This window comes from Lagenorhynchus albirostris, chromosome 14, assembly GCF_949774975.1.
Source record: "Lagenorhynchus albirostris chromosome 14, mLagAlb1.1, whole genome shotgun sequence".
Classification (NCBI taxonomy): Eukaryota; Metazoa; Chordata; class Mammalia; order Artiodactyla; family Delphinidae; genus Lagenorhynchus; species Lagenorhynchus albirostris.
The window spans coordinates 28035410-28179588 of record NC_083108.1 but is presented as its reverse complement, the minus strand read 5'-3'; positions in this window follow the sequence as shown (position 1 = coordinate 28179588).

The window sequence follows — 144179 nt, the reverse complement described above, 5'->3', positions numbered from 1 at the left end:
GGTTGATTCTTGGAAGTGTGCTATTCAAATGCTGCTGAGAACAGATGTGAGTGCACTAGACAGAGTACCAGCCTCACCATCCTGTGTGCCCTGTCAGCTGCTTTATGGAGGATGGAAAACATAAGTTAATATAAAAAATTAATTATTTGAAAAGTCAAGAGAATTCCTAGTGTTGTAATCATGAGTTGAGCAAAATGGAACAGGATCATAGAAGTTAGAGAAGAGTTCATAGAGGTAAGGTATTTGAACTGGATCTTGAGGCTTGAGAGGGGTTTTCAACATGAAGAAACAGCAAAGGATATTCCAGCCTGAAGAAACAGCTTGTAAAAGTTCAGAGTCAAGAAGGATATGGAGTACTTGAGGCTAAATTGGAAGTTGAGGGTGATTGTAGCATAGAATTTAATGGGAAGAGTAGCAAAAGATGAAGTTGGATGAGTAGGATAGGGTAGATGGTAGCAGGGTGTAATAATTAATTAGAGCCTTAAAATGTAATTTAGAATACATGATTTATTAATTTATAAAAGTAGGCTGGGTATTCATTAGGTATTTATTAAAGAAATGTAAAGGGAAATAGCTTAGTGTCTATTACTGTGTATCCCTTCTGGCAGAATAACCAGGTCAATATTAAATCTTACCTAGAATGTAAAGTATTTAAAAAAATTTAAATTGTCTTCTAAGTAGAAGGCTTGAAGTAATGCTTTTTATTTTTTATTTTTTTGTGGTACGTTGGCCTCTCACTGTTGGGGCCTCTCTCATTGTGGAGCACAGGCTCCGGACGCGTAGGCTCAGCGGCCGTGGCTCACGGGCCCAGCCGCTCCACGGCATGTGGGATCTTCCCAGAGCGGGCCACGAACCCGTGTCCCCCGCATCGGCAGGCGGACTCTCAACCACTGCGCCACCAGGGAAGCCCGAAGTAATGCTTTTTATATGAAGAAGACTTGTGTATCTCAAAACTCAACACTACAAAAGAAAAAAATCCAACTAGAAAATAGGCAAAAACATGTACAGACATTTCATTGAAGAGAATACACAGATGGCAAATAAACACATGAAAATATGTTCAACATCATTAGCTATTAGAGAAATGCAAATTTCAGTCACAGTGAGATATAACTACACTCGTATCAGAATGGTTAAAATGGAAAATTATGGTGAGGAAAAATTGTGTCAAGGATACAAAGAAATTGGATCACTCACACATTGCTGGCGGGAATGTAAAATGATATAGCTACTTTAGAAAATGGTTTCTTTCAAAACTGAAAATCTACTTAATATCTGGTTGTAAACCCAGAAATTTCAGTCTTGAGTATTTATTCCAGGAAAATGAAAGTTATTTTCATGCAAGAACATTACACAAATATTCATAGCAATTTTTATTTATAATAACCCAATTTGGAAACTACCCATACATCCTTCAATGGTTGCATAGTCAAATAAACTGTAGTAATCTCTACCATGAAATACAATTCAGCAAGAACAAGGAGAAAACTTGCCACACAAAACTTGGATGAACCTCAAGGAAATTATGCTGAATGAAAAAAATCTTAAAAGGACATATAATGTGTGATTCTATTTGTGTAACATTCTTGTAATACATAATTATAGAGATGGAGAACAGATTATTAGTTCCCAGGTATTAAGGGTGTTGATGAGGGTATGGAAAAGGGGAGTGTGGCTATAGAGGAATAACATAAAAGAAATCTTTGTGGTAATGGCACAGTTAAGTATCTTGGTTGTGGTGGTGATTACACAAGGCTACACATGTGATAATATTTCCTAGACCTATACACACATTCCCACATGAATGTATGAATATATAATTGGTGAAATCTTAATAAATTATATGATTATGCCCATGTCAAATTCCTGGTTTTAATAATATACTAGAATCATGTAAGACATTAACATTGGGGGAGGATGGGAGAATGGTGCACTGGACTTCCCTATATGTTTCTTTGCAGCTTCCTCTGAATCTAGTTATTTCAAAATAAAAAGTTTTTTAAAACTTTATATGTGTATGTGTTATAATTTTGATACGTTCTATTCCTTGAGCCAAGTATAAATGTTCAACCATGCCTGTTACCTGGTAACAGCTTCTGTGTTAGGAATTCTTTACTAGGGTGTGAAAAATCTATTAAGGGTCAAGTTTAAGCTCAAAGCCACAAAATATATGATGGATGTGTCTTACCCTTGACTAAGTGATAGGCTTTATGATGGTTGGCTTCAAAACTCCCTACATGTCTTGTGTAGAATGGATCTTGGCAAGAGAGAATTGTTTATGGGAAATACACATTGATTATATTCAGTAATGTCTGGCACATAGTCAACCTCAACATATTAATTCATCTTTTCTTTAATGAAGGGAATTTAATATAGCATATTTCAAAATAAACTAACAGAAACCATTTAGTTACTAACAAACATGTTTTTCTGACCAATATCATAATAAAAGCAAGAAAATCACTTCATATTAATATATATATATATGGATTCAAGAAAATTCTAAAAAAGTTTCATTCCACATGCAAACTCTTAGAGCAATCTCCCTTTGCAGACCTGCTGGGTGGGTTTTCAGTATTGTAATGAAGATGTTATTTTTACCTACCCTTTTAAACAAATGCCTAAACTTTCATATCTAAGGGACAATACTTTTCCTTTCAGATGCAGAAATCAGACATAATGTAAGTCCCCTTAGAGGGGAGAGAAATGATGACTTCAATTTCTTTCAAGAGTTAGGTTACTAGTATAAGGCACTTTGATGACTACAGGTTTGATTGACAAGGCCAAGCAAGGGTACCTGAAAAGAGGACAGGAACATGACCTCTGAAGAGAGAGGCAGACATCGAAAAAGGAGATGGGGGAAATGGCTCACAGCAGGCTCTGAAGTTAGACTAATTGCATTTAAATTCAAATTCTGTTGCTTGCTAGCTGTGCCATGTTTCCTCAAGTATGTTCATAGAAACTACCTCATGGGGTAGCCATGAAGAGTCCAGAAGCCCAGCATTAGGTTCATAGGGGCCCACAGTCAATGGTAGCCAGTGGTGCTGGTGGCAATGACTGTTGTAAGATTGTCGAACCTCAACCCCACAGAGTACATCTCTCGTGTACGTTTTACATGTCCCACCTTGGCTCACAGTCACAGGAAGCACTCTGCAGATTGAAGACCTGGGCTTCTACAGATACCACTTTCGACAAAAAAAGATACAATTCTGTCCAATACTTAGAAAAATTTATCCAACTACTTATTCTCTGGAAAGCAATAATCTCTTCTTTTGGTTGAGTGTCTCTGGCAGGTTTTAGTTTGCTACCCACAGCAGGTGATCAATAACTGCTAGCTGACAATTATGAAGAAAGTATATTATCATAGGTGTTGTTTGAGTGCATGAAACAGAAACGTACTAAAACCAATTTAGCAAAAAAAAAAAAAAAAAAAAAAAAAAAAGGCATAAATCCCAATTGCGAGATAAGCATTGGGTTTTATGCCCAGGACCTGGAAAGTCATCAAGCAGCCATTCTTTCTCCATCTTTCAGAGATAGCTTGTCTCCACACTTCCACTTAAGTCTTTCATTCTCCTTCCTGCTTTAGATCACCTACAAGGTTCATGGATTCTGCTCCCCCATAACATTAGCTTGAATGTGGCTTTGGTGTCCTGGCAACTTGGAAGAATTACAGTTTAGTGCCTAACACTCCTTGACTGGCTCAATCTCCATATTTTACTTCCATTCTTCTGAGAGACTACCTCCTGACCTACCTCAGGCAGACATTCCTCTCTCGTTCAAGGGACAGGGTCTGTGGTTTGAGTCCTGCCTCTTTTGGGTTGTGGGCATAGCAGCTTCTCAACAAGAAAGGATGGGCAAGGAGAATATAATGAATATTTCTAGAACATGGACACAAATATTTCAGAAATAAGTATCAAAGGAATTTTCAAATTGAATATGAATGCAATTTTCAAAATAATTTCCAGGATAGGTCTTAATATTGATCCAACTTTAGATCAGGTTATGGGGCCCATCCTCATGTATGTACAGAGTAAGTGTTCCCCAACATTTTGTGAATTCAAGGCTGACAGGAAAAGGTCATGCTTCAAGAACCTGACCTTAGACAGACACATTATTCTTGGATGGTCCGATTTCTATACTTTTGCTCCAAATGGTCAATGAATGTGCATTTCCCCTATCACGGGTTGAGATCTCCCTAATATCCAGCTAAGTATCATCTAAGGCACAAAGGGAAAGGGGCAGGGGGACAGCCAGCAGCAGTCCTAATGCGCCACCGTGTTGTGGATCTTGACTCCTCATCCAATTCCCTTGGTCTTGTTGTCTCAGTCTCTGGTGCCTCAGCTGCTCTTTGCAGCACATTAAAGACTTGCTGTGTCTATTAGCCACCAATAATGCACTAATACATTCATTCTCCTATTACCTCGGACACTAATTTGGTGGAATTGGATAGTGACAGCAAATGGATGTTGTTGAAGTTAATGACCCAGAAATTTACAAGATAAGTCACATTAATAGTCAAATTGATTGTAATCATTGTATCACTGAGCAGAATCTGCATTAAGTACAGTATATTGTGCTCTGTCCTTCACAACTCCATTAATTGAGAGAAAGAGGTGATCAGAATCTTCAGCCTTTTTATCTTCCTTCCTGTTTTCACAATGATTCTGTTGTGACTTCTACTTTCTCTTACATCTTGAAGAGAAAGATATTAAGTATACAAGGAAAGAATGGGATTTTAATTTATACATCTGTGAATTCAAATAGTTATGAATTCAAACAGGTCACTCAAGTAGCTATGGTTATTTATTTCTTCCTTTATTGGGTATCATGATTTATGCTAGGTCTTTTCTTGGTCTCATTATTTATGCTAGGTACTTCAGGACAAATTGTAAGACATAGATTTTGCCCTCAAGGAGCTTACATTTGAAGTAGAATAATGCACCGATGACGAGACAGAAGACTCTATGTGAAAGTCACAGTGAGTGGAATAATCACTTCTGAGGAGGGACATGTTGAATTAGACAGAGAGGTTGTCATGTTGGAGCCGGGATTTCAGATAGAGATTAAAATATTTCTAAGATTTTGATAAAAATTAGTGATCAAGTCTTTATCTTTTAATTTATAAATAAAAATATTATTCAAAATATACTTACTCTTGAAAAATGTTCACAAATTCTTAAACCCCGTTTTCCTCCTCTATTAAATGGAGATAATATTGTTGGTCTCATATGTCTTTGATAATATGAAAATAATCAAAGAGGACATAAATATTCCATATCTCATTTAATTTTTTTAAGAAAATTAAAAGTCACTTGAAGCCAAGATGGAAGTAATGTGAAGAGTCAGTCTTAAATATATTATTTGGGTTATAAATAAACAAGATGCAAAGATGGCAGAATAGAAGGACGTACGCTCACTCCCTCTTGTGAGAGCACCGGAATCACAACTGACTGCTGAACAATCATTGACAGGAAGACACTGGAACTCAGCAAAAAATATACCCACATCGAAAGACAAAGGAGAAACCACAATGAGACAGTAGGAGGGGCACAATCACAATAAAATCAAATCCCATAACTGCTGGGTGAGTGACTCACAAAATGGAGAACACTTATACCACAGAAGTCCACCCACTGGAGTGAAAGTTCTGAGCCCCACGTCAGGCTTCCCAACCTGGGAGTCTGGCAATGGAACGAATAATTCCTAGAGAATCAGACTTTGAAGGCTAGTGAAATTTGATTGCAGGATTTCGACAGGACTGGAGGAAAAAAGACTCCACTCTTGGAGGGCACACACAAAGTAGTACGTGCATTGGGACCCAGGGGAAGGAGCAGTGACCCTGGAGGGGTCTCCAGCAGAGGCAGGGGATGGCTGTGGCTCACCGTGAGGACAAGGACACTGGCAGCAGAAGTTCTGGGAAGTACTTCTTGGTGTGAGCCTTCCCAGAGTCCGTCATTAGCTCCACCAAAGAGCCTGGGTATGCTCCAGTGTTGGGTCACCTCAGGCCAAACAATCAACAAAGAAGGAACACAGCCCCACCCATCAGCAGACAAGTGGATTAAAGTTTTACAGAGCTCTGTCAACCAGAGCAACACCCAGCTCTACCCACCACCAGTCCCTCCCATCAGGAAACTTGCACAAGCCTCTTAGATAGCCTCATCCACCAGAGGGCAGACAGCAGAAGCAAGAAGAACTACAATCCTGCAGCCTGTGAAATGAAAACCTCATTCAGAGAAAGATAGACAAGATGAAAAGGCAGAGGGCTATGTAACAGATGAAGGAACAAGATAAAACCCTAGCAAAACAACTAAGTGAAGTGGAGATAGACAACCTTCCAGAAAAAGAATTCAGAATATTGATAGTGAAGATGATCCAGGACCTTGGAAAAAGAATGAAGGCAAAGATCAAGAAGATGCAAGAAATGTTTAACAAAGACCTAGAAGAATTAAAGAACAAACAAACAGAGATGAACAATACGATAACTTAAATGAAAAATACCTTATAAGGAATCAATAGTAGAATAACTGAGGCAGAAGAACGGATAAGTGACCTGGAAGAGAGAATGGTGAAATTCACTGCCACCAAACAGAATAAAGCAAAAAGACTGAAAAGAAATGAAGACAACCTAAGAGACCTATGGGACAACATTAAATGCAACAACATTCACATTATAAGGGTCCCAGAAGGAGCAGAGACAGAGAAAGGACCCGGGAAAATATTTGAAGAGATTGTAGAGGAAAACTTTCCTAACATGGGAAAGGGAATAGCCACCCAAGTCCAGGAAGTGCAGAGAGTCCCAGGCAGGATAAACACAAGCTGAGACACATAGTAATCAAACTGACAAAAATTAAAGACAAAGAAAAATTATTGAAAGCAACAAGGGAAAAATGACAAAGAACATACAAGGGAACTCCCATAAGGTTAACAGCTGATTCTCAGTAGAAACTCTACAAGCCAGAAGGGAGTGGCATGATATATTTAAAGTGATGAAAGGGAAGAACCTACAACCAAGATTACTCTACCTAAGAAGGACCTCATTCAGATTCCATGGAGAAATCAAAAGCTTTACAGACAAGCAAAAATTAAGGGAATTCATCACCACCAAACCAGCTCTAGAACAAATGCTAAAGGAACTTCTCTAAGTGGGAAACACAAGAAAAGAAAAGGACCTACAAAAACAAACACATAACAATTAAGAAATGATAATAAGAGCATACATATAGATAATTACCATAAACGTGAATGGATTAAATGCTCCAACAAAAACACAGGCTCACTGAATGGATACAAAAACAAGACCCATATATATGCTGTCTACAAGAAACTCAATTCAGACCTGCGATACATACAGACTGAAAGTGAGGAGACAGAAAAAGATATTCCATGCAAATGGAAATCAAAAGAAAGCTGGAGTAGCAATATTCATATCAGATAAAATAGACTTTAAAATAAAGAATGTTACAAGAGACAAGGGAGGACACTACATAATGAGCAAGGGATCAATCTAAGAAGAAGATATAATAATTATAAATATATATGTACCCAACATAGGAGCACCGCAATACATAAGGCAACTGCTAACAGCTATAAAAGAGGAAATCGACAGTAATACAATAATAGTGGGGGACTTCAACACCTAACTTACACCAATGGACAGGTCTTCCAAACAGAAAATTAACAAGGAAACAGAAGCTTTAAATGACACAATAGACCAGATAGATTTAATTGATATTTATAGGACATTCCATCCAAAAATAGGAGAGTACACTTTCTTCTCAAGTGTGCATGGAATATTCTCCAGGATAGATCACAGTTTGGGTCACAAATCAAGCCTCAGTAAATTTAGAGAAAATTGAAATTATATCAAGAATATTTTCTGACAACAACGCTATGAGATTAGAAAACAATTACAGGGAAAAAAACGTAAAAAAACCCAAACATATGGATGCTAAAAAATATGTGACTAAATAACGAAGAGATCATTGAAGAAATCAACAAGGAAATAAAAAAAAAACAACCTAGAGACAAATGACAACAGAAACACAACTATCCAAAACCTATGGGATGCAGCAAAAGCAGTTCTAAGAGGTAAGATTACAGCAATACAAACCTATCTCAAGAAACAAGAAAAATCTCAAATAAACAATCTAACCTTACACCTAAAGGAACTAGAGAAAGAAGAACAAACAAAACCCGAAGTTAGTAGAAGGAAAGAAATCATAAAGATCAGAGCACAAACAAATGAAATAGGAACAAAGAAAACAATAGCAAAGGTCTATAAAATTAAAAGCTGGTTCTTTGAGAAGATAAACAAAATTGATAAACCATTAGCCAGACTCATCAAGAAAAAGAGGGAGAGGATTCAAACCAATAAAATTAGAAATGAAAAAGGAAAAGTTACAAGAGACACAGCAGAAATACAAAGCATCCTAAGAGACTACTACAAGCAACTCTATGCGAATAAAATGGACAACCTGGAAGAACTGAACAAATTCTTAGAAAGGTATAACCTTCCAATACTGAACCAGGAAGAAATAGAAAATATAAACAGACCAATCACAAGTAATGAAATTGACTCTCCAGAAGGTGGGCATAGAGGGAATCTATCTCCACATAATAAAGGCCATATAAAACAAACCCACAGCAAACATCATTCTCAATGGTGAAAAACTGAAAGCATTTCCTCTAAGATCAGGAACAAGACAAGGATGTCCACTCTTGCCACTCGTATTCAACATAGTTTTGGAAGTCCTAGCCACGGCAACAAGAGAAGGAAAGGAAATAAAAGGAATACAAATTGGAAAAGAAGAAGTAAAATTGTCACTGTTTGCAGATGACATGATACTATACATAGAGAATCCTAAAGATACCACCAGAAAACTACTAGAGCTAATCAATGATCTTGCTAAAGTAGCAAGATAGAAAATTAATGCACATAAATCTCTTGCATTCCTATACACTAATGATGAAAAATCTGAAAGAGAAAGCAAAGAAACACTCCCATTTACCATTGCAACAAAAAGAATAAAATACCTAGGAATAAACCTACCTAAGGAGACAAAAGACCTGTATGCAGAAAACCATAAGACACTGATGAAAGAAATTAAAGATGATACAAACAGATGGAGAGATATATCATGTTCTTGGATTGGAAGAATCAATATTATGAAAATGACTATACTATACAAAGCAATCTACAGATTCAATGCAATCCGTATCAAATAACCAATGGCAGTTTTTACAGAACTAGAACAAAAAATCTTAAAATTTGTATGGGGACACAAATGGCCCTGAATAGCCAAAGCAGTCTTGAGGGAAAAAAACGGAGCTGGAAGAATCAGACTCCCTGACTTCAGACTATACTACAAAGCTACAGTAATCAAGACAATATGGTACTGGCAGAAATACAGAAATATAGATCAATGGAACAGGATAGAAAACCCAGAGATAAACCCACGCACATATGGTCAACTGATCTATGACAAAGGAGGCAAGGATATACAATGGAGAAAAGACAGTCTCTTCAATAAGTGGTGCTGGGAAAACTGGACAGCTACATGTAAAAGAATGAAATTAGAACACTCCCTAACACCATACACTAAAATAAACTCAAAATGGATTAGAGACCTAAATGTAAGGCCAGACACTGTAAAACTCTTAGAGGAAAACATAGGAAGACCAGTTTTTGACATAAAGCACAACAAGATCTTTTTTGATCCACCTCCTAGAGTAATGGAAATAAAAACAAAAGTGAACAAGTGGGACCTAATGAAACTTAAAAGCTTTTGCAAAGCAAAGGAAACTACAAATAAGACAAAAAGACAACCCTCAGAATGGGAGAAAATGTTTGCAAACGAATCAACAGACAAAGGATTAATCTCCAAAATATATTAACAGCTCATGCAGCTCAGTATTAAAAAGCAAACAACCCAATCAGAAAATGGGCAGAAGACCTAAATAGACATTTCCCCAAAGAAGACATACAGATGGCCAAGAAGCACATGAAATGCTGCTCAACATCACTAGTTATTAGAGAAATGCAAACCAAAACTACAGTGAGGTATCACCTCACACCAGTTAGTATGGAAATCATCAGAAAATCTACAAACAACAGATTCTGGAGAGGGTGTGGAGAAAAGAGAACCCTCTTGCACTGTTGGTGGGAATGTAAATTGATACAGCCACTATGGAGAGCAGTATGGAGGTTCCTTAAAAAACTAAAAATCAAATTGCCATATGACCCAGCAATCCCACTACTGGTCATATACCCATAGAAAACCATAATTCAAAAAGACACATGCACCCCAATGTTCACTGCAGCACTATTTACAATAGCCAGGTCATGGCAGCAACCTCATTTGTAGAGATGTGGTTGGATCTAGAGACTGTCATACAAAGTGAAGTAAGTCAGAAAGACAAAAACAAATATTGTATATTAACGCATATGTAGAACCTAGAAAAATGGTACAGATGAACCAGTTTGCAGGGCAGAAATAGAGACACAGATGTAGAGAACATACATATGGACACCAAGGGGGGAAAGTGGCAGAGGGTGATGGTGGAGTGATGAATTGGGTGATTGGGATTGACATATATACACTAATATGTATAAAATGGATAACTAATAAGAACCTGCTGTATAAAAAATAAGTAAAATTAAATAAGAAAATTAAAAAAAAAGAAATGTAACCAAAAAAGTCCTTTATATTAACATTTTTCCCTCATAATTAACATTTATCTTCAAAATAAATTTTTAATTCTCTTGTCCTCTGGAAAAAAATTTTTTAAATAAATAAATAAATAAACAAGATGCATCCCTGAAATGATTGTCTCATCTGTGGTGTGCACGCACACTTGTGCACTTGTGTATGTGTGTATGTATGTATGTATACGTGTATGTGTTTATAGCCATGCATGCAAGTCAGCTCTGAAGGCATCGTAAAGAGGAAAGTTCTAGAACTTTTTTGAGAGTCAGTAGACTAGCATGGTAGCATGTGACACTGTGTGCTACAGCCTTTTAATTGAACAGATGAAGAAACTGCAACCAAAAGACAGGAAGAAGTAAATTACCCTAAGGCACACAGTTAGGTAAAGCACAAAATGTAGATTAGAACCCTGATGAACAAACTCCTAGAAAAATATTCTTTCCACTACTTCAAGACCCTGAGGTGTCTCCTGTGAAGGACAATATTGATTAGGCATTCTGGCTTGTTTTCTGGGATTTTAGTCTCATTTCTTCATCTTCCTCTATCCTAGAAGGAACCTTCCTCTCCTGTGGTTTCTAGGGTCTTATTCTCACTCTTCCATTTCTCTGAAACAGAGGACCGCATCTTCACCTCTGCTCATCTGAGCTTGATGCCCTTTCTTTGCCCCCTAGTTATATTGCAAGCTGCCTTGATGAGCATCCTGATCTGAGATGAGAATTCCTTGTGCCACCAGTCCTGATCTGTCCTCAAGTGACTTCCCTGCCTGGCATCTGGAGCTGTCCAATCACAAAGCATCCCCATGTCTTTATGAATTAAAACATTGATTTTTGATGTTTCCTCATTTGAACTCCTGCTTTTGTGCTGTCAGAGAGACTGGGGCCTGCCTAAAACCTTCCATGTGACTGGGATGTCTGCTTGCTCTGCCAGCCCAAGGACCCTTTAACTAATGTCAGTGAAACTGTTGAAAGCAAAGGGAGAGAGAGAAACAGTATCAATAATAATAATAATAATAAATGCGTTCCTTTTAGTCCAGAGAAGCCAGAGGGAAGGGCCTGTCAGCAACTTGCCATGTGATGTATTGTGGGAATGCAACTGCCCACCCTGAATAGCAGCACATTCCAATTATAAATATAAAACAGGGTTCACTTCCTGCTGCAAACATGGCCTGTAAAATGGGATGGCAAAATTACTGTCCACCCCATGTTATACTTTCTTATTATCTCATCATAATTAAAAGTTGTTAGGATGCTGAGCTTCCCCTAATCCCTTATTGTTCTTCTCAGAGTATTCTTGTGTTTTAGGATTCGAATTGTTGAGACTGGATTACTGTGGTATAATGGTGATGTGAGCCTAAAGCAACCAACAAAATCAGGTTCAAAAATGCTGGTGAGATACAGAGGAAGATGCTCAGGCAGGACATCACAGTTGAGTATGTGTAGAGAAAAGCTTGGCTCCTGGGGAGGATGTCAGGTAATGTGGAGGCAGCAAGACAATAGAAATGGTGTCCCTAAGAGTGACAGGAAGAACAGGCAGAGCGAATCACCAGGGCCAGCATTTAGGGACAGAGGCAGTCAAATGGGGAAAGGCAGAAGCAGATGCCCAAAAGGCTTTAGTTAGAGCTTTTGAAATGTGAAGGTAGCTTTCAGAGCTGACACAAGGAAAGCTGGGGTTCAGAGAGAACAGGACAAGTACCAAATCCATGCTAAAGTATGACAGATTAAAAATGTTAATACTCAGGCACTACAGTAAATTGTCATCTGCCCATATAGAGCCCTATTTTTTTAAATCTAGCAATGAAATCACTATCTTGAAGAGATATCTGCACTCCCATGTTCATTGAAGCATTATTCCCGATAGGCAAGGCATGGATAACCATCCTTGTATCACTGGGGCATATATGTGGATATTATTAAGCCATGAAAAAGGAGATCCTGTTATATGCAACAACGTGGATGAAACATGCAGGCATTATGCTAAGTGAAGTAATTCAGACAAAGAATACACTGTATGATCTCACTTATATATGGAATCTAAAAACATTTAACTCATAGAAACAGAGAAAATGGTGATTGTCAGGGGCTGAGGGGTGGAGGAAATGAGATGTTGACCAAAGGGTATAAACATATATGAATAAGTTCTGGAGATGTAAGACACAACATGGTGACTGTGTATTAATACAGTTAATAATACTGTATCATACACTTGAAAGCAGCTGTGAGAATAGAACTCTAATGTTCTCAACACAACACAACAAAATAGTAATAATGTGAAGGATGTGTTAACTAACCTTATTGTGGTAAACATTTTGTAATATACATGTGTATCAAATCATCACATAGTAAGTCTTAAATTTACACAGTGTTATGTGTCAATTATGTCTCAGGAAGCTGGAAAGGAAAACAATCAAATTTGAGAGAAAAAACAGAATATGTGCAAAGAATGTATATTCTCCAATTTTGGAGTGTGATACTCCATATCCATCCATAATTGTGCTATACAAATATCCTTACTAATATTTTATCACCTAATATATTATTACTGAGAAAGATGTATTGAAATGTCCCTCACCTCTAATAATCTGTCAATTTCTTCTTATAGTATTGTCAAATTTTTGCTTTATATCTTTTTAGGCTATATTATTGAACACATATGAATGTAGAATTGTACATAATCTTCTTAGTGAATTGACTCATGACTAAATTTTATTGACTTTATTTCTTTTTTTAATTAAAAAAAATAAAAGAAATCATACCATTTAATATCCCTCATGTATTTTTCTCATCTGCCAACCCCTCCCCTCTGGCAATCACCTATTTGTTCTCCATACCTATGACTCTATTTCTTATTGTTACGTTTATTCATTTGTTTTGTTTTTTAGAGTCCACATATAAATGAAATCATATGGTATTTGTCTTTTTCTGTCTCACTTACTTCACTTAGCACAATATCCCCAGGTCCATCCATGTTGTAGCAAAAGACAAGACTATATATATTTTTATAGCTAAGTAGTATTCCATTGTATGTGTGTGTGTGTGTGTATATATATATATATATATATATATATATAACATATTCTTTATCTACTTATCTATTGATGGGCTGTTATAAATAATGCTGCAGTGAATATAAGGCTGTAAATATCTTTTCAAATTAGTGTTTGCTTTTTTTTTTTCTCTCCATCAGGAGTAGAATTGCTGGATTGTAGGTAGTTCTAGTTTTAATTTTTTGAGGAACTTCCATACTGTTTTCCATAGTGGCTGTACCAATTTATATTCCAACCAAAAGTGCACAAGGATTCCCTTTTCTTCATATCCCTGCCAACACTTGTTATTTGTAGTTTTGTTGATAATAAATAATAGGTGCAAGATGATATATATGATTTGCATTTCCCTGATGATTAGTGATTTTGGGCATATTTTCATGCGTCTGTTGGCCGTCTATATGCCTTCTTTCTTTTTTTTTTTTCGCTTTAACATCTTTATTGGAGTATAATTGCTTTACAATGGTATGTTAGTTTCAGCTTCACAACAAAATGAATCAGTTATATATATACATATGTTCCCATATCTCTTCCCGCTTGCGTCTCCCTCCCTCCCACCCTCCCTATCCCACCCCTCCAGGCGGTCACAAAGCACCGAGCTGATCTCCCTGTGCTATGCGGCTGCTTCCCACTAGCTATCTACCTTACATTTGGTAGTGTATATATGTCCATGCCTCTCTCTCGCTTTGTCACAGTTTACCCTTCCCCCTCCCCATAGCCTCAGGTCCATTCTCTAGTAAGTCTGTGTCTTTATTCCTGTTTCACCCCTAGGTTTTTCATGACATTTTTTCCCTTAAATTCCATATATATGTGTTAGCATACAGTATTTGTCTCTCTCTTTCTGACTTACTTCACTCTGTATGACAGACTCTATGTCTATCCACCTCATTACAAATAGCTCAATTTCATTTCTTTTTATGGCTGAGTAATATTCCATTGTATATATGTGCCACATCTTCTTTATCCATTCATCCGATGATGGGCACTTAGGTTGTTTCCATCTCTGGGCTATTGTAAATAGAGCTGCAATGAACATTTTGGTACATGACTCTTTTTGAATTATGGTTTTCTCAGGGTATATACCCAGTAGTGGGATTGCTGGGTCATATGGTAGTTCTATTTGTAGTTTTTTAAGGAACCTCCATACTGTTCTCCACAGTGGCTGTATCAATTTACATTCCCACCAACAGTGTAAGAGGGTTCCCTTTTCTCCACACCCTCTCCAGCATTTATTGTTTGTAGATTTTTTGATGATGGCCATTCTGACTGGTGTGAGATGATATTTCATTGTAGTTTTGATTTGCATTTCTCTAATGATTAATGATGTTGAGCATTCTTTCATGTGTTTGTTGGCAGTCTGTATATCCTCTTTGGAGAAATGTCTATGTAGGTCTTCTGCCCATTTTTGGATTGGGTTGTTTGTTTTTTTGTTATTAAGCTGCAAGAGCTGCTTATAAATTTTGGAGATTAATCCTTTGTCAGTTGCTTCATTTGCAAATATTTTCTCCCATTCTGAGGGTTGTCTTTTGGTCTTGTTTATGGTTTCCTTTGCTGCGCAAAAGCTTTTAAGTTTCATTAGGTCCCATTTGTTTATTTTTGTTTTTATTTTAGTTTTTATTTCCATTTCTTTAGGAGGTGGGTCAAAAAGGACCTTGCTGTGATTTATGTCATAGAGTGTTCTGCCTATGTTTTCCTCTAAGAGTTTGATAGTTTCTGGCCTTACATTTAGGTCTTTAATCCATTTGAGCTTATTTTTATGTATGGTGTTAGGGAGTGATCTAATCTCATACTTTTACATGTAGCTGTCCAGTTTTCCCAGCAACACTTATTGAAGATTTCTGTGCATTAATTTTGTATCCTGCTACTTTACCAAATTCATTGATTAGCTCTAGTAGTTTTCTGGTAGCATCTTTAGGATTCTCTATGTATAGGATCATGTCATCTGCAAACAGTGACAGCTTTACTTCTTCTTTTCCGATTTGGATTCCTTTTATTTCCTTTTCTTCTCTGATTGCTGTGGCTAAAACTTCCAAAACTATGTTGAATAACAGTGCTGAGGGTGGGCAACCTTGTCTTGTTCCTGATCTTAGTGGAAATGCTTTCAGTTTTTCACCATTGAGGATGATGTTGGCTGTGGGTTTGTCATATATGGTCTTTATTATGTTGAGGAAAGTTCTCTCTGTGCCTACTTTCTGCAGGGTTTTTATCATAAATGGGTGTTGAATTTTGTCAAAAGCTTTTTCTGCATCTATTGAGATGATCATATGGTTTTTCTCCTTCAATTTGTTAATATGGTGTATCATGTTGATTGATTTGCATATATTGAAGAATCCTTGCATTCCTGGAATAAACCCCACTTGATCATGGTGTATGATCCATTTAATGTGCTGTTGGATTCTGTTTGCTAGTATTTTGTTGAGGATTTTTGCATCTATGTTCATCAGTGATATTGGCCTGTAGTTTTCTTTCTTTGTGACATCTTTGTCTGGTTTTGGCATCAGGGTGATGGTGGCCTCAGAATGAGTTGGGGAGTGTTCCTCCCTCTGCTATATTTTGGAAGAGTTTGAGAAGGATAGGTGATAGCTCTTTAAATGTTTGACAGAATTCGCCTGTGAAGCCATCTGGTCCTGGGCTTTTGTTTGTTGGAAGATTTTTAATCACAGTTTCTATTTCAGTGCTTTTGATTGGTCTGTTCATATTTTCTATTTCTTCCTGGTTCAGTCTTGGCAGGTTGTGCCTTTCTAAGAATTTGTCCATTTTTTCCAGGTTGTCCATTTTATTGGCATAGAGTTGCTTGTAGTAATCTCTCATGATCTCTTTTATTTCTGCAGTGTCAGTTGTTACTTCTCCTTTTTCATTTCTAATTCTATTGATTTGAGTCTTCTCCCTTTTTTTCTTGGTGAGGCTGGCTAATGGTTTATCAATTTTGTTTATCCTTTCAAAGAACCAGTTTTTAGTTTTATTGATCTTTGTTATCATTTCCTTCATTGCTTTTTCATTTATTTCTGATCTGATTTTTATGATTTCTTTCCTTCTGCTAGCTTTGGGGTTTTTTTGTTCTTCTTTCTCTAATTGCTTTAGGTGCAAGGTTAGGTTGTTTATTCGAGATGTTTCCTGTTTCTTAAGGTAGGATTGTATTGCTATAAACTTCCCTCTTAGAACTTCTTTTGCTGCATCCCATAGATTTTGAGTCGTCGTGTCTCCATTGTCATTTGTTTCTAGGTATTTTTTGATTTCCTCTTTGATTTCTTCAGTGATCACTTCGTTATTCAGTAGTGCATTGTTTCGCCTCCATGTGTTTGTATTTTTTACAGATCTTTTCCTGTAATTGATATCTAGTCTCATAGCATTGTGGTTGGAAAAGATACTTGATACAATTTCAATTTTCTTAAATTTACTGAGGCTTGATTTGTGACCCAAGATATGATCAATCCTGGAGAATGTTCCATGAGCACTTGAGAAAAATGTGTATTCTGTTGTTTTTGGATGGAATGTCCTATAAATATCAATTAAGTCCATCGTGTTTAATGTATCATTTAAAGCTTGTGTTTCCTTATTTATTTTCATTTTGGATGATCTGTCCATTGGTGAAAGTGGGATGTTAAAGTCCACTACTATGAATGTGTTACTGTCGATTTCCCCTTTTATGGCTGTTAGTATTTGCCTTATGTATTGAGGTGCTCCTATGTAGGGTGCATAAATACTTACAATTGTTATATCTTTTTCTTGGATCGATCCCTTGATCATTATGTAGTGTCCTTCTTTGTCTCTTCTAATAGTCTTTATTTTAAAGTCTATTTGGTCTGATATGAGAATTGCTACTCCAGCTTTCTTTTGATTTCCATTTGCATGAAATACCTTTTTCCATCCCTTTACTTTCAGTCTGTATGTGTCTCTAGGTCTGAAGTGGGTCTCTTGTAGACAGCAAATATATACGTCTTGTTTTTGTATCCATTCAGCCAATCTGTGTCTTTTGGTGGCAGCATTTAGTCCATTTACATTTAAGGTAATTATCGATATGTACGTTCCAATTACCATTTTCTTAATTGTTTTGGGTTCGTTATTGTAGGTCTTTTCCTTCTTTTGTGTTTCTTGTCTAGAGAAGTTCCTTTAGCAGTTGTTGTAGAGTTGGTTTGGTGGTGCTAAACTCTCTCAGCTTTTGCTTGTCTGTAAAGGTTTTAATTTCTCCATCAAATCTGAATGAGATCCTTGCTGGGTAGAGTAATCTTGGTTGCAGGTTTTTCTCCTTCAACACTTTCAATATGTCCTGCCACTCCCTTCTGGCTTGCAGAGTTTCTGCTGAAAGATCAGCTGTTAACCTTATGGGAATTCCCTTGTGTGTTATTTGTTGTTTTTCCCTTGCTGATTTTAATATGCTTTCTTTGTATTTAATTTTTGACAGTTTGATTAATATGTGTCTTGGCGTATTTCTCCTTGGATTTATCCTGTATGGGACTCTCTGTGCTTCCTGGACTTGACTAACTATTTCCTTTCCCATATTAGGGAAGTTTTCAACTATAATCTCTTCAAATATTTTCTCAGTCCCTTTCTTTTTCTCTTCTTCTTCTGGAGCCCCTATAATTTGAATGTTGGTGCATTTAATGTTGTCCCAGAAGTCTCTGAGACTGTCCTCAGTTCTTTTCATTCTTTTTTCTTTATTCTGCTCTGCAGTAGTTATTTCCACTATTTTATCTTCCAGGTCACTTATCCGTTCTTCTGCCTCAGTTATTCTGCTATTGATCCCATTTAGAGTATTTTTAATTTCATTTATTGTGTTGTTCATCATTGTTTGTTTCATCTTTAGTTCTTCTAGGTCCTTGTTAAATGTTTCTTGCATTTTGTCTATTCTATTTTCAAGATTTTGGATCATCTTTACTATCATTATTCTGAATTCTTTTTCAGGTAGACTGCCTATTTTCTCTTCATTTGTTAGGTCTGGTGTGTTTTTATCTTGCTCCTTCATCTGCTGTGTGTTTTTCTGTCTTCTCATTTTGCTTATCTTACTGTGTTTGGGGTCTCCTTTTTGCAGGCTGAAGGTTCGTAGTTCCTGTTGTTTTTAGTGTCTGTCCCCAGGGGCTAAGATTGGTTCAGTGAGTTGTGTAGGCTTCCTGGTGGAGGGGAGTAGTGCCTGTGTTCTGGTGTATGAGGCTGGATCTTGTCTTTCTGGTGGGCAGGTCCACGTCTGGTGGTGTGTTTTGGGGTGTCTGTAGACTTATTATGATTTTGGGCAGCCTCTCTGCTAATGGGTGGTGTTGTGTTCTTGTGTTGCTAGTTGTTTGGCATAGGATGTCCAGCACTGTAGCTTGCTGGTCGTTGAGTGAAGCTGGGTGCTGGTGTTGAGATGGAGATCTCTGGGAGTTTTTTGCCGTTTGATATTATGTGCAGCTGGGAGGCCTCTTGTGAACCAGTGTCCTGAAGTTGGCTCTCCCACCTTAGAGGCACAGCACTAACTCCTGGCTGCAGCACCAAGAGCCTTTCATCCACACGGCTCCTTAATTTGGGATGATTCATTGTCTATTCATGTATTCCACAGATGCAGGGTACATCAAGTTGATTGTGGAGCTTTAATCCGCTGCTTTGAGGCTGCTGGGAGAGATTTCCCTTTCTCTTCTTTGTTCTCACAGCTCCCAGGGGCTCAGCTTTGGATTTGGCCCCGCCTGTGCGCGTAGGTCGCCGGAGGGCGTCTGTTCTTTGCTCAGACAGGACGGGGTTAAAGGAGCCGCTGATTCGGTGGCTCTGGCTCACTCAGACGGGGGGGGGGGGGGTAGGGAGGGTCACGGAGTGCGGGGCGGGCCTGTGGCAGCAGAGGCTGCGTGATGTTGCTAGCCTGAGGTGAGCCGTGCGTTCTCCCGGGGGAGTTGTCCCTGGATCCCGGGACCCTGGCAGTGGCGGGCTGCACAGGCTCCCCGGAAGTGGGGTGTGGATAGTGACCTGTGTTCGCTCACAGGCTTCTTGGTGGCAGCAGCAGCGGCCTTAGCGTCTCATATCTGTCTCTGTGGTCCGCACTTTTAGCCGCGGCTCGTGCCCGTCTCTGGAGCTCCTTTAAGCAGCGTTCTTAATCCCCTCTCTTCGCGCACCAGGAAATAAAGAGGGAAGAAAAAGTCTCTTGCCTCTTCGGCAGGTCCAGACTTTTCCCCGGACTCCCTCCCAGCTATCCGTGGTGCACTAACGCCCTGCAGGCTGTGTTCACGCCGCCAACCCCAGTCCTCTCCGGGCGCTCCTACCGAAGCCGGAGCCTCAGCTCCCAGCCCTGCCTGCCCCGGGGGGCGAGCAGACAAGCCTCTCGGCTGGTGAGTGCCAGTCGGCCCCGATCCTCTGTGCTGGAATATCTCCACTTTGCCCTCCGCACCCCTGTTGCTGTGCTCTCCTCCGTGGCTCCGAAGCTCCCCCACTCCGTCACCCACAGTCTCCGCCCGCAAAGGGGCTTCCTAGTGTGTGGACACTTTTCCTCCTTCACAGCTCCCTCCCGCTGGTGCAGGACCCATCCCTATCCTTTTGTCTCTGTTTATTTTTTTCTTTTGCCCTAACCAGGTACGTGGGGGGTTCCTTGCCTTTTGGGAGGTCTGAGGTCGTCTGCCAGCGTTCATTAGGTGCTCCGTAAGAGTTGTTCCATGTGTAGATATATTTCTGGTGTATCTGTGGGGAGGAAGGTGATCTCCGCGTCTTACTCTTCCGCCGTCTTCCCGGAAGTCTCCTGCAAATGGCCTATATGCCTTCTTCAGAAAAAATTCTGTTCAGTTCCTCTGTCTATTTTTTACTTGAGTTGTTTGTGTTTTTGATGTTGAGTTGTATGTGTTCTTTGTATATTTGTCATTTTACCTCCTTAAAATATATATTATTTGTGGATATCTTCTCCTGTTTAGTAGATGGCATTTTTCATTTTCTTGATACTTTACTTCACCGGGCAAAAGCTTTAGAGTGATGTAGTCCCATTTGTTTGTTTTTGTTTCCCTTACTTGAGGAGACATACCCAAAAATTATTACTATGATGATGTCAAAGAGAGTACTGACTGTGTTTTCTTCTAGGAGTTTTATGGTTTCAGGTCTTGCATTTCAGTTTTTAATCCATTTGGAATTTATTTTTGTATATAGTATGAGAAAGTAGTCCACTTTGATCCTTTTTGCATGTAGCTGTCCAGTTTTTCCAGCACTGGTTATTGAAGAGGCTGTCTTTTTCCCATTGTGTATTCCTACCTCCTTTGTTGTAGATTAATTCCCCATAAAAATGTGGGTTCATTTCTGTGCTGTCTCTTCTGTTCCATTGATCAGTGTCTGTTTTTGTGTCAGTACTATATTATTTCGATTACTGTAATTTTTATTATAGCTTGAAATTAGGGAGTGTCCTACTTCCAGGTTTGTCCTTATCTCTCAAGATTGTTTTGGCTATTTGGTGTCTTTGGGTTTCCATAAAATTTTAGAATTATTTCTTCTAGTTCTGTGGAAAATGTCATTGGTATTTGGAAGGGGATTGCATTGAATCTGTACATTGTCTTCAGTAGTATGCTAATTTTAATAATTTCAATTATTTCAGGCTATGAGCATAGCATATCTTTCCATTTGTTTGTGCCATCTTCAATTTCTTTCATCAGTGTCTTACAGTTTTCTGAGTATAGGTCTTTTACTTCCTTAGATTTATTTTTAGGTATTTTATTCTTTGTGATGTAATTGTAGATAGGATTGTTTTCTTACTTTCTCTTCCTGATAGTTTGGTATTAGTGTATAGAAATGCAACAGATTTCTGTACATTTTTTGTGTACCTAGCAACTTTGCCAAATTCATTGATGAATTCTAATAGTTTTTTGGTGGCATCTTTAGGATTTCCTATTTGTCATCTGAAAACAGTCATAGTTTTACTATTTTTCCAATTTAGATTCCTTTTATTTCTTTTTCTTCTCTGACTGCTGCGATTAGGACTTCCAATACTATGTTGAATAAAAGTGGCAAGAGTGGGCATCCTGATCTTATTCCTAATCTTATAGGAAATGCTTTCAGCTTTTTGCCATTGAGTATGATGTTAGCTGTGGGCTTGTCATATATGACCTTTATTATGTTGAGGTGTGTTCCCTCTATGCCCACTTTCTGGAGAGTTTTTGTATGTTGAATTTTGTCAGAATGTTTTTCTGCATCTATTGAGATGATCATATGATAGTTATATTTCAATTTGTTAATGTGGTGGATCATGTTGATTGATTTATGAGTATTGAACCATCCTTGTACCCCCAGGGTAAATTTCACTTGATTGTGGTGTATAATCCTTTTAATGTATTATTGAATTCGATTGGCTAGTATTTTTTTGAGGATTTTTGTGTCCATGTTCATCAGTGATATTGTAGAGTAATTTTCTTTTTTTGTAATGTCTTACTCTGGTTTTGGTATCAGGATGTTGGTCTGATAGAATAAGTTTGGAAGGGCTCCTTCCTCTGCAATTTGTTGAAATAGTTTGAGAAGGATAGGTGTTAACTCTGCTGTAAATGTTTGGTAGAATTCACTTCTGAAGCATCTGGTCCTGGACTTTGATGGAATTTTTTTTTATTGCTAATTCAATTTCATGACTGGTAATAGGTCTGTTTAGATTTTCTGTTTCATCCTGACTCAATCTTGGGAGATGGTATATTTCTAGGAATTTACCCATTTCTTCTAGGTTGCCCATTTGATTGGCATATAGTTGTTTGTAGTAATCTCATATGATCCTGAATATTCCTGTGATATTCATTGTAACTTCTTCTTTTCCACTTCTGATTTTATTGATTCAGGCCTTCTCTCTTTTCTTCTTGATGTGTCTGGCTAAATGTTTTTCAATTTTATTTATCTTTTCAAAAAACCACCTCTTAGTCTCATTCATTCTTTCTATTTTTTGTCTCCATTTCATTAATTTCTTCTCTGATCTTTATTATTTCTTTCCTTTTACTAACTTTGGGTTTTGTTCTTTTTCTCTTCCTTTAGGTGTGAGGATAGGTTGTTTATTTGTTTTTTTTCTTATTTCCTGAGGTAGGCTTGTATCACTATAAACTTCCCTCTTAGAACTGCTTTTGCTGTGTCCCATAAATTTTGGATTGTTGCATTTTCTTTATTTTAAAGTCTATTTTGTCACATACAAGTATTGTTTCCCTGGATTTCTTTTGATTTCCATTTGCATGGAATATCTTTTTTCATCCCCTCACTTTCAGTCTGTGTGTGTCTAGATCTGAAGACAGTTGCTTGTGGGCAGCATATATCCATTCAGACACTCTGTTTTTTGATCGGAGTGTTTCATTCATTTACATTTAAAGTAATGATCGAATGGTATGTACTTCTTGTCATTGTGCTGTTTTGGAGTTGTTTTTGCAGTTCTTTTTTGTTTCTTGTTTCTTCTATTGTTGTCCTTTCCTTGAAATTTAATGATTATCTTTAGTGTTATGTTTGAATTCCTTTCTTTTTTCTGTGTGTGTTATCTGTTATAGATTTTGAATTGTGGTTAACCTGAAGTTATATTTAACTGTATAACTATACATATAAAAATAAAACTACATATCTACTTATATTTATAAAATTATTTTAAGTTGCTGATCTCTTAAGTTCAAACATGTTTTAAAAATCCTGCATTTTTATTCTACCCCCTGAAAGTTTATTGTTTTTGACAAATCATATTTTACATCTTTTTGTTTTGTGTATCCTGTAACTATTTATTGTGTATGTAGATGTTTTTACTACTTCTGTCTTTTAACCTTCTACTAGCTTTATACATGGTTGATTTACTACCTTTACTGTATATTTGTCCTTTCCATTAAGATTTTTCCTTTCATAATTTTCATATTTCTAGTTGTGGGCTTTTCTTTTTGACTTAGAGAAGTCCTTTTAACTTTTCTTGTAATGTTGGCTTTATAGTGCTGAACTCTTAGTTTTTCCTTATCTGCAAAAATTTTGATTTCTCCATCAAATCTGAATAAAAGCTTTGCCAGGTAAAGTATTCTTGATTTTAGGTTTTTCCCTTTCATTATTTTAAATATATCTTTCCACTCCCTTCTGGCCTGCAGGATTTCTACTGAAAAGTTTGCAGATATCCCTATGGACATTCCCTTGTACATAACTTGATGCTTTTCCCTCACTGCTTTTAATATTCTCTCTTTATCTTTAATTTTTGCCATTTTAATTACAATATGTCTTGGTGTGGCCCTCCTTGTGTTGATCCTGTTTGGAACTATTTGTGCTTCCTGGACCTAGATGTCTGTTTCCTCAGGGCAGTTTTCAGCTACTATGACTTCAATTACATTCTTTGCCCTTTTCTCTTTCTCTTTTCTTTCTGAGAACACTATAATGCAAATGTTATCAAGCTTGATGTTGTCCTAAAGGTCTCTTAAACTGCCCTCATTAGTATTTATTCTCTTTTCTTTTTTCTGTTCAGCTTTAGTGATTTCCACTACTCTGTCTTCCAGCTCACTCATCTATTCCTCTGTATTATCTAATATACTGTGATTCCTTTGAGTGTATTTTTCATTTCAGTTATTGTATTCTTCATCTCTGTTTGGTTCTAATTTATATTTTCTAGCTCTTTTTTAAAAACTTCTAACTTCTCACTTTTTCATCCATTCTTCTCCTGAATTCCTTGAACATCTTTAAGATCATTACCTTGAATTCTTTATTGGATGGATTGCCCATTTCCAATTTACTTAGTTCTTCTGTAATTTTATCTCATTTCTTCATTTGGATCATACTCTTCTGTTGCCTTATTGTGTCTAATTTGTTGTTTTTATTTCCATGGGTTTGGTAGGTTGATTATGTTTCCCAACCGTGGAGAAGTGGCCTTTTGTAGGAGATGTCCTATGCCTCTCAGCAGCATACTCTCCTCAGGTATCCAGAGCTATATGCTCCAGGGTTGCCCCTATGTGAGCTGTGTGGGTCTCTCTGTTGTGGCAGGCTGATTACTGTGAGTGGTCTGGTAGTCATTGTTGGCTCCTGGTCTAGTTGGTTGCCAGGCCCTGCCTGTGCAGAGGCTGCTGGTCACTGGTGGGCAGAGTTAGTTTATGAGGCAACTAGCTGTGGAGCTCTCAGGGGTCCAGGGTCTAGTGCAGAACACTGGTTGGTGGAGTCAGGTTCTGGTTTGGGTGGTGTGAGGCCAGGCATCCCAGATCTAGTGTTTGCCTGCTGATGGTGGAGCTGGTTCCTGACATGGCTGGCTGAGGGGTACATGGTATGTCAGAGGTGGTATCAGCCTGTTGATGGGCAGGGCTGGGGCCTGGGTGTTCTGGAGGCTAGTACCAGCTCACTGGTAGGTGGAGCCAAGTCTTGGAGTCTCTTGCTGCAGGTACCTGGGGTTCCCAGAGCTGGTGTGTCAGCTCATTGGTCAGTGGGGCTAAGGCCCAGGAGGTTCTGAGGCTTGTGCCTATTCACTGATGGGTGAGTCTGGTCTTTGGAATAGTGCAGACCCACTGGTGGGCAGAACCAGGTCCTGTAGCCAATAAGCTAAAGAAGGACTCCAAAATAGCACTTGCCAGCACCAGTATCTATGTGGTAGAACAAGTTCCCCAAAATAACTGCTACCAGTGTCTATGTCCCCAGGGTGAGCTGCAAGTTCCCTCCTGTCTCTCCAGAAGGCTCTCTAAGATCAGCAGGTGGGTCTAACTCAGGCTCCTTTCAAATTACTGCTCCTGCCCTGGGTCCTGGAATGTATGAGAGTAGAGTCTCTATTTCCCATAGTCCTCTGGCTCTCCCAAAAGTAAGCCAAACCTTCAAAGCCAAACTGAACTACAAAGCCAAACTTCTGGGGGCTCATCTTCCTGGTGCAGAACCCCTGGCTGGGGAACCTGATATTAGCCTCGGGCCAGTCACTCCTTGGGGACAGTTGCTGCAATTATAATTATCATCTTCTTGTTGGTCACCCACCTGGGTGTATGGGTCTTGACTGTACTGCGTCTCCACCCCTCCTACCCATCTCACTGTGGTCTCTTTTTTATATCCTTTCTACTAGTCTTGTGGTTTTTCTCATCAGTAATTGCTCTGTAAATAGTCGTAATTTTGGTGTGCCCATGGGAGGAGGTGAGCTCAGCATCTTCCTACTCCACCATCTTGTAACCAAACTCTAAATATTTCCTTAACTGCAATAAATGCAAATAGACCACACTTCCCAGTTAAAGGTAAGTATTTCTAGACTGGATAAACAAAAATCCAGCTATATGTTGCTTGTAAAATTCACACCAAATATGACTTAAGAAAGAGAAAACTCAAATAGTCCTATAACCTTTAAATAAATTGAATTGTTAATTTAAAAATCTTCCAACAAATAAATCACCAGGCTCAGACAGCTTCTTTATCAGATTGAGTAAATTCTATGAGACAGTTACAGAACAGAAATGCCAATCTTACTCTTCCAATCTTCCAAAGCATAGAAAAAGAGGGAAGACTTCCCAACTCCTAACATAACTTTTTCCAAACCTGGAGTGGAGGTTGTGAGAACTTTCAATCACATTTGCATCTTCATGACCCAGCAGCTCTACCGTTTTTCATCACTCCCTCACTTCTGTATGTTGGACCACAATGGATTGATCACTGACTCAAGAGAAGTGCTCCAGCTCCCTCCAATGGGAGAACACTCATGTTCTTGCACCTCTACACCTGCTGTGACTGACTTTATTTCAATAATGCTCTTTATTGTGTTTACTATCAATATCATTACACCAGATTTCTTTTTGTTAATAGTGCCTGACATATCTCCTTTTGTTCTGTAATATCATCTTTTGACCTTTATTAAGATATCTCTCTTGTAAGTAAGTTGAATCTGCCCTTGAATTTGGAGTAGAAGTTTCAGCAGCCATTATGACACAGATTTTCAGAGTCCAGCTCTTTCAGACACTTGATTTGAGTTCAGCCATTGCATGAAGAACTGTATCCTTTTGTCTGCTTAACCCTCATAGTAATTTAGCCCCACCAGGAGCCCCAACACCCTCAGTTGAGCCCCCAATACCCTCAGTTGAGCCCCCAACATCTGTGTTTACCTATATTGATGTGATTTCCACTGCTCTTCATTTTCTTCTATAGATTCAGGTTTTTCTGTAGTATCATGTTACTTCTGCCCAAAGAACTTTTAAGATTTCTCTTAGCATACATCTGCTGGTAATAAATTTTCTCAGTTTTTGTTTGTCTGAAAAATTTTTTATTTCCTCTTTATTTTTGAAAGTCTCCTCCCCACCCCTCATGGGGTAGAGAACTCTGTTAACTTTTTTGTTTTTTTTAAAGCACTTTAAATTTGTTCTCCGTTGTCTTCTGGCTTGAACAATTTCTGATGAGCAGTCTGTCTGGTATAATTCTTATCTTGTTTTCTCTATATCATGTGTTTTTTTTTCTTTTTTTTTTTTTCTTTCTTTGGTTCCCTTCAGGATTTTCTCTTTACCTTTGATGTTTAGCAGTTCAACATGACATATGTATGTATCTTTTTTTGGGGGGTGGTGATGTACTGTAGTTATTTATCCGGACTGGTGTTCTCTGAGCTTCTTGGAATTGTGATTTAGTTGTTTTCATTAATGCTGGAAAATTCTTGGTTACTATCTCTTTTTTAAAAATAGTGGTCTGTATTATTTATTTATTTTAATTCTTATTGAAATGTTGATTTACAATGTTGTGTTAATTTCAGGTGTAGAGCAGAATGATTCAGTTATACATATATATAAATATATATATACCTTTTTTACATTCTCTTCCCTTATAAGTTATTATAAGATGTTGAGTATAGGTCCTTGTGATATACAGTAGGTCCCTGTTATTTATCTATTTTATATATAGTAGCATGTATATTTTAATCCCAAACTCCTAATTTATTTCTCCCTCCCTTTACCCTTAGGTAACCATACTTAGAACATTCTCTAACACCATACACAAAAATAAACTCAAAATGGATTAAAGACCTAAATGTAAAACTGGAACACTGTAAAACTCCAGTTTGAGGAAAACATAGGCAGAACACTCTTTGACATAAATTGCAGCAATAGCTTTTTGGATCCATCTCCTAGAGTAATGGAAATAAAAACAAAGATAAATAAATGGAACCTAATTAAAATTAAAAGCTTTTGCACAGCAAAAGAAACCATAAACAAAACAAAAAGACAACTTACAAATAGGAGAATATATTTGCAAACAATGCAATCAACAGGAGATTAATCTCCAAAATATACAAATAGCTCATACAGCTCAATATCAAAAAAACAAACAACCCAATCAAAAAATAGGCAGAATATCTAAACAGACATTTCTCCAAAGAAGACATACACATGACCAAAAGGCACATGAAAAGATGCTCAACATCACTAATTATTAGAGGATTGCAAATGAAAACTACAATGAGGTATCACCTCACACCAGTCAGAATGGTCATCATCAAAAAGTCTACAAATAAATGCTGGAGAGGGTGTGGAGAAAAGGAAACCCTCCTACACTGTCAGTGGGAATGTAAATTGGTACAGCCACTATAGAAAACAGTATGGAGGTTCCTTACAAAACTAAAAATAGAGTTACCATATGATCCTGCAATCCCACTGCTGGGCATATATCCAGGGAAAACCATAATTTGAAAAGAAACATACACCTCAATGTTCATAGTAGCACTATTTACAATAGTCAAGGCATGGAAGCAACTTAAGTGTCCATTAACAGTTGAATGGATAAAGAAGAAGTGGTATATATACAAAATGGAATATTACTCAGCCATAAAAAAGAATGAAATACTGCCATTTGCAACAACATGGATGGACCTAGAGATTATCGTACTAAGTGAAGTAAGCCATACAAAGACAAATATCATATGATATCACTTATATGTGGAATCTAAAAAAATGATACAAATAAACTTATTCATAAAACAGAAATAGACTCGCAGACAGAGAACACAAACTTATGGTCTTTATCTCTTTTGTTTTTTTCCTCCCTTCTGCTGCTATTCTTCTTCTGAGATTTCATTTATATGTATGTTATGTTGTCTAATATTGTCCCACAGCTCTTGATGCTCTTTTATGCTTATTTTCTTCTTTTTCCCCATTCTTATTTCTTTCTGTTTCAGTTTGGGTACTTTTTGTTAAACTCTTTTCAAGTTCACTGATGTTTTTTTCTCCCCTGTGTAGACTTTTCTTATGAGTCCACCAAAGGCATTCTTCATCTCTTTTTTCTCTAGTTTTTTCATTTTTAGCATTTTCATTTGATTTTTTCTTATAATTTCTATCTTTCTATCTGTTCCATAAAATCCCCTCTATGTTCATGAATGTGTTCCACTTTCTCCACTGAAGCCAATAGATTATTAATTAAAGTTACTTTAAATTCTTTATTTGGTAGTTGAAGAACCTGGATCATGTCTGAGTCTGGTTTCATTGACTACTTTTTCTCCTGATAGTGTGTTGTCTGAGTTCTTGCTTCATAATTTTTTTGTTGGAAGCTGAGTATTTTGTGTAGAACAGTAGATATTAAGACCAATATTATTTTTTATTAGAAATAAGTATGCATTTTCCTTTACTATGCCTTTAGTGGGGGGAGAGGGAGTTTAATCACTATAGTTTGGTGTTGAGCTGGGTTTGGGTTTTATTCTTGCTATGTTTACCCTTGGCCTACCACAGGCTTCAAATTTCTCTAGCATTACCTTGTGCTTGAGAGAAGGATCGGTTTTGTCAGAGGTATTTTCTCAGTGTCTGACTCACTATTAGCATTGAGTCTTCTTGTTATGCCTGAGATTTATAGAGGTTCACTCCCTCCATCCCTATAAACTGCTGTTATTTGTTACTCAATACTTGCTAACCTGGTTAAAGGCAGGGGGAACAGGTGGACATTCTCTGTTGTCCTGGTTCAGCCTTAGTCTTAGATACTTTGTCCTGGGGTCCATGATCCTGCCTATTTCTCAATGGTATGGGATCTCTATTGTTCTGGACACAAGATATTTTCCTGTTCCCTTCTATTCCCCAAGGATAAACGTTTTACTCTTCCCCCTGTTGTGATGTCATCACTTGTACCTTATGTCTTGAAAAGTACAGGGTTTTGTTATTTTCTTAGCCTTTTGTTCTCTAAGAGAGACAGAGAAACAGAATACATGTGGGATTTCGTGCCTTTCCTGCAGTTGCTGCTGCTCCCCTCTTCCAAGGCCAGTACCACCTTGAAGGCTTTCTCTCACCTTCCCCCATCTTTTTTGTGAGTGTCCAGTGTGGCCCATGGAAAAAAAAGCCTGAGAATAAGAGATAATTTCCTTGTGTCTGTGGCTCCAGTATTTCTATATTATCACACTATGTGATACTTAGCCTTTAGCAATTGTTACGAATTTTAGCTGAGTACTCCTTACCAGCTTAAATGATGCTCAACACATGCCCCAGATGAGCAAGTGCTTATGTCCCATCTCTCCTTGGAGACTTTCCCTTCCCATAGGTCTCAGGCTAGTCAGTTGCCCTGCAACCTTATCTTTCTGATGGCATCAAGAAAAAATATATTTTCATAGATTATCCAGATTTTTCTTGTTTTAAAGGTGAGAATGAAATTTTTTGAGCTTTCTACATCCTAAGCAGAGGCCAGTTATTTGTTTCCATTGTTGTTTAATCTGCTAACCTATGTTTTATGGTTTCCTGTTCCCTGAAGATATTTTCAAGAGCTTTTAATATTTTTAGACATAGATATAGTAAACATTTTATAGTATTTCTGTGATGTTTATAAAATATGAAATCTTTGTGATGATATTTTGGTTATCTATTGTTTCTGCTGCCTTGTGAATATATTCACTTGTTTGTGAATCTGCTTATATTAACTGCAGGCTGGTTATTTCCCTTGAAAATTTATTTGTGGAGGTTCCCCAAGTCTTAGGATGAAGATATTTTCCCCCAGGAAAAATTTGTATTTATTTTGCTGAATCTCTACTTTTTAAAGTAAATTGATTGTTTTAAATCAATTCATGCATGATTTGAGGTTTCTTTGGTCATCCTGGGGATACAAAGGTGGGATGTATATCCGTACATAGGTCTACCATCTTGGGATTAGACTGGCTCTCTCTCTCCTTTCTGTCTCTTTTTCTTTTTCTCCTTTTTTCATTGTTCTCCTTAATAACAAGGCAATTATCCCTCAGTTTTAGGAAGGGAAGCTGTCAGGATGAGGAAGACTCATTCACATTGGGACATAGAGGCATAAGAATATGGAAACACTTGAATCCAAAGAATCAGTACTTCATGATAAAATCTCATACCATCACAGCAGATTATTAAAGGGGAAAGTCTATGGAAGAAAGGGGAACAAAAAGGGGACTCTTCCAAGGAACCTCCAATCTCTGTTATTACCTTTCTCTTATACAGACAAGTAACAGCTGGCACAGAAGACAAATGTGCTGTACTGTATGCTACAGGCAAGAAATAGCTGGATGCTGTATCAACAACTTTCTGGGTGGTCTAAGAATCAGAGGGTAGAAACTTGGGTAGGGCCAGCATTATCACTTTGTTTGGAGGCCAGGCTGGGAGTTTTAATTGGCTGGAATGCATTCTACAGAATAGGTCATTAAGACCTGGGCTGAGTCCAGCTTCCTGGAGCCAGTCAGTGGTTTACTTGGGTTTTCTGTATGTTGGTCATTGAAGACTCGTTTCAATAAGCCTATTCAATGTATCTTCCATAGGCTCTTAGCAAGGAACAAATTTTTTGACATAAAAATCTATGCCTCTCTCTAAAGCCAAACAGAGTTCAAAGTTTAGCAAAATCAATAAAATTTAAGAAAAGGAATATATTACATCTTGGCAAATCAGGAACAAAAATAAGTTTTCCCCATTTCCTCTCTTCTAGATAGAGAATTTCAAGACCTGAAATCATCTTTTTGTTGCTCAGATTTGAAGACTCCAGGATTGGTCTTTGAAATTCTCATCTTGGTTTTGTTTCAATTTGTTATGATCATGAAGCAGAAGAAGAGCTTTGCTCCTGTGTTCCTTTAGGTGACTGCCTACTTTTCCAACTATTCATAGACCAGCAAAACAGTCAAATGTTTCCCAGAAAATTCATCCCTGAAAGTTGTGATGTGGCCCTAGCCCCATGCTAGCCCTGTGCTACAGACTTGGATATAAAAAAAGCAGTGCAAATATTACTTTTATTTATTTAGAGGGGATCATTCAGTCTAAAAGTGTCTCAAGGTGGCTTACAAGGATATGCAAAATATAGCAAAATGGCAAAAAAAAAGAAAGAAAGAAAGAGGGAAAGAAGAAAGTAAATGGAGCCAAATATTCCAAAAATACTACTTATGAATTTACCAACAAATTTGATTCTAAAATATAATTTAGTCTCCTTTGAAAAGGAAAATCTGATGAATTATGAAAACTATATAGTGTCTTATCAGGTAAGGGATGTATTGTTCAGGAGACCCAGAACTCTCCTGATGTTAACGCCAGCTAGGACAAAGGAAACAGTGATGTTGGAAATCAATATCTTGTACATATTTGAAGTTTTCTAAATGTAATGAGTAAATTCAAGGGAGACACAGGAAATAAATTCTTTTGGTAACTCTAAATTCCTTGAAGACTAGTGTGATAAGACTTTGTATCCTTAACATTGTGACCTTGATATGGTAAATGCTCAATAAATGGTAGTCATTAAACTAAGCCAAAGTAAGAAGCAGAAATGTACATGGTTGGCACAGAGAATAGTGAGAAGGCTCTTGTTACAGAGAAGTTCAATCATCTCCTCTTCCAGGAGGCTTTTCTTGACACACATCTTCAAACTGAGTTAATCACTTCTTCTGAAGAGCTATCTCGCTTCCTTACAATCCAGTCCTACTAAAAAATTTCCCCAGGCATTGTGATTAGTCTCCTTCACTGCCAGATCTGGATCCTTTGGGTACAAGGACTCAAGGTTTTACACTGTTGCATCCTAAGTCTAAATTCTCAATTAATGTTTAATGAATTGAATTAATAGGAATATTAGATTGTCCTAAAGGAGTTTGCCCTATCTTATAGAAAGACTTTATTCTACAGAAAAAAATTAAGTCCATTGGGCAAGTGAGTTAAATAGAAAATTTTGTAGGCATATTAGTTGTAAAAATTCAGGCCTGCATTTCTCACAGAATCATAGTAAGAAAACACAAAACTAAAGCAATTATCTCAGCAGGTAATTTTCTCACAACCAAATTGCTCATGCAGAATAATTTTTTGATGAAGTTCTGTTTAAATTATACTTCTTTCTTTCATTATTACACAAAAAATTATTTCTCTAAGTCCAAAAATAAATGTCCTTCCTATGTGTATTCACATATCTTAATATATTTGGGGGAAAACTATAACGGCATTTATAAGGCAGTACTGAGAGCTGTCATGAGGTTTGTCTTTTTTGAAGGAATGTGGATAAAAAGGAATTCACATCTCTGAAAGACTGAGAAAGCTGGGCTTTTTTCCTTCTCCAATACTCATACTGGAAAGTCACTTAACCTTTCTGAGTATCCATTTCCTTGTTCATTTAAGGGAGAATAATAATATTTTTCACACCTTAGTCATGGGGTGACTGAGGGCAAGGACTCTGATTTATGACCTGACAGCACCAAGGAGTAGGAGAAAATCCATAAATATTTATGCAAAAAGAGGATAAATTATGTAATGAATATTAAAGTGTTGAGGTAAGACAACAGATCCCAGGAAACAACATCATAAAAAATAAAATCATCTCATATTTGTGCCATTCTGTTTTGGAACCCCAGCCACAAAGAGGGAAGCAGATTTTGCTTATGCTTTCGTGCTCACTGTGACATAGCTGATTCTGGGATAGGGACGGGGTACTGCTGATGAGGAAATGGCAAGACACTTTATTCCTTTAGCTCTGAGTGTCTTGGGAGTGTCTACAGAGCTTGGTTGTTTATGTAGAGGATTCTGGATTGCACCCTGCTTGCCAGAGGCTTCTGTGTCAACAGCCAGAATTGATGTGTGTCTAATTTTAACTCAAATGGAGCAGACATTTATTTTGGGAAGACAGGATCCTTTGGAGAATGGCTGCAATTGCCTGTGGTCTGGGTCAGAGCTAAATTTCTTGATCATCTTCCTTAGCTGGTGAGGAAGATTTTATTTAATTTTTACCTGGCCATGATATGCTCTACTACTCTAACTTTCTAAAGGGCCATTATAATTTATTTTTGACTCCCCAAGATGCCTTATCTGTTTCACACTTCCTGGAGTCTATCTGGTTTAGCCTTCATATATGAACGAACAAATGTTCAAGCAGTAAACTTTGATGACATTTTGGAGACCACATTCCCCTCACCTTCCAGAGTACAGCAGCTGTGATGAGGGGAAGGATCCCTGGACCAAGAGTTAGATAAACTGGGGATCCACTGACATATCCTCCACTTTTTCACACCATAGGTTGAGTCACCTCAGGCACGAGACCTGCTAAGAGTCTCTATTTATTCTTTTATAAAATGTATATTTAAATAAAGTAATATTGCTTTTCTCCTGGAGTTTATGTCATTCATCTTACAAAACTTTTAGGACATATGTATGTTATTCTTGGAATCTCTAAGGCCTCGATTCCACAATCATTTTTTATATCTCTTTATACTGCCTTAAAGATGGAATTGGGCATGGAAAAGAGGAAGTTATAAAGGAAATTTCCCAAGAATGCCTTCAAGATAGGGCTGCTTCTACTTGGAAGCTAGTGGTATCAGTAAAGACTCAAAGTAGGGCATTGGCAGGGAACTGGTGGCATCTTACTCCTAGTGGGATAAGTGCAAATTGGTGTTTTCTCAAGACCATGTGACCAAGTGATTTTCTCAAGGTTAAGCGCTATCGTGGGGGTACTTACAGGTCATCGGACAACTTCATTCTGAGAAGCATTTCATTCAAGTTAAGGAATGTCTATTGGAGGCTTCTCTATATTCCTGAGCATATATGCTGCTGGAATAACTATAAGAATGGTCTTGTCCTCAGGAGCTCACAGTTTACTGTGGGTATAGACACAAGAAATATAGACACAAGAAATCATCAGAGAATAGTGATACACAGTGTATATAAAATGTAAGTGGAATGAAAGCCAAGTAGAGTGCCAGAAAGAGCAATGGAGGGTCTTAAATGTCAGCTCAGGTTCCACTAGTTCTGTAACTTAAAAAAATCATTTTGTTTTTCTGGACCTCATTATTTCATCTTTTAAATGAGGGGTGGTATAGTGTAGTAGTTAAGTGTGGTCCAGGATCCAGACAGAATTTGAGTCTCTTTCAGAGACTAGCCTGTAGGCCTTTGGTGAATTAGAAAAAAAAGACATCGTTTCCTCCAGGAAATGCTCACTGTTGGCTTGTTGAGCTGAGAATGGGTTAAATATCAAGCTTCAAATGGCCCCTTGCTGTGCACTTTGGTACGTTGCACATGGCAGAGCTAAGTCTATCCTATCTCTGATACATACTTGCTCTCTGATATTTAGCAACTTACTTAGCATCCCTAAGCTTCAGCTTTCTTGGCTGTAAAGTGGGAATAATAATATCTACTTAGTAGCATTGTTTTGAGGATTAAGTGCAATAACAGATGCAAAGTGCTAGGTGTACACTAAGTATTCAGTGTAGGTTATCAGTAAGATCATCAAAATAATTTTGAAAATGCCAAGAGGTATTTAACAAACACTGAATTTTTGAAAGCCAAGAAGGGAGAGTGGGTTACCATGAGCTAGAGATGGCTTTGTGAAGAGAGTGCCCATAAGTGGCCCTTAAGGAACAGCTAGAGTTTAGGTGAGCACCTATACAGGAAAATATATTCTGGGTAGAGGGAATTTCATCGAGTCCAGGGTAAGTGTAACATGTGAGAGAGCAAGTGAGCAAATTCATTTTTTTGGAACAGAAACTTCATGTTGTAAGAGCCAAGACGAGGGCCTAAGTATTCTGATGCTTCAGGGGATATTTAGGTATGAAAAAGGAGTGTAATATGGGTACTGATTACTACAGAGACTCTGCAGGTGTTAGGGGTTACCGTTTTGTCTCCACATTGTAGAGAAGTGAAACATCCAAACTACCCCTTAAGTCTTCAGGCTAACATCTGTGTTCTTCCAGGAAGGAAATGTCGCCTCGAATGTAAATGTGCTCTGATTTCATGATGAGATGACTGATGTCACTCTATTCTTATCCTTTTGTAGGGAGTCTGCCTTTTCCTCTCTGGCAGCTTTTAGGAATTTCTTTTCCTTGATGTTTTAATTTTACAGCTTTGTGTCCAAGTATGTCATAGTTTGTAATTCTCCTCAGGTTTTCAGATTCTTACAACCCAAGGACTCATGTCCTTTTTTTCCCCTTCGGTTGGGGATAGTTTCAGGCATTATGTCTTTAAATATTGCCTATTCTCCATTTTTTTTTCTAATTGCTAGTTCTGGAACTCAGTTAGATGCACTTGGAATTCCTGGATCAAGTTTCCATCCCACTTAATATTAGTCTCTTATTTTCTATCTATCTCCTTGTCTTCTGTGTGAATTTGGCTTAATATTTAGCTTACTGGTTTGCCCTTCAGCTGTGTGTATTGTTTTCTTTTAGGACTTTTATCGTGTCACGTCTTTTTTTTTTTAAACATCTTTATTGGAGTATAATTGCTTTACAACTGTGTATTAGTTTCTGCTTTATAACAAAGTGAATCAACTATACATATACATATGTTCCCATATCTCCTCCTTCTTGCGTCTCCCTCCCACCCTCCCTATCCCACCCCTCTAGGTGGTCATAAAGCACAGAGCTGCTCTCCCTATGCTATGTGGCTGCTTCCCACTAGCTACCTATTTTACATTTGGTAGTGTATATATGTCCATGCCACTTTGGCTGCGTTGGGTCTTCAATGCTGTGTGTGGACTTTCTCTAGTTGCTGCGAGTGGAGGCTAAACTTTGTTGTTGTGCACAGGCTTCTCATTGCGGTGGCTTCTCTTGTTGTGGAGCATGAGCTCTAAGCATGTGGGCTTCAGTAGTTGTGGCTCACGGGCTCTAGAGCGCAGGCTCAGTAGTTGTGGCGTGTGAGCTTAGTTGCTCTGTGGCATGTAGGATCTTCCTGGACAAGGGCTTGAACCGAAGTCCCCTGCATTGGCAGGAGGATTCTTAACCACTGCACCACCAGAGAAGTCCCTGTGTTTTTTTTTTTAATCATTATATTTTTCATCTTGAAAACCCGGGTTCTTTGTCTTAGTTGCCTACTCTTGTTTCATAGCTCTTTTTTAGGGAATGTGATTTTTTCCTTTATCTCCTTGAGAATAGTTAAGTGTACTATATTAAGAGCTTTTGAGATTACTCTGTTATTGCTGTTCCCTTTCATAGCATTAGCTTTCCTCAGGTTATTGGTGGTTGCTGGCCAAATGCTTGTCTTCAAGAAAAATTTTCCACGTGACTTTCCCACACAGCTTTTTATTACCTGTGAGAGCCTCCTTGTGGGCAGAGCAGCAGGTGTGTGCCCTCGTTGGCACCATGGTGTTGGCTTCTCCTGTCAGTCTATCTTTCTCTTTTAGAGATGTTTTCCTTGTTTTTGACTATGGCTTTGTAGTCATTGATTTCTTTGGTATGTGTGTGATTGTTTGGTACAAGATGTGAAAACTTCAGAAAGTGTCCAGTCTCCTTTCTTAAAATCAGAAATTTTGGATTTTAAAATTCTTAGAAACACCTGTTTCTAAGATCTCCTGTAAGTCTAAAATTCTATAGTTCTTTAAGTTCCCTTAGGCATAAAACTACACACTGAAATGAAATTTCAGGGTTTAAAATCTTTTGCTTGTTTTTTATTTCTTAAAAAGGTCAAATCAGTATTTGCCAAGTAAAATGGAATCTGTACTAAAATATTACAAAACATTGAGTTTTTGTTTGTGTTTAGCTTTCCTTGCTGTTTATTTCCAAACAAAACTGAAGCCATGTTTAATTTTTCCATATGATCTAGAACCACACTCTCCAATATGATAGCCACTAACTACAAGTAGCTATTTAAATTTAATGCAATTAAAATGAAATAAAATTAAAAATTCAGTTTGTCAGTAGCATTAGCCACATTTCAAGTGCTCATATGTGAATAGTGATTACCATATCCAGCACAAATATGGAACATTTTCATCATCACACATATTTCTGTTAGCATACTGATTTAGATTATTGAGATTCCAGGGATATAAACAGTATTTGCCCTTATAAAATATATGTATTTATGCTTGTGTGAGCATGTGATTTCTTATATAATTCTGAGTTTCTTTAGTGAACAATATTGAACATGACTATCATATTTAGATCCTTTAGTTAAAATCTTAACAATATAAATAGTCCATCTGAGTTCTTCACTGGTAGAATTCCAACTGGAGTGGCTACTGCTCCCTGTGCTTGTACCATCCTGTCCTGATAGATCGGGAACCAAGATTGATCAGAGTAATGGAATTGACCTACATGTCCCACCTTTTGGAAGTAGAAGCAACAATTACCTCTCTCATCCATTTTCATCTCCATAAGAAAACCACTTCCATAAAGATAATGTATTAGTTTTCTAGGCCTGCCATAACAAAATGCCAGAGTGATGACCTAAACACAGAAATGTATTTTCTCACAGTTCTAGAAGCTAAAAGTCCAAGATCAAGGTGCTGGCAGGGTTGATTTTTCTCTCAGGGCTCTCTCCTTGGTTTGTAGATGGCTGCCCTGTAGATGTCTCCTCAAAGGGTCTTTTCTTTGTGTGCATGCATCCCTGGTGTCTCTTTCATGTATCTAAATTTCCACTTCTCAAAAGGACACCAGTCATTTTGGATTAGGGCCCACCCGAATGGTCTCATTTTAACTTAATCACCTGTTTAAAGGCCCCATCTCCAAATATAGTCACATGCGAACGTATTTGGGTTTAGGGCTTCGACATATGAATTTTGGGGGAACATGGTTCGGTTCATAACAGATAATATCTATAGGACTGGAAAAAAAATTATTGTCAACTCCTGTTGTACTAAAAGGCTAGGAGTTCTCCTGGTAAATTTAATTCTTTGTATATTGGAGGACAAGTAGAAAGATCCAGTGGTTTCACCATGTTAATGTCCTTGTAATTGAAGTGTGTTTTGTATCAGTACTTGCTTTTCCCCACTAATGAGGAGATTTCAGGGCCTGGGAGTAAATATTCCTTCTAAAAACATAGAGAAGATTAGAGAGTCATCTTGGGATTGTCATTCAACTTTTTAAAATCTGTGTTCTCCGTTATAAAATGGAAATAATCATAATTGTCTTATAATCCTGTTTTCAAAGTTAATGCCTGTGAAACTACCTAGCACAAATCCTATCTCACAGTCCATGCTCTACAAATATCTGTTGGAAAAAGAGGAGACTGAAGCTTGGTGGTGATCCCTGTGAAAAATTCGCCAGAAGCTTGGTGGTGATCCCTGCGCAAAATTCGTGGGTTAGCTGAGTAAGGGTGTAGGGAATCACCTAATCTGAAAAAAACTACTATTCCTGATAGTCTTCCTTTGGGAAAGTCTCTGTGTTCTGTGTCCATTTGGGAGCTCCCTGGAGGAGTTTTTGCTCCATTACATGTCTTCCTGATTAATTACATCCCTCCGAGAAATAACTAAGAAAAGAACACAAATACTTTTGAATTGGAAGGAAACATAATCCAGCCTTCTACCCAGAGGAGGTATCCTTTCTCCTGCACCTTAAGCTTCCCTTGGGTGTTCCTCAGTGTACCAAGTTTACTATCTGACAAGACACATCTTTCCCTTCTAGGGCCTAATTTTTAAGAATTCCTACCATATACTGAGAAAAATATCTTCTTGCCTATCACTTCTAACCCTGGAAGCAATTGCAACATCTCCCAGTCCAGTCTTCAAAACACTCTGAGGAGGGCTTCTCTGGTGGTGCAGTGGTTGAGAGTCTGCCTGCCGATGCAGGGGACACAGGTTCGTGCCCCGGCCCGGGAAGATCCCATATGCCGCAGAGCAGCTGGGCCCGTGTGCCATGGCAGCTGAGCCTGCACATCTGGAGCCTGTGCTCCGCAACGGGAGATGCCACAACAGTGAGATGCCTGCGTACCACAACAAAACAAAACAAAACAAAACAAACAAACAAACAAAACACTCTGAGGGAGTTCCCTGGTGGCCTAAAGGTTAGGATTCTGGGCTTTCATTGTCGTGGCCCAGGTTCAATTCCCGGTCAGGGAACTGAGATCCTACAAGCTACGTGGCATGGTCCAAAAACAAACAAACAAAAAACCCAACACTCTGAAAGCCAAATTTATAGGCTAGAAAGAGAACAAACTCACTGATTTAATGACAGCATTCACGTTCCAGGCAGCAATTTTAAAATGTTGCTCAGAGGACAATCCCTGCAGTTCAAATTTGCCTGTTGTGCATTGAGTCATTAAAGGTGTGTGGGTGATGCCAACCTCATGGAAAGTCGGCTGAATGATTAATGGCCTTGGCTTCTGATTTTAAAGGTTCCCATTAATTACAAGGGTTTGAGACTTTTTCATGAAGACTCTGTTATGGCTTCTTCTGCCACCTCCTCATTTTCTCGTAAAGTGAATGAGTGTTTTTAATTTTAGAGTGTGGAAACCATTTCTTGTCATTTCTTTTTGGAACTTTCTGGACAAAATCACCCTAAAAACACATTTTTTTAATCCTATAATATCTGAACAGCTCTAGAACAAGAAGAAAACTGGTAAAAATGCCAACAAATGTACTCCTGAAGTTTTATCTTGTGGAGTTATTACCTTTATTGTGGGGAATTTCAAGGAGAGTATTTATAGAGATCTTAACAAAACAAGGATGTCAGTGTCATTGGAATCATTAAAATGTGGAAGAAGCTTGTATTTTTCATCACTGCCTCCTTACCAGGGATGGATAAATGGTTATGTTAGATGAGAGTACGGTGGAGTAGAACTAGCCCCAAAATATGGGTCAGGGAACCTGGGTTCAAATCTTGGCTGTGAAATAAACTGGTATGTTGCACATAATTTTTGTTGGCTTCAGTTTTCTCATCAAAGTAATAAATGTGAAATATAGATAAGGTTATGTGAAAAACATAGAAAAATCTATATAAATATTAGTCAAATTTTTATTTAACACACACTCACCTCTTGTCCTACAACACTTTATGACTCCCAGACTTTTAGCCATACTGTGCAAAATTGAGGTTATGCTCTCTGATAACCTTTCAAACTGACCAACAGGGTTTGAAAGTAGCATAGTGTTGTGAAAAGGATTTGGAGTCATATGTTCCTGGGTTCAAATTCTAGCTTAACTTACCCACATAATCTTAAGTTACTTTACTCCCTTGATTTAATATCTAAAATGGTAGTAATGTAATTTACTTCATAAGATTATTGTAAGGATAGAAAATATAATGTGTATAAAGTAACTCCATAGGGTCTGCCACCTAGCAGGTACTTATTAAATATCATGAATACGTAAACACCTCTACTCCCTCCTACCTTCCCTCCCTTCTTTCCTTTCTTCATTCCATTAAAAATCACTCACTCTCTGACCAGCCAAGATGGAACATGCGATAGAGAATGGAAGAGGCGGAGGGAGGAGTAGATTTGGCTGGATCCAGAGAGTCAGCAGGGCAGGAAAACAATCTACCTTGATCTTGTCCCTCTGTTAAGGGATAAGAATCTTGTGAGGAATTATTCTCTCCTTTCATTCCAGACCCCTGATGGGTCCTCCCTACAACATAGAGGAGGAGTAGAAGAAAGATCAAGGAAAGATCCTTGGTCTTAAAACTCTCTACCATTGCTCTCTTACAGTATCTCCTTTCTCAGTCCAGGACAGCGGGCTGAAAATAAATGCATAAGCTCTCTGAGCTACTTGGAGAAGTGCCCCAAAGTTGCATTTTTGACTTATACTTCACACAGCAAATGAGAGACCTTCAGATTTTGCTTGCATGTAACCATACTGAGTCTCAAAATGAATCTACTTGGAACGTCTTCACAGTAATATTTCCCCAGCATGAGGAGGTTATAAATACTCAGGGTCACGCCTGCTAATCTAACAAGCCAAGTTGAAGTTGATCCTGGTTACAGTTGATCTCAGGACTCCCTGGAATGGACAGGGTGAAGCCCTGATTAGGCATGCACCTGGGAAGTTCAGGTCAGACCAGAAGCAGCCCAAGGTAATGTGAAGAGCTCTGCATGATAAATTCAGGACACGGATGCTAGTCCAGACTCCACCATGACTTGTCTGGGACCTCAGGCAGATCTTTTGAGCTTTTAAGGACTTGATTCCTCATCTTTAAAATGTGGATAATTATCCTTATACCTCTTTGACTCACAATGATATGATGAAGATTAATGCACATTACAGGTGATTATAGGTGTATGTCTTATATAAAACCAAAATGCTATCATTATCTTTAATAATAGTCCTCTGAAGTCTTGCCATAACTGTCCTGGGGCTCTAATCTATGAGACCACTTTATAATGAGGTCTTTTGGGAATTCCAGTAACAAAATGTCCTTGGATGCCATTCAAATTGGACCAGAATCATAGTGTTAGAGAGTATTAGAGTTGGAAGGGATCATAATACTTCTAGTCCAACCCTCTCGTTTTACAGATGAAGAAAAAGAGTCCTACATAAAGGGGGCTTCCCTGGTGGCACAGTGGTTGAGAGTCCGCCTGCCGATGCAGGGGACGCGGGTTCGTGCCCTGGTCTGGGAAGATCCCACATGCCGCGGAGCGGCTGGGCCCGTGAGCCATGGCCGCTGAGCCTGCACGTCCGGAGCCTGTGCTCCACAACAGGAGAGGCCACAACAGTGAGAGGCCCGTGTACCGCAAAAAAAAAAAAAAAAAAGAAAGAAAGAAAGAAAAAAAGAAAGGGACTTCCCTCAGATCACCTAGATATATAGTGGAAGAGCTGGTATAGGAACACACTGGCTCTATACACTGCATTTTACATTTACATAGAGAGTGCATAAACCACTTCTTCCCTTCATCTCTGCCACTGCTATAGCTTGATCCCTTCTCATTTCTCAGATGAAGTCTCATAATAGTTCTATCTAGCTTTCAATTTGACAGTGCAATCTCATTCTACTTACTGCCACTGTGAGCTTTTAAAAGTACAGATCTGATTATAAACACACATACACTCACCATTTAAATCCTTTAATGCTTCTCCATTACCATCAATATAAAATTAGAATTTCTTAAATTAAAGAATAAGATACATCAGCCTGGATCCACCTCACATTCAGGTTCCCTTTTACTAGGACTTAACCTTCCAGACCTCCCGACTTGCTTATCATTTAGCAAGTGATCCATGCTTTCTCTTCCTCTCTTTACTTTCAGAGTGATCTTCCCTCTACCTGAAGCCCTGTTTCCCCACTTCTTTATAAAGAAATTCCCTCCTAGTTACCCATTATGTAACCTCCTCTGCCACACCCAAGACCCCTGCTGTAGGTGCTTTATTCTCACTCCAGATACACCTTTATTATAACATCTCCACATGGTGGGAGCTGGAAGAATCACATCAAGGCTGGCATAACTGACCTTTAGAGTCTATGCCAAGGGAGACCTTCAGATGGCAGAAGAGTAAGACATGGAGCTCACCTTCTTCCCCACAAATACATCAGAAATACATCTACATGTGGAACAACTCCTGCAGAACACCTACTGAACGCTGGCAGAAGACCTCAGAGTTCCCAAAAGGCAAGAAACTCACCACATACCTGGGTAGAGCGAAAGAAAAAAGAAAAAACAGAGACAAAGAATAGGGACGGGACCTGCACCTCTGGGAGGGAGCTGTGAAGGAGGAAGAGTTTCCACACACTAGGAAGCCCCTTCACTGGCAGAGATGGCGGGTAGGCGGTGGGGGGAAGCTTTGGAGCCACCAAGGGGAGAGCAGCAACAGGTGTGCAGAGGGCAAAGCGGAGATATTCCCATGCAGAGGATCAGTGCCAACCAGGACTCACCAGCATAAGAGACTTGTCTGCTCACCCGCCAGGGTGGGTGGGAGCTGGGGGCTGAGGTTTGGGCTTCGGAGGTCAGATCCCAGGGAGACGACTGGGGTTGGCTGCGTGAACACAGCCTGAAAGGGGCTAGTGTGCCACAGCTAGCAGGGAGGGAGTCTTGGAAAGAGTCTGGACCTGCTGAAGAGGCAAGACACCATTGTTTCAGGGTGCACGAGGAGAGGGGATTCAGAGCACTGCCTAAATGAGCTCCAGAGACAGGCACAAGTCGCGGCTATCATTGTGGACACAAGAGACAGACATGAAACGCTAAGGCTGCAATTGCAGCCACCAAGAATCCTGTGTGCAAGCACAGGTCACTATCTACACCTCCCCTCCTGGAAGCCGTGCAGCCTGCCACTGCCAGGGTCCTGTGATCCAGGGACAACTTCCCTGGAGAACACACAGCATGCCTCAGTCTTGTGTAATGTCATGCCAGCCTCTGCCGCTGCCGTCTCACCCCACATTCCGTACACCTCCCTCCCCTTGGCCTGAGTGAGCCAGGGCCCCCTAATCAGCTGCTACTTTAACCCCGACCTGTCTGGCTGGGGAACAAATGCCCTCAGGTGACCAACATGCAGAGGCGGGGCCAATCTGAAGCTGAACCCCAGGAGCTGTGCAAACAAAGAAGAGAAAGGGAAATCTCTCCCAGCAGCCTGAGGAGCAGCGGATTAAACGTCCACAATCAACTCAATGTACCCTGCATCTCTGGAATACCTGAATAGGCAATGAATCATCCCAAATTGAGGTGGTTGACTTTCGGAGTGACTGTAGACTTGGGGTTTGCTTTCTGCATCTAACTTCTTTATGGTTTTATGTTTATCTGAGCTTAGTATTTAGAGTTTATTGTCATTGGTAGATTTCTTTATTGATTTAGTAGCTCTCTTCTTTATATATATATATATATTTTTTTCCTTTGTCTTTTTTTGTGAGTGTGTATGTGGATGCTTCTTTGTGTGATTTTGTCTGTATAGCTTTGCTTTCACCATTTGTCCTGGAGTTCTAACTGTCCGGCTTATTGTTTGTTTGTTTTTGGATATTTTTTGGTGCTTGTTATCATTGATGGATTTGTTTTTTCATTTGGTTGCTTTCTTCATTCTTTCTTTTGTTCTTTTTTATTACTTTTTAATTTTTTAATATTTTTTAATATTTCATTTTAATAACAATTTTTTTATTTATTTCTCTTTTCCTCCCTTTTCTTCTGAGCCTTGTGGCTGACAGGGTCTTGGTTCTCCAGCTGGGTGTCAGGCCTGTGCCTCTGAGGTCAGAGAGCCGAGTTCAGGACACTGGTCTGCCAGAGAACTCCCGGGTCCAAGTAATATCAAACAGCAAAAGCTCTCCAAGAGATTTCCTTCTCAACACTAAGACTGAGCTCCACTAAACGACCAATAATACACTGTTGGACACCCTATGCCACACAAGTAGCAAGACAGGAACACAATACCACCCATTAGCAGAGAGGATGCCTAAAATCATAACAAGGTCACAGACACCCCAAAACACAACACTGGACATGGTCCTGCCCACCAGAAAGACAAGATCCAGCCTCATCGACCAGAACACAGGCACCAGTCCCCTCCACCAGGAAGCCTACACAGTCCACTGAACCAAACTTAGCCACTGGGGGAAGACACCAAAAACAATGGGAACTATGAACCGGCAGGCAGCGAAAAGGAGACCCCAAACACAGTAAGTTAAGCAAAATGAGAAGGTAGAGAAACACACAGCAGATGAAGGAGCAAGGTAAAAACCCACCAGACCAAACAAATGAAGAGGAAATAGGCAGTCTACCTTAAAAAGAATTCAGAGTAATGATAGTAAAGATCATCCAAAATATTGGAAATAGAATGCAGAAAATACAAGAAATGTTTAAAAAAAACATAGAAGAAGTAAAGAGCAAAAAACTATGATGAGAAACACAATAAATGAAATTTAAAATTCTCTACAAGAAATCAATAGCAGAATAACTGAGGCAGAAGAATGGATAGGTGACCTGGAAGATAAAATAGTGGAAATAACAACCACAGAGCAGAATAAAGAAAAAAGACTGAAAAGAATGGAGGACAGTCTCAGAGACACCCGGGACATAATTAAGTGCCCCAACATTCGAACTATAGGGGTCCCAGAAGAAGAAGAGAAGAAGAAAGGAGCTGAGAAAATATTTGAAGAGATCATAGTTGAAAACTTCCCTAATAAGGAAAAGGAAATAATCATTCAAGTCTAGGAAGTGCAGAGAGCCCCATACAGGATAAATCCAAGGAGAAATATGCCAAGACACATATTAATCAAACTGTCAAATATTAAATACAAAGAAAAAGATTAAAAGCAGCAAGGGAAAAACAACAAATAACATACAAGGGAATCCCAGTAAGGTTAAGAGCTGATCTTAGGCAGAAGCTCTGCAAGCCAGAAGGGAGTGGCAGGACATATTTAAAGTGAGGAAAGGGAAAAAACTACAACCAAGATTAAATTACCCAGCAAGGATCTCATTCAGATTTGATGGAGAAATTAAAACCTTTACAACAAGCAAAAGGTAAGAAAATTCAGCACCACCAAAGCAGCTTTACAAAAAATGCTAAAGGAACTTCTCTAGGCAGAAACACAAGAGAAGGAAAAGACCTACAATAACAAACCCAAAACAATTAAGAAAATGGTAATAGGAGCACACATATCAATAATTACCTTAAATGTGAAAGGATTAAATGCTCCAACCAAAAGACAGAGATTGGATGAATGGGTATAAAAACAAGACCAGTATATATGCTGTCTACAAGAGACCCACTTCAGAGGTAGGGACACATACAGACTGAAAGTGAGGGGATGGAAAATGATATTCCATGCAAATAGAAATCAAAAGAAAACTGGAGTAGAAATTCTCATATCAGACAAAATAGACTTTAAAATAAAGACTATTACAAGAGACAAAGAAGGACACTACATAATGATCAAGGGATCAGTCCAAGAAGAAGATATAAAAATTGTAAATATTTTTGCACCCAACATAGAAGCACATCAATATATAAGGCAAAAGCTAACAGCCATAAAAGGAGAAAACAACAGTAACACAATCTTAGAAGGGAATTTTAAACCCCACTTTCACCAATGGACAGATCATCCAAAATGAAAATAAATAAGGAAACACAAGCTTTAAATGACACATTAAGTAAGATGCACTTAAATGATATTTATAGGTCATTCCATCCAAAAACAACAGAATACACTTTCTTTTCAAGTGCTCATGGAACATTCTCCAGGATAGATCATATCTTGGGTCACAAATCAAACCTTGGTAAATTTAAGAAAATTGAAATCATATCAAGTATCTATTCTGACCACAATGCTATGAGACTAGATATCAATTACAGGAAACAACCTGTAAAAAATACAAACACATGGAGACTGAATAATACACTACTTAAAAACCAAGAGATCACTGAAGAAATCAAAGATGAAATCAAAAAATACCTAGAAACAAATGACAATGAAAACATAACGACCCAAAACCTGTGGGATGCAGCAAAAGAAGTTCTAAGAGGGAAGTTTATAGCAATACAAGCCTACATGAAGAAGCAAGAAACATCTCAAATAAACAACCTAATCTTACACCTAAAGCAATTAGAGAAAGAAGAACAAAAATCCCCAAAGTTAGCAGAAGGAAAAAAATCATAAATATCATATCAGAAATAAATGAAAAAGAAATGAAGGAAACAATAGCAAAGGTCAATAAAACTAAAAGATGGTCCTTTGAGAAGATAAAAACGTTGATAAACCATTAGTCAGACTGATAAAGAAAAAAAGGGAGGGCTTCTCTTGTGGCGCAGTGGTTGAGAGTCTGCCTGCCAATGCAGGGGACATGGGTTCGTGCCCCAGTCTGGGAAGATCCCACATGCCGTGGAGAGGCTGGCGTCGTGAGCCATGGCTGATGAGCCTGTGCGTCCAGAGCCTGTGCTCTGCAACGGGAGAGGTCACAACAGTGAGAGGCCAGTGTACCGCAAAAAAAAAAAAAAAAAAAGGAGAAGACTCAAAACAATAGAATTAGAAATGAAAAAGTAGAAGTAACAACTGACATTGCAGAAATACAAAGGATCATGAGAGATTACTACAAAAAACTATATACCAATAAAATGGACAACCTGGAAGAAATGGACACATTCTTAGAAAAGCACAACCTTCTGAGACAGAACCAGGAAGAAATAGAAAATAAAAATAGACCAATCACAAGCAATGAAACTGAAACTGTGATTAAAAATCTTCCAACAAACAAAAACCCAAGACCAGATGGCTTCACAGACAAATTCTATCAAACATTTAGAGAAGAGATAACACCTATCCTTCTCAAACTCTTCCAAAATATAGCAGAGGGAGGAATACTCCAAAACTCATTCTACAAGGCCAACATCACACTGATACCAAAACCAGACAAAGATGTCACAAAAAAGAAAACAACTGCCCAATGTCACTAATGAACACAGATGCAGAATACTCAACAAAATACTAGCAAACAGAGTGCAACAGCAGATTAAAAGGATCATACACCATGATCAAGTGGGCTTTACCCAAGGAATGCAAGGATTCTTCAATATACAGAAATCAATCAATGTGATACACCATATTAACAAATTGAAGAAGAAAAACCATATGATCATCTTAATAGATGCAGGAAAGGCTTTCAATAAAATTCAACAACAATTTATGATAAAAACCCTCCAGAAAGTAGGCATAGAGGGAACTTACCTCAACATAATAAGGGCTATCTATGACAAACCCACAGCCAACATCGTTGTCAATGATGAAAAACTGAAACCATTTCCACGAAGATCAGGAAGAAGACAAGGTGTGCACTCTCATCACTATTATTCAACATAGTTTTGGAAGTTTTAGTCACAGCAATCAGAGAAGAAAAATAAATAAATGGAATCCAAATTGGAAAAGAAGTAAAGGTGTCACTGTTTGCAGATTACATGATATTATACATAGACAATCCTAAAGATGCTATCAGAAAACTAATAGAGCTAATCAATGAATTTGGTAAAGTGGCAAGATACAAAATTAATGCATAGAAATCTCTTGCACTCCTATACACTAAAGATGAAATATCTGAAAGAGAAATTAAGGAAACACTCCCATTTACCACTGCAACAAAAAGAATAAAATACCTAGGAATAAACCTGCCTAAGGAGACAAAAGAACTGCATGCAGAAAATTAAAAGACACTGATGAAAGACATTAATAATGATACAAACAGAGGAAGATATATACCATGTTCTTGGATTCAAAGAACCAACACTGTGAAAATGACTATACTACCCAAAGCAATCTACAGATTCAATGCAATCCCTATCAAGCTACCAATGGCATTTTTCACAGAACTAGAACAAATAATTCCACAATTTGTATGGAAACACAAAAGACCCTGACAGCCAAAGCAAAAATGAGAAAGAAAATTGGAGGTGGAAGAATCAGGCTCCCTGGCTGCAGACTATACTACAAAGCTACAGTAATCAAGAAAGAATGGTACTGGCACAAAAACAGAAATATAGATCAGTGGAACAGGATACAAAACCCAGAGATAAACCCAGGCACATATGGTCACCTTATTTTTGATAACAGAGGCAAGAATATACATGGAGAAAAGACAGCCCCTTCAATAGGTGGTGCTGGGACAACTGGACAACTACATGTAAAAGTATGAGATTAGAACACTCCCTAACACCATACACAAAAGTAAGCTCAAAATGGATTAAAGACCTAAATGTAAGGCCAGAAACTATCAAACTCTTAGAGGAAAACATAGGCAGAACACTCTATGACATAAATCACAGCAAGATGCTCTTGACCCACCTCCTAGAGAAATGGAAATAAAACCAAAAATAAACAAATGGGACCTAATGAAACTTCAAAGCTTTTCACAACAAGGAAACCATAAATGAGACCAAAAGACAATGCTCAGAATGGGAGAAAATATTTGCAAATGAAGCAACTGACAAAGGATTCATCTCCAAAATTTACAAGCAGCTCATGCAGCTCAGTATCAGAAAAACAAACAACCCAATCCAAAAATGGGCAGAAGACCTAAACAAACATTTCTCCATAGAAGATATACAGATTACCAACAAACACCTGAAAGGATGCTCAACATCACTAATCATTAGAGAAATGCAAATCAAAATTACAATGAGATATCACTTCACACTGGTCAGAATGGCCATCATCAAAAAATCTACAATCAATAAATGCTGGAGAGGGTGTGGAGACAGGGAAACCTACTGCAATGTTGGTAGGAATGTAAATTGGTACAGCCACTATGGAGAACAGTATGGAGGTTCCTTAAAAAACTAAAAATAGAACTACCATACCACCCAGGAATCCACTCCTCGGCATATACCCTAAGAAAACGATAATTCAAAAAACGTCATGTACCACAATGTTCATTGCAGCTCTATTTACAATAGCCAGGACATTGAAGTACCCTAAGTTGCTCAATGGCTAAAGAAGACATGGCACATACATATAATGGAATACTACTCAGCCATAAAAAAACCAAAATTGAGTTATTTGTAGTGAGGTGGATGAAGCTAGAGTCTGTCATACAGAGTGACATAAGTCAGAAAGACAAAAACAAATACTGTATGCTAACTCATATATATGGAATCTTAAAAAAAATAAAAAGGTTCTGAAGAACATAGGGACAGGACAGGAATAAAGGTGCAGGAGTAGAGAATGGACTTGAGGACATGGGGAGGGAGAAGGGTAAGCTGGGAAAAAGTGAGAGAGTGGCATGGACATATATACACTACCAAATGTGAAATAGAGAGCTAGTGGGAAGCAGCCGCATAGCACAGGGAGATCAGCTTGGTGTTTTGTGACTACCTAGAGGGGTGGGATAGGGAGAATGGGAGGGAGACACAAGAGGGTGGAGATATGGGGATATATGTATATGTATAACTGATTCACTATGTTATAGCGCAGAGGCTAACACACCATTGTAAAGAAATTATACTCCAATATAGATGTTAAATAAATAAATAAATAAATATTTATAGATTGGTGTGCCATCACCAATCGTCTATGATTCTATGTAATAATGGAAGAATGGAGTTTCAGGGAAGACTTTATGTAGGAGTAGGGATTTGAAGGATCCAGGAGCTTGGAAAAAGAAGAGAGAAAGAAATATATCAATTTTCACTTGTCCATGGGTTGTTTTATGAGACACTTACAGCAGTCTGTCATCCAAGTCATGTTATAATGTTCCTACAAGCAGGGCTCACGTTTTTCTAATTCTTGACTCTTGGTCTCTCCCTGTCCCCACACCTCATGCTCAGGCAGGGCTCTATATGCAGACATATGGCGACACAATGAAGTATACCTGTCTCAGTATATTACAAAGAAAAATTGCTCACTGTCACTTCTGCTGCATTCAAATAATGCCACTGTCCTCTCTCTCTTTCTTTTCTTCTGCCTCCTTCTCTCTCTCCTCCTCCTTCTCTTCTTACAGGTAGTAGTAACTTAGGAGAAGATGTAGGAGGGCTGTGGAGGAATGCTCCAGGTCACTCAGAATGAACTGTTCAGGTGTCTCTAGTAACCCCATTCATCCTAGAGTAGGTGAAGGAAATAATTTTAAAAACAGTATTTAGTGATTACAGCATAACCCTACTGATTTATAGAGTCTATAGTGTCCTAAAGCATCATTATTAGATGCATAAAAAAACTTACGAAGCTGCAGATGGCATTATTTCATTCTTTTCTATGGCTGAGTAATATTCCATGGATGGACATAGAGATTATCATCTGAATGAAGTATGTCAGACAAAGAAAGTCAAATATAAGGTATCCCTTATATGTGGAATCTAAAAAAAAAAAGTACAAATAAACTTATCTAGAAAACATAAATAGAGACACAGATGTAGAAAATAAACTTATGGTTACCAGGGAGAAAAGCCGGGGTGGGGGGAGAAGGGATAAACTGGAAGATTGGGATTCACATATACAGACTACTATATATAAAATAGATAACTAATAAGGACCTGCTATATAGCACAGGAAACTCTACTCAATACTCTGTAATGGACCCTTCTGGAAGGTGGAGGAAGAGTAAGACGTGGAGATCACCTTCCTCCCCACAAATACATCAGAAATACATGTGGAATGACTACAGAACACCTACTGAACACTGGCAGAAGACCTCAGACTTCCCAAAAGGCATGTACCTGGGTAAGGCAAAAGAAAAAAGAAAAAACAGAGACGAGAGAATAGGGACGGGACCTGCACTAGTGGGAGGGAGCTGTGAAGGAGGAAAGGTTTCCACACACTAGGAAGCCCCTTCGCGGGTGGAGACAGCAGGTGGTGGAGGGGGGAAGCTTCAGAGCCACGGAGGAGAGCACAGCAACAGGGGTGCGGAGGGCAAAGCAGAGAGATTCCCGCACAGAGGAGCAGTGCCGACCAGCACTCACCAGCCCAAAAGGCTTGTCTGCTCACCTGCTGGGGCGGGCGGGGGCTGGGAGCTGAGGCTCGGGCTTTGGTTGGATCCCAGGGAGAGGACTGGGGTTGGCTGCGTGAACACAGCCTGAACGGGGCTAGTGCACCACGGCTAGCCGGGAAGGAGTCCGGAAGAAGGTCTGAAACTGTCGAAGAGGCAGGAGACTTTTTCTTGCCTCTTTGTTTCCTGGTGCGCAAGGAGAGGGGATTAAGAGCGCCGCTTAACGGAGCTCCAGAGACGGGCGCGAGCCGCGGCTATCAACGTGGACACCAGAGACGGGCATGAGACGCAAAGGCTGCTGCTGCCACTACCAAGAAGCCTGCGTGTAACCTCAGGTCACTGTCCACAACTCCCCTCCTGGGATCCTGTGCAGCCCGCCACTGACAGCGTTCCGTGATCCAAGGACAACTCTCTCAGGAGAACGCATGGCGTGCCTCAGGCTGGTGCAACGTCACGCCGGCCTCTGCTGCCACAGGCTCGCCCCACATCTGTACTCCTCCTGCCCCCCGGCCTGAGTGAGCCAGAGCCCCCGGAGCAGCTGCTCCTTTAACCCCGTCATGTCTGAGCGAAAACAGACGCCCTCCGGTGACCTACACTCAGAGGCGGGGCCAATCCAAAGCTGAACCCCGGAAGCTGTGCGAACAAAGAAGAGAAAGGGAAATCTTTCCCAGCAGCCTCAGGAGCAGCAGATTAAATCTCCACAGTCAACCTGATGAACCCTGAGTCTGTAGAATACCTGAATAGACAACGAATTATCCCAAATTGAGAAGGTGGACTTTGGGAGCAACAATGTATATATATATTTTTTTCCCCCCTTTTTTTCTTTTTGTGAGTGTGTATGTGTATGCTTCTCTGTGTGACTTTGTCTGTGTAGCTTTGCTTTTATCATTTGTCCTAGGGTTCAATCTGTCCTTTTTTTTTTTTTTTTTTTTTTAGTATAGTTTTCAGCGCTTGTTACCATTGCTGGTTTGTTTTTTGGTTTGGTTGCTTTCTTCTTTCTTTTTTTTAATTATGTAAAATTTTTTAAATAATTATTATTTTTTTATTTTAATAACTTATTTTATTTTACCTTTTTCTTTCTTTCCTTCTTCCTTCCTTCCTTCCTTTCTGTCTTTCTCTTTCTTTCTTTCTTTCCTTCCTTCTTTCTTTCTTTCTTTCTTTCTTTCTTTCTTTCTTTCTTTCTTTCTTTCTTTCTTTCTTTCTTTCTTTCTTTCTTTCTTTCTTTCTTTCTTTCTTTCTCCTTTTTATTCTGAGCCATGTGGATGACAGACTCTTGGTGCTCTACCCAGGCATCAGGGCTGTGCCTCTGAGGTGAGAGAGCCAAATTCAGGACATTGGTCCACCAGAGACCTCTCAGCTCCACATAATACCAAATGGCAAAAATCTCCCAGAGATCTCCATCTCAATGCCAAGACCAAGCTCCACTCAATGACAAGCAAACTACAGTGCTGGACACCCTATGCCAAACAACCAGCAAGACAGGAACACAACCCCACCCATTAGCAGAGAGGCTGCCTAAAATAATAATAAGGTCACAGACATCCAAAAACACAACACAGAACATGAACATGCCCACCAGAAAGACAAGATGCAGCCTCATCCACCAGAACACAAGCACTAGTCCCCTCCACCAGGAAACTTACACAACCCACTGAACCAACCCTAGCCACTGGGGGCAGACACCAAAAACAACAGGAACTACGAACATGCAGCCTGCAAAAAGGAGACCCCAAACAGTAAGTTAAGAAAAATAAGAAGACAAAGAAACACACAGCAGATGAAAGAGCAAGGTAAAAACCCACCAGACCAAACAAATGAAATGGAAATAGGCAGTCTACCTATTCTTTCTGAAAAAGAATTCAGAATAATGATAGTAAAGATGATCCAGAATCTTTGAAATAGAATGGAGAACATACAAGAAACGATTAAAAACAACCTAGAAGAACTAAAGAGAAAAAAAAACTATGATGAGCAACTCAATAAATGATATTAAAAATTCTCTAGAAGGAATCAATAGCAGAATAACTGAGGCAGAAGAACGGAAAAGTGACCTGGAAGATAAAATAGTGGAAATAACTATTACAGAGCAGAATAAAGAAAAAAAAGAAATGAAAGAATTGTGGACAGTTTCAGAACCTCTGGGACAATATGAAATGCACCAACATTCCAATTATAGGGTTCCCAGAAGAAGAAGAGAAATATAAAGGGACAAAAAATATTTGAAGAGATTATACTTGAAAACTTCCCTAATATGGGTAAGGAAGTAGTTAATCAAGTCCTGAAATCAAAGAGAGTCCCATACAGGATAAATCCAAGGAGAAACACGCCAAAGACACATAATAATCAAACTATCAAAAATTAAATACAAAGACAAAATATTAAAATCAGCAAGGGAAAAACAAATAACATACAAGGGAATCCCCATAAGGTTAACAGCTGATCTTTCAGCAGAAACTCTGCAAGCCAGAGGGGAGTGACAGGACATATTTAAACTGATGAAAGGGAAAAACCTACAACCAACATTACTCTATCCAGTAAGGATCTCATTCAGATTTGATGGAAAAATTAAAACATTTATAGACAAGCAAAAGATAAGAGAATTCAGCACAACCAAACCAGGTTTACAGCAAATGCTAAAGGAACTTCTCTAGGCAGGAAACACAAAGGAAGGAAAAGACATACAATAACAAACTCAAAATAATTAAGAAAATGGTAATAGGAGCACACATATCAATAATTACCTTAAATGTAAATGGATTAAATGTTCCAACCAAAAGACATAGACTGGCTGAATGGATACAAAAGCAAGACCCATATATATGCTGTCTACAAGAGACCCACTTCAGACCTAAGGACACATACAGAATGAAAGTGAGGGGATGAAAAAAGATATTCCATGTGAAGGGAAATCAAAAGAAAGCTGGAGTAGCAATTCTCATATCAGACAAAATAGACAATAAAACAAAAACTAATACAAGAGACAAAAAAGGACACTACATAATGATAAAGGGATCAATCCAAGAAGAAGATATAACAATTGTAAATATGCACCCAACATAGGAGCACCTCATTACATAAGGCAAATACTAACAGCCATAAAAGGGGAAATCCACAATAACACATTCATAGTAGGGGACTTTAACACCCCACTTTCACCAATGGACAGATCATCCAAAATGAAAATAAATAAGGAAACACAAGCTTTAAATCATACATTAAACAAGATGGACTTAATTGATATTTATAGGACATTCCATCCAAAAACAACAGAATACACTTTCTTCTCAAGTGCTCATGGAACACTCTCCAGGATAGATCATATCTTGGGTCACAAATCAAACCTTGGTAAATTTAAGAAAATTGAAATTGTGTCAAGTATCTTTTCTGACCACAACGCTATGTGACTAGATATCAACTACAGGAAAAAAAAACTGTAAAAAATACAAACACATGGAGGATAAACAATACACTACTTAATAACGAAGAGATCACTGAAGAAATGAAAGGGGAAATAAAAAAATACCTAGAAACAAATGACAATGAAAACAAGATGACCCTAAACCTATGGGTTGCAGCAAAAGCAATTCTAAGAAGGAAGTTTATAGCAATACAATCCTCCCTCAAAAAACAAGAAACATCTCAAATAAACAATGTAACTGTACACCTAAAGCAATTAGAGAAAGAAAAACAAAAAAAATCCAAAATTAGAAGAAGGAAAGAAATCATAAGGATCAGATCAGAAATAAATGAAAAAGAAATGAAGGAAATGATAGCAAAGATCAATAAAACTAAAAGCTGGTTCTTTGAAAAGATAATCAAAATTTCTAAAACATTAGCCAGACTCATCAAGAAAAAAAGGATGAAGACTCAAATACATAGAATTAGAAATGAAAAAGGGGAAGTAATATCTGACACTGCAGAAATACAAAAGATCATGAGAGATTACTACAAGAAACTATATGCCAAAAAAAATGGACAATCTGGAAGAAATGGAAAAATTCTTAGAAATGCACAACCTTCCAAGACTGAACCAGGTAGAAATAGAAAATATGAACAGACCAATCAAAAGCACTGAAATTGAAACTGTGATTTAAATCTTCCACAAACAAAAGCCCAGGACCAGATTGCTTCACAGAAGAAATCTATCAAACATTAAGAGAAGAGCTAACACCTATCCTTCTCAAACTCTTCCAAAACATAGCAGAGGGAGGAACACTCCCAAATTCATTCTACAAGGCCACCATCACCCTGATACCAAAACCAGACAAAGATGTCACAAGAAAAGAAAACTACAGACCAATATCACTGATGAGCATAGATGCAAAAATCCTCAACAAAATACTAGCAAACAGAATCCAACAGCACACTAAAAGGATCATACACCATGATCAAGTGGCGTTTATCCTAGGAATGCAAGGATTCTTCAATATACATAAATCAATGTGATACACCATGTTAACAAATTGAAGGAGAAAAACCATATGATCATCTCAGTAGATGCAGGGAAAGCTTTCGACAAAATTCAACACCAATTTATGACGAAAACCCTCCATTAAGTAGACACAGAGAGAACTTACCTCAACGTAATAAACACCATATATGAGAAACCCACAGCCAACATCATCCACAATGGTGAAAAACTGAAACCATTTCCACTAAGATCAGGAACAAGAAAAGTTTGCCCACTCTCACCACTATTATTCAGCATAGTTTTGGAAGTTTTAGCCATGGCAATCAGAGATGAAAAAGCAATAAAAGGAATCCAAATTGGAAAAGAAGTAAAGCTGTCACTGTTTTCAGATAGCATGATACTATACATAGAGTATCCTAAAGATACTACCAGAAAACTCCTAGAGCTAATCAATGCATTTGGTAAAGTATCAGGATACAAAATTAATGCACAGAAATCTCCAGCATTCCTATACACTAATGATGAAAAATCTGAAAGTGAAATTAAGAAAACACTCTCATTCACCATTGCAACAAAAAGAATAAAATACCTCGGAATAAACCTACCTAAGGAGACAAAAGACCTGTATGCAGAAAATTATAACACTGATTTAAGAAATTAAATAAGATACAAATAGACGGAGAGATATCCCATGTTCTTGGAATGGAAAAATCCACATTGCAAAAATGACTATACTACCAAAAGCAATCTACAGATTCAATGCAATCTCTATCAAATTAACACTGGCATTTTTCACAGAACTAGAAAAAAAAAATTCACAATTTGTATGGAAACACGAAAGACCCCGAATAGCCAAAGCAATCTTGAGAAAGAAAAACGGAGCTGGAGGAATCAGGTTCCCTGACTTCAGACTATAATACAAAGCTACAGTAATCAAGACAGTATGGTACAGGCACAAGAACAGAAATATAGATCAATGGAACAGGATAGAAAGCCCAGAGATAAACCCACCCACATATTGTCACCTTATCTTTGATAAAGGAGGCAAGAATATACAATGGAGAAAAGACAGCCTCTTCAATAAGTGGTGCTGGGAAAACTGGACTGCTACATGTAAAAGAATGAATTTAGAACACTCCCTAACACCATACACAAAAATAAACTCTAACTGGATTAAAGACCTAAATGTAAGCACAGGCACTATCAAACTCTTAGAGGAAAACATAGGCAGAACACTCTATGACAAGAATCACAGCAAGACCCTTTTTGACCCACCTCCTAGAGAAATGGAAATAATACCAAAAATAAACAAATGATACCTAGTGAAACTTAAAAGCTTTTGCACAGCAAAGGAAAACATAAACAAGACAAAAAGAGAACCCTCAGAATGGGAGAAAATATTTGCAAATGAAGCAACTGACAAAGGATTCATCTCCAAAATTTACAAGCAGCTCATGCAGCTCAATATCAAAAAAACAAACAACCCAATCCAAAAATGGGCAGAAGACCTACATAGACACTTTTCCAAAGAAGATATATAGGGAGAGGGGGAAGATGGCAGAAGAGTAAGGCTTGGATATCACCTTCCTCCCTGCAGACACACCAGAAATATATCTACACGTGGAAAAACTCCTACAGAAAACATACTGAACGCTGGCAGAACACCTCAGACCTCCCAAAAGGCAAGAAACTCCTCACGTACCTGGGTAGGGCAAAAGAATAGGGACAGGACCTGCACCAGTGGGAGGGAGCCATGAAGGAGGAAAGGTTTCCACACACTAGAACCCCCTTCGCGGGCAGAGACTGCGGGTGGTGGAGGGAGGAAGCTTCGGAGCTGCAAAGGAGAGCACAGCAACAGGGGTGTGGAGTGCAAAGCGGAGAGATTCCCATACAGAGGATCGGTGCTGACCGGCGCTCACCAGTCCGAGAGGCTTGTCTGCTCACGCATCAGGGCATGCGGGGCTGGGAGCTGAGGCTTGGGCTTCGGTCGGAGCGCAGGAATAGGACTGGGGTTCGTGGCATGAACACAGCCTGCAGGGGGTTAGTGCACCACGGCTAGCCATGAGGAAGTCCGGGGAAAAGTCTGGACCTGCCGAAGAGGCAAGAGACTTTTTCTTCCCTCTTTGCTTCCTGGTACGCAAGGAGAGGGGATTAACAGTGCCGCTTAATGGAGCTCCAGAGACGGGCGTGAACCACGGACAACAGCACGGACCCCAGAGACGGGCATGAGACTCTAAGGCTGCTGTTGCCACCACCAAGAAGCCTGTGTGCAAGCACAGGTCACTATCCACACCCCCCTTCTGGTGAGCCTGTGCAGCCCGCCACTGCCAGGTTCCCGGAATCCAGGGACAACTTCCCCGGGAGAACGCATGGTGAGCCTCAGGAGGGTGCAACATCACGCTGGCCTCTGCCGCTGCAGGCTTGCCCGACATCCGCACCCCTGTCTCTCCCCGACCTGAGTGAGCCAGAGCCCCTGAGTCAGCTGCTGCTTTAACCCGGTCCTGTCTGAGTGAAGAACAGATGTCCTCCAGCGACCTACATTCAGAGGCGGGACCAAATGCAAAGCTGAGCCCCGGAAGCTGTGCGAACAAAGAAGAGAAAGGGAAATCTCTCCCAGCAGCCTCAGGAACAGTGGATTAAATCTCCACAATCAACTTGATGTATCCTGCATCTGTGGAATACATGAATAGAAAACGAATCATCCCAAATTGAAGAGGTGGACTTTGAGAGCAAGATTTATTATTTTTTCCCCTTTTCCTCTTTTTGTGAGTGTGTATGTGTATGCTTCTGTATGAGATTTTGTCTGTATAGCTTTGCTTTCACCATCTGTCCTAGGGTTCTATCCATCCAGTTTTTTTTTTCTTTACTTAAAAATTGTTTTTTTCTTAATAATTATTTTTTATTTTAATAACTTTATTTTATCTTATTTATTTCCTTCCTTCCTTCCTTTCTTTCTTTCTTTCTTTCTTTCTTCCTTTCTTTCTTTCTTTCTAATTTTTCTCCCTTTTATTCTGAGACGTGTGGATGAAAGGCTCTTGGTGCTGTAGCCAGGAGTCAGTGCTGTGCCTCTGAGGTGGGAGAGCCAACTTCAGGACACTGGTCCACAAGAGAACTCCCACCTCCACATAATATCAAATGGTGAAAATCTCCCAGAGTTCTCCATCTCAACACCAGCACCCAGCTTCACTCAACAACAAGCAAGCTACAGTGCTGAACACCCTATGCCAAAGAACTAGCAAGACAGAAACACAACCCCACCCATTAGCAGAGAGGCTGCCTAAAATCATAGTAAGTCCACAGACACCCCAAAACACACCACCAGACATGGACCTGCCCACCAGAAAGGCAAGATCCAGCCTGATCCACCAGAACACAGGCACTAGTTCCCTCCACCAGGAAGCCTACAAAACCCACTGAACCAACTTTAGGCACTGGGGACAGACACCAAACACAATGGGAACTATGAACCAGCAGCCTGCAAAAAGGAGACCCCAAACACAGTAAGATAAGCAAAATGAGAAGACAGAAAAACACACAGCAGATGAAGGAGCAAGATAAAAACCCGCCAGACCTAACAAATGAAGAGAAAATAGGCAGTCTACCTGAAAAAGAAGTTAGAATCATGATAGTAAAGATGATCCAAAATCTTGGAAATAGAATAGAAAAAATGCAAGAAACATTTAACAAGGACTTAGAAGAACTAAAGAGAAACAAGCAACAAGGAACAACACAATAAATGAGATGAAAAATACTCTAGATGGGATCCATAGCAGAATAACCGAGGCAGAAGAATGGATAAGTGACCTGGAAGATAAAATAGTGGAAATAACTCCCACAGAGCAGAATAAAGAAAAGAAAATGAAAAGACTTGAGGACAATCTCAGAGAACTCTGGGACAACATTAAATGCACCAACATTCAAATTATAGGGGTTTCAGAAGAAGAAGAGAAAAAGAAAGGGACTGAGAAAATATTTGAAGAGATTATAGTTGAAAACTTCCCTAATATAGGAAAGGAAATAGTGAATCAAGTCCAGGAAGCACAGAGAGTCCCATACAGGATATCCAAGGAGAAACATGCCAAGACAGATATTAATCAAACTGTCAAAAATTAAATACAAAGAAAACATATTAAAAGCAGCAAGGGAAAAACAACAAATAACACACAAGGGAATCCCCATAAGGTTAACAGCTGATCTTTTAGCAGAAACTTTGCAAGCCAGAAGGGACTGGCAGGACACATTTAAAGTGATGAAGGAGAAAAACCTGCAACCAAGATTACTCTACCCAGCAAGGATCTCATTCAGATTTGATGGAGAAATTAAAACCTTTACAGACAAGCAAAATCTGAGAGAGTTCAGCACCACCAAACCAGCTTTACAACAAATGCTAAAGGAACTTCTCTAGGCAAGAAACACAAGAGAACGAAAAGACCTACAACAACAAACCCAAAACAATTAAGAAAATGGTAATTGGAACATACATATCGATAATTACCTTAAATGTAAATGGATTAAATGCTCCCACCAAAAGACAGAGACTGGCTGAATGGATACAAAAGCAAGACCCATATATATGCTGCCTATAAGATACCCACATCAGACCTAGAGACACATACAGAATGAAAGTAAGGGGATGGAAAAAGATATTCCATGCAAATGGAAACCAAAAGAAAGCTGGAATAGAAATTCTCATATCAGACCAAATAGACTTTAAAATAAAGACTATTAGAAGAGACAAAGAAGGACACTACATAATGATCAAGGGATCGATCCAAGAAGAAGAAATAACAATTGTAAATATTTATGCACCCAACATAGGAGCACCTCAATACATAAGGCAAATACTAACAGCCATAAAAGGGTAAATCAACAGTAACACATTCATAGTAGGGGACATTAACACCCCACTTTCACCAATGGACAGATCATCCAAAATGAAAATAAATAAGGAAACACAAGCATTAAATGATACATTAAACAAGATGGACATAATTGATATTTATAGGACATTCCATCCAAAAACAACAGAACACATATTTTCCCCAAGTGTTCATGGAACATTCTCCAGGATAGATCTTATCTTGGGTCAAAAATCAAGGCTTGGTAAATTTAAGAAAATTGAAAGCGTATCAAGTATCTTTTCCAACAACAACACTATGAGACTAGACATCAATTACAGGAAAAGATCTGTAAAAAAATACAAACACATGGAGGCTAAACAATACACTACTTAATAATGAAGAGATCACTGAAGAAATCAAAGAGGAAATCAAAAAATACCTAGAAACAAATGACAATGGAGATACAACGACCCAAAACCTGTGGGATGCAGCAAAAGCAGTTCTAAGGGGGAAGTTTATAGCAATACAAGCCCACCTTAAGAAGCAGGAAACATCTCGAATAAACAACCTAACCTTGCACCTCAAGCAATTAGAGAAAGAAGAACAAAAAAACCCCAAAGCTAGCAGAAGGAAAGAAATCATAAAAATCAGATCAGAAATAAATGAAAAAGAAATGAAGGAAACAATAGCAAAGATCAATAAAACTAAAAGCTGGTTATTTGAGAAGATAAACAAAATAGATAAACCACTAGCCAGACTCATCAAGAAAAAAAGGGAGAAGACTCAAATCAATAGAATTAGAAATGAAAAAGGAGAGGTAACAACTGACACTGCAGAGATAAAAGAGATCATGAGAGATTACTACAAGCAACTCTATGCCAATAAAATGGACAACCTGGAAGAAATAGACAGATTCTTAGAAATGCACCACCTGCCAAGACTGAATCAGGAAGAAATAGAAAATATGAACAGACCAATCACAAGCACTGAAATTGAAACTGTGATTAAAAATCTTCCAACAAAGAAAAGCCCAGGACCAGATGGCTTCACAGGCGAATTCTATCAAACATTTAGAGAAGAGCTAACACCTATCCTTCTCAAACTCTTCCAAAATATAGCAGAGGGAGGAACACTCCCTAACTCCTTCTACGAGGCCACCATCACCTTGATACCAAAACCAGACAAGGATGTCACAAAGAAAGAAAACTACAGGCCAATATCACTGATGAACATAGATGCAAAAATCCTCAACAAAATACTAGCAAACAGAATCCAACAGCACATTAAAAGGATCATACACCATGATCAAGTGGGGTTTATTCCAGGAATGCAAGGATTCTTCAATATATGCAAATCTATCAATGTGATAAACCATATTAACAAATTGAAGGAGAAAAACCATATGATCATCTCAATAGATGCAGAGAAAGCTTTTGACAAAATTCAACACCCATTTATGATAAAAACCCTGCAGAAAGTAGGCATAGAGGGAACTTTCCTCAACATAATAAAGACCATATATGACAAGCCCACAGCAAACATCATCCTCAATGGTGAAAAACTGAAAGCATTTCCACTAAGATCAGGAACAAGACAAGGTTGCCCACCCTCAGCACTGTTATTCAACATAGTTTTGGAAGTTTTAGCCACAGCAATCAGAGAAGAAAAGGAAATAAAAGGAATCCAAATCGGAAAAGAAGAAGTAAAGCTGTCACTGTTTGCAGATGACATGATCCTATACATAGAGAATCCTAAAGATGCTACCAGAAAACTACTAGAGCTAATCAATGAATTTGGTAAAGTAGCAGGATACAAAATTAATGCACAGAAATCTTCAATAAGTGTTGCTGGGAAAACTGGACAGCTACATGTAAAAGTATGAGATTAGATCACTCCCTAACACCATACATAAAAATAAGCTCAAATGGATTAAAGACCTAAATGTAAGGCCAGAAACTATCAAACTCTTAGAGGAAAACATAGGCAGAACACTCTATGACATAAATCACAGCAAGGTCCTTTTTGACCCACCTCCTAAAGAAATGGAAATAAAAACTAAAATAAAAACAAAAATAAACAAATGGGACCTAATGAAACTTAAAAGCTTTTGCGCAGCAAAGGAAACCATAAACAAGACCAAAAGACAACCCTCAGAATGGGAGAAAATATTTGCAAATGAAGCAACTGACAAAGGATTAATCTCCAAAATTTATAAGCAGCTCTTGCAGCTTAATAACAAAAAAACAAACAACCCAATCCAAAAATGGGCAGAAGACCTACATAGACATTTCTCCAAAGAGGATATACAGACTGCCAACAAACACATGAAAGAATGCTCAACATCATTAATCATTAGAGAAATGCAAATCAAAACTACAATGAAATATCATCTCACACCAGTCAGAATGGCCATCATCAAAAAATCTACAAACAATAAATGCTGGAGAGGGTGTGGAGAAAAGGGAACCCTCTTACACTGTTGGTGGGAATGTAAATTGATACAGCCACTGTGGAGAACAGTATGGAGGTTCCTTAAAAAGCTACAAATAGAACTACCATATGACCCAGCAATCCCACTACTGGGCATATACCCTGAGAAAACCATAATTCAAAAAGAGTCATGTACCAAAATGTTCATTGCAGCTCTATTTACAATAGCCCGGAGATGGAAACAACCTAAGTGCCCGTCATCGGATGAATGGATAAAGAAGATGTGGCACATATATACAATGGAATATTACTCAGCCATAAAAAGAAACGAAATTGAGCTATTTGTAATGAGGTGGATAGACCTAGAGTCTGTCATACAGAGTGAAGTAAGTCAGAAAGAGAGAGACAAATACCGTATGCTAACACATATATATGGAATTTAAGAAAAAAAAATGTCATGAAAAACCTAGGGGTAAAGCAGGAATAAAGACGCAGACCTCTTAGAGAACGGACTTGAGGTTATGGGGAGGGGGAAGGGTGAGCTGTGACAGGGCGAGAGAGAGTCATGGGCATATACACACTAACAAACGCAGTAAGGTAGATAGCTAGTGGGAAGCAGCCGCATGGCACAGGGATATTGGCTCGGTGCTTTGTGACAGCCTGGAGGGGTGGGATGGGGAGGGTGGGAGGGAGGGAGACGCAACAGGGAAGACATATGGGAACATATGTTTATGTATGACTGATTCACTTTGTTATAAAGCAGAAACTAACACACCATTGTAAAGCAATTATACCCCAATAAAGATGTAAAAAAAAAAAAAAAAGAGTTTATGACCAGCAAATGATCCAGAAAAAAAAAAATACAAACATATGGAGGCTAAACAATACACTATTTAATAACGAAGTGATCACTGAAGAAATCAAAGAGGAAACCAAAAGTACCTACAAACAAATGACAATGGAGACACGACAACCCAAAACCTATGAGATGCAGCAAAAGCAGTTCTAAGAGGGAAGTTTACAGCAATACAATACTACCTTAAGAAACAGGAAACATCTCAAATAAACAACCTAACCTTGCACCTAAAGCAATTAGAGAAAGAAAAATAAAAAAACCTAAAGTTAGCAGAAGGAAAGAAATCATAAGGATCAGATCAGAAATAAATGAAAAAGAAATGAAGGAAACGATAGCAAAGATCAATAAAACTAAAAGCTGGTTATTTGAGAAGGTAAACAAAATTGATAAACCATTAACCAGACTCACCAAGAAAAAAAGGGAGAAGACTCAAATCAATAGAATTAGAAATGAAAAAGGAGAGGTAACAACTGACACTGCAGAGATAAAAGAGATCATGAGAGATTACTACAAGCAACTCTATGCCAATAAAATGGACAACCTGGAAGAAATAGACAGATTCTTAGAAATGCACCACCTGCCAAGACTGAATCAGGAAGAAATAGAAAATATGAACAGACCAATCACAAGCACTGAAATTGAAACTGTGATTAAAAATCTTCCAACAAAGAAAAGCCCAGGACCAGATGGCTTCACAGGCGAATTCTATCAAACATTTAGAGAAGAGCTAACACCTATCCTTCTCAAACTCTTCCAAAATATAGCAGAGGGAGGAACACTCCCAAACTCCTTCTACGAGGCCACCATCACCTTGATACCAAAACCAGACAAGGATGTCACAAAGAAAGAAAACTACAGGCCAATATCACGGATGAACATAGATGCAAAAATCCTCAACAAAATACTAGCAAACAGAATCCAACAGCACATTAAAAGGATCATACACCATGATCAAGTGGGGTTTATTCCAGGAATGCAAGGATTCTTCAATATACGCAAATCTATCAATGTGATAAACCATATTAACAAACTGAAGGAGAAAAACCATATGATCATCTCAATAGATGCAGAGAAAGCTTTTGACAAAATTCAACACCCATTTATGATAAAAACCCTCCAGAAAGTAGGTATAGAGGGAACTTCCCTCAACATAATAAAGGCCATATATGACAAGCCCACAGCAAACATCATCCTCAATGGTGAAAAACTGAAAGCATTTCCATTAAGATCAGGAACAAGACAAGGTTGCCCACTCTCACCACTCTTATTCAACATAGTTTTGGAAGTTTTAGCCACAGCAATCAGAGAAGAAAAGGAAATAAAAGGAATCCAAATCGGAAAAGAAGAAGTAAAGCTGTCACTGTTTGCAGATGACATGATCCTATACATAGAGAACCCTAAAGATGCTACCAGAAAACTACTAGAGCTAATCAATGAATTTGGTAAAGTGGCAGGATACAAAATTAATGCACAGAAATCTCTGGCATTCCTATATACTAATGATGAAAAATCTGAAAGTGAAATCAAGAAAACACTCCCATTTACCATTGCAACAAAAAGAATAAAATATCTAGGAATAAACCTACCTAAGGAGACAAAAGATCTGTATGCAGAAAATTATAAGACACTGATGAAAGAAATTAAAGGCGATACAAATAGATGGAGAGATATACCATGTTCTTGGATTGGAAGAATCAACATTGTGAAAATGACTCTACTACCGAAAGCAATCTATAGATTCAATGCAATCCCTATCAAACTACCACTGGCATTTTTCACAGAACTAGAACAAAAAATTTTGCAATTTGTATGGAAACACAAAAGACCCCGAATAGCCAAAGCAATTTTGAGAACGAAAGAAGGAACTGGAGGAATCAGGCTCCCAGACTTCAGACTATACTACAAAGCTACAGTTATCAAGACGGTATGGTACTGGCACAAAAACAGAAAGATAGATCAATGGAACAGGATAGAGAGCCCAGAGATAAACCCACGCACATATGGTCACCTTATCTTTGACAAAGGAGACAGAAATGTACAGTGGAGAAAGGACAGCCTCTTCAATAAGTGGTGCTGGGAAAACTGGACAGCTACATGTAAAGGTATGAAATTAGATCACTCCCTAACACCATACACAAAAATAAGCTCAAAATGGATTAAAGACCTAAATGTAAGGCCAGAAACTATCAAACTCTTAGAGGAAAATATAGGCAGAACACTCTATGACATAAATCACAGCAAGGTCCTTTCTGACCCACCTCCTAGAGAAATGGAAATAAAAACAAGAGTAAACAAATGGGACCTAGTGAAACTTAAAAGCTTTTGCGTAGCAAAGGAAACCATAAAGAAGACCAAAAGACAACCCTCAGAATGGGAGAAAATATTTGCAAATGAAGCAACTGACAAAGGATTGATCTCCAAAATTTATAAGCAGCTCATGCAGCTTAATAACAAAAAAACAAACAACCCAATCCAAAAATGGGCAGAAGACCTAAATAGACATTTCTCCAAAGAAGATATACAGAGTGCCAACAAACACATGAAAGAATGCTCAACATCACTAATCATGAGAGAAATGCAAATCAAAACTACAATGAGATATCATCTCACACCAGTCAGAATGGCCATCATCAAAAAATCTACAAACAATAAATGCTGGAGAGGGTGTGGAGAAAAGGGAACCCTCTTACACTGTTGGTGGGAATGTAAATTGATACAGCCACTGTGGAGAACAGTATGGAGGTTCCTTAAAAAGCTACAAATAGAACTACCATATGACCCAGCAATCCCACTACTGGGCATATATCCTGAGAAAACCATAATTCAAAAAGAGTCATGTACCAAAATGTTCATTGCAGCTCTATTTACAATAGCCCGGAGATGGAAACAACCTAAGTGTCCATCATCAGATGAATGGATAAAGAAGATGTGGCACATATATACAATGGAATATTACTCAGCCATAAAAAGAGACGAAATTGAGCTATTTGTAATGAGGTGGATAGACCTAGAGTCTGTCATACAGAGTGAAGTAAGTCAGAAAGAGAGAGACAAATACCGTATGCTAACACATATATATGGAATTTTAAAAAAAATGTCATGAAAAACCTAGGGGTGAAACAGGAATAAAGACACAGACTTACTAGAGAATGGACTTGAGGTTATGGGGAAGGGGAAGGGTAAACGGTGACAAAACGATAAAGAGGCATGGACATATATACACTACCAAACGTAAGGTAAATAGCTAGTGGGAAGCAGCCGCATAGCACAGGGAGATCAGCTCGGTGCTTTGTGACCGCCTGGAGGGGTGGGATAGGGAGGGTGGGAGGGAGGGAGACGCAAGCGGGAAGAGATATGGGAATATATGTATGTATATAACTGATTCATTTTGTTGTGAAGCTGAAGCTAACATACCATTGTAAAGCAATTATACTCCAATAAAGATGTTAAAAAAAAAAATCTTCCAACAAACAAAAGCCCAGGACCAGATGGCTTCACAGGTGAATTCTATCAAACATTTAGAGAAGAGCTAAGACCTATCCTTCTCAAACTCTTCCAAAATACAGCAGAGGGAGGAACACTCCAAAGCTCATTCTCTGAGGCCACCATCACCCTGATACCAAAACCAGACAAGGATGTCACAAAGAAAGAAAACTACAGACCAATATCACTGATGAACATAGATGCAAAAATCCTCACCAAAATACTAGCAAACAGAATCCAACAGCACATTAAAAGGATCATACACCATGATAGAGTGGGGTTTCTTCCAGGAATGCAAGGATTGTTCAATATATGCAAATCAGTCAATGCGATACACCATCTAATCAAATTGAAGGAGTAAAACCAAATGATCATCTCAATAGATGCAGAGAAAAATTTCGACAAAATTCAACACCCATTTATGATAAAAACCCTGCAGAAAGTAGGCATACAGGGAACTTTGCTCATCATACTAAAGGCCATATATAAAAAAACCCACAGCCAACATCATCCTCAATGGTGAAAAACTGAAAGCATTTCCATTAAGATCAGGAACAAGACAAGGTTGCCCACTCGCACCATTCATATTCAACATAGTTTTGGAAGTTTTAGCCACAGCAATCAGAGAAGAAAAGTAAATAAAAGGAATCCAAATCAGAAAAGAAGAAGTAAAGCTGTCACTGTTTGCAGATGACATGATACTATACATAGAGAATCCTAAAGATGCTACCAGAAAACTACTAGAGCTAATCAATGTATTTGGTAAAGTAGCAGGATACAAAATTAATGCACAGAAATCTCTGGCATTCCTATACACTAATGATAAAAAATCTGAAAGTGAAATCAAGAAAACACTCCCATTTACCATTGCAAGAAAAAGAATAAAACATCTAGGAATGAACCTACCTAAGGAGACAAAAGACCTGTATGCAGAAAATTATATGACACTGATGAAAGAAATTAAAGATGGTACAAATAGATGGAGAGGTATACCATGTTCTTGGATTGGAAGAATCAGCATTGTGAAAATGACTCTACTACCCAAAGCAATCTACAGATTCAATGCAATCCCTATCAAACTACCACTGGCATTTTTCACAGAATTAGAACAAAAAATTTCACAATTTGTATGGAAACACAAAAGACCTTGAATAGCCATTCAATCTTGGGAACGAAAAGCGGAGCTGGAGGAATCAGTCTCCCTGACTTCAGACTATAGTACAAAGCTACAGTAATCAAGACAGTATGATACTGGCACAAAAACAGAAATATAGATAAATGGAACAGGATAGAAAGCCTAGAGATAAACCCACGCACATATGGTCACCTTATCTTTAATAAAAGAGGCAGGAATGTACAGTGGGGAAAGGACAGCCTCTTCAATAAGTGGTGCTGGGAAAACTGGACTGCTACATATAAAAGAATGAATTTAGAACACTCCCTAACACCATACAAAAAAATAAGCTCAAAATGGATTAAAGACCTAAATGTAAGGCCAGAAACTATCAAACTCTTAGAGGAAAACATAGGCAGAACACTCTATGACATAAATCACAACAAGATGCTTTTGACCCACCTCCTAGAGAAATGGAAATAAAAACAAAAATAAACAAACGGGACCTAATGAAACTTCAAAGCTTTTGTACAGCAAAGAACACCATAAACAAGACCAAATATAACCCTTAGAATGGGAGAAAATATTTGCAAATGAAGCAACTGACAAAGGATTAATCTCCAAAATTTACAAGCAGCTCATGCAGCTTAATAACAAAAAAACAAACAACCCAATCCAAAGATGGGCAGAAGACCTAAACAGACATTTCTGCAAAGAAGATATACAGATTCCCACAAACACATGAAAGAATGCTCAACATCATTAATCATTAGAGAAATGCAAATCAAAACTACAATGCGATATCATCTCACACCAGTCAGAATGGCCATCATCAAAAAATCTACAAACAATAAATGCTGGAGAGGGTATGGAGAAAAGGGAACCCTACTGCACTGTTGGTGGGAATGTAAATTGATACAGCCACCATGGAGAACAGTATGGAGGTTCCTTATAAAAGTAGAAACAGAACTACCATATGACCCAGCAACCTCACTACTGGGCATATACCCTGAGAAAACCATAATTCGAAAGCGTCATGTACCACAACGTTCATTGCAGCTCTATTTACAATAGCCAGAACATGGAAGCAACCTAAGTGTCCATCAACAGATGAATGGATAAAGATGTGGCACATATATACAATGGAATATTACTCAGCCATAAAAAGAAACGAAACTGAGATATTTGTAGTGAGGTGGATGGACCTAGAGTCTGTCATACAGAGTGAAGTAAGTCAGAAAGAGCAAAACAAATACAAAAGGAAAACAAAGCAAAACAAAACAAAAAAACTAACACATATATATAGAATATAAGAAAAAAAAAAAGGTCCTGAAGAACCTATTCCTAAGACATGAATAAAGACACAGACATACTAGAGACTGGGCTTGAGGATATGCGGAGGGGGAAGGGTAAGCTGGGACAAAGTGAGAGAGTGGCATGGACATATATACACTACCAAACGTAAAGTAGATAGCTAGTGGGAAGCAGCTGCATAGTACAGCAAGATCAGCTCTGTGCTTTGTGACCACCTAGAGGGGGTGGATAGGGAGGGTGGGAGGGAGGGAGACGCAAGAGGGAAGAGATATGGGAACATATGTATATGTATAACTGATTCACTTTGTTATAAAGCAGAAACTAACACACCATTGTAAAACAATTATACTCCAATAAAAACGTTTAAAAAAAAGGAAAAAAAAAACCTCTGTAATGGCCTATATTGGAAAAGAATCTATAAAGGAGTGTATATATGCATATGTATATCTGATTCACTTTGCTGTACTATAGAAACTAATACAACATTGTAAATCAACTATACTCCAATAAAATGTTTTTAAAAAATTTCCAAAGAAAGAGATTAAGATTGCAATGTCTTATGCTAAGCTCAATATTTCACAGATAAATCAACTAACAACAACAACAACAAAACTTCTGAAGCAAGTGGAGACAATGTTATTATAGCTGTTTGCTGGATAGGGAAACTGAGGTTAATGGGCTTTAAGTTACAAGCCTAATTAGAGATGCTGCGATTGGCAGCTAGGGCTCTGACTGCCCATTTTGTGATCAGAAAGGCTAATGTTCTGCCACAAATAGAGAAGACTAAGCTCCTGTTCCATTTCTTCCTAATCATTCCTCTGGTGAGTGAGTGATCCTCTGCCCTACATAGTTCAAGTTGGTTGAACACCTGACACTTTGACACTGGACAGGTGAGATTGACAGTAGTTTATTTGTAACATATACTCACAATCTAGGGGGTGGGGAGAGGGACAAAGACACTGAACACTTTGTAAGGCCACATGGGGGTTGCACTTGTGATAGAGTGAAGAGCAGAGGCTGTGGAAGGCAGTGTTTGTAATAACAAGAGGATGAGGTGATCCCTGGTTCCTGCAGGAGGATATGATGGACTTGTTTGAATAATTCTACAGGCTGTCAGGGAAGTGAAACCATTGGGCTGAGGACTGAGAGTGGTATAGCTGGTCCAGGTGGGGAGCCTTTCGGCTGGATGGGGGTCATATCTGGAGAGAGCAAAGGAACTCACTTTTAGGCCCTTTTGGCCCTGTGGGCTCAGATATGTCAAGGTAGCCCATGAAATTTTAGGTCTTACAGCTCCCCTTCCCTGTGCATCCTGCATCTTCTCTGCTAAAAATACTCTTATCTGCTGTCACTTCCTTTAGGGCTTTCAGTAAGTTTTTCTTTCTCATACAAATGGCTGTTCATAAAAAAAAACATCTTATCAAGGAGCTGACCTGTCCCTTGATGGCCCAGTAGATAAGGAGGCCTGACATGAATTTATTTGCCTAATGGATAACATGGTAAATTCTTGGTTTGATGAGTGCACCACTTAAACCAAAGTCTTTCATTCACATTCAGCTTGGTAAAATGGGCATCCCTGTAGAAACTAATTGAATCTTGTTGGTGTCTGGGATAATGAACAATGTCAGCACACTTCATAGATTAAAGATCCACACCAAAGGGAAGTGGCAGCAGAAGAGATTAGCTGTGCTTACTGGATACGTTGGCTGAAGCAGGAGGTCACCATGGTCTCTCATTGGACCATGCTCCCCAGTGCATCCACTGTGATAACCAGTACCACCTTCTAGTTTTTCTTTTCTAAAAGCCTATGTTTTTGAATCTCAAGATTTCATTGAAAGCACCTGATTTCCAAGAATGTTCATGTGGAATGAGCTTCACAACAGTTTACAAAACTAAAGATTGTAGCTGAATTTTCAAACAGGTTTCCAGTTACTATTAGGGTTAGGTTTTGGCCCCTACTCCAGATCTCCTAATGATTATCAGCAGTGTGACCAGGAAAGAAAGTAAAATCCAAAGTCAAGCAATAAAAGGGCAGCTAAAATAAGGAAGATGATAAGAATGGCTCAAGACAAGAACATAGGTATGAACTTTATTCTAGATAAGGCCTGTGTTCCCTTAGCTCTAGTCTTATATGCTATATTGTGACAGAGCCAGGGCTCACAGAACTCAGTTTGGAGTTGTTGCTGGAGTGTAAGATGCTGGATTTGAACAGATTCTGATTCCAAGGAAGCCCAAGTGTGGGAGAGGTGATGGGATAGTGTTGGTCATAATAAATTTTACAGGGTGACACACAGATTCCAAATACAATAAATTTAAGAATTATTGAATTCATGTACATGTAGGTATAACACATCCATTATGCAAAGTTTTATTGACACAATTAAAATACTTTTATTAGTAAATAACTTATGACAAAACTTTTACTGGGGGATACAAACAAGTAAATTCACTGTCCTCAGTGAATTTAAAATCTGATTTTGGAGGCAAGACTCACATATTGATTATGTTAAAAGGGAAGGTGAAATCAGTGTGGGTTGAAGTATTCTCTTAATGAGGCTCAACACACTCCCACACTCCAGAGATGCCAACAAAATGCCTGACAGTTCCACATCTTCTTGCTTTTACTGATGCTGTACCTTCTGTCTAAACTAATCCCAACCCTCCATAACCACCTGACAGTGCCTTTGCTTCATTCAAGATTCAATGTCAGTGTCAGTCCTTCTTTATGTCTGTTCTCCACCTCCACCTGTCTGCAGGTAACTGACATTTCCTCATTTGCAGGTCTCTCTTCTTTCTTGAATGAAACCTTTTGGTTAGGATTGGCTAGAAGATTCACTATTGAACCAGGTCGTGGCTTTTCCCTGTTGTGTAGGGGTGGTCTCCTCCATGGTTTTGCAAGAAGATGGGAAATAAATACACGGAATGATTAAAACCATGCCTTCTTGTTTTGCTTTATGTAGCCCAACTCTGTGGTAAATGCACACTGTACAAGAAGAGCAAAAATGCTGAGAAATGTCAAGGCCATTTCAGAGTCAATAATGAAGGAAAACCAGGATTGGAATGAAGGAATAGAATGCAAAGGTCTTGACCACATCCAGCTTTTGAAGCAAAACCCCTTCACTATCTTATTGTCATGAAAGCAAATATCTTTGTGTGACTATTTTCTGATGTTAATTGTGTATGCTAATATCAATTTAGTTAATATTTACTGAGTGCTCACCATGCTGTGAAATATTCTACATGTTTTACAAGTATCAGTCCATATTATCCATACAACATTAATATTAGGTAGGTCTTTGTGCTGCTGAAGATGTTGAGGCTCAGAGAAATGTAGCCAAGAATGAGTAGATACGGATATTAAATCCAGGTTGTCTGGTTTTGGAGCCTACATATTTAACCATTTTACAGACTTTTGGTGCCACCTCTGGGAAAATCCTCTGCAATTTGGGACAAGTTGGTCACTCTAGCTGTGCTCCAGAATCAGGGCAACTACAATAAGCTCTTGAAGGCTATTATTAATATCCTGAGGCTACCATAACAAAGTACCACAAACTGGGTGGCCTAAACAACAGAAATTTATTGTCTCACAGTTGTGGAGGTTAGAAGTCTGAAATCAGCGTGTTGGTAGGGCCATGCTCCCTCTGAAGGTACTAGGGAAGGATCTCTAGTACCTCCCAGGACTCTCTCCTTGGCTTATAGATCACCATCTTCATGTTCACAAGGAGTTTTCCCTGTACATGTGTCTGTCTCTTATTCCCCTTTTTTATAAGGACCCTGGTCATGTGGGGTTATTGTCTACCCTAATGGCCTCATTTTAACTGGATTTTTTTCTGTAAAGACTTTATATCCAAATATGGTCACATTCTGAGGTGCTGGGGATTGAAACTTCAGCATGTGAATTTTATAGGATACAGCCCATCACAAGGATCATCCAGTAACCAGAGGTCAAGTCAACGTCACGCCATCAAGTAGATAGGGGTTCTCCATTTTATTGTGTATTAGAATCACCTAGGTGGCTTAAAAATAAAAAATAAAATAAGATAAAAAGAGCAAATGAACAACAAAAATCAGCACCTGCAGGCCCCACAACAGGCCAATTAAATAAGAATTTTGATGGTGGGCCAAATACCGGAAATTTTTTTAAGCTCCCCAGGTTATTCTAATATACAGCCAGGGATGAGAATCCCTGAGACCTGAGCTGAGGACCCTGCAAGTAGCAAGATCAGGAGGAACAAAGTTGGGGAAAGGGTAAGACATAAGCAGAAGCAAAGGCAGAGTCAAGGGGCCGTGTCAATAGCAAAATATGCAACTCTGACTGAACATGTGGCACAGAAGGTCAGGAGACAGAGGAAGGTGAGACAGGGTCACACAAAGAGGTAATAGACAAAGGCAGGGCACAGACTTGGACCCAGGTGTTTGGTCATCCAGTCCTGGTATGAGTGATCTCCTGAGCAGAACATGGAAAGTAGCTGAGCAATGGCCAGATTCAGGGGCTAGGTTTGCTCAAGTGTCTGTCAGAGGGGCCATCTGCCCCCTCTGCTACTGCCTTTTATTCATGTTGCAGACTCAGCCTGCCTGTAACTACCTCTAGTCAGGAGAAACTTGGAGTAAGATTCAATAGCTGAAACAGGCAGACTCCAGTGTACCCAGCTTTCAGCAATATACGTTGTTGGAAAATCCAGATTTATAAAATGGATGCACTAGAGAATATTTACTTCATAAGATGACTCTCAATGGGACTCTTTTAAATAGAAAGCTCCCCTGGGCCAACTGGTTTTGTTTGCCAGAAGTCACTCTCATGCAAGCAATGCTCCAATGGACACAAGCAATGACCAGCATCCTTATGACACGGTGTCTGAATAGAGGCTTATTTGGGTCTCGTCAGTCTTCACATCGTACACACAGGCCCCTTCCTCCTGACCCACACCCTCACCTGGTCATCTCTAGGGGAAGTTAAAAACTCTTGACCAGACATATTTTCACTTCTCTCTCTTCCTATCCCTCCTCAGCAGAAGCACAAACACACAGAAGTTTCCAGAGCCAGAAGGACCAAGCACAAGTGGAAACAGAGTACGTGTAAGGTGGGATGGGACAGTCTATGCCTGAAGAATTCATACTTTATGCCAAGCCAGTTGGGAATACAATTTTATAAAGAGAGGGAAAGGGAGGGAAAATGAGAAGCATTAGTCTGAACAAAAATATTGAAGGTCTTCAAAATCAGGCTTGCTTCCATATTGGCTAATCATTCTTTTTCCTCATCACAGGATGTATGCTGTATTTTCGCTGTATTTTTAGGAAAATTCCAGAGATAAAGAAGAACTGAGCCAACTCTGGAAATTTGAGTGAGAAACTGGATTTCTTCAGTAAGTTGCCTGGAAGGTAAAATAAGCAATCAGTGCTCCTGGGAACAGGGTCCTTCCGATTCCTGAAACCATAAAGCATGTTGAACAGTTACTGTCTAAGGTCATGATGTGGGCCAGCTGGAAAAAGTTCTTTTGGAATACAAAGTATTTGATGATACATATGTCTAGAAAGTGTCTAAACATGATGCTGGGAGTCAAGGTAAGTGAATTGTCCAACTAACGAAAACTATTTCTTCAACCAGGAAAGGATACAGGTTTTGGAAGGTCCTTAGTGAGCTTGCCTAAGAAGTTCAAAATACTGTGCAAAGCTATCTAAAAACAAATTTGGCCTGACAGTTCTGACTTGCGTTACCTCCTCTTACCAAGTGTTGGAATACGCTCTAAAGAACATCAAGCCTCTGTTATAGTGCTCGTGTCTGCGGAGAAGGTTTTCTGAGTATGAAGGTGATAGGATTTATGGTCCAACTCACAGTATATCTGATCAGGTATTTTATAATTGTTTTCTTTCTTCTTGTAAACTGGATTTTAAAATGTGTTATGCTGTAATGCAAAAATTGCTCTACATAAGCATGGTCTTCAAGATCTTTATGGCCCTGACTCAGATTCTATTCTTGAGTTTAACTGGCTGGACCTAGAGCTGATTTGCTTCAATAGCCACAGACTGAGTTCAAATTCAAGTCTTACCACTCACTAGGCTCATGCATCAGGCAGTTCATGTAAACTTCCTCAGAACCCTTTGCTCCATACATGCCATGAGGACAGTGCCAATATCCCATAACACCTGGGAAGAATAAATGAACTAATGCATGTGGGCACCCAGTATGGAGACTCATTCCCAGTACATGGTCTGTTCCCCTTAGATGGGTTGTGGTTACTTCTACTCTCTGAGGCCCCTGGCCTTGACCCTGTCCTTAAGCTGATTTGACTTGAGGCCCAAAGAAGGCAGCACCAGCCAGTCTGACTCTGTGGGGTTCCATCACTCTCTGGCCTGGCCTCATGACTCTCTTGATGTGGTGAATTAGGCGAGTGTCAGGAAATCCGTGTTGTCCATCAGGGTTCTCAGGGGATGTTATGGTCAATGAGGGAAGACTCGGCTAGCCACAGCTGATCCTGCATTGTGATAACTGTGCAGAGAACATCCTTATCTCCACTTCCTACTGCTCCACAAAGAGACCATATTTCTTCAATCAGCCACTTGAAATATTTTATGTTGACAGTGTGGGACAGAATGGCTTTCAAACATGTTGACAGTTTTTTGTTTTTTTTTACTACACGCCTTATACTACTGAATGAGATCACCATCCTTGTCAATTCTTATGTGCATTTGGGTCAACATCAAGCCTTGGTGCAGCTGTGGATGTCAGTTGCCCCTAAGCCAGTGAGCGCAATGGCTCTCAACCACCAGTGAACTGACCACGACCACAAAGAAGGTGAACCAAGCATCTGGGGACTAATGCTTTCCTCCCAGAAACTCAAACAAGAAAGCACAGACACACCAGAGCTGACAAACATTCATTGTACTCAGACTGTGCCAAGCATCAGGACAGCAAACTGGCTTCAGGTACTCTCTCCCTCATCACCATTTTTACAGAAGTGGTGAGGCATATTTATTAGTAAGTCAGCAGTCCCTATTTTCTAGAACATACAGGTCCGTGAGTGAACAGTCAGAGGATAGTTTGGGGCTTGGGAACTCCCCAGTGAAACTTAGGGACCTTAGGCCATCTGTCCCCAAGTCTCACCTTCTACTCCAGGCTGCAGGCAATCCAACTTCCAGCTTTCCTACCTGACCCTGCTACCCTTCTGGTGACTTCGGCTAGGGCTCATTCTCAGGGTTTCCAGTTGTTGTCTGGTTTTGTAAAAGAGAAGATATTATTTGAGCTCTGTGTATGGGAAGTGGATTGAGACAGTGCTCAAACACAAATTGAGACATGAGCATCCGTTGTTCCCCACTTAAGTCCTACTGTTTTATGTCATAGCCCGGCTTGAGATCATATTTTCTGAGGAGGCCTCCTCTACATCCTATTGTGCTGCTTTGCCATTTGTATAATCAGGTGTGAACTTGGCTGGGGTGTTATTGCAGGTCCACCTCTACTGAGCATGGCTAGCCCAACAAGCAGGCAGTTTTATGAGTAGCTTGGTGGAGAGTTCATCCATCTTGATGTTGTCCAGGACCTGTAGCTTCATATTAATGCTGAACAGTTTTCTTTCATAATCATATGGTTCATGACAGTGTCATCTTTGACAAGCTTTATCTCTCTCACCTCTTGCAACTTTCTTTTAAGGTAACACACAATTGGCAAAAAAAAAAAAAAGAGTTATTTCACTTTGTACTTTTAAATTTATTTCCTAAATTTCTTCAGGGAAAAAACTAATATGATTTTTGGCATGAAATTTACATTTATTTATATTTACCAGTTTGCATAGCCAATAGCATGTGGACTATGGAGCCAGACATTTGGATTTGAATTTTGGCTGAACCACATACTAGCTTTGTGTCTATGATCAAGTTGCTAATTTCTCAGTGCCTCAGTTTCCTCATCTGTATTATGGAAATAATGAGTAGTGCCTACCTCTTACAGTTTTGTGTAGATTAACTTCAATCACAAACAAAAAAGGTTAGAACAGTACCAGGCCGACAAGAAGCACTCACTAAATGACAGCTTTTACTAATATTTTTGAGATGTTTCAGTACTTACATTTGAAGCATGAGCCTTTACATCTTGGTAAAAGTGACCTCATTTTGAAAATTTATCAAATTGTGAGCTAAGTGTTTAGAATATCATTGATCATGAGAAATATTTTTCTTTTAACGAAGCATTCCAATCAGGATATTGTTTCAGTGGAAAAAAACAGCTCTCTTTTTATGAGGCAGTCAGTGCCTTGAACAAGGTGTCATATCTAATGATAGAACAACCCTAAAAGTGAAAAAAATGGGTTTTCAGCATAAACCTCTGCTCCAAATTTATTAAAACCCATTAGATACTTTAATTCTTGTATCAAATAGTGTACAAAGTATGTTTTTTTATGGTTTTGGAGCCCGGGAGCAGGTTCACTGAGGACAGAGGCCATGCTTGTTTCATTGACTGCTCTATATGGGCTGAACAGTAGTGGACAGTGGTCGCCCCATGAATGTTTGTTGACTAGATACACATCCACTGATGGCTTGAGGGTTTGAGTCATGAAGAAATTAACCATATGTAGTTGTTGTCTTTTTACACATTTCTCTTATTTCAACATTCTGGGAAAAAATTTTTTTGAAAGAGGTGGCATTAATATAAAAAGCTATGTGATTAAAAGTCAACTATTTGCCACAAGGTAGATTATTTGTTGATGGTAAACTTCCCATATGAAGTATAATATTTAAAACAATTTGACCAAGTTTAATCTAGTATTGTATGAAATTTTTGTTGAAATTTTTGGTCACCAAATTCATTCTGGCTTTGAGATCTGTGACTGCCACATGTCACCTTACACATCTGACCCCTTCATTGTTGTGACAGCCAACATTGACACACCTGGTTCTCACCTAGCCTTCTCCCTTCCTTTGCAGATTCATTCCTCTCCTACGGTTGCTCCTGCTGGTGTCCTCTCCAGAGCTCTTTGACAAAGCTTAATCACAGAGTCACAGTTACATTAGTTTTTACAGTGCCCTTAGAATAATAATACATTTTGTATGTGTCTGTCTTTTTTTTTTTTTTTTTTGCGGTACGCGGGCCTCTCACTGCTGTGGCCTCTCCCGTTGCGGAGCACAGGCTCCGGATGCGCAAGCTCAGCGGCCATGGCTCACCGGCCCAGCCGCTCCGCGGCATGTGGGATCTTCCCGGACCAGGGCACAAACCTGTGTCCCCTGCATTGGCAGGCGGACTCTCAACCACAGCGCCACCTGGGAAGCCCTGTATGTGTCTCTTTTAATGGATTTATGACAAGTTACCCTGAGGTAATTTGAATATGAGACATGGTGAAGTTCTACTTAAAACCATTTCTTCCCTACCCCATGCAGCCTGAGATCCTGGAAAAATCCAGGGCACCACTGCTCCCTTTCTTCTCAGTTCCTTCTCCATGCTGAGCATTGCCCAGAGAGTAAAGGACAGCCAAGACTCCTTGCTTACAAAAACCTCAATCATGGGGTCCAGCTATTGCGCAACACCCTTTATACATTTTTCTACCCAACAGAGCCCTTAGGCTGTTAGGAAAACTGGTGCTGCAGAAGCACAACCAATCTCTTTTCTTTTAGCACAGCGAATGGTTTTATCTTGGAACATTGCCAACAACAAAATCATAACCTAAAAAGGACTAAGTACCTCAGGAGAGCTACAGATAAAATGCTGCCTAGAGTTAAAGGAGAGAGAGAGAACATTTCTGGCTGGGATGATGCAGAAAGCCTTTAAAAAAGATGTGGTAGCTGAAGGTGCTTCTTGAAGAAGGAACTTGGAAAAGGCAGAAATAAAAGACTTTAGGGACATTTTTGAGTCATGACTCTATCACTCTGCTACAGAGTATTGTTGAATAGTTCTCAGGTCTATCGTTTGTTTTTATTTAAAATGACAGTGTAATTCCAGATCCCTAGACCTCTTCCACAGCTTCACAAACTAGTGGTTCTATGAATGGGTAGGATTTAGAAAGGCAGCGATTGTGAGCATTAGAGACAGGGAGGAAAGTAAGCTTAGGTCCGAGGTGTGTTTGGGAAATGATGAGTAATCTATGGACAGAGTTAAGACTTGAAAGGCAGAGAATAGACTCAGCATGGGAATGAAATTAAAGAACTTTATTTTGAGGACAGAAGTGGGTTGGTGCCCTTGGTTTTCTGGGGGCAGAGATTGAATGTTTTCTTATGGACACAGAAGGAAATCACCACCTTAAGAGATTTTTCAAAGTCCTGCAAAATGTATCTTGTAAGTTAAGAGCACCTAGGAAAAAATTGGCAAGCTAAGAATTTAGCTTTGCAAGTGACCTTGTAATATTTTTTTAATTCCCTGGAGATAATTATATTAATTTATATTTTTCATTGTCACTGGTAACGCTGACAGACTGTTGTGAACCGTAACATTAATTTTCACTGAGTCCCATCCTATTTTCTTGTGGGTTTGGGCTAATGTGGCATGATTATGTTATCTTAGATTGAGGAAGAAGCAGACTGTGATTTAAAGTACATATGTTGTGAAGGAGTCTCAAAAGAATCGGCCAATATGAAATGATAAAAAGCACCACTGGAGGTAAGCAGGAGGTAAGAGGAGATAGAAAATATGTAGCATCCAGTTTTGTCTCTCACAGGACTTACAATCAATCTAGTTAGGGATATCAGATGGACACAGCCATTCAAAATGTTAAATGAAGTTCTATAGGACTTTGAGAGTGGGAGAGGGAACTCGGGCCAAAGGCAGGGTTACTAAAGTTAGCAAATAAAAATACAGGATGTCCAATTAAATTTGAATTTCAGACAAACAATTTTTAGCATAAGTATATCCCAAATATTGAACAAAACATACTTATATTAAAACACTATTCATTGTTTAACCAAAATTCAATTTAAGTGGGTGTAGTGTATTTTATAAGGCAACTTTATAAAAGAAAAAGTACACCTTATCCTATGGCTTGGTGGATGTGAAAACCTCTCAAAAGAATGGGATCTTTAGAGGAAAGAGGAAGCGTATAATTTAAAAAGTAGGCCACCATTTGCAGAGGGATGATGAATAAAACAGGTGGTCTAGAATGAAGAGCTTACGTAGAAGACAAATGTGGACCTGCAGGAATTCACCACTCTCATTACCTGGAAATTTAAAACTGATAGGTCCAATGACCTCTGAATTGAAGATATCAAAGTTAGGTAGATATGATTTTTATGTTTTATAACGAAAAGTTCATGGATAATTAATACTGGAAGGAAATCTTAACAGTCATCTCTCTCCTTATTTACAGATGAAGAAAGCACAGCCCAAATTCACAGAGCTGGGACCAGAACCCTAATCTTCTGATTCTCAGGTTAATGTCCTTTTCATTTCATCATGCTAGGTATATTTTTCTTATTTCTCAAATAAAGTAGTAGTTTCAAAACAACAGTGGTCCCAAACCAACAATCTATTGGGATGTGAAGGTGAAAGCTAAGTAAGGAAATTCTTTTCTAAGTTCCATCGTGAATCTCTCAAGTCACCTCAAGCAACTTTGGAAAGCTTCCTTGGGTGTTCAGATTTCCCTGGGGCGCACTTCTTTTATTAGCCCTCAGTGGGGCAAATTGTTACTGACGGCCTAAAAAGTTTAGAGAGGCAGTTTTCCTTTAGAGTTCTGGTAGTGGTTATTTTCCACAGACAACTAAATTCTCCACACACAGATTTGTGCCAGAAAATAATCTTCCATGTGTATCAGTGTCGTAAGCAGTGATTGGCTTGGGTTGAGCGTGTAAATAAGGCTTGACTTTACTCAAAGGATTAGTTCCTTAGTCACTTCATTCCCTCCCTAAACTTTGTCCCTGAGAGACCCTCACACAAAGCTGGCACTGGAGATTTGGCTCAGGTGACCTCCCAAGTGTGGCCTGCTCTTTTTCCTAAGTCAATAAACATGTTCAGCCATCATCAAATTAATTTATTGAAAAGAGCCCAATAATTCATAAATTTAATTCAGCATTCGCCTTTTAGGTGAGATGAGGTTTCTTAGGAGTCAGTGACATTATTGCTGTAAAATAATGAAGAGTCTAAGTGGAAATGTCATCTGAGAAGTTGCCAAGGATGTGGAAGTCCCATTTCATCTGAATGTTCATGGATATTTGGTGATAACTGGAGCTTTTCTGGCAACCCTGAGCTATATCTTCTGAATTATTACCTACCTTGCCTACATATTCAGTTGGTCATAGAAATTCATGAATTCACTTATTTACCACTTTTGTTTTTTTCCATTTGCAAAGCACTGTTGTGACCTCATTAAAAGTTATTATTGGGGAGAGAGGTACTTAGAAATCGTCTATTCTCTTCTCTTTATTTTACATATTAGAAAAATTGAGAACCAGAAAGAGAAGTGACTTTCCATAAAGTCACCAGTTGCGGGCAAAGTGGTGACAAAATCCTAGCTCTCCTGTCTTCCAGTCCTGACTCATCCACAGATTGCCTCAACCCTGGTGGAAATGACTTTGTAAAATATAATTGGTGGGATTGTACCACCAATACAAAACAGCTGCTAAAGATTACAGCTGGTATTTGAAATGTTTACTATTAAATAAACATTTAGTTGGTACTATCAAACTGCCAAATGTTCTCTCCTAATTTAGATTAATAAAGGCATAAGGAGCAATGGATCAATTTCACATTGCTTCTGAACAGGAAAAATGAAAACCACTTTTCGACGTTGTTAAGGTACTAATGCAGTTAGCGGCCTGTCAGGTAGCGAGTTCTTTGTCAGCAGGGTGATAAACAACTAGATTGCCCTTTGGCAGGGATGCTGCATAAGAAATTTTGAAATGGGTGGGAGATGGAGCTTGATGATATTTTTAGTGTTTTCTCCATCTCTAAGATTCTATAATCAAGCTGAGGAAGTCCTAAAGGAAACCCCATACCTGGTCATTTAAATCTAGAAGCGATGACAATAACAACAATAATTGAAGCACTATATAGGATGCTTAATAATAGTACCTACTCAGACATGGAAGGCCAATATCAGTTTCAGTTTTTCCTTTTGCTATCGTTCAGTTGAGTGTTGAAGTGTCAAGAGTAGAGATCATCTGAGAAAATGTTTGTAAAGAAGAAAAGAGAAACCAAGGCAAAACTTCGCAGTTGGGAGTGGAAATGACTCAGCAAAATATCCTGATACATAACACTGATAGGTCTACTGTGAGTCCAGTTGTTTGGAGCTGGAGGGTTGGAGAAGAGACCAATTCCTTTGCATGGTGGCAACGGGAAGATTTAGAACCTTACTTGCAACTTGAAACATGAATGGAGGACCACACATAATTCAGTTATACTTAAGTGTAATTTTTCTTTAAATGCTTGGAAACTAAATGTATGGCTCTGTTTGATAGCACCCTGGCTTTGTGGTCCTTCAGGGAATTGCAGTCTGATGAAGCTGAAGAAGGGTACTGAGATGTCCCACCTGACCTTCCTCCATCTCCCATTTTTCAGAAGAGGAAATTGAGCCCAAGAGTAGTTCAACAACTTGTCTCAGGACACATAGCTCATAAGTGAAAGAGCTTAGTCTCCTGGTTTTACTTTGATTGGGTTGGTGGCCATATTTCAAATCATTTTCTGAGTTTCACTTTAAAGGATATTATGGAATAAACCATTACCTCATATGAGTGTGTGTGTGTTACCAGGTCAATTCTTGCATTTGATTATGCTTCCTCACATCCCAAGCAGCCCCTGAGCTGGCCTTGCCATTTCTATTTTTAAATCACAGGGTAAATCAGATATGTGCACATGCAGGGAATGAGTTTTCTGCCTTGCAGTGAGCATGTTACAGCAGATCTCCCCCACCATGTCAGCATCTCTATTAAGAGTGACACTCACCTTTCCTTCCCCCTAGCGATGACAGAATCCTGGCCATTTTTCTTTATTGCCAGTGGATTTCCAGGTGACTGACAGGTGGTTGTAAGAATAATTCCTCCTGGACAATTTCCCCCAAATCTTATTCTTTGCTCCACCATTTTCCTAACTACTATCTTGAGAATAATTGTTCTAGGAAGGCCACTATACAGAGGTTACACATAGTCTCTAATTTGCACATTTTTTTCAGAACTGGGAAGAAATGAAATCTTGCTCTAAGTGGAGAGATTCTGCCAGAATCACCTTTTTAAAAACAAAACCAAAAACCCTCAGAGTTTGAATGTCAGTCATAAATTGCCATTCCTCCTCGTTTTTTTCCACTTCTAATAATAGTCTCACGTACCTCCCTTCTCCACATATACACATGTATGAGTTATTAATAGAAAACTAAGGCAAGAATGGGCCCTGACCAAAAACAAAAAGATTGAGTCCCAGTGTGGCATGTTAAAAATTATAGAAGGTGGGCTATACATGTTTAAAATATATGAGAAAAAGAACAACCCGATAGATGGATGGATCATGCATATGAACAGTGAACTGAAATGGAAATGTAAAAGGCTTTTATACAAAAAGATGCACAACTCTTACATAATAAGAAAAATAGAAATTAAAATTATACTGTGATCCCATTTTTTACTTATCAGACTGGCAAAAGTCCAAAAGATCAAAAACATACGCTGTTGGCAAGGCTGGAGGGAAACAGGTCCTTTTCATACACTTCTGGTGGGAATTTATATCAGTACAACCCCTATGGAGGGCAGTTTGGTGGTATCTGTCAAAATTACAAATGCGAATATGCTTTGACCCAGTAATACCACTTCTGGGAATTTATCCCATAGATGTACTTACACAGGTGCAAAATGATACACCTACAATGTTATTAATTGCAGCCTTGTTGTAGTAGCAAAAGATTGGAAACAAACCACTAGACTGTCAATAAGAGTCCTTAAAATAAATCATGGTATATCCATACAATGACTTAAACGAGAAGGGAGCTCTCTATATACTGATATGGAAAGATTCCCAAGATATATTAAGTTAAAAAAAGGGAGGAGAAAAGTAGTGTCATAATATACTACATTTGATGACTCAATAAATGGGAGTGGAGGAACAATGATACCCAACACAACAACAAAGACAACTCTGGATGATTCCTGAGAGACTGATAGCTTTGCTTGCCTGTGGCAGTGCTGAGGCCTCTGTGTGATAACTGAGAAGCTGGAGAAGGAGGGAGGAGACTCTTCACTCCATAGAGTTTGACTTGTGACTTACGAATGGATCGTGTTCCATGGAAAACAGGACCACAGACCTAAGTTCTTGAATAAGTTGTTTTCTAAGTTGACAGGCAGGAAGGAATAAGACTTGGGTTCAGGAAGTCACACTGCAAGCTGTTTGTTGTGATGGGTGACAACATTGTGGAGTATTCTGCGGTGTTGACTTACGGCTGGGCTATGGGGTTAGCAACTTTGATGAGCCTCTATAAAGAGTGCTGACAGCATACTTCCGAAAGAGGTCACACTATTTGAACACTATTTGCTCAGAGGAGAAAAACACAAGGATCTTAGTTTTCTGAGCAGTTAATTGTCAGTCTATGTGACAAGTAATTCTATTATGAGGGGTTGATTTCTCCTTCACGTACCTGTTAAATAAATAAAATTTTAAAACTGTAGCACAAAAGAGTCTCTGACTAACAACCTCCTATTCCCTCCCTGTAAAATTCATAGGAAGAAACAGAATAGACAATGTATCTTAGCAACCTGGTGAAATGATGGCAATGAGCAGACAGCAAGGGAGGCTGGACTAATGTCCACACTGGCTGTCTGCTTCTGCTGCCTCTCCCTGGAAAGAGAATGGGTTTGTCCAGTTGGAGTAAAAATCATAGCCAACACTCACTGAGCATTCCGAAGTACTAGGCAGTCTCAGGAGTACTTTGCAAATATTAATTCATTTAGGGCTTCCCTGGTAGCGCAGTGGTTAAGAGTCCGCCTGCCGATGCAGGGGACACGGGTTCGTGCCCCAGTCTGGGAAGATCCCACATGCTGCGGAGCAGCTGGGCCCGTGAGCCATGGCCGCTGAGCTTGCGTGTCCGGAGCCTGTGCTCCGCAATGGGAGAGGCCACAACAGTGAGAGGCCCACGTACCGCAAAAAAAAAAAAAAAAAAAAAAATTAATTCATTTAATGGTCACAACCACAACATGTGATAAGGAATATATTTATTCCCATTTACAGATAGAGAAATGGGGCGCAGAAAACTTGCTCAAAGTTCCTTAGCTAGTGAAGAAGCAGAGCTGGAATTTGAGCTCAGGCAGTCTAACTCCAGAGCCCATGTGCTCTTTCTGCCCTATCATCGCCACCTCCCACTCTCAACCCTCACAACATTCCTGCCACCAGTGAAATACAAGACTCCACCCTACAGAAAACTTCCATACAGTAGATCTGATTGTCCAGCCTGGAGTTTTTCCTTCACATCCTCCCCTTCCCAATGAGTATTTCCATGTCCATACCTACTCACAGATGGAAACCCCCAGAACATTTTTACAATCCTAGTTAGAAAAATAGGAAAGGAGGGCTAAGGGTAACAAATTTCTTATTTGAGTATGCTCACCATTACTCCTTCTGGAAATCCTCCCTCCTCAGTTATCTTCACACTCAACTCTCCCGATTTTCTTTATACATTGTGGACCACTCCCATCTGGTCTTATTTGCTGGTTCATTTCCTCAGCTAATAAATGTGGATTCCACAAGGCTGAACCCTAACCTACTTCTTAAGCATCTTAATTCTTCTTCTTTGGAAATCTGATGAACACCCATAGCATTTTCCACCAAAGACTCACAAATCTTCACTCACCAAAACCTCACAAATCTTACAAAGCTGAAACCTGTATTTTGAGTTTCATATCACTATTTTAACTGCCTTCTTGACATTGTTGCTTGGATGACTCAACAGCTTCTCAAACTTAAATATTATCAATAATAATCTCATACCTTTTCTCTCCAAACCTGTTTTTTAAGCTTATCTCAATGAAAAACTCTACCATTTAGCCAAGTAACACAAATTAGGACTTAAGGGGCATCCTTGACCCTTCTTTCTCCTTCTATCCCCTTCTCTTGCCAAGATCTGTCATTTTTGCTTCTCATATGTCTCTCCAATCTACCCACTTCCATCCCTATACAAAATGCCTGGTAAAAGCTACCATCCTCTCTTACTCAGGCCACTGATATAGTCCCTAGCTGGTTCTACTGTGTCCATGATTGGTCCTCTAATTCATTTTTACTCTCCAATCAGGGAGATCCTCTAGAGAGCAATATCTGCATATCGTTACACTGCTTAAAACCTGGTTAGTGGCATTCCATTGCTTTCAGAATAATGTCCTTAATAAGACTGGCGAGGCCTACCTGAGCTGTCCCCTGGCTACTTTTGCAGAGCATTGCCTTCCACAAGTCCCCTTGCATTTTGTGCTCCAGCCACAGGCTTTTCAAACCTCCTTGGTGCATTTACATTTCCCTCATGTGGAATGCCCTTCCTCCCATTCCTTTGAATGATTCCAATTCACCCTTCAATGATCAGCTTAGATGTAAATTCCACAAAGAAGTCTTCCTTGATCACTACCCAGATTGAATTTGTTTCTGCTCTGAAATATATGTTCACCTCATTACTCTTTCTCCTCACAGTATTCACAAATCCACAATTATATACTGTTGGTATTATTTATGTGTGCTTCCTTGAGGGATGATGTCAAGAATGTTTTGTTTTACCCCTAGTGCTTAGCGTAGACATGCAATTCATAGTTATGACATGCCTGGATGCATGAAAAAACAAATGAATGAATGAAAGAAGATGACCAAAAGTGAAGAATTACAGATGAAGGTAGATATCCTCTGGCTTTTCATACATTTTATCTGTTCATAACATCAAAGCCCAAGCTGAAAAAGATGAAGAAGCACTGTATTAGAAAAAAGTCTTCTAGGGACTGAGGTTCAGCTAAGAAAGAGATTTGACCCCTAACCAAGAGGGCAGAGAGAGGAGTCCCAGACAAACAACACAGCAACAGAGGATTGGCTCCACTTCTCTTCCAAGATGAAGAAAAAATTCATTTATTATTGAGATCTGTAAAAAAAAAACATTTAAAATAATGGAAAATTTCACATCAAAATATAATGAAAGTGAACTACTATGAAAAAATCATTTAATATCAAAAGCACAAGAAAATTTGAAAACAGTTGCATTCTTGCTAGAAGGCAATAGGATCAAGTCTCCATAAAAGAATAATTGAAAACCATATTAGAAATGGAAAAAATGAGATGAAAATATTAGTGGATGAGATGAAAACATTAGTGGGTGAGATGAAAGAGATGAGTACATTAAAGAACAATTGCAAGAAAACCAAAAACACAGTAGCAGAATTAAAGTCTATACTATTGGCGCTAAAGAACAAGGACAACATAATGGAAAATTAAACCAGTGATTTAGAGGACAAACCTATGTTTAACCATAATATGAAGCAAAAGCAAAGTAAATTATGAAAAAAGAGAAGAATAAATGCCTCTGAATAAATAAATAACAGAATTATAGACATTCCTGAAGGAGGAGCTGGAATAATTGGATCAGAATTGATGGTCAAGTGTGTAACCATGATAACAGTTAACTTTTATCAAGTTCTTCTTTGTGTGCCAGTTATGTGATAAAGCAGGTTTACATCATGAGTACCTTGTTACAGCTGCACCAAACAGTACAAATAGATAATGTTTACCTCCATTTCATAGGTGAAGAAACTCAGGCACCAAGAGGTGAGGTAATTTGTACTAAGTTCTACAGCTCACATATGAGATAGCTCTGGTCATACCCTGGCTATTTGAGTCCAGCACTGCTACTTCTAATTAGTATGATTAATTTTTTTAAAATTTGAGTTAAAGAAAATGTGTGATCACATAAATAGAAAGGATTAATAACTTTCTCAGTAAAATTCATAATTAGAATATTGTAGCAAGTTCATATTCAGAGAACTCTGTAAAATAGACAGTTGCTGCAGATGCCAACTGGGGCCTCCCTACCCCTGACAGATCTAAGTAAACTATCTTTAACCTCCACTTCCATTGCTTCAGACAACCATTTTGAAGACTTCCCAAGTGATTTCTGAAAATTCCCAGGGAGTGTACTTTTCCTTTAGCCTCCTTGCTATTTCTCTGACTACCCAGGCACTGTGTCTGTTCCACCTTTATCAGTTGGTGTGCCAGACCCAGTCCCTCCCTCAGTTTCCACAGAGCCACATGTTACATCTTGACACCAAATCAACTATTCACGTTCATGAGTTGGGAGACTTGGGAAAGGTCCTAAAGAGGTTTTGCAGAATGTGATGTAGGTTGTAAGCCACCTGTCTGACTCTCACTTCCCTTTCTCTTTGCTCTGTCCTCCAATCTCTCTCCTCTCCCCCAACCCTTGCCTCACACACACCAGTCTAACCAGTTCCCTTTGTCAATGCTCTTAGAATCTTGCCTCCTGGCCCTAACTGTTTATTGATGTTCTCTTTTGAAAAAGAAAATAAAAAGCAAAAATAACACAGGGTTCTCCCTGAAAGTTATTCTGTGCATGTTTTTTCCACCTTGTTAAAAAGAATAAACATTCTTCTGTTGTTTGAAGAATATGCTCAAGGTTAATTTAAACAAATAAATTTATATTTCGTAAATGAAAGGAATAAAGAATAATTGTAGGGCATATAAGAACTCAGAAAATACACCATTCAAGTACTGTTTTATTTAAAAAAATGACAGGAACTCATAGAGAGATTAATTAAATTTAAGAACTTACTCGTGAAAGGCAGCAGAGCAAATCTACTGAAATCATGGGTGCAGCACCTTGCTGCATGGATTTCAAATCCTGGTTCTGTTGAAAACTAGCCATGTGACTGTGGGCAATTTATTAACTCTGTGCTTCTGTTTATTCAACTATAAAACAGGGATAAAATTAGTACACATCTCATAGGGCTGTTATGAGGATTAAAAGGGTCATTATTCTAATGTGCTTAGAATTCTTGGTACCTAGAAATTGCTATGCAGTTATTGTTAATTGTAATAAGGAATGTGAAAGTTGAGGCATAAAAGATTGAGAAATAAACATTGAAATCATCCACTTAAACACAGAACTAAAACTAAATAATTTTTGTAAACACGGTTGCTTAAAAATAAATGTCAAAGAATTTGAGAGATGATATATGTATTATAAGAAGAAGAGTGATTTATTGACAAGCTATATAAAAACCCCAGTTTATATTTTAAAGGAAGAAGAGTAGTGTCAAGGCAGGGGAATACAACCATGCTAAATCTCTTCCTTTGTATAGACAGGACTCAAGACATTACAATCCATTCTTGATTTTAATAGTTACAGAAAATTAAAACATAGTAAAATGATATTTTTGAAAAACTGAAGGGTATTCACGAATAGATTTCAAAACAGGATATAATCCTTTCAAGTCTCTGGAGCACAAAAAAAATCAAACAACATATATTCCACATAGTAAAATACAGAAAATAAAAGAAAGACCAAAGAAGTATAATAAATAGAAAATGTGAAGTAATGTGTTATCCGAGCCCTTTGGTTGCAAATTCAGATACTCTTGGGTTCCTTAGGGTGAGAAGGGGACCTGGGGAAGTCCAGGTGCTCAGGACAACAGCCCAGCTTGATGGAGACCTGGAATGCCATTTGGCTGTTGGTCTGGTTGTGTTCTACTCCCCACGCCAGTTCCCCAGGGCAGCCCATCCACTGTCCTCTCAGCATCCCCAGATGCCACCAACCAACTGTTCTCTCATCTTCTCCTCTCCTCCTCAGGACTTCTGCTCACGGTCTGTGTGTCCTCAGGGGTTTGTACCTCTCTCTTGACTGCTGACTCACTCTGTTTGTCTTGCTTTCAAACTCTTGAAAGGTGAAGGAGTGATTGGGCTGCCCAGTCACCACTCTGTATAGGGTGGCCTACTGAGGTCTCGAGTCCACCCATTTCATAGAATCTCTTTGGATCAGGTGGCTGATCCAACTCAGTTATATTACCTGTTTCGATTCATCTAGTCCTATTCCTGGTCATATTACATCTGCTCAGCAAAGGCACAAAGCCTTAGGAAGGAGTTGTGGATATTGTGGGCACTGTGGCGTCTCAGAGGAAGACAGTGTCACTCAAAGTGTCATTGCATGATCTTTTCAATTACCCTGAAGAAAGACCAAACAAGGCAGAGAGTGAATGTAAATTATCTTAACTCCTCTTTTATAAAAGGCTTTCCATTTGTAAAATTTCAAGTATATGTTTATTATAAGTAAAACAGCTCTCAAAAAGTTTAAAAAGCAAAAACTGTAACAAGAAAATTCAAGCATAAGAACAAGTGACAATATTAATTTTAAGTAAAGTAAAATAAAAATTGTACAAAATAAGACAAAGGGTCATTTTTAATTGATAAAAGATGTCATCTAAAGCAGAGATTTATATACCAATGAATAATATCAAAATAAATTTAAAATTCATAAGAAACATAAAAAGAAATTTTCACAAAACAGGACACTTTAATATATATCCGTCACTCTTTAATGCATAAAGTAGACTAATTGAGAGATTTGAATATAATAATAAATGAGGTTGCATTGATATATATTAAATAAGAATTCATTTTTTTTAATCCAGGCAATTTCCATAAAAATTGTTTTTATCAAGAGCAGTGTTTATCAAAATGTATGGTTTGTGGCCAAAAAAAGTACATAGATACACAGTACTGTTAAAGAAACATACTGCTCTATAACACCCTATGGATGTAAATTTGAAATTCTCAAAGAAATGGATGGTTTTCTTGGAAAGATACATCTTTGCGCATTGATTTATAGAGATGAAAAATAATTGAAAAATAGTCCTCAAATACTTCAGCTGATTCAAAAAATATGTTATTTCAAACTTTGAAGAAATCGAAAATTCTCTTGTACCAGAGCATAGAAAAACAATGGAAAGTATTTAGCAAGAAAATTAACCAAAAACCACCAAATCCAACAAAAATATTTGATAATACAGAAAAGATATACAGAAATCAGGATTTTTCCTGTATTCTAAGCAAAAGCACATAGAAATTATCTTAAAAAGCAATTTTTAAAATGAATACAAAACCACAAAAATATATAAAGCAGTAAAAAAATACAAAAACATATGAAGTAGTCAAGTATAAAATGTGCTATAGTCACATGAAGAAAGTCAAAAATGTTAACTGAAGGGCATAAATATGACTTAACACATGAGAAATATACTATTTCTATATATAGGAAAACTAAATATTATAAATATGACAGTTCTGATTGTAATATACAGGTTAATTCAATCTTAAGTGATTCTAGAATTTATCTGGAAGAATAAAAATTGTCAAGAAATCTTTTGGCTTGTAATTTTCTTTTTTTGTGATCTTTGTCTGGTTTTGGTGTCAGGGTGACACTGGCCTCATAGAATGAGTTCAGAAGTGTTCCTTCTTCTGCAATTTTTGGAAAAGTTTCAGAAGGATAGATGTTAACTCTTCTCTAAATGTTTGGTAGAATTCACCTGTGAAGACATCTGGTGCTGGACTTTTGTTTGTTGGGAGTTTTAAAATTATTGATTCAAATCAGTTGATAGCCTTATGGGAGTTCCCTTGTATGTTATTTGTTTCCTTTTCCTTGCTGCTTTTAATAGTCTCTTTATTTTTAATTTTTGTCATTTTGATTACAATGTGTCTTGGTGTGTTCCTCTTTGAGTTATTACTGTATGGAACTCTGTACCTCCTGTACTTGGGTGACTGTTCCCTTTCTCAGGTTAAGGAATTTTTCAGCTACCATGTCTTCAAATATTTTCTCAGGCCTTTCCTCTCTTTCTTCTCCTTCTGGAACCCTTATAATGTGAATATTAGTGTATTTGACATTGTCCCAGAGGTCTCTTAAACTGTACTCATTCCTTTTCATTCTTTTTTTCTGTCCAGTGACAGTGATTTCCACTGCTTTGTCTTCCAGTTCACTGATCTGTTCTTCTGAATCATTTAGTTTACTATTGATTCCTTATAGTGTGTTCTCCACTTCAGTTATTGTATTCTTCACCTCTGTTTGGTTGTTTTATTTTCTAACTCTTTGTTAAAAAGACTAACTTCTCACTCTGTGTATCCATTTTCCTCCCAAGTTCTTTGATTATCATTACTCTGAACTCTTTCTCAGGTAAATTGCTTATCTCCACTTCACTTAGTTTTTCTTCTGGGGGGTTATCTTTTCCTTCATCTGGAACATATTCCTCTGCCATCTCAGGTTGTCTAAGTTGCTATTTGTATTTTTATGTATGTGGTAGGATAGGTATATTTCTCAACCTTGGCCTTATGTAGGAGATATAATATGTGCCCCAGTAGTGCACTCCCCTCTTGTCTCCCAAGCTATAAGCTTTAGGGATTCCCCCTAACAGTTTTGCATGGATCCTTCTATTGTGATGGGCTGACTATGTGGGCAGTCTGTTAGGCTTGGTTAGACCCTAGTCTGGTTGGTTGCCAGGTCCTGCCCTGAGTGAATGCTGCTGGCTGCTGTTTATCAAGGCCTGGTCATGAAGCAGCTTGTTGTGGAACCCGAGGGTATCCCAGGGCTAGTGCTGGCTCACTGGTGGGCAGAGTCGGGGTTCTGCAGACTCTGGAGCTGTTGCCCTCCCACTGGCAGGTGAAGCTAGGTCCTGGGGTAAATGCTGGACTACTGGAAGACAGAGATGGCTCCTGGAGTCTGGATGCAGGGCCCAGGGATCCCAGAGCTTGTTTCAGATGGTGGGGGAGGAGAGAATTCCTGACATACTTAGGTATGGAGTTCAGAGTGTCCTGAAGATTACATTGACCTGCTAGTGAGCATTGCCAGTGCCCAGCTGGTACCAGAGTAGGGTCTGGCCTGCTGTTGGTGGGCTGAATCTGCAGGCTGTAGGATTGTAGTTTCCTTGCATCTGGTGTCTGTCCCCTAGTGAGTGAGGCTAGTCTAGAGGCTAGTGCAGGCTTCCTAGAGGGAAGGGGCTGTGCCTGCCAACTGGTGGGTGGAGCTGTGTCTTGGCCCTCTGGTGGACATGGCCATGTCTAGAGGTGGCTGTGGGCTCAGAAAGTCTTGAGGCAGGCTGTCTATTGATGGGTGGGGTTTATCACTACACAGTTAGTTGTTTGGCCTGATGTATCCCAGCACTGGCACCTACAGGCTGTTGGTTGGGGCCAAGTCTTGGTGCTATTGAGCCAAGATGGCAGCCACCAGCAGCAGTGTTCATGAGGTTGAATGTTCCCAAATATGTCTTACACCAGTGTCCATGTCCCCAGCATAAGCTGTAGCCCCCCACCTCTCCAGGAGACTCTCCAAAACCAGCAGGTAGGACTGGCCCAGGCTCCTATCAAATTGCTGCTCTTGCCTTGGATCCCACTTCACATGAGATTTTGTGTGTGCCCTTTAAGAGGGAAGTCTCTATTTCCCCTAGTCCTGTGGGGCTCCTGCACTTAAGCCCCACTGACCTTTGAAGCCAAATTCTCTGGGGGTTTGTCCTGTCAAAGCCAAATCCCCCAGCTGGGGTGCCTGATATGGAGCTCAGAACTCTCATTCCTATGGGAGAACCTCTGCAATATAATTATTCTCCAGTCTGTGGATTGTCCACCTGGGGGGTTTTGCATTTGATTATATCACAAGTCTGCCTCTTCTACCCATCTTGTTGTGGTTCCTTCTTTATGTCTTTAGTTGTAGATCTTTTCTGGTAGGTTCCAGTCTTTCTCATTGAGAGTTGCTCTGCAGATGGTTGTGATTTTGGTGTGTTCATGAGAGGAAGTGAACTCAGGGTCTCTCTACTCCACCATTGTTTCTGCTCCTGCAGATCTCTGTGCAGGGTCATGGAAAGTTGAGAGGTTCAGAGGGGCTGTGTCTCCCATGCCGCAGTTAGGGTTGTGGCTGCTTTGTTGGCAGCTCCTCAACACCACTACCAGGAATTTTTTTAAAAAAATTAAAATTATGAGGGAATAATTATAACAGTATGGTATTGGTGTTAGACTTGACAGACTGGGTGACTAGAATAGTATAAAAGCCAAAAACAGAGATTAGTATAGATTAAAATTATGAGCAGTTAGATTTAGAAATATTGCTCATAGGTTCACCTGTTCATAAGCCCAAAGTGATTGTGAGGGTAATGTAAGATGGCATCCCCTAAAATATTCCCACCAAATTAGATTGAGATGTAGTCTTTCAGTGTTTTAAATCCAGGCACATCATTCAGGTTCTTGCTGCTCCTCATTCATTGGTTCATCCTTTTGGAAACCTTATCCATTTTGTGGAAGCTGATAAAGCCCCCCAATGTAGGCAGCTCTCTCCTTGAAGGTCTCTTAATGAGCCCTGAAGACCCTCAGCAGTTAAAATAACATCACTTTCTATCTCACTGCTCATTTTGTTATGCTGATTAGAATACACACAGAACGGTCTACATAAATGAAGCAGTTTAATTTATAACATTGAAGCCAAGAAAAAAAGGTAGATATTTCTTTAGTCACACAATGGGAAACAATTGTGGGATTAAAAGTAATGGAAGAAATCACAAATAATGGTTGAAACATTAAACAAGGCGTAGTTAGTATACTTTCAGCTGAAATTAACAGCACATACAATTACTTAATTGGCCTAAACAATAAGAAATTGTATTGTTTCACAAAACTGGAATCCAGAGAGAGAGCACATTGCAGAGCATTGACATAATCTAGTGACCTCAGATCCTTTTCTTTGTGATTAGTATATCTTAACCCACCTCTGTTGGTTTCGTTGTTCACAAACTCCTCTTGTGTTGGCAAGATGAATATAGTAGGTCCAGGTTTCACATCTGCAAACCCTCTTAGTTTGGATTCCCCAGAGGGCAAAGTCTACATACTACTATTTTATTAGAAAGTATAATTCAAGAGAAGCAGGAGTGAGGGAAAATGAGAGTGAAGCAACAATGGAGGGAGAGTCAATTATCAAGTTGACTCTGCTTGGTATCAAGCACCACTGATTGCTTGATTTTTTCATACGCTTGACCCACCAAGAGGTTACAGAAACATTTATGTATCAGGATTGGCTTTCCAGACAGGAGAGAGAAGAATGCATCTACCACTTCTCTCAAGGGTCAGAGTATTACTAAACATAATTCCCCTGAACTTCCAGGTTGTACATATGTGTCATTGAGCAGGTCCCGTGTCGTCTCATGCTTCAACATCAACAGGAAAGACCTGGAGCATAAGGAAAAGAGAGGAACACAGTGCAAATCTGTCAGATTATAGCCACATGAGGTTGGTTAGAGTCTACACAGACATGGTTACCTCAGAGGATGCCAATATAGGAATAACAAGGAAATGTCCTCAATTTGATAAAGGGCATCTACAGTAAACATATAGCTGACATCATCTACTATCATCACTTCTATTCAACATTATGCTAGAGGTTCTAGCCAGTGAAATACAGCAAGAAAAAAAATGCAACTGAATTAGAAAGGATGGTATAAAACTATCCTTTTTTGCAGACAATATAATCATCTATGTAAAAGTAATATGAAATTTACAAAAAAGATATTAGAATTAATAAGTGAATTTAACAAGGTGGCAGAGTAATAAGTCATATACAAAAATCAGTTGTATTTATATATACAAGAAACAAATAATCAGAAATTACATTTAAAAAATAATGTCATTGATAATACCATCAAAATATTTAAATACTTAGGAATAAGTATAAGACCAATACACATAAAACTGCATACCAGTGCTGTGAGAAAATAAAGGTCTAAATAATTGGAACAATATGCATTGTTCATATGCCAGAAGATTCAATATTGTTAACATGTCAGTTCTCTCCATATTGACTTCTAAATCCCAATCAAAATACCAGCAGTCTTTTTTTTTGTAGGAATTGACAAGATGATTCTAAAATCCCTATGGAAATGCAAAGAATTTGAAAAAGAAAAATATTGGCAGAATAATACCACCTGATTTCAATACTTATTTTAAATCTGTAGTAATCAAGACTATATGGTATTGGTTTTAAGATAGACATAAGGCCAACAGAACAAAATAGAGAGCCACTTGTATATGAAAAATTTGTTTTGGACAGAGGTACAAAGACAACTAAATGGAAAGAAGGTAGTTTTTTCAATATATAGTACTGGGACAATTAGATATTCATATTTTTTTTAAAAAAAAGGAAAGAAAGAAAAACATACCTTCAATCAACATTTTGGAAGTTTGGGCTAACTACAAAAATTAAGTCAATGGATCACTGACTTAAATGTAAAATCTAAAACTATAAAACTTATAGAAGAAAATATAGGGACTCAGTTTCAGCTCCTACATGTAAAGAACTTGGAAATAATCACTCTCTTCCTTAATACAAGAAAAGCTAGACAAGCTGAATATCAAGAACTTTTCTTGGACCCGTCAGGGACCTGAAATTACAGGGTAAATGGCCACCCCAGAATCTGGAGAGACAGTCATATCCCAAGTGTTACAACTGAGATATGCTTAACTGGAACAGAACACACACACACACACACACACACACACACACACACATGAGCCATAAACTAGAAAGAATGCTTACATGGTATTTTGGATGAATTGTTGAAGGCTGAGAGTGAACTACTGTGAGAATAAAAAAATTCTGGGGGCTGTAGTCTTAGGGAGAGCCTTCACACTTTTGTGATATTTTCATCCAGGAATTCTACCAGGTTCTCATGGTAATGCTCTGAAAAAAATCTTCTCATGGCTCCATCAGTCCCCTCTAGCTGAACCTCTACATAACCTCAGAACTCTGTCTTAAGCTCTGAGATTCCTTGACATAAATGGCTTCTCAATCAGTTTCTCTGTTGGGAAAATCCTCTATAGTCACTTGTGAGAAGTCTTTAGAGAGTTTTCAGAAACCACTGTTGCCCACCACAACACTCATTGGGTTGCTGTCTCAAAGAATCCCTCTTTTACAGGGCATAGATTACTCTAAAAGTTAACTCAACACCCAGGGACATTCTGCATTCTCTTTTATCTTAAAATGTTTTAGTCTCCTTTGTAACTGTGGCAGAAACAAGAAAAGCATAAGCCATGACCCTATATGAACCAATAATGGAGGACCTGAGGAGATTTGGAATGGTACTGTGGTGACTGGGTAGACAGACAACCTCAAAGTTTAAATGGACATGCAACCCAACTTTAAATATAATATTGAAGAAAGGGGTGGAAGGAACGCCAAATGGAATAAGGTTGTCTGCCACCAATCCAAATAGAATGGGACTCACAGCTGGAATTAAATTAAGTCGAGAAACAATAATGATATTTATTTTGGGAATCTAAAGTTGTGAACTGAGATTTACATTCCCTAGGACACTCTTCTTAGGATAAAACAATATTTCTGTTTACTGAAGGCAGGGGAGGAGATAGTCTTAGCACCAGGGCATTGAGAGATCCCTAGATCAACTAGGACTTTTCTGACATTAATGGGTGGTTGCGAAGAGCACCAAAGAAAATGAGGTCACCTGATAATGCTCCTACAGAAAAACATCAGTGACTCAGGACAAAAGTAGCATTTCCAAATCCCTCCTTCCATATTTTCTGATAACTACCCTCCTCCCCCAATCTCTGCCTTTTGTAAAAAATTAGGTTTTTTGGTGATAAGAGGGTTTTATCCTTAAAGTTGTTGTTAATGTTTATTTTTGTGAAAATATGTCCTTTTGAGTCAAATTGGAATCATTTCATGCCAGCAGGTATTATAAAGTCAGTAAAATTTCCTAAAGGGCTTATGAGACAGAGTAGGCTTCATTTTTTTCTATGTTGCATTGAGACTTGAGGGCATCTATGGCTACTATAGGAAGTGTTCTATCACTGCTGATAGGGGGTATCTCCCAACTCATCAAGGACAGGCCTGTGCCATAGGCAGTCACTGCTCTCCAGGCTCGCTTCTCATGCCAAGTGAATCTTCAGAGTAGTCTCTGTGGACAGGTGAGACTTATGTCAAAGTTTATAAGATGCATACACATCCTGGAGACATTAATCTTCCCTGTTGGAAAGGTATAGTTAGATGGTATTACAAATTAAATATTTGGGTGTGGCTACAATCTAGAGGTTCTTATAGAACAGACATAATGATTGAGTTGGAGATGATGGAAGATGGAGTCAGTGTTGGTAGACCAAGGATATAGCTTGAAGGAGGTACAAGAAAGGTAAAATTTAGTAGGCAACCAAAAGTAGTGTTATATCTTGCCTTAATCCCCTATTTCCCATTCTTCCAATGCCCACAGGTGAGAATTTACAGAATCTTTGGGTACCTGCTCAATTATGACTATTACTAATTCATACTGGCAACTGATCCTGATCCAACATATGTCCTATGTCTTGTAACTATGTTATCATCTTTTCCACTTATGTCTAATTCTCTGATTTGGTAACCTATCTGCAAGCTGGGATCCTCTAGGACTATAATCTACTATGTTCCTAGAACTTCCTGCTCTTGTCCCTGTATTCCAGCTACTTGTTGTCACAGACCCTGGACTAGTATGCCTATCATAGGGTCTTCCAGATACAAATCTCTGCCTACTAAAACATCTTTACTTTCACATTCTCCCAAATTTTCCTGCTGCTAAGAATTGCCTAGAATTTGGCTGATGGTCTTTGTTCTAGAGCCTCCCTGAGTTCTTTGCCCCACAATAAGGATATGCCTTGTCACCAGGACTTGAAACATCCCTTCCTTTCCCTGTCAATCCTGCCTACTGTGGAGTGTGTGGGCAACCAGACTTGGGGAGTTCCCCAAAATGAAGAGATCAAATAAGAGCCAGGGATCAAAGTTATTTGGACAACTGAGAGTTCAGGACACTATATTGTGTCAGATGGCAAAGGAAAGGGAAATGAGGAATGAGCTCTTTGACAATATGTCAAAGAACAGCTAAAAGTGGGGACACTTTTTCCTCGAGGCCTCCTGTTGGATGATTCTATATTTTGAGCTCTGTTCCGAACAAGGCAGTTAGTTACATGCTTTCTCTTAGGGTTAGAGTTCATGACTCAATTTCCAGGACAAAAGCCAACCCATATTTCTGAGGCAGAAAAAGCTGATTTACATAAGAAACTAGTAAGTAGATTAAACTAGATGTGTTATGTGATAAAAGATACGGACAAATATTATAGAAAGCAAGAAGTATGCTTGACGGTTATGAGCTCATGCTTTGTAGTAGAACGACTTGAGTTCAAAGCTAGACTCAACAATTATGAATTCTGTAACTCTGAGCAAAACTCTCAGGCTCAGTTTCTTTTTAGATTGAATGACAATAATAATATAACCTGCCTCATAGTGTTCTTGTGAGAGTTGAATGAAATAATGCACAAAAGCACTTGGAAGTGTCCCTGGTACACTACTTATGTGCCAGTAAGTGTTGTCTTTCTTGTTGATAGAAAATAAATCTGCAAGCCAAATGCAAGAGAATTTAGCCTATGGAGAAACTGTCATCAATACATAAAATGAAGTTATTGCAGGTATGAGGCAGTAGAGCAGTATGATTAATACCCAGGTCTTATACTTACACTTCAGTTGTCTTACTAGCTGTGAGACATTGGCCATGTTATTTAACCTCTCTGAACCTGACTTCCTACGTCTGCAAGGCATGTATATTTCATGTATATGTTGAGAAAAAGCATGTGAAATGCTTAAAGCAGTGCCTGGTCCTTAGTAAATTCTCATTAAGAGATAACAATTGTCCTTTCATTTTACTCTAAGTGAAATAAGCCAGCCACAGAAAGAGATACAGCATGACTCCACTTATATGTGGTATTTAAAAGAGTCAAATTCATAGACTCAAAGAGTGGAATGGTGGTTCCCAGAGGCTGGAGGGAGGGGGATATGGGGAGTTACTAATCAATAGGCATAAAGTCTCAGTGAAGCAAGATGAATAAGCTCTAGACATCTCTGTACAACATTGTCCCTATAGTCAACAGTCACGTGCTTTACACTTAAAACTTTGTTCAGAGGGTAGCTCTCATGTTGTGCTCTTGCCATAATAAAATAAAATTTAATACATAAATAAAGAAAACGACAACAGAATAAAAGAGGTAACAATTGTCATTAATGAAACCATTAATCTAGGAGTGAAGGCCTAAAGGCCTTGGCTTAGAGTGATGAGAATGGAGGCAAAAGCACAAACCTAACAAATGAAGGGAGAGCCAAGGGTGTGTGTGTAAGTAGGCAGGCAGTGCTACCCCTTAGTTCATAGTTAGATGAGTCCCCCCCATCTCTCAGGATTTCTCTGGGTAGTGTCACTGCCTGGCTCCAGAAGAAACCCAAAAGCATAAAGGTTGAGGTAAGGGCCCTGGTTTCCCCAAGATACAGCTGATGCCTGGGTCCTAAGCAGAGCACAGATTTCTAATATGAATTTGAAAATCAGGAAAAACTTTTCAGGTGTGAAAAGAATCACTTGTAATTAGCACATTCCCTGTTTAACAGCATTATTTGCATGCAAAGTGGCTTTTAGGTTGCCTGGCAACCATTTGTTGACCTTTCTTCAGCAGGCTAAACATTTTCCTTGTTTATACAACAATTTTCTGTACAAACCCTTTCTTTAGATCTTGCCTGGGGAAGCAGGAAATCAAACTAGAAAAGTTTGCAAATCCTTTTTTGCAAGATAGACAAATAAATGAGCATTGGCACTTTGTGTTGAAATAGACCTCAAGGGGTACCAGTTTCCAAATGGTGCTTTAAAATTCTGAAGAAGGTAATTAAAAATATTTTTTCCCTTACCCTCTTCCCAGGCTGAATGGAACAGAACTTCTGGGTTGGCCTAATAGTCTGCATTTTTACCAGATGCCGCAGATTATTAGTGTAAACAGCTGGGTTTAGGAATCAGCATTTCAGGTTACTCCCTTTGGAATTTCTGCCATGGAATCAATGACCAAGTTGGTCAACTGGTTTAACGTCTGATTTGTGATGAAGATGGGCTGTCAGTGTCACAAAGTTCACCAGATTTCACACCTCTGTTCCTCCAAAGCCAGTGTCTTCCCATTGCCTGCATCTCAGTGAGAACCAGACATCTTCCTACCAATTCTGTGGCACAAAGGAAGTCTATTCTGCCAGCCCCGCTTGTATAAAGCATCTACTGAGAGGCACTATCACACAACCCTTAGGGTATCATCAAATTTATTAACCAAAAATGAAGGTATTGTTATTATTCAAGTTTTACAGATGAGAAAACTGACACTCAGAAGTGGTAAATAATTTGCGCAAGTCCTCATAGCTCAGAACTGCAGGGCCAGGATTACAACCAAGTGCATTTTTTGCTATTCCATGTGGCCTTAGAAGGGAAAGTTGTCCTGTTTCCCTTGCTCCAGGTAGGGCATTTTGGCTTTCATTGACATGGTACAAAGAAAGAGAACATCCTCCCTGTGCTGAGGGACTTACAGCTCAATGGGGAGATAGGAGGGCAGCCCCTGTTCTCCCAACTGGAAGCAAGCTTCATCTCCTCTGAGCCTCCCTCCCCTTGGTTTATGTCTCTCTAAGTGACATTCTGACCAGATTCCTGTCTGATCCCAATCCTTTCCCCCAGTAGACCAAGCTCCTTGCAGGCAGAGGCTGTGACCTGTTTGGAGTCATGCTCAGCACTGTTGCCCTCTGTCACCCCACCTCTGGTGCCTGACCCATGGTCTCACTCCTACTTTGCATGAGGTAAAGATGTGTTGTGTGAGAGGATAAATAAAATGGAAGCATATGAGTTAAAGAATCTCAGATTGAGCTGAATCAGAAAGACATGATCCAATATAAGTTATCTCTTGACCTGTCAGGCTTTCCAGGAGCCCTGGAAGAATCAGAATGCCTAAGGAGGAAATTATACAAATGTACACACTCATTTTCACATTTGTTTTAGAATACCTTGAATAGTAGGGCAATTTCTAAGTTGTATCCCCAAAGAAATTGTATATACCTTAAGTACTGAATTAAATGACATATTCTTGTCCTCATGCCCAGGCCTGGCTATTTCTTAGGGACATAGGTCAGGGACCTCCTTTGTCTCCATGATTCAGGTCCTTTAGAGTGAAACTCCAGGGCTTTGTCCAAACACAGCCAACCTTCCTTGTCAACACCGCAACTCTAGGAACCTGTTCGTATTAGTGGCATGAGACCTGGGACCTTCAAGCATACACATGGAATCTACCCATTCCCCTGGGTAATTTAGGTGGTGGTTGGGAGAAACAAGGTGAAAAACCCATGAACAGATCTGGAAACCATATCTTGCCTCTGGGGAAACTGTGGGTATTTATTCTGGGTAAAAGGAGACCTAAGAGGAGTTAGGGCAACTGCCTCGGTGCGTTTGATGAACTGTCATGAAAAAGAAGGAAGAGGACCAAAAGAGGAATTATGATCTGTGTATACGAATAAAGCCTGCCTGTTGAGGAGTCCCAATTCACTGAGGGCATCCATATGCTATGACTTTGTATTTTTCCAGTCTCAGCTTTCAACTGTGCGTCATTGAACCCCTTCTTCCTGCAGGGTAGCAGTGAACATTTTGTCCTAATTCTAGAATTATTTTTTTCACTTTCAGTTAGTGAAATTTACACTAGTATAGTTTTTTCTTTGAAAAATTTTTTCTCTTTCTCTTTTTTAATGTACTTGAAGATGTGGTATCAGACAGACATTCGAAACATTTTTTTTTAGTTTTATTGAACTGCCCATAGCTAAAGAATATAATTTGATACATTTTGACATATGTATATATTCATTAAATGGTCACCAAGATCAAGATAGTGAACATATCCATCACCTCCAAAAGTTTTCTGGTACTCTCTTGCAATCTGTCTCTCCTGTGGTCATTTCTTTTCTCACCCTGTCCTCAGGCAATCAGTGATCTACTTTCTGTCACTATGCATTTATTTATATATCCTGTTATTTTTTGTAAATAGAATTACAGTGTATGTAACTCTTTTTTTCTAGCTCCTTTAACATATTCAACATAATTATGTTGAGATTCATCTATGCTATTGTGTGTATCAAAACTCCATTCCTTTTTATGGCATTGTATGGATATACCACAATCTGTTTATCCATTTTTTTGTTGATAGATACATGGGTTGTTTCCCGTTCTTGGCTATCATAAATAAAGCTGCTATGAGCATCCATGTACAAATCTTTGCTGTAAACGTATGTTTTTATTTCCCTTGGGTTAATAATTAGGATTGGGATGGCTGGGTCATATAGCAGGTGTTATTTATCTTTCTAAGCAACACTAAACTCTTCAAAATTGCTTGTATCGTCTTCCATCCTCACAGGAATGTACACAACTTCTAACTCCCCCACATCTGTCAACACTGGGTATGGTCAGTCTTTAAATTTTAGCCTTTCTAAGAGGTTTATAGTGGTATCTGAATGCAGTTTTTATTTTCCTTTCCCCAATGAGCCTCTTTTCATGTGCTTATTTAAAAATTTTTAATCTTCTTTGGTCAAATATCTGTTGAAATGTTTTGCTTATATTTGTATTGGGTTGCTTGTTTTCTTATTTTTACATTTTGAGAGTTCTTTATATATTCTGGATAAAAGTCCTTTATGATGTATAATTTGTCCATATTTAGATCCTGTCTGGGACTTGTGTTTTCAAATGGGTGGTGACCCATTTGTGGGCCTTTCAAAAAGCAAGTAAAATAGAAGTGCAACTTAAATGGTAGTGTTTTGTCAATATTTTTTCAGTAAAAAAATTCTCTTAACATTTTCTTAACAGTGTCTTTTGCAAACACTTTCAATTTTGAGAAAGTACAATTTATTAGTTTCTTCTTTTTTTGTTTTTTTTTCGGTATGCGGACCTCTCACTGTTGTGGCCTCTCCCGTTGCAGAGCACAGGCTCCGGATGCGCAGGCTCAGCAGCCATGGCTCACGGGCCCAGCCGCTCCGCGGCATGTAGGATCTTCCCAGACCAGGGCACGAACCCGTGTCCCCTTCATCGGCTAGGCAGACTCTCAACCACTGCGCCACCAGGGAATCCCAGTTTCTTCTTTTTATGGATCATGTTTTCAGTGTCATATCTAAGAAATTGTCACCTAACTCAGGAGCACAAAGTTTTTCTCCAGTTTTCGTCTAGAAGTTTTATTCTTTTAGGATTTACATTTAGTCTATGATTCATTTTGAGTTAATATTTGCATATGATATGAGTATGTACTCAAGTTCACTTTTACATATATGCATATCCAGCACCTTTTGTAGGAAAAATTGTCTTTCTACACTGAATTTTGCACCTTTGAAGAAAATAAGTTGTCCGTATATGTGGCAATTTATGTCTGGACTCTCCTTTCTATTCAATGGTATATGTGTCTATCTTTATGCCAATAGTACACTGTTTTAATTACTGTAGCTTTATAGTAAGTCTTAAAATCAGGTAGTGTTAGCCATCCAGTTTGTTCTTTTTCAAAGTTGCCTTGGTTCTTGTAGGTTCTCTGTATTTCCAGAGGAATTTTACAATCAGTTTGTCAATTTCTACAAAAGTGCTAGTGAGTTTTTTTTTTTTTTTTTTTTTTTTTTTTTTGCTGTATGCGGGTCTCTCACCGTTGTGGCCTCTCTCGTTGCGGAGCACAGGCTCTGGACACGCAGGCCCAGTGGTCATGGCTCACGGGCCCAGCCACTCTGCAGCATGTGGGATCCTCCCAGACCGGGGCACGAACCTGTGTCCCCTGCCTGGGCAGGCAGACTCCCAACCACTGCGCCACCAGGGAAGCCCGCTAGTGAGATTTTGATTGCAATTGCATTGATCTAGAGATGAATTTGAGGAAATTGACATCTACCCCAAGAACACATTTATTTAAGCCTTTTAAAATTTCTCTCAGTAGTATTTTACAGTTTCAATATGTAAATTTAACACATATTTTGTCAAATTTCCCCTCAATATTTTATGTTCTTCATGCTCTTTTAAGTCATTCTTTTAAAGTTTTAATTTGAAATTTCATTCCTCTTCCTATTGAGACTGGGGATGGGAAGAGGAGGTGGGGTTTATTGAGGGGGGGAGCCATCTGTGACTCTCAGAAAGCCCTGAAGGGAAGCTGCAACTGTTCACAGTGAGCAGGGACTTTGGCCTTTGCCACAATCCAAGACAACAGGAAAAGCTCTAAAACACATCTGGGCACAGAAGTTACGGAGATAGAGGATCTTATCAAATATTCCAAAGAACTTTTTACTGATCAGAGGGTCGCTAAAAAGGCTGAAGCAGGTACTGAATTGTATGGGAATAAGAAATTCCTATTTGGAATGTGGAAAAGTAATTTATATATTAGAGTCATAAATTCAATATAGTCATCATTTCAACATTAAAAATGAATTAGAATGGAATAAAATAGCATAGGATGGGATAGAATATGAGAAGACAGGATATGTAATATCAATTGAACCACATACAATAGTTAGAGTTTCCAGAAACTTTTGTTTCTTTCTCATTCTCTTCCTCTCTCATTCAATCACATGTATGCACTATGCTGCAATGTAAAATGGAGGTTTTCTTGTAGATTTTGTAGCAGTTAAAGAACTTTGAAGCTCCTGAGCTAAAAGACTTTCACTCTATAAAGCTGTGATTCTCTGAAGTGCAGGAGACACTACTCAGTAAGGGAAGGTTTACAGTTGTTGCTGACAGTCCTTTAGGTTTTCCCTCTAAGTCAAAATCTGCTTTGAGTTTGTCAACCTTAAGGTAATTTTGAGCAATATCTCTTAAAGCAGACTGCTACCTTTGCAGAACAGTGGAGAAGTATGGCTATAGACAGTCTGAGGGTGCTCTGGGCCCCAACTCACTCTGCTTGAGCCAGAGGAGTGGAGCTGGTATCTTCTCCCCACAGAGGAGCAGTCTGAGCCATATAACTTGCCACACAGCAATCAAGAAACATGTAGTTAATTCTCTAGTGCCTTGTAAGTTGTCAGCACTGTTCTTAAACTCTGTTTCAGCCCCTGAAACAAGAAGCTGCTCTCAGGAGGCTCTCCTATTTACTTGGCAAACAGAACCTAATATCCCCTAAATAAATCACAGACCAAAACAACATATAAATAAGGGCTAAGCTGCATATAACATAAGTACAAAAGGAGTTCAGAGGCAACAGAGAAGGGATGAGCAAACGGAGGGGCCTTCTCTGGTAGACTCGGACTAATCATGAAGGATGGATAGGCTTTAGACACCTAGAGGGAAATGTAGGGCATTCCACAGTCAGAAGATATTAGTTCATGAATTTGAATGCGTCACACAGGTTTTGTCCTCCATCATGTACCCACTCCAGAAAAAAAATAATGGCCTATTATGTGCTCCAACTAATTCTCTAATCTGGGAGTGAGTCCAATGCCATGACAGAGAGTTTTCATTATATTTAAATGTGTGATTACGTATTAGATTATTGATTACCTTTCTCATTCAGCTATCCTACCCCTAAAACCTGTGGCATACGCAATAACTTGGTTCTGTAACCATGATAAACAAAAGACCTACCACCTACCCTCAAATTTTATCCAGTTGTAGAGAAAAATTGTGACCCAGTAAGAAAAGTAAAATGCTATCGATATGAACCAATAATAATCAAGCTAAGAGGCTCCATAAACAAGGAAAAAATTCAGCCTCATAAGGAGGTCAGGGTGAGGACCAGTATAGTCAGGAAAAACATCCTGGAAGAGGTTGGTGTTTATGTCTGTGACAGTCTTGTGGGTCCTTCTCAGCAGTGACTCAGCAAATTGATTTTGGAGGCAGCCTCTGGGCACTCACATCCCACTGATGGGTTTATAATGAAAATGCTGACGCACTGCTCAGTTGCACTGGGACTGTTGAGCGACGTTACAGAATTGAGTGCGTCATTTCCCCTGAACAATGCATCTCATTCATTGCTTGAAGTGTGACCATTCATGTTGAAAATGAAATTCCACAGAGTGATCTGCTTGGGGAAATTATTCAGAGATACTCACTTAAATATCTTGCTATCTTTTGTGGTCCTCAATTAAGGCTCACAAGAACCTCTCCAGGGTAAATTGGTGCCAATCTAGGCATTGAAAGTAGAAGAAAAAGTAATGAAAACCCAAAACTTGTACAAACTTTCAAAAGTCATCTCTAAGGACACAAGAGAGCAGCTAAAATTGATTATAACTAGAACATTTAGAATATTAGTGTAAATGAAAGAACCATTGAAATTAAGAAACCTTGGTGCTAGTCTTGATTCCACCTGTAGCTACCTGGGTGCTTTGAGATAATACAGAGATATACACATTATTAGACTTAGAAGGCATAACCTAGCCTAAACACTTTTTGTAAAAAAAGAAAGTAGAAAAACATAAGGCATACAAAGAAAAATCAAATAATACTTGGGTTTCCATCATTTCTAATTAAACCTGAAAATTTCCTATATTTGTATTATCTCTTAAATATACAAATAATTAATATATTATAGAAGGGAGTCTTCTTGGACCCCTCACCCAATATGCAACCACTATCATGAGTTTGATTCTTTGTCTGTTTAAAACATTCTGTAAAAAAAAAAACAAAAAAAACACATTCTGTAGAGTTGATTACATGTATGTGCATGTGCATATTTTATGAGACTTAAAAATTTTACATAATAGGCATCAATGTTATACACAAAGTATTATTCTGAAACTTGCTTCTGCATATACATTTGGATTTATTTCTGCCACCTTATTTTGCATGTTCTCATTATGATATTTTTGGTTTACTTCTTTTTTCCCCTTTATTAGCAGTCTCTGTTGGATTGATATAATTTTCTTTGTTTTGCTCTTTCCCCTCATACACTAGTTGGTAAGTTACACATTTTATTTCTATTCTTTTAGTGGTTGCCTTCAAATTTTCAATATACATATTCTATTGTTAATCTTCTAACAAAGTGTACGTAAAGGATCTTAGTGTACCTCATACTCCTTAGATCTCCTCACTCCCAGTTTTCATGCTATTGCTATCTAGAATTTTAATTCCAACATGTTTTAAACACAAAAGAAACATATCTTCTTTATTACTTATAGTAAATATCTATTTATTTTTATCATCACTATATTCAATTTCTTTGCTCACCAACTTTCTTGAATCCCACTCCTTAGTTCTGAATTTACTATTCTTTTTGACGAATTATAGGCTTTAATAATTCTTGCAGTGAGTATCTGATACTAATAAACTTAGTCCTTAAATGTCTAAAGATGTCTTTGTTTTACACTTACTCTTGAAGGCATAACATTCTGTATTCACAATTATTTTCCCATGGCACTTTGAATGAATTCTTTTATTAATTAAAAAATGAGCTGTCAACCAGATGCTGTTCTTTTTAGGTAATTGTCTCCTCTAGTTGGTTTTTCAGTCTATGTGTGGATGTATTCTTTTTATTTTTCCTGCTGTGTACATCATGGCTCTCCCTAATTTGAAGACTCTTCTCTTTCTAATTTTAGAAAATTTCAGCCATTATTTAACTCTTTTAGACCTTTTCCCTCATTCTTTATATTTTTCTTCTGAAATTCTTGTTAGACATATATTGATACTTCTCAGCCTGCAGGTCAATTTCTCTTTTATTTACTATCACTTATCTCTTTGTTTCCATACTAGGAAATTTCCTCAATTCTATCTTTCATTTTGTAATTTCTTTGGTTATGTTAGCCTAATATTTAACCCACTCTTGAGTTTCCCATACTCCTGTCTTATTCCTTTGAGAATTTCAAGGATATCGATTTGTAAAGATATTTTTAGATTTTTTTCATTATGTTTTTTTTCCTGGAATAAGAATTCTTCCATTTTTTTGGTTTCACTCATCTCTTGAAGAGTTCCCTCCTGCACCCCTTTCTTGTGGTCCATCTTATGATTGCCTCAGCCCATGCCTCTCGAGGTCTGGATCTGTAGGAGGCCTGATGTCAGCAGCTCAGGTCTACTCTCAATGCCAGTACCTGTAACAGCCTGGGAATCAGGCTCATGTGAGAATCTTGACTTTGGCAGTAGACTTTTGGAAATAATCATGTTTCTAGAAGCCACCTGGGAAGACAAGAGGGGATATTCCAATTTCTATCACAGTCTGATCTCAGTTTGGAGCCCACACATTCTGATTTGAGGATTATCCACACACAGCTAGTCTCATCCCCTTGGTGACCATGAGATTTCAGCCTCTGCTTATATCTGTAATTTCCTTTCTTTTTTGGGCCTTGGATTTCTTTTTTCTTAATATTTAGTACAGTTCTGTGTTTCTTTTTAAAAAAATAAATTGATTTTATTCTGTGTGTTTGGAGTTGAAGGGAGTGTGTATTACACAGGAACTTTCCTCTACCATGGAAATTTCCTTCATTTTTCAGACATGGAAACTTAACCCCAGAAAAGTGAGCCAGCTTGCCCAAAATTATTGCCAATATGTAGATTATAAAGCTCTTCTCCACCTTAAACACATCGTACATTGTCTCTTTGCCTAAAGATTTTTGATGTTCAAAATGCAGAGAGTAATACCTACCTTGCCTCTTATCAATTCATTATTGCAGGAATCAACATTGCAAATAAATATGAAAGTATTTTGAAAACAAAAAGTTTAGTGTCATTAACATTTCTATTCTGATGGAAATTGTGAGCGATGTCAATATATACTTACATTGCTAAGAAATTACTTCTGAGTTCTCCACCATAGAATTTACTTTTTTCATATTCCTTTTCCACCCTCAAAGTCATTTTTTGATACTAAATAAAAGAAGAACTCTTGGATGGAAGGTGATGCACTATGGTAAACTTACAGATACTAAGGAACAAATTTTGTTTCCATATACTCAACAAACATTTTTTGAATACCAATGTGTCCATGCACTTAAGTGCCTGGGAAGTAGTAAGTAGATTCTTTTTAAAGAAATAAACTTTTTATTTTTAGAAGAGTTTTAGATTTATAGAAAAATTGCAAAGATAGAGTTCCCATATACTGTACACCTATTTCCCCCTATTATTAATATCTAATATCAGTATGGTACATTTGTCACAATTAATGAACCAACATTGATCCATCATTTTACTTTTATTCAGATTTCCTTAGTTTTTACCTTTTTCTTCTCAAGGATACAATCCAGAACACCACATTACATTAATTATCATGTCTCTGTAGGCTCCTCTTCCCTGTGACAGAAAGTCAGACTTTATATTTTTGATGACCTTGACAGTTTTGAGGGCTACTGGTTGGGTACTCTGTAGAATGTCCCTCAGTTGGAATTTGTCTGATGCTTTTCTTATGATTAGAGTGGGATTGTGGCTTTTTGGAGGAAGAACACAGAGGTAACATGTCATTAACATCATTTCATATCAAGGATACATGCGATCAAGATGACATCATTTTTGATGTCTGAGGTAATATTTGTAAGATTTGTCAACTGGAAAATTACTCTTTGTCTCTTGTTCATACCTTGTTCATGAACTATTATTCATGCCCCAAGAGGACATACACTATGAGCAGCAAACACTTAAAGAGTGTAGAGTCACGTTCTACCTTCTAAGGGGCTGACTATCGACATAAGTTGTATGGAATTGTTCTGCATAGGAGATTTGTCTATTCTGTTCATTTATGTATTCATTTATTAACTAACTTAGTATGAAAGGGTTCATAACATGCCACTTCATAATATGCCACTTTGGCATATCGATTATTTTGAGCTAATGGCACTTGAGAAACAGCAGATGCAAGAAGGGCTCTCTGACCTCCCCCTTTATACTTAAAACCAGGTCTTAAAATGTCCCATGAGAAAGGTACCTTCTCTGTACCAGGATGAGAAGCACATTGCTATCACCAGAAACTGGGAATCAACTCTGAAATGGACCTATACAAACAAACCTTCCAAAATGACCCATATCTTCCATTAGTTTTCTCCATCTATTTCCTAGTCACCATGCCATGATTTGCTGCCCCTATTCCAACACTTTGTCTTTTCACATTCCCCACAATTTATCATTCTTTGTTCAAAACAATATATAAGTTTTTGTGCCTAACAGCTTTTTCAGGTCTTCATTTTTCTTCTGAAGACTCCCATGTACACATAAAGATATTTAATAGAATTTATATGTGTTTCTCCTGTTAATATATCTTCTGCTAGTTTAATTCTTAGCACTAGCTGCAGAACCTAAGAAAACAGAAGGAAGCTTTTCCTCCCCTGCAGACTTATGGATATTTATTATATTTTACTACTTTATTCATTTTGTTGCCCAAATTATTCCAGTTTTGGCCATTGGGAGCTCTTTTCTCTTGTGTACCTTTGACATGCCCACCATCTATGTGTACATTGTCTGTGTGTATATGTTATGTATTTAAACACTTTTCTATATTTTTGGTGCTGCAAAATTCTCTAAGCTTATCTTGTGTATTTCCTGCCCCAGTCCTAGAATCAGCTGTTTCTCCAGGGAGCCCTGGTTCCTTTTAGTAAGGAGATTATTGACTAAAAGAAAAAGTTGCATTGAATCCAACATGACTAGACATTACTTTCTTTATTCATCCCACTTATAAAATATTTGGTACTTTTCCTCCTGTCAGTCTCACAGGAATGCTGAGATTAAAGTGAGTGATCTCACAAAGCCATTAGATTTCTTTGAAAGGGATGACTTTCAAAATGGGGATGTATAACTCCTGGAGAAAATTAGGAAAGTCCACAAAGATAGCAAAGAATTTCACCTATAATTGCCAATAGAGACCACACATGTCTTCTAAACATGGGTCTAATATTGAACTAACAAATGAAGATTTCTTAAATGCAAGAGTAAATTAACCTGGAAATACACTAAATTTTAAGAACTAGAATCTCTTTTCTTTAATCAGAACGAAGGGCAAGACCTCAGCAGTTATTAAAAGCTGTTATTGCTGGTTTAAACAAAGAAACTAAAATGTTTATTATTGCAATGTATCCTTTTATATGTGCCCAGACTCCAAAGTCCAGTTTTATTTTTAAGGTACCCCAACAGAGTGGTCGCTATAGATATAGCAAAAGTCCAAAGGAGAGCATGCTGCGCCTTTGGAAAAACAGTTCCATTTCTAAAAGCAAGGGATACATATTGAGGCTTAAAGGGAGTTGATCCTTAGGATAAATTCATAGCTAATGTAAGGTTTTCAGAATAAAATCTAAGATTTCAGGAAAATCTAGGGACCAGTTATGTAATGTTCAAAGGAAACAGTGAATATGAGTGAGCCTTAGTTTTTACCCAATGCTTAAGGCAAATTATTCTACTCAATATTGGAAATAAAAAATTAGTTTGTTTCTTTTTGTAATAATGATAATGAAGAGGAGGAGAATGAAATGAGGATGATGAAAACTGGAGTTCTAGGCACTTGAGTTGTAAGTTGCTTCAGTTCAGAAATAACCACAGTGATGGAACTTGACTTTGGTCTGGTCCTCTCTCAAAGAGAAAGGGACCAGATCCTATGGGAAAGGTTTCTCATGACCTTTTCTTTGAACCTGCTTCTCCCACCTGAATTTCATGGCAAGGTATGCTCATGTACGAACCTTCAAGATGGCAAATTAATTTCTCAAATGGAGTTTTCCATCCTGGGAAGGCCAGGTGTATGAGCCCTCCTTATCTTCCATCAGCTCAAAGACAAAAATGTCTTATGAATACAAGATTTGTAAAAATTTAACTTCTCAGTAATGTGTAAAGAAAAAAAAGGAGGAAACAATGTGGCAGAGGGGAGGTCAAGCAGAACCAGATTGGCCACAGGAAGAATGATCTTCCAATGGTTTTCTCTGGGGCCCCTGAGATGGGCTGTCTTGCTACTTAAGAAGAAGAAAGTTATCCAATGGGAAAACAACCCTATCCTCATGCATCACTTGACCATTGAAGGAGAACAGGATGCCAGTGAGCACAGTCCGAGGGGAGGCACTTCAAAAGCAAATCTCCTAGAATGACGGACCCACTTTAGTGCTCAGTTGTTGATAAAGACTGAGGAAGGACCAATTGAGACAGGTTAGCAAACACCTGGACACCCTGTGTCCTCCATGTTGGTAGCCTTCTTTGCCTTGATCACCTGAGAAGGATTCCAAATTCTTATTTCAAGTTGTCTCTTTGGTGACATTGGATACCTTTCTCAAAACTGTCATTTCAAGCCTCAGGAGTCACTGTGAGGTAAGGCATATCTCTTTTTCTGACTTTGTCTTCTCTTGCCAAGATTTGGAAATTCTTTTCTACCTGTTCATGGAGGAAATTACTGGCTTCAAGGCTTCTTTCTCTTTTTCTCCCCACCTATCAAAATAAAAATGCAACATTGTATACACATGTGTGTGTGTGTATATATATATATATATATATATATATATTTACATATGTATAATCACTTTCCTGCTACCAAAATATTTTAGGTACTTGCTAGCTAATAATATAGATGATTTGAAAACCTTTTGAGGATAGGATCCTACTTTTGATGGTATGGAATAATATAGCTGTTATTTCATGTACAGCATCTCCCAATTAGTTTACTTTCAACCCCCCTCCATGCCTCAATTCCAACCTCAATGTAGATTACAGCATTAAAAAGATCATCATAAAATGTAGCCTTGTACAAGGAGATGATCTAGTTATTGAGCCTTGCTGTATAAGTCTAATAAATTATGCAGTTTTTCCCACTGTATTTCACCTGAGAGAATGAGTGTGTCAAACACCATAGTGCATGAATTCTCCAGCCAGCCTGTGTAGATGCCAGAGCTGTGAGTGTTTAGTGCCACAATCTGAGAGTTGGTTTTACAGCGCTTGAAGAGTGAATGTTATTAATTCTCTCTTTTTTTTTTTTTTTTGGTTGGGGTTGAGAATATGCACTATTCTGAAGGGACTTGTATGTACATGGAATATACTATATATGATAATTGTGTATTTAATAATGTTCAAAGGGAATGCTGTCACCTAATTATTTGCATATTATTCCAGAGTGGTAATGAAAAAGCTAAAGGGAATCCCCCAAGAGTTCAAACGAGTTTATTTGGGACAAATGAATATCAGCCTCCAGAGGCTCCCGTCAGTAGAACAAGAGGGCATATTTACAGCTTTATTTGTGCACATGGGAGGAAGTTCCGAAATCTATTCTAATTATTCAAGCTCTCTGAATGGCTGTAGAATGGAAAGCTTTTGGTCTATCTGATGGTTTGTTCTACCTTCACGGGGTGTGATCGCAGGGCTGACATGTGCTGCTCCCTGTTGACTGTGGAACCTTTTGACAGGTATGATGGAGGGTTGGGGTTTGAAGACCCTTGAGGTTATTGTACAGTGGTGGGTTTAGGTTTTGTATAAGGGTGGATTTGAAAGCAATGGTGGTAAATGTGCATTCTTATTTTGTCTCTTTAGAGTAAGGCAAGTATTATAACTTGATTATGCCTAAAAATTCAAATGCGAATTGGTCTTCCCAATACAAGAAAGATAATCAACAAATCATTGCCTTATATTCAGATTAACTGGCTGATGTCAAGGGAAATTTTATTGGACATATAAGCCATGATTTTATATCAGTAAGCCAAATTCAATCAATACATTTGCATCAATTAAAAGCTACTTCCAATTTTTAAACCTCTACTTGAGGTTTTAAAAAACCTTTACCAGGGCTTCCCTGGTGGCGCAGTGGTTGAGAGTCCGCCTGCCGATGCAGGGGACGCGAGTTCGTGACCCGGTCCAGGAGGATCCCACATGCTGCGGAGCGGCTGGGCCCATGAGCCATGGCCGCTGAGCCTGCACGTCTGGAGCCTGTGCTCCGCAACGAGAGAGGCCACAACAGTGAGAGGCCCGCATACCACAAAAAAAAACCTTTACCAGTAAGGCATCTACCTAATTACTTCCCAGAAACTCCCTCTGCTTTACATTCCATATATACTAATTTTTCATGAGGAGAAAGAAAATGTTATAAGGTGAGGAGAAGTGAGAAGTAAGCGATGGTTTGCTGAGAGAAGGAGATACGTGTCTTGGGTAGCAGCTCCCTGAGCCTTGCTCAGACCACCGAGATATGAAATATAGGTATTGAGGCACAATTATGACCCTGATCATGATATAAAACTAGGCAAGAACTGGGGGCTGCTATTTGGTGCTGGACATGGAGACAACGCCATCTCAAGATCCTGTCCCCGAGTATGCCAGCACTCCAGCATCTTAGCGGCAGGGGGGCCTGGAACATCCCCTGGTGGCACCAGCTGTCAGGCAGCTTGGAGGACCAGAGAATAGCATTACCATTCATCTGCTAATGGGTGATATCCTCACATCAACAGGCTAAATGTGGTTTAGTTATGATGTACACAAGTATAAGTTGCATAAACTTGGAGCCAGTATGTGAAGGACAGGCTGGAATGTTCTTTTATCAATTACCTGACAGAGGATATTTAACAACTTCATGCAGTAAGTTACAAAACATTTTATTATATTTATATTTAATTTAATATTTTTAATTTTAATATTTTAATTTTAATATTTAATATATTTAATATTATATTTATACTTAATATATTTATTATATTATATCTAAATTATCTGGAGATAGAAGGAGCAGAAAGAGCTGGGCATCGGCATTTGTTGAACAGGGCAATATAATGAGGGCCTTGGGGGTTAAACACAGAAGTAGAGAAAAGGTCATCACTGCCTTCGTGGTTCTTATGAGCCCTTGATGGAAAAATAGATTGAGTTGGTGCCATTCAAAGACACAGGACTAAGATCTCACTGCTTTCACTGAAGCTAAAATCCTAGCACTAGAGAACCAACTCTGTGAGTTTATAGACCTTTTTAATTCTTCACATATTAAAAACTTGAAGATACAATGGAACATGGAACATATCAGAGGGCAAGGGCTTATAGCGTGGATTCCCGGCTGGGCCCATTCATTATTTTATTCAACAAATATTAAAGCAAACACTTCATATAAGTGAATCCTTGAGATCTCAGCAAAGGAATCTTCTATAGAACTCCTCCACTCCAGTGCAAGAAGACAGGAACATGGGGAGAGAGAGGGGACTTCCCAGGGGAGAAGAGGGTGGGAGGAAGAAGCATGGTTCAGAGCACGGGTTCTAATTCAGAGTTCTGCTTGGAGCAGAGGGACTGTCATTAGAGTATGAGATGGAAAGATAATTTGGAGAGGCTGGTAGGGACAGAAAGGCCATGGAAATATAAGAGCAAAGTGTGTTGTTTCATCTGCATATGGGAGATAGTGGTCATTCGAAAAAGCATTGATCTTTATATTGAAATATAGAAGATAATTCCTAACAGACCAGATGGGGATGAGATCAAGTTCTGACCTTCCCCACAAAATATTCCACGTAGCTCTTTGTGGCTTATATTAGTCACTGGAGAACACATTTTCCTGAGAGGCTGTGACATAAGAGCCTTCAATTAAACAAGTTTCAACAATGATCCTTCAGGAAAGAAATCAGTACAGGCACACACAGGCACACATACACACATACTTAATTTTAAAAAGAACTCTTGTCTGTAATCCTCCAAGGCTAGCCTTAATGTGCAATAAATTGTAAACAATTTTATTACATTTTATTTCAGCTTGAAAATTCTATGATTATATTTTTATAGGCCTTTCTTATTTATAATTATATGTCTATGGCAATTCACTTATTTCCTAGGGGGTGTTACTTTCCCTGACCTTGTATGTTTTAAGGAAGGCTGAAATACTACACTTTAAAGACAAAAATAATTTGAGCAGCTGCTGTGAAGGTGCTGATTTAGGGTGTTCTGCGACTCAGGCTTCATGAAGGGGTTTTGCACATACATTGAGCTAAGGACACCCAGAGGATGCTGAGTTGATTAATTATCAGATCAATAATCTACAAACTGTGAATAAGCAGGAAACCAGAGTCTGTTGGCTTTTCAATCCATTGTGGAAATAAGGGTCTTTACATGGACTCGGAGAGAGTTCTGGTCCAGTGAGTCAATAATTCCCTTCATATCATAGAAAATGTATTGCCTCTATAGGCCATGGAATGCCTGGGGAATGTCCTTCAGTAATCGAGTATCCTGCATAGTAGATTATGCATTCACTTTATAGTCTGCTCTGGGACCTAACTGGTAAATAACACACATTTAGGTCCATTCTGCCTACTAGAGACTATCTGAATGCTCTGGGGAAAATGGTGAGGCTTCACAAGCATTTCAAGCAGACTCAGGCAGGGGAGAAATAAAATATAGTCACTCTGGTCAAAGAGTCACGTGGCATTTTCTCATGTGAATATTTCTAGACTCACTGGAGGAAAGGAAGAAGGATGGAAGAGAAACATAGGAGCGATAGAAGGAAGGAAGGAGAAAGGAAAATAAACCTGATGGTGTGTGTGTGTGTGTGTGTGTGTGTGTGTGTGTGTATGTGTGTAGTTGAAAGTTCAAGGTTGGAATCAGCATCTAAAATGGCAAGTTTAGCCATAATAGTTCATTGGGTCACTAACAAAAGTTTGAACAGCAGTCTTTAAACAATAAAGAAAAGAATTTTTGGTTAAGAAGTTGACTCTGCTGCATCTAAATATGAACAGAGTTAGAACCGGAACATTCATACAGACGTAAGAGAACCACACGTTTCATGATAGAAATTATTCGAGGGTAGTTGGAAATACATCTAGTATTGCTTAATGCAAAAAAACTTGGAGATGACCAGAATGTTACTTTAATAATAACTAACATTTGAAGAGCCCTTTATAATTTACAAGGCATTTTCTAGCAATTACCACAGTTAATTCCCACAATAACCCTGTGAGTTTAAATATTAGATTTATTATTTTACAGCCAAGGGAAATGCTGCCCAGGGAGAGTAAGTGGCTTTTCCCAAGGTCACTCAGAAGTCAGCCATAAAACTGGAACTCAAAGCCAGATCTTCTGACTGTAGACTGTCTGTCCCATCTCATCCTCTCTGCCTTCATATCCATGGATCCCTCTGCAAACAGTTATGTCTGTAACAAGGTAGAGATGTAACTACCTGGAAGGCAGAGTACGTAATTGACACAAGCTCATGGGCACTTAAAGCTACTCTTTCAACCAATATACAAACTTGAGCTTGAAGGTCTAGACTTTCAATTTTTTTTTTTAAGACAGAATTAAAGTAGACATTGTTTTTTTTCCTCAAATGCAATTATTTCACATATTTCTAACTTTTATAATAATAATACTTTGTCACCATAGTTAAAGTTTAAAAATAAAACCACAGGTCAGATGTGACCCTAGTTGTGGACATTCGTGTTTGAGAGACATAAGACAGGAGTGAAGGCAGTGCAGGTGGACAGCTGAAGCTACAAGATCCCTGGTGTAAGACCTGGGGCCAGGCTCTGTGAAGGAAATGATGATGAGCAGATCACAGCCTCTGCTCTCAAAGGAACCTGTGATCTATTGAAAACACAACTGCAGAAATGGAAAGAGGGGAGAAAAAGGAGGGAGAAGTGAGGAAGTGTGTTCCCTGTTTGAGGATCAGAAAATAAGCCAGTTGTTTAAACCGAAGGGCTTACCTTGGAGAGCAGTGGAGAAAGGACCTGGAGAGAAAGACTGAAATGCCATGCTGAGAAGTTGGATTTTATACTGAGTATAGTGTGTGTCGTGGTGATGATAGAGTGGGAGGAGGGCTCAGTGAAAGGGTACTTAGGGAAGGCAAATATAGTAGGAGCTCAGGGAATCAATCAGACAGAAAGAATTGGGGATGGGAGAGACCTGTTGTGAAGATATGGTAGTATCCCGAGGTGAGATAGTATGAACATGAAATGCCAATAAAAGGCAATTACTATCATTATTATTTATACCGTTATTATTAATAAGAAACATTCCCGGAACTCCCTCTGAATTGCTTTGAGATGTATTACTTAAAATGGGTTTTGAGAAATACTAGTGCCTCTGGAAATTAATAGGTGTTTAAAAAAAAAAAAGAAAAACCTGTGATTAAAATGTACAGAATTTGTGGGTAAAACCAACTCTTAAAAATTTACAGGGCTTCCCTGGTGGCGCAGTGGTTGAGAGTCCGCCTGCCGATGCAGGGGACGTGGGTTCGTGCCCAGTCCGGGAAGATCCCACGGGCCGCGGAGCGGCTGGGCCAGTGAGCCATGGCCGCTGAGCCTGCGCGTCCGGAGCCTGTGCTCCGCAACGGGAGAGACCACAACAATGAGAGGCCCGCGTACCGCGGAAAACAAACAAACAAAAATTTACAGCAGGATTTAGGAGAGAATTTCATATGCAAAACGTACATTTTATTTCTGAAATGGTAGAGAATGCTGCATTTCCTAAACACCTTTGACTAATTAGGATCATCCTTCTTTCTCCAGGAATGCATCTTTCACTATTTGTGGAGACACCTTTAGTCAAAGATTATTTCTGACTGAGAGATAAGAAACCTAGGTTCTAGTTCACTTACAGATTAAAGGTGTGAACTTGGACATCTATGGGCCTCAATTTCCTCACTCATCTTGCTATCCTAGTTTGGTCAAGAAGATAACAGGACACAGTAATGGAAATGTTGAGATAGTTATTCATACAACAGCAGCTCTAGTTGATGGTCATGTCCTCTTATTAAGGTAATAACTAATTAGTGGCCACTGTGCCAACTGCTCCTGAGACAATTTGTTGTAGTTCTCTAATAGCTCAGGAAACAAGTCAAGCATTGGGTTTCTCCCTTAATTTAAAGTATATCACAAGATCATGTAAGTATGAATGTGCCAGAATAGCAGGGGTGAAAGCCCAGAAGAGTCAGGTATCTTCCTTCCCACCACTGCACATCTCACCTCCCCAAAGAATCCATGTAGGTAACCTCCAATTGTTGCCTTGTGTCTCATGGCTTATTGAGTCCAGGGAAGAATGCTAGGCTTTTATGCTAAGATCTACAAGTAGAAATATCCAGGAAAGAATGAATATTTCAGACCCCCAGATCAAAGTTAGTATCACATCCCTGGTGTGACATTCTCCCAACCTTTATACAAATGAAAATAGTGCTTTATTTAAAGAGGTAATAATCCAAGGGGAGTAACTGCTTAAACAAGCAAAGAGGAGCATTATCGTATACTGACTGTGTGTTGGGCAGTGAAGGAGGCATATTGTAGGTTATCTAAGTATAATCTGGTGGACCACAGAGGGCTTCATTTTCAGCTAGCCCTTGGTTTGTGTTTTAGCTCTGTTTAGCTAAATTATTTAAATTATCATCTGTAATATGGTACCTACTTTATGGGATTGTACTGAGTATAAAGTTATATAAAGTATGGAAAGCAGTGCTTTGCATATAGTAAGTGCTCAATAAATGCTAGTCTTTATTATCACTATTATTTTATTATCAATTCAATTTCCAACATTCCCCAACACAAAGGGAAAAACAAAGACTGAGACCTGATATGACAAAAATCTACTTAAGAAATTTTCTAAATGGAATTTTACCTTCAAAGGTAACTGAGAATATTTTCCTTTTCCCCCGTTCTGCCTGAGTTATGACTTCTTTCAGATACTGTTAATTTGAGAACAGAAACACCAGAGAAAATGTATTTCACTCTGACTTGTCTAGAAGGAGCTTCCATGTCATCCACCTGGGTTCAGAGGCCAAACTTAACCTTTATTATGGCACCAAATAGTCCATTAGCAAGGCACACAGCTGACATACTCTCCAAGGACCCACAGCACATGTTGAGGAAATGTTGCCTCTCTCTCCCCTTCTCAGTCCTGCCATCCCAGCCAGGGGCTCAGTGCCCAGCACCTTCTTCCTACAGAACAGCAACCAATCTTAGACCAAAACAACAAAAAAAGGAGAACTGCATGAAGTCTCAGGTGAAGAATAGAATAATTTGCAGGGTGCAGGGCAGATATCTAAATTCCACATAATTTCAGATGATACTTTTATACCTTTGGGGAGAAGCTCTGACACCAAGAAAACAAGAACTGTGAATTGCCACTTGGATCCCATATCTCTCTCAACTCCACCGTCTTCTTCTCATCCTCTTCTTTTTCTTACATTTTCTCTCCTCTTCTTAGTCCCCTCTTCCTTCAAGTCTCCCTCCTCTGTTTCTTCTTCTTTTTTCACCTTAAGAGTTATCTTCATCACCACTGTTGACATTTTTTTCAGCACTTACTATTTGCCAGGCACCGTGCTAAATGCTCGATATGCACTACATTTTTTAATCTGTCTACAAAAACACAACTTACAGAACAACACACTTTCTGAACAGGAAAAAAAAGAAAAAAAGGCTGGGGCCCAAAGGCTACAAAGTCTTCAGTGACGATGGAGCATCGTGGAGTGGGTCAAGTTTAGGTGTGCTCCATTCATCTCAGTGGAAATGGCTTTTCCTACAGCATAAAGAGGGAATGTAAATGGAATTTGTATTGTTACCCCAATGCTAATGTATTCTGTGGCAAATAGTGAATGCATTCAATTATGTGTGCATGTGGATTTGATATATCCACTTGAAAATAAGCTTAATATTCTTTTAAATGACTTATTTTAATTGAATCATATACTGGAATTCATTCTTGTGCATTTTTCTAATAATTATCTTGGGGTGAAACAGGGAAAAGTGGAATGTGGTATTTATTTAACTTTTTATATATATTTGCATTCCAACATAGATCAAACTTTAGCATATGTCATTTTAATTTTGTATAATGCACATGTCAGTGTTATTTGTAAAAACATACCACAAACCATATTCCCAAGATTTAGTTTGCACACTGCAAGAAACTATCGCAAGTCTATGTGATGTTAAGTGTGACTATATTACAGTTTTGAAAACTGTATTAAGATTTTTGAAGCTCAGAAGAACTGGTTTTTAATCCAGGTCCTGTAATTTCCCAGCTGTGTGATCTTGGGCAAGTTCTGCATGAGGTTCATCAAATTTCCTCTGTGGTAAGCATGGGAGTAATAATAGCCACCTTTCATAGCTATTGTGAAGGTTAAATGAGAAAGCATATGAAAAGGCCTGGCACACAGTACACATTCAGCAGAAGCTAGCTTCCTTCCTCCAGCATGACTTCCATTTATTGTACTAATGGCCCACAATCTATATCTATACCTATATCAACCCCATATCTATATAATCTAACATATATGTGTGTATATGAGTACATAAACACACACAGGTATATACATGTATATGTGTGTTCACACACACACACACACACACACACACACAACCGTACCCACATACGCAATCATACTCATAATAACACACGTGTGCCACCCCAAGTGTACCTTCAATGTAGGATCAAACCTAAGGAGGTATGAAATACTCACATATACTCACTTTAATCCACATGTCACTCCGTATAAGGCCTCACCTACAGAGGTGTAAAAGCGGACTCTATCTCCCTGCTCTGCCTTGATAATAGTACCATGGGTGCCTCAGATGTACCCTAGCTCCATCTAGTGGAGCTTTCCACTTTCCATGCCATAGTGTCTCCTGTGCTGGCTCCAGCCATTGCCCCAACTCACCATTTTGCAGGCTGTCTCTACCACCCTAAGAAACAGCTGTGCTTAAAAGAGTTCCTATGTACTTCTATTTAGGCCTGTTCCAGTTTTCTTCCTGGATATTTCTGGACGTGAGTACGTCGCATTGAAATATTCCCACCTCTACCTATAGACAAGGAAAAGGCTTGGGGCACCTCAATCCACTGGGTCAACGGGACATGAATGACTGTGAGTACATGAATCACTTCTAAGTCCATGTCTTCAGGATCTAGAAGGAAAACTCTATATCCTTTAATGAAGGGTTTCTGCATTACTAAATTTGGGACTACTTTGTACTTATTTATTTATTTATTTACTTATTTATTGCAATGAAAACTTTGGCCCCCCAAAAATGCCACGGGCCAACTGTTTCAAAGAGATGAGCTGGTTCTGGCTTTCCTTTGACTATGAAGGAAGCCAGGTTGTTTATAGATACTGTTACTGCTATACATCAATTAAACCATGGAATTCAATCCTTATTTCCTTTAGCTAGTGGATTTAATGCACCGAAAATATTAACAATGGTAGAGAAAAACCAGGTCATTAGATCTGTGTCTATATAACCGATTCATTTTGCAAGTTCTTTACCCCGTTCAAAAGTTTAAAGGTGGCTGAGAAACATGGTAGTGGATGAGGTAAGGAGGACTAATTCCAATATTGTTGGTTGGTTATTTATACCAAAGAACTAATAAACACTATTAAAAATCAGTCATGCCATTATCGTTGTTCCATTGAAGTGATCAGTTAAATTATTATCCTATTCCCGTTGTCCATATAACAACAAAGCACATACAAGTTGGGTGGGGGTAGGAATGTCAACCTGTGGTCCCCATTTGCTCTCCCTTTGCCCCAGATCTTGGCCTAGGGTCCAGGCATGTTTGGATTGGTCTGATGGATTTTCTTTCACTGTTTCACATCAGTTATACCAATGCTATTGCTGAGTATGTTACCTATAGGTCCAATAAAAATAGTAAAGCCTTCTGCCTAAGAGTCCCCCACTTCCAGGATAAAAGAAAGGATGTCAGTAGAGAAAAGGTAAACAAGAGTGACAGGCAAAGAAAGGCAAGATGAGGTTCACTGCTGGAACAGATTTGACCCGAAATTTCTACTACTAAGTTAATAAGTCAAATCTCATGGAAGAAGACAGGAATTCAAACCAGAGGTAAGTAGATTGTTCTACTCTCTTTGTGCACGTAAATGAGACTTGCATGAATTTACTCAACCTGACTCACATTGTGAGAACGTTACTCATTTGGAAGGGTTGGGTTTGTTTTGGCAAAGGATGAATGCCCCAGTTTGCCTTCCTGTTCCTTTGTTTAAGGGGCAAATGACGCTCATATGACTTATCTTGCAAGAAATCAGCATCTCAGTCTCTGGGCTTGGGAAGAGAAGGAGGAAATGAAAGCACCATGTTTTCATTATGCTTGAAGTTACTTATTTGCAAAGAGGTTCTTCATCAGCTGAATCTGTTTCTTCATGTACTGCCTCTCAGTTCTGCTGCCTTTGTTGTAATGTTACATTTTGTATCTAATATTTCTTGCTACTGTTTAGAAATCATTGTGCTTACATTGGGCTTCATCGATAATTTTGTGTAGCATAATCCATCACCATGTTGGATGTTGGGGCAGGGAGAAGGGCATTACTTTGTCTTTCACTTCGTGCTCAGACAGCTCTCTCGTATTGATTCCTTGGCTTTCGTGTTCGTTAGATGATGATTTACACTTTTCCTGTATTGTGTTTATCCAGATTATGTTTCAAATGTGTCTACAACATATCATCATTAACAACAAACATTTATTGAACCTTGTGGGCTGTGGATAAGGCTCCAGGCTAGGTACTAGGGATAAGATGAACTTAATGTGATCCCTACCCTGGAGGATTTTATTATCTATTGGACCATTTTTGTTTAAAAAAAGAAAGAAAGAAAGAAAGAAAGAAAGAAAGAAAGAAAGAAAGAAAGAAAGAAAGAAAGAAAGAAAAGATACCTAATGGCTTACGCCCAGTGAGTGCTACAGGCAATAAATGCTCTTGGAGTTCAGAGAAGGAAGTGATTGGTGTGGGCTAGACTGGTCAGGGAAGGCTTTATGAATGAGATGAAATTTGAGTGGCTTCATAAAGATGAGAAGGATATTTTTATGGGATAGTGAATATAATGAGTTTCCGAACGCCACTGTGCCAGGTTAAAAAATAAAATAGTGTCTGTATCTTTAAATTACAGTTGACTTATTAGCTATTTATGAGCTTCAGAGAATCAACTCACCTGCTTTCTACAATGCTTTTTGCAGAGTTCTGTTGTTAATAGCGTTGCATACCTCGTCATATACACCAGGGAAAGGCCAGACAGTCTGTCAACTTTCTCATTAAGACTTACCTGTCCTGTTTGACAACTTTTAAGATTGTCTTTTGCTTTATCTAAAATTTGCCCTAGTTTCTTCCCTACTAAAATCTCTAATCAGAAAAAAAAAAAAGGTATATTCAATGATTTCTTAAAGCAAAGTGAATTTTAAGGTAATAGAACAGGAAAGAAAAAAGTGACTTTCTTGTGAATGTTGCCACCCAAATCTTTAAGAAAACCCAAGTTTGACCTTGGAGAAGATATTAGTTCCCCAAGGGAAATATCCATTTATGAGCAGTTGCATGGTTTTTCCTCTATAAGAAAGAGACATTCAAACATTTTTGAAGATTGAAAACTTTGCTTATTACTTTTGTGGAACTTTACTGGTCCAGCTAGATATTTACCTCAGCTTATTGACAGAAAGCTTGGCAGGAAAACTATCTGTGGCCAGCAGTACTAATATTCTAAGGACTAAGCCCTGTGGCTTTCCTAATGCCAGTTCTCTTTCCAAAACTCTCCCTGTGAATTATGTTATTTTTTAAAAAAATCTCTGTTTTATAATTTATTTTGGCTTTGGTGGAATGAGAGGCAAGGAAGAAATGAAATCCATATTTTCTTCCTTTTGTTTCTTCATGCAGCGTTTACTTAGGGTCCTGTATCACGTACACAGTGTAGAGCATTCCACAGACCTCCTCATTGTGTTAAACAGGGGAAAAGGGATGGACATTTACATACTCTAAGATAATTAGATCAAATAATAAAAGAAAAAAGTTATTTTCTATGCTTGTTCTCCTTAGTCCCATCAGGTGGTGATTGGATTTAAATTTTCTAATTAAATACAACTCAACGTTTTTCATTTTAGAATAGCATCTTAGGTGTAATATGGTCAGTGAGTGTGAAGTATAAATGCTCAGTTAGGGATATTCCCTTTCACAAGAAGCATCTCTACATTCCTTCCCAAGACAGTTGGATGTGTTCAGGGAAGTCTTACATGCCCTTTTTGGGGAGAGGGGTCTGCCCTGCATGCTGTCCTCCATACTGTCCACCTAAGTGAGGCTAGTTTGATCTAGTTCCTGAACACTCTGTGCTGGTATCTGCCCACTATGGCTAATATCATCTGTTTTTGGATTTTTTGTTTTTGTTTTTTGGTGGATGTTGTGCTTCACTCACACCATCAAAATATATAGTTATCAAATATATCCGGAGGGAGGTCCCTGCATTTTTTATCCTTCTCATTTAACCTAGTGTTTTAGGTCTCAGTACCTATGTGTCCACCCCACCTCCCCATCACGGCCTATGGGAACTCAAAGGACTTCTGCATGCAATGCACACATCATGTAGAATCAGAGCTCTCTCTCTCAGACTCCTCTAGTTATTGATAAGATTTCTCCAGCCACCTTGGATATAGAGGGGCAGAGTAGCAGCCTGAGTGTTCTAGAAGACCTCAGGCTGTAGAGTCTAGTGTTTTAGTCAACTAACTCCCCAAATTTGGTCAAGGCCCAAGAAAGCCTGGGCCTTTGATTCTCAGGGAATCTGACTATATTCTTACCCTGGGGGCATCCACACAAAATCCTGCTCTTTTCCTTGCCTGGGAATGCTTTCTCCTTGTCTTACCTGATAGGAACTTCCCTATTGTCTCTAATCTCTACACTATGAGTTAGTTGTAAAATTCTGCCACTGAGTTCGCCAAGCTTGGCTTCTGACCTAAAAGGGAGCTTTTGGAATTTAGTAAACTCTTTCTCTCTTAGCCAAGTGGGTTTCAAAAAAAATATTTTTGTCACTATGGACTCAAAACCCAATTTTCTCTTTTTCTTTGCATTCTTATTTTAACATTTCTAGTCATCTCCAAAGCAATGGATGCCTCTAACCAAATAGGGGGAATGTGTGAAAATACATAAAAGTATATATTAGCCATGTTACAAAGTCTACCAAAAACCATTGAGAGAAAAGGGCAAGGCTCTGAATAGTTACTTGAGTGTGATTGTAGTGAGAGTACAAGTTGAACCACAATGGGTTAAGACAGTGAGGCAGTGGAATTGACTTGGATCTCAGGGATGGAAGAAGTAGGGTAGGTGTGAAGAAGAGGGAATGGATTTTCAATCAGACTTAATATCTTCTTCCCACTGCTTCTGGAGCTCTGTATTTATACCTCATGCAATCTCAGTGCAGTTTTCATTGTCTCCAAGTTACTCATGGGTGTACCTTACTATAAGATTATAAATTACTTGAGGAGAGGGACAAAAACTTTTTGTATTTCTATCTATAGTATTACTTAGCCCTATGCTTGTACATATTAGGTCCTCATATACATTTATAAAAAAATGTAACATGTTAAAAACTTAGGACTTTAACATTCTTTTTCCTTTAGCTCTCTTTCAAAATTGCTGTGTTCATTTACTTCCTGTATTAAAGACAAATATTTTAAAAAATCTGAATAGAGATTTACTTTACATATTCTTTAATACAAATTAGTCTTTTTTCTTCTTGATGTCCCAGCCTTCTTATCTATGGGATTTCCATATGATGGGCACCTCAGGTTACTTTTTTATTGTGGTAAAATATAAATAACATGAGATTTACCATTTTGACCACTTTTAAGTGTACAGTACATTGGCTTTAAGTATATTCACATTGTTCTGCAGCCATCACCACAATCCATCTCTAAGCTTTTTCATATTCCCAGATTAAAACTCTGTACTTTTTAGAAATAACTCCCCATTTTCACCCCTCCCCAAGCTCCTGGCAACCAGCATTCTACTTTCTGTCTCTATGAATTTGACCACACAAGGTAGCTCATATAAGTGGAATCATACAGTACTTGTCCTTTTGTGTCTAGCTTATTTCACTTTGCATAATGTCTTCTAGGTTCATTAATGTTGTAGCATGTGTTAGAATTTCCTTCCTTTTTAAGGCTGAATACTATTCCATTGCTTGTATGTACCACATTTTGTGTACCCGTTACCTCAAGTTAGTGGTGAAGATAAAATGATCATTACCATCCAATGGGAATTTATATACATCTCTGGGTATTTTTTGGTGGCTTGATTCTCTTTATATTATGAAATATTTGACCATTTGATGCAAGGAATTAAATATGGTCCTTTCTAAAAAGAAAGAATATTACTAGAAATAACACTTTCTCTAATGCTGCTGATAGTAGTTTTAAGGTCAAGTAGGGTAGTAGCTTAGATTTTTAAAAGAAAAATAAAAATATTTTTATTTTATGCCTTTAGAGCTTTCTTTCTTTTGTGAGTCATTGAAGTGGCTAGAGACATCAAGCTGATGTTCCCCAGACCGATACTGCTGAAACATCTTTCACACAGAAGGGATGCGGAAGGTGAAACTTGTGAACTGCTTCCAGTGGCATTCTGTAGGTTCTCATGGTACACACGCATTTTAAAATCTCTGAAAAGACTTACTGCTAAAAGAAAACAAAAACAAACAAATGAAAAAATCCCCATGCTTTATTTATTTTATCTAGCTTTTTCGAAGCACATCTGAATTCAGAATCATTTTTTAGTAGTTATTTTGGAATATTTCAAAATGTTCTGGATTAAAACAAGGTAAAATCATTAAGAAATTAACAAAATGAGAGCACCTGAAAAAGTGGGTCCTCTCAGAGTCTTGAACTGAATGGATCATGACACACAAATAAATTTTCCCATAATTAGGACAAAGGTACTTAGAGTCATAGTCAGCTAATTCATCTGTTACTTGTCCTTTACCTAAACTTAAGAATTTGTCTTGTGTCCACATAAAGAATATTGAGAGATAGATGTGGTAAACAATTTTAATATTTTTTGTCTGCGTTTTTGCGGAAGACATAGCAATGTTATTTAAATAAATTAATTTTTAAAAATAACTGTATAAAATTTATTTAAATAAAAGGTTGCTTAAATCAAACTCTTCTTATAGTCTTTTGATCTCTGAAGCAAGAAATAAATGAAGATACTTTTCTTTGTTAGAAGCATGTTCACCATAAAGAACTGAGTTTTAGCCAAGATTTCCCCAAGTGTTAGAATCTAGTGAGGAAGGGAAGGAGGTGAAAGGTGGAAGAAGATTATCAAAGCTGTGGATGAAATATTAAGGGAGCTCTGTGAGACTCATGGGAAAAGATGCATTTGAAAAAGAGCAAAGAGAACTTAAAAAAAATCAGTTTTCTGTTTTCATGTTTCTGAAGACCTCAAATGTCAGTTACTAGGGACTTCATAACTTGGTAAGTTTCTCATTGTTTTTAACCTCTGTTTTCTGAATTTTTCTGATTAAACACATTTAGCTTACTTTTAAGAAAGTGAGGGGGTTATTGAGGGATGAGGAGGTAGGAAAAATATATTCAGAAACTATATTTTAAGAAGGAGATTATGTCTGCAATGAAAAAAAGTGGGCAGCAATGCATAAGGACAGCAGGGGGGAAAACAACCAACACACAAAATTAAGTGTAAATAGACTGTGAAGCTGTTAAAAGTTTAAGAAGTAGTCCCCAAGGCTGACACTTGTTTAAGGTTAAGACTTTGAATTTTAGCTCAGTGATAGATGTTCTGTAGGAAGTTAAGTTAACATGGTAGGTTACTGGTTTTCTGTAGGAAGCTAAGTAATTGTGGTCAGGTTACTGGTTTTCTGACCACTAGTAGGCATGTAGTAGATACTTGCTATATGAATGGTGGTCTTAGAACTCAACATTATTAGATGAAAAAAAAAGCATGATGTTGATCTTTATCAGGTAAAGTCATTCATAATAGAGCTAGGAAATAGTCACTTCTGGTAGTGACCAAGTAGCTGATTTGGAAGTTGGAAAAATGCTCCAAGAACAAAGTGTCATCCAGTCACATTTAAAGCAAGCTACCTAGCTGAGTGACCAGCTTCATCAGATTTATTTTGCAGGAGAGTTTCTCTGAAGTAAATGCCATTTCAAAAGAAATGCCAAGTCTTTTGGGTAATCAGAGGTATCCAGATAATTATTACTCACAGACTGTATGTCAGTTTTGTCATTGCTCAGTCCTAGGTTTCTGGATTCAGATAAGGGGAAATGTTGTTTATCAAACAAAATGTTTCAGGCAGCCATTAATTCATCAAACTGAGACAGAGTTCTACATTTATCTGATTTAGGCTTGACCTGAGTCCATAAATGAGTTCATGGGTAAGCCTGTCTATGTCCCTGATGTCACAAGCCTTGGGCCATGGGACAGGTCATGAAGCTATTTGGGGATACAATCACTATTACATCTGCTGAAGCTATTTGAAAGCCTGCACTGGTACTCTTTGAATTACAAGACTTAGAAACTGATCTTGAACCAGCTCAAACAAAAAAGGGAATGTTGGGATCTGTATAAATTTTCTACAGCTGCTATAACAAAGTGCCACAGATTAGGTGGCTTAAATAACAGAAACTTATTGTCTCACAGTTCTGAAGGTTAGAAATCCAAGATTAAGTTGTCTGCAGGTTTGTATTTTTTCTGAGGCCTCTTTCCTTGGCTTGCAGATGGCTGCCTTAACTCTGTGTCTTCACATGGTCTTTCCACTGTATCCTCATGTGGATTCCTCTTCTGAATCCCTGGTGTCTCTTAGCATACCCAAATTTCCTGTTCTTATAAAGACAACAGTCATATTGGATTAGGACCCTCCATATCACCTTTATTTTAACTTAATTACTTCTTTAAAGGCCCTATCATCAAATATAGTCACATTCTGAGGTACTCGGGGTTAGATATTCAATATATGAGTTTAGGAACGGGCACAATTCAGCCCCATAATACAGTCATTTGCTCAAATCTTCTAACTGGCAGGGTGGGAGATGGACTGGGAAAATAAGGGATCAAATATGGTCAAGATTCTGTTCCTCTAAATGTTGTTCTCTCTCAGTCAGCTTCATCATTCTAGAAGGGCTTCTCCATAGGAGGGAACCATGGCCTCCAGCACTGTAGCCCTTCATCTTTAGTGCATTATTAGAGAGCAAAGGAAATGCCGTCTTCCTAGCTTGAGCTTGAAATACCCTGGAGAAAGCCACTGATTGGCTTATCTTGCGTCAGGTGGTTTTCCATGAACCAATCAGCGTGGCCATAGCAGTGAGGACTTTGATTTGTTCAAAGTCAGCCAGCGCCCATTGCCAGATCAGTCACTGCAGCCAGGGAGGCAGGATTTTCCCAAGATGGCAGCCCTCATCTGTAACATATTTTGGGAATAAGTGTGGTGGGGAAGAGGAGGAGATCTCCCAAAAAAACCTTAGCACAAGGGGAAGTGTGACCCACACAGGTACCCCAGTGTATCTTTAGGAGAGTCAAACACAGTCAAAGAAGCAGGAACATTTCAATGCAATGTCAAAAAGGACTCTGAATAGTGATCTAATCTAACTCTAATCAGGAAAAATGCACAGACTGCTAAACCAGAACTTGGTGGGAACACCCAACAGGGTTTTGGGGGATCAGCAAAGACTTCACATAGGTAATGACTTTAGAAAAACTCCTAGGAGGAGAAGACTTGCCAAGTGAAGTGAGACATAGAGAAGGAATGCAAAGCCTTGTGTAGGAGGTTTAGGGGGCCTGTAGGTATTTCAATGTGGTGTAGTAAAATGTAAAAGTTAAAGCTGTTGAGTCCATGTCTTCAGAATAGGCAGTTTAAAAAGATCCACAATGGATCAAAAGTGATCCTGTGTTTCTTACTATTTTCCCAATGAAACAACAAAGCTTGTTAGAACTTCCATTAAGATAAAGGTATGAAGGGGAAAGGGGAGAAGATAGAATAATTGGTTTCGTTTCTCTTATAAAACTTAACATTTCCCATAGAGAAACACTAGTCTGGGCTATGACTCCAGTCTAGGAACATCCTCTCTTTGGTTCTCAGTTTACTCATTTATTTCAAATGAAAGGATTTCTCTTGTATGAACTTTTAAGACCTTGCTGGGTCAGTTGGTTGCTACTTATCTGTCTATCCAACAAGTGTGTATCTTGAAAACTGGTTATCAACTTCAACTGACCTCGGTTTTGTTTTAGGGAGGTAAGTGCCAGAAGGCCCAGGCCCAACGTCCCAGAAGAGCTCTGGTCTCTTTTTTTTTTGGCTGCACTTCGCGGTGTGCGGGATCTTAGTTCCCTGAGCAGAGATGGAACCCGGGCCCTCAGCAGTGAAAGTGTGGAGTCCTAACCACTGGTCGGCCAGGGAATTCCCCTGACTTCAGTTTTGGAATGCAAAAATCTGTATTTGGCCTGGGTCTTATCCATGAAAAACTGCAGACCAATCATCAAGGCTTAGTGTGAACAATAGAATATTAGTGCCAGGTCACTATACTGAAACTGACACGTGAAAGGTACAGAGAGTTCCAATTACGGGCTCAGAGGAAGGGGGGCATTTGTACTGCAGTGGTGAGAAAAGCTTCAGGGAATGGTGGGATTTCAACTGCGCTGTAATGATGGTTGTGATTAACATAGACAAAGACAGGGGGTGAGGTCATTGCGAATGGGAGTTGGGCACCAGCTGGAGGGGGCTGTGAGCAGGAGAGGAGAGGTGGGAAAGGGCAATGTTTATCCCAGATAGAGGCACTCAGGCCTGCAGAGGTCACCTCCTGCCCTTCTGGATAGCACTGCATACTATCTCTTTGAAATATTCTAGACCGTTTTTATCCTATTGCTTGACACTTTGATCACCTTCTGGAGATCAACCTCCCCAGGAGTTGGTTCTACTCATGGGAAGCGGCCACTTATAGGACTTAAAAAGTGCAGGATGGTCTCCTCATTTGTCTGCCCCTCCATTCCCCAATGACACTCAGCTAATGTCACTGAAAACACTTTACTCCCCTCTCAGTCCCACAGAGGACCTCAGCCACCCCACCAAGGCCAACACTGCATGAGGAGCACCTGAGCACTGACATCTCTATCATCACCTTCTCATCACCGACAACCATGGCCAACATGACTACATGTCAAGTAGTGCCAAGTCTTTTATATATAGTTATCCTTCAACTGAACCCTTCCAATAACCCTATGAGGTGGGTTCTATATTACTATCTCCATTTTTCCAAATGAGGAAAATAATGCTTAGAGATGTTCAGTGACCTGACTAAGGTCACAAAGTGATGGAGCTGAGACTTAGACCCTGGGCTCCGACTGCACAGAGCTCACAATCACAGTGTGTGTGGGGTCACAAAGATGGAAGTTCAGGATAAGAAACGGCCCTATTACAGGTGGTATTTGCCATTACACAGAATATCCAAGCCTTCATTAATTGATGTGGGATCCCTGCTCTGTCTTCCTCGATGGAGTGTTTGGTTGATGACTGTGCTGGGGCAGACTCTGGATATTGGAAGATGTGGGGGTAGTATGGTATTTTCTAAAGAAAATATAGAATTTTTGTTAAATAAAGGAGGAAGAAGGTATTTCAAGTGTGGAATTTCCATGGAACAAGTATGGATGTGGACATTACAGTGGAAAGATGAAGCAAGCCCATGGGTGGAGGAGCACAGAGGCACCAAGGAGGAGCATGAATTTGGAACCAGCTAGAGCTGGGTTCCAACCTTGGCCTTACCAAGTCCATGGATGAGTCACAAGTTCTCTGACCCTCATCTGTAAAGTGATACTATGAGAAGGCTTATGGTGAAGATTATTCTTTTAAAAACATATTAAATTCTGCAACAGTGCCAAGCAAAGAGTAAATTTTCAATAAACAGTAGGTCAATTTTTTAACTGCTTTTATAATTGAGGAGTGAAATCCTGTCCAGCTTCCCAGGAAGCAAGTGGTCCCTCCTACCTGGAAACTTCCACTTACCATCTAATTGATCTACCTTCCTCTTTCATCAATTCACCTGTGCAGTTATTTCATTGGTGAACACTTATTTAACCTCTACCATATATCAAGCACTGTGGAAGCAAAAACAAATAAAAGAGGATCCTTTGATGGATATTTTACTTTTTGAATATATATGTATGCATATGGCTTGTCTCCCATCTAGAATACAAGGAAAGAAAAAGTTCTTAATCACTGCCCTGCATGTTTGAACACTTGGGGAAAAGCAAACACAGAAGTCTGTGTCTTTGCAGTTGGATAGTCAGGAGGAAACTCAAGCAGAGCTAGGTTCTTCTTATTTCCACCAGTTTTCATGGTGTGTGTGTGTGTGTGTGTGTGTGTGTGTGTGTGTGTGTATGTGTGTGTATATGTGTGTGTATGTATGTATGTGTGTATGTGTATGTGTGTGTGTGTGTGTGTGTGTGTGTGTGTGTGTGATCAGCCCTTGATTAGGCTTCCATGATCTGTCTCCACTAGGAGTCCTTACGTGAGAAACAGCCACTCTCTTTCTCACTGATCAGAGGGGACAGAGATATCCCCTCACAGCTCCCAGAAGGGCTCTGGGGCTAAACCAGCTCTGAGGTCCAGAGACGGGAGATCGTCTGCAGTGGTCAGAGCCTGAGTCTGGGCTTTGGACACTGGCAAACCCCCAAGACTCTGGGCTCTTCTGCATTAGAGTCGAGCTCCATGGGGCAACTCTGAGGAAACAGGGCCTTTGTGAAGTGCTCCTTTGATGAGAAGCATAATATAAATACAAATTGCTATTATGTCAGCTTCTGAGGAGCCACTTCAATTCATTTGAGCACCTTTGATTTTATTCTCCAATTGCTTTCCTTCTTTAAAAAATTTAATTAGAGTATGTTTTCATCTGGCCTCAAGGGAGTAATTTATTTATTTAAAGTAATAATAAAGTTTCAGCATAATCCCTGGTTCCCAAGGGGGAAGGAGACTCTTTGAACGATTTATTTTTCCCATCCTTGAAGTGCCAGCCATGGGGAGTGATGGTGTCCCAGAATCCACGGCCATGGCAACGAGTAGAGCGTCTGGGGTCACTGGCAAGCAGGGGCATGGAAAACGGCCTCATGGCTCTCTTCTTTCCCTTTCTCTGCCGCAAGTTCCTCCTTCAAAGCAACCACATGGGTAAAGTATGATGAGGCCCCACATCAGCTGAGGAAGCCAAACAGCGTTACGGCCAAGTCCAACTCAGGCTCCAGAATGGAGGCCCACGAGAAGCAGGCCAGGGCAGGTGGGAGGGCTGACTGCTCTGGATTCTCTCTTCTCAGTGCACAGTCAGATGTGAGCGCTGGGGGCACGAGGAGTGGGCACGAGCTGTGGGACACAGGAAGAGTTCGGAAATATTGCTCTTCAGTGGGTAATGGGGCAGGATAGTACCATCTCTACTAGGAAAACCAGTGGTATTTGACACTTACCTATCAGCCAGTGTTTCAAGTATTTTATGTGCATTATCTCACTTAGCGTTTATATGAAGCACATACCACTGTAATTCCCATATTATGGGTAAGTAAAATGAAGCTTATGGCAGTTAGCTAACTTGCCCAAGGTCATATGGCTAGTCAGTGGTAGACCGGGATCCAAAACTAAGGTTGGCTCCAGAACCCAAGTTTGTAACCACTATATGCACTGCCTCTCAGGCTGGATTACCTGGGGAAGGCTGATGAAGGTGGTGATATCAGTTGAGATTACTTTTGATTACAAGCAATAAAAAACCTGAGTTATGGTGACAAATAAACAGGAGTTGATTTTTCTCACCTAATGAGAGTCTGGAGCTAGGCAGCTGCCGGTGCTCAGTCAACAGCAGTGGGAGGGGGACTGTTTCTTTGCCCTTTCTACATGCACATCACCTTCTTGTCACAAGAAGGCCATACACTTCCAGATATTACATCTGTATTTGAGGCAGGAAGATGGAAAGGAGAAAGGTTGGTGCCAGCGCTTCCAGCAGGGAAGAAAATGCTTTTCAGGACCGACCTCTCCCCAACAAAAGCAGACTTCTTAGGTCTCATGGATGAGAAGGGGGTCACATGCCCCCCCACCCCCAGCTGGAAGGAAGGCTGAGGAAAGGAAGAATTTGTCTCTCTGCTTTCTACACGGGAAGGACAAGAATGGCTTTATGCAACTGCTCCACAGCTAAAATATGACCTGGGCATTGGACGGTCAGAGAGACAGGGAAGTGCCAGAGAGGGAAGGTGCAAGTATAAAGATGGTGAGGCCAGCCTAGGTCTGGATCCCAGTTTACGTGGGGAACTGGTGGGAGCACAGATTGGAAAGCCAACTGGGGCTTGGATTATAGTAGAAGTTAAGTACAGATCCTAAAAGCCATCTTCATCTTTATAGGCATAAACTGTTGTTTCCATGCTCCTATCAGCCACATTCTCTTGTTTTAACAAGACACATGTGTTAATTACTTTAATTTGCTAAATTTCACACTTGCCCCAAGGCTTGGGGATGGATTCCACAGTAGGAAAAAAAGGATCTATGTTCATGTATGAAGAGACCCTTTGTGCTTCATTTAAAGTAGATTGTATCACTTTAAAAAGATAATGGAAGAATTCTTCCTGTTCTACTCCCATTTTCTCATTGAGAATGTCCCTTCTATAAGACAAGAGAGAATCTGTCATTGGTTAGAGGGATTAAGAATGAGAGACAATGACAACAGTCTGTGTTAGGTGACAGCATATGAGATGATTATTTTTATTACAACATTTTCTTTAAAGTTGGATTGTGTTTTGGTAAAAAGAAAAGGAAAAATATTTAGGGTCATTGAAAAAGAATATGTAGTTGAGTTACCATGATGGCAGCTGTAGAAGAGAAATGTGATTGTACGAATATTTTCTAGAGGTGGTGCTGTCACTAGCAGGCCTGGGGGCTCACTCTGGGAGCCCTCTCTCGGTTGTACCTGTATGTGGACACCCTCCCTCCCCTTCTTGCCACCAGGGGAGGCTCGCTGTGGCTTTTGGGTTCTCTCACCTCTCTAGGTCTATTCTAGAGTCTCGGTGATTTAGAGGTCATGCCCAGGGCACTACCACAAACTCCGGACATGGCCCTCAATGTCCCTCTTAGAAGAGGATTTCTTCATGAGGGTCTCTGGGGCTGCCACCTTCTCCTCCCCTTCTCTAACCTACAAGGTAACAAAAAGTCCAGAGTGTCTCTCACAGGGTCCCCTGTTGAGCTCTTCCCTGGCATCATGCTGCCTTTTGCTGTCATCATACCCTGAGGTAAAATGCTACCCTTCACCATTTTCCATAAGAAAGCTAATGGCATTCAGCACTCTGTAAGCTCAAGACCTCGCTGGATGCTTTGGGAGGCTTCAGTCAGACACCCCAGTGCATACAGCTCAGCTCTGGCTGCCTCGCCTGTTGTCACACTTCTCAGGCCCCACACCTTCTGTATCCAGCACTCTTGTCATGTGACTGTCCATGGTCATGCAGTCGCTGAGCTTGTGGGCTGGTCCACCTCTCCAGTGGTTTCTGTGGTTGAGAGCAGGCCTGGTGGGCCAGCTGGCCTTCCGCAGCACACACTTCCCCTCACCACCATCACATCTCCCAGGGCAGAAATCAGAGAAACTGCTGAAATCTGGTGTCCGGAGACCGTCACCAATTTTTTAGCAAGACTGTTTGGTTTGGCATGTACATGTTTCCTGTACGTCTGCTCTGTGCGTTACTGGCTTGTAGTCTTTTCAGAAAGCAGACAAAGAATAAGCTTTAATAAACAAAGCTCAAAAAGGCATGACTTGACCCGAACATTCATTCATCAATTTCTTCTCTAGGAAACCCCTATGTGGGGTTAGGCCCTGTGGTAGGTGCTGGGGATGCACAAAAATAGAAGCCAGTTCCTGCCTTCCAGAGGATTACAAGTCAGGAGTTAATAACTAAGGAGTTAAAAGTTGAGGAAAAAAATCAGAACTTGAGATGTGAATAATAGATACAATCTCCTTAGAGTCAAGACAGCAATTTTTCCCATAGTCTAGGTTCTTCAAAAAATAAATGCTCCCCCTCCACCACCACCACCACCCCTCCAGCCTTCCAACTCTTGCTTTCTTGGTGGATGAGGTGAAGTTAAATGAGTTCTTCCAAGTCACTCCTCCACAGAAAAACTTTAGTTTTCATCTACCTACAGATTAGAACACAAGTGCTAGCATGGGCAGACCTTCATGATTTGTTTTGAACCCACGTTCTAACCTGTGTCCACCAATACACCCTCCAGCACTGGACATAGTGCCAACTCAAACTCTTCACCTTCCTCCAAGCACAGAGTTGTTACCACACCACTGTTCACATCACTTCCTCCACGTGGTAGTCTCTCTGGTCTCTTCACTCAAAATTCTACTCACCAGTCCAAGGTCAAGCACAATGCAATCTAGCCCAGGAAGATGCTGGTGGGTTCCCAGGTGGGACTCATCATTCCACCCTATGGGATGAACATGGATTTGCATGTGTTTGCTTTATAAACTTGGGCAAGATAGTTAATACCCCTGTCCCTCAGTCTCCCCATCTGTAAAATGGGATCTATAATAAAACATATTTCAAACATCACATGAATGATATTAAATGCTGTTTAAGGGTTATCATCAAAACTATCATCATTATCCTTAATATGATTGATTTATCTCACTCTAAGGACATCCTGGGTGTCCTTAGATTGTTGTGATTTCTTCCCTTTTTCCTCCTTTGTTATTGCATGAAGTCTGACTTCATTTTTTATAACTGCCATAAAAGCTTGCCACAAAGTTAGTGGCTTAAACAACACAAATTTATTATCTTACAGTTCTCTAGGTCAGAAGTCCAACCTAGACCAAAATCAAGGTGTTGGCAGAGCTGTATTCCTTTCTGGAGTCTCTAAGGGAGAATTCATTTTCTATCTTTTTCCAGCTTCTGAATGCCATCTGTGTTCTTTGGCTTCTGGACCTTTCTTCCAGCTTCAAAGCCAGTAACAATGTCACCATCCCAACCATCCTTCTGTGGTCACACCTCTGACCACAGCCACGAAAGGGGCTCCGGTTTTGAGGAGCTGTGTGATTAGATTTTGCTCCACACAGTTGACTAATCCAGAACGCCTCTTGATCTCAGAGCCCTTTGCAGCATCCTTTTATCCAAGGTGACATATTCACAGCTTATGGGGATTTAGGATGTGGATATCTTTGGGGGCCATTATTTGGCCTGCCACAAGATCCCTGAGGATAGATCTTCTCTTTTCCCCCAACTACTCCTCATGGGGCCTGGCATATGAAAGGCTTTTAAGAAATGTTGTTGAACTGAATCCAATCCTTACAGAGTGTCAGGGGAGGCAGACTCAAAGAGAGTTTTGAAGAGTTTGTTGTTTTCCAGAAGATATTTTCCTAATATTATTTTTGCAAATTATTGGAATGAATTTTGATGTGGTAATACCTCAGGCAGAAAAAAACAAACACCAAAAAAAACTTTTTTGAGCTCAGTTTGCAATTATGTTAAATATTTAACAATAACAAAAAAATAAGTGTATTAGCAGGAGTGCCAAAGCCCAGTGCCTTACAGTCCCCTACGTAGCCTGTGGGAACACCATGGGGTAGAACGGCATTGCCATCCAAGCTTCACAGACCAATGCACAGAGAGTTTAATCTGCCATGGTCACAGGATAACAGAATAATAAAATCTTGGCATCTTGATGATCAAGCTCAGGCTTTCTCAGTTGGTGACCCTAAGAATCCTTTCTTATCTCCAGCCAGGATACTCTCATCTTTCCCTTCTCATCACTCAAAATATGTCCAAATTATTGTCTCCACGCTGTCTCTGGTGTTTTCTTTTAGTATGGCTATAAGGCAAAAGGTAAGCAAAGGGCATGAGTGATAACAGTGCAGGAGAGTTGGGGGCCTGCTTAGAGGGTGGTACATACCTTGACTGCACAGTGCTATGAGGTGCATGTGAGGAATTAGGTCTTTCGTTCAATAAGTAGTTATTGAGCATCTGTGAGTGTTGTGAGTGTCCCAGTGACTCTCCAGGGCACAGCCACTACCTTTGTGGAGTGTTTATAGTGTGGTAGTGAAAACAATCTTTCCAATAAGTAACTACATGTGTCAAGAGTGTTACCAAAGAAGAAACATAGACTGCTCTGGGAAGAAGTAACAAAGCTGGAAGCCTTTCATATAACACCTTGAGAACCAGGCTAAAGGATTTCAACTAAGAGCCCACTGCAATAATGAAAACACAAAATGATGAGAACTTAAACCTGGATTGAACCTTTCAGAGCAGAAAAGGAAGGATCAACTAGGCCATTATACTAACATCTCAATCCATTGTTCTAATTCTTTGGCATTCCAGTGACTATTTAGAAATGGAAAAGGATTAACCAAGTTGGATTCCAGCTTTGAAGATCCATTTAGCAAACCAGGGTACACCAAGCTGACATCATAGACAATCTCCTTGTGACCCAACTCGAGAGACTATAAATACATTGTGGGTTGTTACTTTAAAAAATCTGCTACATATTCAGCTTAATTGGTTTAGTCACCAAGGGCTTTAAAGAGCAGCCAGCTGTCTGCAGACTGGGTGTCACAGGAGTGCTGTTAAGCAAGTGTGTGCCCCCTTCAGAGTCACACCCAGGAAACCACAGAGGATAATATGATTAAAATATCATCAAGTGCCAAGCTACGTGCAACAGGCTACCAGAGCTGTGTCAGTTCAGGAAGAGATGTGTGAGAGAAGAGATTATAGGTTGCCTTCTTACACCCAAATTTTTCTCCAATTTAAATGCCTACAAGAGATTTTTACTACTCAAAATGCATTTTTACTACTCAAATATTTTCTTTCTCTTGAAGTTGTCTTTGAAATTGTAAGAAATAATGGATTTCCTAAGTTTCTATATACTTTCTAGCCCTAAGAGTGATCTGACAATGGAATCTGCATGTTGGAAAGGCAGTGAGGGCCTGTCCCTGAAGGAAGGGGCTCACACAGACCTTGTGTGACGATCCTTCTCCCACAGTGTAAAAGGGGTGCTTATACTGTTTAGGCAATTCTACAACTTGACTTCTTAAGATCAGCTTTCTCCTAATCTAAACTCGCAGGCTAACAGAAACATATTATTGAAATGCTGCCTTATTCACAATGAAATGGGCCCCACAAACTAAACTCTTGCTGAGCAGATGATGTGACTCTTTGCCCCTGATGAGTGGGTGTCTCTTTCTCCTGCTATGGGTGAAGGTACAGCATGAGAGTCTAAGCACCCAAGAGCATTGGAAGAAACCAAACACAAAACTCCCCTAGTTCATAGTCTTGCTTAGGATCCCTCCTGTGTGTTGTGACAATGTTTATAAAGAAAGGACAATCTATGTGACTCTGAAAAGAAACAAACTTAGGCCATGATTGGGCCATATGTTTGGCATGATTCAAGTTCATGGCTTCCTTTGGCTTGCTGGGTTGATTTTTGTCAATGCCTTTTAGCCTTATTGCATTCCGAGGTTGTCTTTATATTTCTGGTTTATTCCCAGATGCTTTTCACTTTCCACTCCACTCACTGCCCCCATCAAAAAGCATTTGCCAGTAGTCACAGTGCCTTCATGTAGAAAAGTGAAATTGTTTCTTATCTCTACACTGGCCTCTGTTTTTTTGGAACAAGGGGTGATTTTAGAGCTACCTATCAGAAAAGTAAGAAATTAACTCATTAGGAGAATTCAGGCCTAATATTAGATGAAGAGAAGCCACCAGAGCTACTCATTTCCTGGACTGCTACTCATTCCAGGCTTTATCAGAGGTAATTTCTTCATATTATACCTTTGGCCAGAGTCAGTTATTCTCCCTATTTTTTAAATAGTTATATTCCTATTTAAAAATTAGGAAAAATAAAATATTAATTACTAAATTCCTTCATCCACCTAACATTGTCAGATTACTCAAGAAGCTCAATGGAATTATACGTGTAACCCAGGGCCAAGGATCTGGGCCATGGCCACTAAATATCGTTGCATGAGAACATCTCCAGAGGGCTCCTGTCGGACTTGCTAGGTAGGGTGGCATCTCCTACTCTGTAAGGTGTGAACAAATTTTGAAAGATTACCATTTATCTATGATTATGTATAATCTTAGAGTGTTCAGGCACTCTATTTCAGTGGATTTACTCTTTGGGCATCTTTAAGTCATCCTCTAAGTCTTGCTCATACAAGGCATTCTATGACTAAAAAGAAAAAAAAATGAAAACTACTGATTTTAGTCTAATTCCCTCATTTCACATTTAGGAAACTGAGTCTCAAAGTGGTTAAGTGGTTTCTAAAATATACAGAATTTTGGAGGAAAAGCTAAAGGAACAGCAATTATTTAAGTGGGAGATAGATATTATAAATTAGTAACACTGTCCTTGTGACTATTTTCACCTATCATTCCATTCTTTTGACTTCCCCTCTGTGTTTGCACCACAAATCAAGCTGCTCTGTCCCTGAACTTCCCTGGAGAGCCAGTTTTTATTCTCTACCTGCCTAGAAGTCAACCCAGAGTTTCTAGAACCAAACTCTATTTCTAATGGAATGAATCATTTATATAGCAATTCCTTGTCTGTATTATTTAGTGTTTTTTTGTTTTTTGTGTTTTTTTGCTCTGCAAAATACATGTTTTTATCAAATGCCTTATTTGATCCTCACAAATAAGTGAAATAGGTGAAGCAGGTCAATTTGTAAAGCACATTCTATATATATATAGCAAAATACCTATAAAAGTAGAATTTATTATTTTTTAACAGGAGAATTTATCTGCCATTTCATTTTATAGGTAGGCACAGAAAGTTTCTTTGGCACACTTTAAATTTGCCTCTTTCCTGAATTTTCCCTCCTAATTAGGCAAATATAAGATGTGAAGTTTCCCGTACCCTGTTGTATGCTTAGCTGGAGAAGATGTGAGTAAGTCTGCATAGATGCCAAGGGGTCCCCTGGGAGGCAAGAGAGAGTGATATTCTAAACTTCCCCTTTTAGATCATCTATGGTAGCTTGGGATGGGTCAACTGATATCTGCAGGTGAGAAAGAACTTGAAACATCTGGAACTATTGTTCTGGTCTCAACCCCAGGGCCTGGAAGTCTGGGGAAGAGTCCAGAAATAGAGCTTCTGGGCATGGATGTGTAACCACCGATGGCTGTAACTAGGGGGTCATGTGTGAGGAGACCTACTGCAACCTACAACAGGATATGGACCAGAAAAGGCATCATCTCAGCCATAAAAAGAACACAGGAGATTGTGTGGTATGGAACCCTTTTCATGGCAACACCTGTGGTAACAGTAGAAATAAAGGCAGCTCAACTGGGTACCCATTAGTGGACACATCAGTCTCCCGAGTTCTCTCTCCTGACATTTGG